The 144,179-nt window shown below is 38.7% G+C and overlaps 2 protein-coding genes and 1 pseudogene across 2 annotated transcripts; 1 reads left to right on the forward strand and 2 right to left on the reverse strand.

Annotated features, from left to right (window-relative positions):
• Nucleotides 1–4,075: 4,075 nt before the first annotated feature.
• CENPI (centromere protein I) lies at nucleotides 4,076–87,078 on the reverse strand. The gene is made up of 21 exons (XM_045817675.1): nucleotides 86,946–87,078; nucleotides 84,729–84,970; nucleotides 83,968–84,105; nucleotides 80,407–80,525; nucleotides 76,735–76,842; nucleotides 49,835–49,883; nucleotides 49,545–49,591; nucleotides 45,197–45,286; nucleotides 44,734–44,862; nucleotides 44,330–44,497; nucleotides 44,065–44,185; nucleotides 42,816–42,907; nucleotides 41,181–41,298; nucleotides 41,032–41,096; nucleotides 34,719–34,813; nucleotides 31,596–31,731; nucleotides 30,215–30,339; nucleotides 29,388–29,436; nucleotides 29,043–29,261; nucleotides 5,880–5,921; nucleotides 4,076–4,953 (listed from the first exon to the last, which is right to left on the reverse strand). The coding sequence occupies exons 2-21, from the start codon at nucleotides 84,955–84,957 to the stop codon at nucleotides 4,852–4,854; spliced, it is 2,241 nt and encodes a 746-aa protein (XP_045673631.1). The 5' UTR covers nucleotides 84,958–84,970; nucleotides 86,946–87,078; the 3' UTR covers nucleotides 4,076–4,851.
• On the forward strand, nucleotides 75,614–76,154 carry LOC123805180 (annotated as a pseudogene).
• A 2,730-nt stretch (nucleotides 87,079–89,808) lies between the features above and the next one.
• TMEM35A (transmembrane protein 35A) lies at nucleotides 89,809–102,094 on the reverse strand. The gene is made up of 2 exons (XM_045817676.1): nucleotides 101,852–102,094; nucleotides 89,809–90,375 (listed from the first exon to the last, which is right to left on the reverse strand). The coding sequence occupies exons 1-2, from the start codon at nucleotides 101,969–101,971 to the stop codon at nucleotides 89,971–89,973; spliced, it is 525 nt and encodes a 174-aa protein (XP_045673632.1). The 5' UTR covers nucleotides 101,972–102,094; the 3' UTR covers nucleotides 89,809–89,970.
• Between the last annotated feature and the right edge of the window lie 42,085 nt (nucleotides 102,095–144,179).

Consider the following 144,179-nt stretch of genomic DNA (forward strand, 5'->3'; position numbering starts at 1 on the left):
CAAATCCTTTTAGCATTCTCCAGAGATTTTGAATGATTATCTTTTCTAATTTTGATCATGTAGACAGATACTGTGGGGAGAAGTTCTACTGAGCTCTGCAAATTGCCATTCAGAAAGTTGTCACATTAAAATTTTCAAATGACTATTCAAACTAGTGATCAAGTCTGTGCATTTAAATTGGTCCACAAAGCTGATTATAATAGAAAAATAATTCGTTTCTAATTTTTAAAAGTTGAAATTAATGTCTACTTTTTTAAAGTTATATACTTTTTTTCTCCCTCATTACCCAAGATACCAAAAAGTTGCCTACCACTAGATACAAGGGGAAAGCATAACATATAAAAATTGAGTATTAAATAATACATGAAGACACATGGTATTAACTATGCTATTGTATCTAGGTCTGGAATACTCGTAAGTTCCAAGGATGTCAACTTATTAAATAGGTGCTTATTCATTCTTACTTTCAGCACTTTCTCCAGAAAGGCTCAGGCAACCTCTATTCACCTAGAGGTTAAAGTATAGAAAACGCACATTACCTCAGTAACCTACTGCCCTCTGGATAGTCTTCAATTACATTTCTTTAAGTTGTACTTTGATTGTATATACTTCGAAATTTGGAAAACCTTTTTTTCCCTTTCTGGTGTCTCAATGAAATTTTATACATTTCCTATCATTTTATATGCCAAATCTTTGAAAATAGATATTAACATATAAATTTTACCAAAGAAAGAATCAAAAAGCAAAGTACTTATGTGACTTCCACAATCATATAATTCATTAATGACAAACCCAGTGCTGAAAGCAACAGAAGGACTCCTTGAAATTGAGCCTTTAGTTCTGTATACCAAATCTAGTTAGATAAACTAATATTCTTCCTGGTAAGCTGAAGAAATTTGTTTTCCTATGACATATTCAAAAGTAACTTTAATTCACATGTACTATTTTGCTCCTTAGGAAAATATCCTTTTCTGAGTATTATAAAAATAAAGCATTGATAATTCAGGTCAAACAATATATACTGTTGCCAACTGTGTCTTAGAGAGGGTTGCTATAACAAAAATGCCACAGACTAGGTGGCTTAAAAAAAAACAGAAATGTATTTCTCACAATTCTGGAGGATAGACATCTAAGATCTGGGTGCCAGCCTGTCAGGTTCTACTGAAATCCCTCTTCTTAGCTTGTAGATGGCTGCCTTCTTGCTATGTCCACACATGGTAGAAAGACTGCACCTTTTTTTTAAGATTTTATTTATTTATTTATTTTTAGAAAGGGAAGGGGGGAGAGAGAGAGAGAGAGAGAGAGAGAGAGAGAGAGAGAGAGAGAGAGAGAGAAAGAGAGAGAGAGAGAGACAGAAACATCAATGTGCGGTTGCTGGGGGTTATGACCTGCAACCCAGGCATGTACCCTGGCTGGGAATCGAACCTGGGACACTTTGGTTCCCAGCCCATGCTCAATCCACTGAACTACACCAGCCAGGGCAACTGCACCTTTCTTATAGTCACTAATCCCATTCATTAGGGCTCCACCTTCACAATCTAATTACCTCCCAAAATCCTCACCTCTACATATCATCACATTGAAGGTTAGGGCTTCAACATATGAATTTGTAGGGATACATTTAGTCCACGACATCCATATTTATTAGAAATAGAATTTTTCACATGACAAATTTTAGATAATATTTTTTTCCTTCTAGTAAACCACTTTGTGATATAAAATGTAAAGAGAGAATTTATACCATGTTAATAAAAGTTATGTGAGGACCAGACTTATCTACTTTCATTTCCAGATCACTCCCAAGAGGAAAAAGAAGTGATGTTAAAAAGGAAAATGTATGTTATAAATATAGGAACAACTTTAGCAATGAACATTAAGTCAATATTCATAACTTCAACAATTTTACACAAATACTAGGTAAGGAAAATATTCTTTTGTACAATTGGGATAATAAATAAAGTTTTCTATTTTTTTCTAACATCTTTTCCACCAAAGCAAAACAGCTATTCTTTTGTGTTTTTTTTAAGATTTTATTTATTTATTTTTAGAGAGGGTAGGGAGGGAGATAGAGAGAAAGAGAGAGAGAAAGAGCTAGCAAGAGAGGGAAAGAAACATCAATGTGCGGTTGCTGGGGGTTATGGCCTGCAACCCAGGCATGTACCCTGGCTGGGAATTGAACCTGGGACACTTTGGTTCCCAGCCCGCGCTCAATCCACTGAGCTACGCCAGCCAGGGCTTTTTTTTTTTTTAAGATTTTATTTATTTATTTATTTTTAGAGAGGGAAGGGAGGGAGATAGTAAAACAGCTATTCTTACATTAATCTTATTTTACTTTGCCATGCAGGATCTTCAAAAAAGGGTTTTCAAATAACTAGGTATGGCCTATATAGCCATATATCTAATCTTAAATGAATTAAAACATTGATCAAGAACAAAAATTGAGGCAAAAAAGGTACCCAGGGAATAATTATTGAACAAATGACAAACTGAAGGTAAATTTTGTTTTGAAACATAAGTTTAGAAAAGTTTCCTTCATAATCTGAAGATTACTAGTGGTTAAATTGAATTCTTTCTCATAAGTGCAAGTTCTACATGATTTTAAAGATCAAAATATATGTTCTGAAAACAATATGGAAAGTTATTTGAAGTACAAACATAAAAAAATAGAACTCTATGAGGTTACCTATTGGGGAAGCTATCACATTTATTTTGAAGCAGCTAACACTTCTTTTTCCTGGGTATACAAGCAATATTCCACATCATTAAATACTCCTTTGAAACATTTTCTTCACTTCGCTTCCAGCACACCAGTTCCTTATTTTTCTTCTAGCTCACTGGAGGGTCCTTCTCAGTATTTTGCTGGCTCCTCCCCTTCTCTGCTTTTTAACATTGGCACACCCTCAGGGCTCAGCCCTTTGTTACCTTCTGTTTTCCAGCTATACTAAGTGATCTTATCCAATGTCATGGTGATTAACTAGTAAGTCCCAAATTAATTTTGCCACTCCCAACTTGCACCTAGAAATCTAGACTTGGATATTCAACTGAGTACTCAGCATCTCCAGCCTAACATAGCCACAAAAGTACTCCTGTTTCCACACTCCTCCACATCTGTTCTTCTAGTATGCCTCATCTCTACATCCCAGAACTCACCTAGTTGTTCAGTCAAAAACCTAGGAGTCATCCTTTACCCATCTCTTTTCCTCTCCCAATACCCAAGTTATCAGCAGATTCTACCTTGTTTGCCTTTCGAATAGAGGCAGAATCCAGTATCTAACCAGCTCTTCCTCATCAACCACACTAACCTAAGACCTTTGCCTGGAATAGTAAAATAAACTACCTAGTCTCTCTGCTTTCACCCTAAATCCTCATCAGTCTAATCTTCACACTGCAGTTCCATACAGATAAGTCAAATTACGTCACTCCTCTGTTCTCAATTCTTCTAATGGCTTCCTATTACCTATCCATTCTGGGCTAAAAGGACTTTCATGAACTACTCTCTGGCTTTCCCGTTTCATTTCTTACCATTTGCCTTCTTACTATGTTTTAACCTTACTGGCCTCTCTGCTATTCTTCAAACAAGCCAAATACGTTAGTATTTTTAAGCCATTTCATTTGCCCTTATCTCTTCCCAGAATGTTATTTCCCAAATATTCACTTGACTCATACACATATTTAATTAGGGCCTCTACATAAGTCACATTCTCAAACAGGCCTTCTCTAACCACCTTATCTAAAACAGTGACCCTCTCAACATTCTGCCCCTATTCCTTGCTTTTTCTTTACAGTGCCTTATTTTTATATTTATTTACATTTTTTGTATGTCTTTTCCAATGGGATATAGTACATTCCACAAAAACTGGTACTTTATATTGGTCACAGCTCCACAACCAGCAAACAGAGAGTACCAGGTACATAGCAAGCACAATAAATATGTATTGAATCCAAAAATGAATGAATACATGTGATTCGATCCTGAACATTATCCAATAGTACATTTTAGGGTTTTGTTTTGCTTTAAAAGAAAAACAAAGAAATACAAAAATGTGTCCTAAAACTTAAAAAAAATCCAGGTTGATTTCTCTCAAATGGTATGAATTTTATTAAAAGAGAGTTATTCAGTAGTACTGAAGCATTTTCAGCAAGATATTCTAGCTATTATAAAATTTTTTAAAAGCTTCAGAATTACCCCTGAAAATAAAGTTGCAGTTAGTGCTTAAATACTTAAAATGGAGTAAATACATATACACACACAAAATAGAGCAGTTCCATGAAATCAAAGCAGTAATAAATAGGACTATCTTAATTATCCCATAATTCTCTTTCCTTCCTTCTCTCATCAAATTGCTACCAGTGAAAGCCAAGGAATCACTCAACTACTTGTTAAAGTGGTGTTAGTGATATTGTTCAGTCAGAAAAATGGCAATATTCATAGAGGCAGCAGAGAATTTTGCATAATTATGTCTGTGGCTTAAATGCCACTGTATATTGCCTGCCATCTTCCATCAAGGCAGCTTATATACCACAAGAATGTGAAAAATCCCACTACATAACAGATATATCTTTATATATAATCTGGTAAAAAGCAGAGCCTGACAATTAAATCATTTTTCACTAGTGCATTCAAGAATCTAGATCTTGACAAACAAAGCCGAATCAAAGCTCTCCTGGGCCATGATCGAAAGCCAGTCCAATCACTCCCTGAGGATGGTAGTCTGTCGGTGAAAAGAATATGGAAACTCAAGGTAAGCCACTTGGCCTCTTTGGCAACAATGAAGGAATTTAGTCCAGTATGCTTGGTTTGTTTCTCTCAGCATTCATTTCATGTTGATCATAGGTTTGTTTGCCGTTTGATCAGGGGACAGAAGAATGACAAATACTGCTTTGTATGAAATATTTCAAGCCTTGTAAGCCCTCTGAAAATAAATAGTCCAAATACCCATTCCATTTCTTTCCCTGTAGGCACAAAAAGGAGGAAATTACTTATTGAGTATTTACTACACTTATCCTCTACCTTCTCTTTTTTTGTCTAGGAAAAGGTCCCAATACCCAGGTACACATACCAAGGGTTAGCTCAGAGGACACATATTCATAACTGGAACTCAGTCACTAAATAATAGTCAAATCAGAAAGTACTCAAAGTTTAAGGGCTACACATTTCTTTTATTAAGTTCACAAAAAATTTAGCTGTTCAACTGAGTAAGCACTAGGAAATGGAAATGGGTCATCATTTCCAACTGGGGAATGATGCTAGGAATTTAGCACCCATTTAGATGCTAGGGATTTAGCGTCTAAAATGGATAACACAAGAGTAGTCATATTATATATTACTGACTATATTAATTATATACAGATCAGAGTTTCTATAATAATGAGGCAATTGTGTTTGGGTTTGTTAAATCAGCCTTATTGTAATCATACTTTGAATACATCAACTATACTCTAAAATGAGACACAGAGTCACAACAAGAAAAGTCTAATTACCAACAGTTATACTTTTAGAGAAGACTATAGGCAGGAGTGTCCAACCTGTGGCCCAGGATGGCTATGAATGCAGCCCAACACAAAATTGTAAATTTACTTAAAACCTTTTTTTTTTTTTTGCTCCTTAGTTTTCGTTAGTGTTTGTATATTTAAAGTGTGGCCCAAGACAACTCTTCTTCCAGTGTGGCCCAGAGATGCCAAAAGGTTGGACACCCCTGCAAGAGTATGTGCCAATAAATTCACATAGAAGTCATGGGAATGAATTCAGAAGGTAAACACTTCACTTTGACTTTGTGGAGGCAGCAGACTTAAGATTTGGGGAAAAGTTAAAACATGAAATCTTTAGATGAAATGAAGCTGTATGAAATCCCTAAACATGATCAAATAAACTTATTTACCCGAATGGAGCTCAGGTTTACTGTCCTTTCTTCTGGCCATTCCTTAAAAAAACAAACAAACAAAAAAAGAAGTCAGGCCATATGAAGATGGAAATATGTAGTTAGCAAAAATTACCAGAAAATTCAGATGACTCTTCACTGATTCATTTGCTATATTCTGTTCCTACCATCACTCTTGGATTCCTTTTGAATACTTAATTATAACCTTTCATATTTTTCCCTAGAAGCACAAACAGAAGGAAAATAAAACCAGAGTGGATAGATAAAGTTAAACACCATTTTGCTGACTTAGGGCCTCATTAAAAAAAAAATTCTCTGTTCAGCTACTAGGGTGGAGATAGAAAGTATCAGAGAGAAGGCTTTTTCTGAGGAATGAGATACCTGAATTGAATCTTTTTTAAAAAGCTTTTATTTATTTACTTTTAGTCAGAGGGAAAGGGAGGGAGAGAAACACCAATGGGTGGTTGCCTCTTACATACCCCCTAATGGGGACCTGGCCCACACCCAGGCTTGTGCCCTGACTGGGAATAGAACTGGTGACCCTTTGGTTTACAGGCTGGCATTCCATCCATAGCCACACCAGCCAGTGCAGATACCTGAACTGAATCTTGAAGGATGAGGAGGAAGTGTGGTAAGGCCATTTATATACATAGTAGATTCTATGAAACTCTGTAATTCTTGGTGAAAATTCAGACCATTGCATCCTAGTCTTAACTACCACCTACTTAGTATATATTTCACTGAAAAGCTCAATTCTAACAATTTATTTTATACACTACTAAGAGGAAACTTTGCCTATTATATATAACATAATGCCTTCTGAATACTTAGAATTTTTTATTTTATATTGATTTAAAGAGTGTTAGATATAGGTAGATTTTGATCATATATCATTTTTATTAACATAAAATGCTAAATATATACAAAATTAAGTGGTAAAAGTGTTTCTAAAACTTTACATTCAGAGTCTAACTCTTCTTAATTACTTTCATATGCAAGAGTTGTAGATATCTATATTTGTTCACAGAATAGCACCCGCTGTGCCAGAGTGGTGATGATGCAACATTTGTCAAAAGAAGTAAAAGCTACTGGTGCCAGGGTCCCTGTTACATAAAGTTAACATACGTGTGGCTCCTGTTTCAAGAAAAGTCCAAAACATGTTTCACTGCTCCCTCCCCTCTTCCTCCAAGTCATTTGGTTTTTGAAAGTGAAAACTGTGCTCCAATAGTCTCCAATTTTTCCCTAAAGCTGCTGACATCCATTCTGCAAGGTCTGATTATGGCAATCTGCACACACTCCAAAACAGCAAATGAAAACTCTATCTTGATTGCTGCCTGGCTGACATCAATCAGAAGAAGGAATCTGATCCTTGACAAGTTATAAAAGGGAAAAAGTTTGCTTTTTTTAACTGACAACATATAGTCCATGCTGATGAATTCCATATTTATTTCTCTAGTTCCAACCTCTCTCCTGAGACCCAAGCCCCTATTTCAAACAACCTACACCACTTACATTTCTTCCTGGATGTCTTGCAGACATCTCAAATTTAAAATCAAAACAGAACTTGATTCTCAACTTGACTCCTGCCAAAACCAAATAACATCTCCTGTTCTTTCATCAGTATTCCTCTTATTTAAAAATGGAACCACCACCAACCCAGATGCTTAATTTAAAAAAAGTCCTTTCCTTTTGGCCATTCCCACTTCTAATCAAACTATCATCGAGTACTGTCTGTTGTACCTCTGCAATATATCTCAAGTCAGTCCACTTCTTTCCATTGCCACTACCACCACTTACATACAAATCATTATTAGTATCTCTTGTCTAGACTCAACCAACATTCTCTCCCAGTTGGTGCCTCCACTACGACTGGGACCTCCTTTTTTTAAATAACTCTATCCTTCATGAAAAAGCCAAAAGTGATCTGTATTGAAAATCAACCGAGACCATTCTACAACCCTTGTTGAAAATCTTTTGATTGTTTCCCATGGCAGTCCTAATAGATCTGTGTCTCTCCAACCTTATTTCATTCCATTCTCATTCTTGTTCCTTAAGCTCTAAGTTAAACTGGTCTTCTTTTTTTCCTTCAACTCCTTGAGCTATTTTACTATTCCCACTGTGTGGAATGCTGTTTTCACACCTGTTCCTAGGCTGGCTTATTCGCATTTTTAGAGGATATCTCAGATCAAATGTCATCTCCTTCTTGAACACCCATCCCTGACAACCCTCAAGTCACTTTCTTTCACCCCACCCTGTTTATGTCCTTCATAGCCTTTCTCAAAATTTAAAATAATTATGTCTACTTATTTCATTTCCTGCTTATTGTTTGTTCCCATTAACATATAAACTCCATTTGGGCAGAGATGGTATCTATCTTCTTAAGTACTGTATTCCTAGTGCCAGAAGCATAGTGGACACAAAATAAATATTTGTTGACTGAATAAACAAAGAAACAAATAGCTATTAATTCAAAGGTAATTTATGATAAAAAAAAGCCTAGAGCTTCAGAATTTCCTAAAATGTAGGCTCTACAAATATTCAAAATATTTCAACTCAAAAAGTGAGCTGAGCTCTTTGATACTGAGAATTGATTGGTCAAATTAAATCTACTGAATTATCTCTAAAATATGGCTAATTTGAAATACTTACAATGTAATAATTCAGTAAAACTGTCAAAATTAAATTATACTAACATAGTATCAGAAATTATTTTTACTATCTCAAATGTAAAATACTTAGATAGTGACCTGTTTGTTGGTGATAATCCACACTCAAAAGGAACTATTTTAAGACTGGCATTTAAGCCTAGTATTTTCAGAACCATAAAGAAATATCATCATTTACAAAAATGGCAATTTCACCTTCTGCCAAATGTGCTGTGTGCCACTACAATTTATCCTTCCAGAACCAACTTTCCTTAAATATTTTTAAAAACATTTTCTGATTTAAAAGAATACATTAACTCCTGATAACTCAAAACAAGTTAGCTTACCTATGTACAACCTGATAATATTTACTACTATAGAGACTGAGTCTTATAACTAAGACACACACATAGTTGAAGAGAAAAAAAAAAGAACTGATGCATAAAAATCACTTCTACTCTATGATTCATTACATACTTTTCCAAATAAGAATTGGATGCAACTGGGTTCACAGGGTATGGAGAAATTGAAAACCATTCTTTGTTAGCAATAATGTAAACTGGTATAACTTCTACTGAAAGCAATTTGAATACCCAATAAAATTTAAAAATTTATACCCTTTTCAAAGCAATTCCATTTGCAGAAATTTTAACCGACACACCTGCATATATATTTGAAACGATACATATAGTTCAAGAACATTCATTAGAGAATAATTTAATAACAAGATTACAAACAACTTAAATGCTGAACTTATAAAATACCTGCTTAACTTATGTTAGATCCACACAATGAAACACTATAGACACATCAAAAAGAATGAGGCAGCCCTGTTATGTACAGATATGAAGCAAAAGTCAAGATATCAAGTCAAAAAACCAAGAGAAAGAAAAGTATGTATAGTAAATTGTGCTGAAAAAGATCATTTACATAATATAAACTATGTTCCTAGAAGGATATTCAAGAAAATGAGAGTGCTTGTTTTATCATAGAAAGTGTCCACATGGAACTCTACTTCCAGGAAGAGATCATAAGAAATTCTGTGGACCTACTTCCCAGAAAAAAAGCAAAGCTGGAAAAAACAATTTTTAAAAGCCCAGCATTTAAAGTCTCTGGAAATTGTCCTAAGGAAACATAGCTAATACAAAAATATTCATTCAAGAAAATCTACTAAAATTCCAGTAAAAGCAAGTGTTCGGTGCATGTAAGCCATGACTTACTCCTTCGTAGTAATAGGAAATGTAGGCAAACACCTACATAAAAAATAAAGGAAGATCTCAGTTTAATAGTCTAACCTACTGCCTTAAGAAACTAGAAGCAGGGGAACAAACTAAACTCAAACTAAGAAGTAAATAATAGAGATTACAGCAAAAATAAATGAAATCAAGAATATAAAAACAGCCCTGGCTGGTGTGGCTCATTGGATTGAGCATTGGCCTGTGAACAAAAGGGTCACTGATTCAGTTCCCATCAGAGCACATGCCTGGGTTACAGTCCAGGTCCCCAGTAGGGGGCACATGAGGGGCAACCACACACTGATGTTTGTCTTCTTCTCCTTCTCCCTCCCTTCCCCTCTCTAAAAATAAATAAATAAATAAATAAATAATTTAAAAGAAAGAATATAAAAACAGAGCTTCACACTTCCTGATTTCAAAACTTAATAAAAAGTTTCAGTAATTAAAACACTGTGGTACTAGCATGAAGACAGGGGTTTCAAGACCATTCAATGGGGAAAAACAGTCTCTTTAACAAATGGTGCTGGGAAAAGTGGATATCACCATGCAAAAGAATAAAGTTGGACCCTTACTTTACACCATATACAAAATTAACTCAAAATGGATAAAGACTTAATGTAAGACTGAAAATATAAAATTCCTAGAAGAAAACATATGAGAAGAGCTTAGTGACATTGGACTTTATGGCAGCTATTTCTTGGATATAACACTAAAAGCACAAGCAACAAAAGCAAAAATAGACAAGACTTAGGCAATGGGACTACATCAAACTTAAAACTTCTATACATCAAAGGAAGCAATCAATAGAATAAAAAGGCAACCTCCAGAATGGGGGGAAATATTTGTATATCACATAGCTAATGAAGGACTAATATCCAGACTTTTTATATAAAGAATTCCTACAACTCAACCACAAAAAATCCAAATAACCTGATTTTGAAAATGAGCAATGGACTCGAACAGACATTTCTCCAAAGATATACAGATGGACAATGAGCACATGAAAAGATTCTCTACAACACTGATTACTAGGGAGATTAGAATTAAAACCACAATGAGATACCATCTCATACCCATTAAAATAGCTATCATCCAAACAAACAAAAAAAATAAACAAAAACATAAATAAGTGCTGCTGAGAACTTGGAGAAACAAGAACCCTTGTATACTGCAGGTATAAATGTAAATTCATATGGAAATGCCTATGGAAAACAATATGGTATTTCCTCAAAAAAGTAAAAATATTGGGTTGGCCAAAAAATTCATTGGGAGATATACTTTGTCTCCTCACACAACCAAAAGAACAACAACAAATTTAAAAACAAAAAATAACCAGAAATGCCAGAAGATCAAACTGTATGGAAATAAGACAACCAAGGAGTTAAAGAAGAAACATCCTTTCAGACTGGGAAGAAGGACAGAAATAAGCAGCAGAGGCAGAGAAGACTCATGGTAAAGTGGCAGCTGGTGGAGCAGGCAGTCCCACATTAGTATGCAGATAACTCAGGAGGAAAAACTAGGGAGTCAGACAGACCACACAACCCAGGGTTACAGCCCAAGGGAAAAAAAAACCCTCAAAACCTCTGGCTATAAAAATCTGTGGGGGTTGTGGAAGCTGGACAAACTTCCAGCCTTACAGGAGAGTTCATTGGAGAGACCCACAGGGTCCCAGAATGTACACAAACCAACCCACCCAGGAATCAGCACCAGAAAGGCCCCCAACCAAGAGCTGAGAAAGCAGCATTGTTCCCTCTCTGGCTCCGCCTCCACATACAGTGTCTCAATAAAGTAACGTGGTTCACCACATCCTGGCAAGTACCTAAGGCTCTATCCCCTACAATGTAACAGGCTCAATGAGACAAAAAAAGAGAGGCCCAAGTGCAAGAACAGGTCAAAATTCCAAAAATAGAACTAAATGATGAAGAAGCAGTCAACCTATCAGATGCATAGTTCAAATCACTGGTAACCAGGATGCTCACAGAAACGGTTGAGTATGGTCCCAAAATAGAGGAAAAAGTGAAGGCTATATAAAGTGAAATAAAGGAAAATGTACCAGGAACTAACAGTGAGGGGAAGGAAACTGGGATTCAAATCAATGATCTGGACCAGGAGGAAGAAATAAACATCCAACCAGACCAGAATGAAGAAAAAATAATTCAAAAAAGTGAGGAAATGCTGAGAAACCTTTGGGACAACTTTAAGCATTCCAACATCTGAATCATAGGGGTGCCAGAAAGAGAACAGTAAGAACAAGAAATTGAAAACTTATTTTAAAATATAATGAAGGAGAATCTGGCAAAGGAAATAGATTTCTGGGAAGTCCAGGAAGCTCAAAGAGTCCCAAAGTAGTTGGACACAAGGAAGAACACACCAAGGCACATCATAATTATATTACCCAAGATTAAAGATAAGGACAGAATCTTCAAAGCAGCAAAAGGTACAGAGAATAAGAAGCATAACTGACAGGCACAAAATAGACAGGGGGAGGTTAAGAATAGTATAAGCTATGGTGAAGCCAAAGAACTTATATGTATGACCTATGGACATGAACTAAGGGGGGATGGTGGTGGGAGGGGGTGCAGGGCAGAGGGGAATAAAGGGGAGAAAAAACATGGGACAACTGTAATAGCATAATTAATAAAATATATTTTTAAAAATTTGTTGATTTTTTCTGTAAGGTGGCTCTAGTAGCACTTAGTTGTCTTTAACTTCATTCAAAACAATTTTGTTACATTGTATAATGACTGCTATCATATCAGTGTACATTTAAAAAACTTAATCAAAATTTGTGAATTTTTGTGTAGCCATTTTAATATTGAAGATGGAAGAAAATATGCAACATCTTCAGCATGTTACGCTTTATTATTACAAGAAACATAAAAGTGCAACTGAAACACCAAACAAGATTTGTGCAGTATACATAGAAGGTGCTATAACTGATTGAATGTGTCAAAAGTAGTTTAAGAAGTTCTGTGCTGGAGATTTTTTGCTTGACGATACTCCACAGTTGGGTAGATCAGTTGAAGTTGATAGCGATCAAATAGAGGCATTAATTGAGAACAATCAACATTCTACCACATGGGAGATAGGCGACATACTCAAAATATCCAAATAAATAGTGATTAGTGAAAATGACAAACACCTCTTTTATGTTATGGAAAAACCACACAAACTTTTTGGCCAACCCAACAGTTACCATATGATCCAGCAACTCTACTTCTGGGTATATATGCAAAAGAATTGCAATCAAAGACTTGGAAAGGTAATTTTATATTCATGTTCACAGCAGCACTATTTACAATAGCCAAAAGTTGGAGTAACATAAGTGCCCATCAAAGGATGAACAGATAAACAAAATGTGGTATATACATATAATCCTTAAAAAGGAAGGATACTATGACACATGCTACAACATGGCTGAACCTTGAAGACATTATGCTAAATGAACTTATCTATTTGCAAAAGGAAAAATACCGTATGATTCCACTGATATGAGGTACTTAAAGTAGTCAAACTGATAAAGACAAGGTAGAATGAAGGTTGCAATGTGCTATGGGAAGGAAGAAATACGGAGATACTGTTTAATAGATACAGGCAGTTTTGTAAGATGAAAAGAATTCTGTGGATGGTAGTATGACAGTGTGAATGCACTCAAAATACATTGAACTGTATACTTAAAACGGTTACCGTATTTTTCAGACCATAAGATGCACCTAGGTTTTAGAGGAAGAAAACAGGAAAAAAAATTGAAGCAAAAAATGTGGTAAAATATTTAATAACATAAATATTTTTATGTTATTAATAACATAATAATAACATATTAATAACATAAATAATAACATAATATTTCGCCAATGTAAATGTAAACAGAATTCAACAGCAGCATTAGCAACCATTATTCCTCCCAAATTTGGGCGGAGAAAAGTACATCTTAATAGTCTGAAAAATACGGTATATGCTAAATTTTACATTTTCTGTATATTTAATCATAATTAAAATTTAAAAAAATTATAGAGAAAAAACAATGAATTAAAAGTTGATTCTTTGGAAAGACCAACAACACTGACAAATCTTTAGCTAAACTAAATAAGCAAAAAAAAAGAGAGAGAGAAAGAAACAGAAAAGGAAATCCAAATTATTTAAATCAGAAATAAAAAAAGGAAAACCACTAACAACTTTACAGAAAAAAAAAAGCACTGTAAGGTATACCAATACACTAGGTAAATTATCTGAAATGGGCCAAATTCTAGAAAAACAACTAAATGTTGAGACTGACTCAAGAAAAAATAGAATATCTAAAATAGACCTCTAACAAGAAAAGAGACTGAATAGTAATTTAGAACCTTCCCACTAAAAATAGCCCAGGACCAGAAGGCTTTTCTGGTAAAATCTACCAAACATTTAAGGAAGAATTAATGCCAATCACTTTTCCAAAGAGTAGTAGAGAGAATACTTCCTAACTTATTCTATGAGGCTGGAACTAACCTGAAAGCAATCCCATACAAAGACATCACAAGGAAAAATCAATATCCCTTATTCTCCACAAACTACTGGGAAACAGAATCTGGCAACATGTAAAGGGATTGTTCTCCATGACCAAGTGGGATTTATCCCAGGAATGTAGAGTTAGTTAAACATCTGAAAATCAACTACTGTAATATATACCATATCAGCAGATTAAAAGGGAAAACCCTCACAATCATGTTTGTAGAAGTAGAAAAAGCCTTTCACAAAATCCAACATCCTTTCATGATAAAAAACATTCAACAAACTAAAAATAGAAAGGAAGTTCCTCAACCTCATGAAATGCATCCACAGAAACCCCTAACATCACACTGGTAAAAAACTGAATTGTTTTCCCCATGATCAAGAAAAAAGTAAACCTGTCCATTCTTACTACTTTCTTCAACATTCATTGTACCTGAGGCTCTTGGGAATGCAATTAGGCAAGAGAAAGGATAAAAGGCATCCTGATTTGAAATGAGGAAATAAAATTATCTGCTTGCATAAAGCTCTGAGGAATGCAATGAAAAGCAATAAAAACTAATAAATGAGTTTGTCAAGGTTTCACGATATATGATCAACATTCACAAATCAGTTTCATTTCTATACAGCAGCAATAAGCGGCTGAAAATGAAATTAATAAAGCAATTCCATTTACAATAACATCAACAAATAAATACTTAGGAATTCAACAAAAGTGTAAAACATAAACTGAAAACTACAAAACACTGTTGCAGAGAACTAAAGAGGACCTAAATAAATGAAAACCCATCATGTTCACAGAAGATATAATATTGTTAAAATGGCCATACTATATATAATTGATCTATAGGTTCAAGATACTACCTATCAGAATCCCAACTGGTTCTCTGTAGAAACTGACAAGCTGATTCTAAAATTTCATGTGGAATTTCAAGGGAACAAGAATACCCAAAACAATCTTGAAAAAGAAGAACAAAGATGGAAGTCTTACACTTTCCAATTTCAAAGCTTATTACAGAGCTACACTCATTAAGACAGTGTTGTACTGGCATAAAAATAGACATAGGTCAATGTAAATGAATTGAGTCTCAAATAAATCCACACACCTATGGTCAATTGGTTTTCGAGAAACATGCCAAGAAATTTTAATGGGGAAAGAATAGTCTTCTCAACAAATAGTATTGGGACAACTGAACAGCCAAATGAAAACGAAGTCAAATACCTATATCACATCCTATACAAAAGTTCATATAAAACGAATCAAAAACCCAAATATAAGAGTTAAAACTATAAAACTCTTACACAAAACATAGAAGTAAATCTTCATGATCTAAGGTTAGGAAGTGATTTCTTAGCTCTGCCATGAAAAAGCAGAAGCAATACACTACCACCTTTTGACCCAGCTATCCCACTTTGGGGAATATAAGGTCTGTCCGGAAAAAGTCCAGCCACTGTTACTATAATGAGAACAGTTTGCAAGACACTGATATAACCTGGCAGCCAAGAACAGTAGACTGGAATGCTCATGCATGAACAATGTCAACCTCACTGAACTAGTCAGTGGGGAGTGTAGACACCGTTGAGTAAGCATATGTACTGCGTGGTATCACATTCAAAATGACTGAGTGAGTAGATCAACTAATTTGTATCAAGTTGTACGTTAAGCTTGAACATTCCTATGCAGAAACCATTTGGATGATTCAGAAGGTTTGTGGGGAGACAATGTAATGAGTACAGTCAAGGGGAAGGGGATAAAAGGGGAAAGAAGGGGAAGGAAGGGGAAGGGTCTAGTCAAGGAACATGTATAAAGGTCCCATGGACATGGAAAACATGGTGGGGATTCACTATGGAGGGTGGGGCAGGGGAGAACAACGGGGGAAAAGTGGGACAACTGTAATTGAACAACAATAAAATAAAATAAAATTACATTAAATTTAAAAAGAGTGGTACAAATGCTTCAAAGATGGTCAAGAATCTGTTAAAGGTGATCCACATTCTGGAAGGCCTGCAGAGGTTTTTGGCGAAGTATCAAATCACCAAGCTGACTCAGCCTCCCTAGAGCCCAGATTTGACACCCTGCAACTTCTGGCTTTTCCCAAAACTAAGATCATCTTTGAAAGGGAAGAGATTTCAGACTGTCAAGGAGATTCAGGAAAATATAATGGGGCAGCTGATGGCAATTTCAATAAAGTATTTTCCCGAGTGTTTTGAACAGTGGAAGAGACACTGGGAAAACTGTGAGAGGTCCCAAAGTGCCTACTTTCAAGGGGACTGAGGCATCACTGTCCTATGTACAGTGTTTCTTGTAGTTTCTTCAATAAATATCTGTTTCTTATGACATGGCTGGATACTTTCTAGACAGACCTCATATATCCGAAGTAACACAAAACACTAATTTGAAAGAAAATAAGCACCCCTATATTCAGTGCAGTATATTTACAATTGCCAAGATATGGAAAAATTCCACATCTCCATCAGTAAATGAGTATATAAAATAACTATGGGACATTTACACAATGGAATATTACTCAGCTGTGAGAAAAGAAGAAAATTTTACCCTTTGTGACTGACAGACAGCATGGATGGACCTGAAGAATATTATACCAAGTGAAATAAGCCAGTCAGAAAAGGGCAAATACCATATGATTTCACTCATATATGGAATCTAATGAACAAACTGAACAAGGAAAACAGACACAGGCTCATAGATGGAAAGCAGGATGACAGCTAATGCAGAGAGGAGAAGGGGGAGGTAGAAGAATTGAGCAAAAAAGGAAAAAAGACTCAAGGATATGGACAACAGTGTGGTGATTGTTGATGGGAGGAGGGTAAGGAACTAAATGGCAATGGAAAAAGTACAATAAAATAAAACGAAAAGTAGGCCTGGATGGTGTGGCTTAGTGGATATTGACCACCAGCCCGAGAACCAAAGGGTCGCTGGTTCGATTCCCAGTTAGAGAACATGCCTGGGTTGCAGGCCAGGTCACCAGTGGGGACCACATAAGAGGCAACAACACATTGATGTTTTTCTCCCTTTCTTTCTCCTCCCATCCCCTCTGTCTAAAAATAAATAAAATCTCTAAAAAAATAAAACAAAAAGTAAATTAAGAAAATGATACCATTTACAATAGTTTTTAAAAGAATGAAATCTTTAGGAATAAACTCAACCAAGGACATGAAAGACTTGTACACTGAAAACTATAAAATACTGATAAAAATTAAAGTATATAAAAATAAGTGGAAAGACATCTCATGTTCATAGGTCAAAAAATTAATATTGCTAAAATGGTCATACTAGCCAAAGCTATGTACAGATTCAATGTAATTTCTATCAAAATCCCAATGGCATTCTTTACAGAAACAGAAAAAAAATCATAAAAGTTGGATATAACCACAAAACACCCCAAATAATCAAAGCAATTGTGAGCAAGGAGAAAGCTGGAGGAATCATGACTTCCTCATTTGAAAATAGATAACAAAGCCACAGTAATCAAAAGCAGTATAAACCCATGGAACAAAATAGACAGCTCAGAAATATACCCCTGCATAGGTGGTCAACTGATTCTGACCAGGGTGCCCAGAACACACAATTACAAAAGTAGTCTCTTCAATAAAAGGTGATGAGAAAACTGGGTATGCACATGCAAAAGAATGAAATTGAACCCGTAACTTACAGCACTCACAAAAATCAACTTGAAATGGGTTAAAGACTTAAACATAAGACCTAAAATAATTCCTAAAAGAAAACATAAAAAAAGCCTTCTGGATATTGACCATGGCAATGTTTTCTTGGATGGGAGTCCAAACGCACAGACAACAAAAGCAAAAATTGACAAGAAGGATACCATCAAACTAAAAAGATTTTGCACAGCAGAGGAAAAAAATCAAAATAAAAAGGCAGACATACTGAATGAGAAAAATATTTGCAAACCATATACCTGATAAAGGGCTAATACTTAGAATAAATAAGGAACTCCTACACCTCAACAGTAGAAAATAAAACAAAGAAAATGATGATGATTTAAAAATGGGCAAGGGAGACAGACACATTTCTCCGAAGACATACAAATGGCCAACAGATATATGAAAAGACAGTAAACTTCACTAAATCTAATCATCAGAGAAATGCAAATCAAAATTAAGATGAGATATCTATCACCTTAAAACTATTAAAATTACTTTTTAAAAGATTTTACTTTACTTTTAGAGAGAGAGAGGAAGGGAGGGATAAAGAAAGGGAGAGAAACATCAATGTGTGGTTGCCTCTCATGTGCCCCCCACAGCAGACCTGGCTCGCAACTCAGGCATGTGCCCTAACTGGGAATTGAACTGGCAACCTTTTGCTTTGCAGGCCAGCACTCAATCCACTGAGCCACACCAGCCAGGGCTCTTAAAATGACTTATAAAAAAATAGCCCTGGATGGGTGGTTCAGTTAGTTGGAGCATGATCCCATACACCAAATGGCCATGAGGTTCTATTCGAGTCAAGGCATGTACCTAGGTTGAGGGTTCAATTCCTGGTCAGGGTGCATACAGGAGGCAACCAAACAGTGTTTCCCTCTGGCATCCATGTTTCTCTCTCTTTTCCCTTCCCCTCTCTCTAAAACTAATAAATATATCCTCAGGTGAGGATGGGGACAGAATGACAGATGGAGACCATGATGACAGCTAGTAGGGGGAGGAAGTGAAGGGTGAAGGGAGTGAGCAAAAAGGGAAAAGGACTCATGGACATGGACAACACCGTGGTGACTACTGGGAGGGAGAGGGGTATAAGGGAACTAAAGGGTAATGAAAAGAATACAAAAAAGATTAAATTTAAAAAACTACACACACAACAGGTGTTGGTGAGGATGCAGAGAAAAGGCAACCATTGTAGACTTGTCAGTGGGAATGTAAATTGGTGCAATTGAAAAAAGTGTGGTGGTGCCTCAAAAAATTAAAATAGAACAACCATATGATACAGACTCAAACCCAAAGAAAGTGAAATCAGGATCTTAAGGTATCTGCACTCCAGTATTCACAGACTCCAAAACATGGAAGCAACCTAGATATCCATCAATACATGAATACAGAAAATGTAGTATACACTCACACATATACCTACACTGGAATATTATACAGACTTAAAAAAGAAGGAAATCCTGCCACTTAAAAAGTATATGAATGAACCCAAAGGGAATTATGCTAGGTGAAATAAGCAGAAAGTAGAAGCAATTATTCACATGACACTACTTATATCATGAAAATAAAAAAATCAAGCTCAGAGAAACAGATAATAGAATGGTAGTTGCCAGGCACTGGGAGGAAGAGGAAATGGAGAGGCATTAAAAAAAAAGCACAAGTGATAAAAGAAAAAAAATCATAAATTGGAGACCATCAAAATTAAGAATTTAAAACACTTTAAAATATATTTTTATTAATTATGCTATTACAGCTGATGCATGTTTTTCTCCCCTTTATTCTCCCCCACCCTGCACGCCCCTCCAACCAGCATCCCACCCCTTCTTGGCTCATGTCCATGGGTCATAAATATAAGTTATTTGGCTTCTCCATTTCCTATAATATTCTTAACCTATCCCTGTCTATTTTGTGCCTACCAATTATGCTTCTTATTCCCTGTACCTTTTCCCACATTCTCCCCCCACCCCATCCCCACTGATAAACCTCCATGTGATCTCCATTTCTGTGATTCTGTTCCTGTTCCAATTTTTGCTTAGTTGCTGTTTTTTTAAATTTATTTTTTTTTTAGGTTCAGTTGTTGGTAGTTATTTGCTGTCATTTTACTGTTCATATTTTTGATCATCTTTTTCTTAGGCAAGTCCCTTTAATACTTCATATAATAAAGGCTTGGTGATGATGAACTCCTTTAACTTGACCTTATCTGGGAAGCACTTTATCTGCCCTTCCATTCTAAATGATGGGTTTGCTGGATAGAGTCATCTTTCCTGTAGTTCCTTACATTTCATGACTTTGAATACTTCTATACAACCTCTTGTAGCTTGTAAGGTTTCTTTTGAGAAATCAGCTGATAGTCTTATGGGAACTCCTTTGTAGGTAACTGTCTCCTTTTCTCTTGCTGCTTTTAAGATTCTCTCCTTATCTTTAATATTGGTTAATGGAATTATGATGTGCCTTGGTGTGTGCTTCCTTGTATCCAACTTCTTTGGGACTCTATGGGCTTCCTGGACTTCTTGGAAGTCTATTTCCTTTGTCAGATTGGGGATGTTCTCCTTCATTATTTGGTCAAATAGGTTTTCAATTTCCAGCTCTTTCTCTTCTCCTTCTGGTATCCCTATGATTCGGATGTTGGAATGCTTAAAGTTGCCCCAGAGGTTCTGAAGCCTCTCTTCACATTTTTTAATTTTTTCTTCACTCTGTTGTAGTTGAATGTTTATTTCTTCCTTCTGGTCCAAATCATTGATTTGAGTCCTGGTTTCCTTCCCTTCTCTGGAATCTTCCCTGTTGATTCTCCATATATTTTTCTTTATTTCACTTTGCATAGCATTTACTTCTTCCTCTATTTTGTGACCATACTCAACCATTTCTTTCTGTGAGCATCCTGATCACCCGTGGTTTTGTTACAGAACAACAACAAGGGGGGCCTGGGACGATATACTATTATTGAAAGAAGGCCCCGGGTCCGTTATGTCCGCCGCCAGAGGAAAGACGTCTCTCAATGCCAGAGATTCGTGAAAAGGAAAGGAAATGTTTATTTAATGCTATACAGACTTCAAGTAGTGACCTAATGTCTTCATCAAAAATCCTAAAGTCCCTTAAAAACACCCACAAACAGACACAGTCCTTCCTTCCTTCCCCCTTTGCCCAGTCCAGAGTACAGTATCTCAGGAAAGGAAATAGAAGTCCATGGCTCAGGCAGTCCTCTGGTTCTTCCCAGTTAGCACTCCATCTCAACTGGGAGACCTCCCTGGGTTCCCGGCACCCTCCGCTGAGTCGCCAGGCTCTCTGCCAAAACCAGGTGGTGGTTCCCCCTCCAAAGCTGCGGGGATCCCCGCGCTGTCCAGGCCTCGTGGTTCTCTCCCCTAAAGCAGCACGGTTCTCCCTCCCAGGGATGCGGGAGTCTTCACTCTGCTAAAGCTGTGTGGCTCTCTCTCCAATGGCCGTGATCCTCTCTGCACCTCCACAGCCACATGGTTCTCTCCCTCTCAGAGCTGCGCATGGTTCACCTCCTCAGGGGTGCGGGAAGGGAGAGTCCCCACTATGCCAAAGCCGCATGGTTCTCCCCTCCTAATGGCCGCCAAGTCTGGGTTTTAAATCCCCACAGCCAATCTTCCTCTACAGCCTCATTTCCGACTCCTCCCACATTCGGCTTCACATGCCAGAACTCGTATCCTTCCAGGTTTACTGGGCTGCCATCATGAGTCTGGGCAGGTGTGGACCCATGTCCTGGAGCCAATCTTCTCCAAGCTCCCACGCAGGCGCTGTAGCTTGGGGGATCTGCCCCCAGTCACGTCTTGGTGGGGAAGTTACTTCCATTCCCCTGGCTCAGAGATGATCACAGCTATTTAACATATCCATGCAACCAGCCAAAGGCTATAGATATGTTAAATGACCATGCCAGAGCTTAGCTGCAAGGCCGTTGCTATGCAAAACAGCTCTCAATGGCCCTGCTCCATTTGTCCCTTCCCCCAACCCACACCCTGGGTGGGGGGATGGAGACATCTTAAAATCTCCTGGACACCTTAAGTTCTGGACCCCATTTCAAATGCCCTCTTGGCTGCACCCTGTAACAGTTTGAACTGTGCATCTAATGGTTTGGCTACTTCTTCATTGCTTATTTCTCTTTTGGGGGATTTGATCTGTTCTTTCATTTGGGCCATAGTTGTTTTGTTGCGGCAAGCCTTTTACATTGTAAGGGGCAGAGCCTTAGGTATTCAGCAGGGCTGTGCAACCCACATTGCTGTGTTGTAGCGATGTAAGTGGGGAAGGGGTCAGAGAGGAAACAGTGCCATTTGCTCAGCTCTCAGTCAGCTTTCAGTCACTTTCCCCGCTACCAACAAGCAAATCAGGCCCTCCTGGTGCTTATTCCCAGGTGGATGGATTGTGTATGTTCCATTACCCCATGGGTCTCCCCAGCGAACTCTCCTGTGAGGTAGGGAATTTCTCATACCACTGCCAACACCCACACAGGTTTTTATAGCTAGAGGTTTTGGGGCTTTATTTCCTCATGCTGGAACCCTGGGTTGTGTGGTCTGTCTTCACTCCTCAGTTGTTCCTCCCAGTTTATCCGCATGCAAAGGGTGGACCTCCCAGTCCACCAGCCATGGCCTTGCCACGCATCCTCACCAATCCAGCTACCCATCTCCACCTCCTACCAGTCAGAATGAATGTTTCTTCTTTAACTCCTTGGTTGTCAGACTTCCATACAGTTTGATCTTCTGGCAGTTCTGGTTACTTTTTGTTTTTAAATTTGATGTCTTTCTTTTGGTTGTGCAAGGAGGCTAAGTATATCTACCTGTGCCTCCATCTTGGCTGGAAGTCTAAAACTAAGAATTTTTATCATTCAAAAGATACCAACAATATCAAAAAGAACCCACAGAATAGGAGAAAACTTGCAAATCACATAGCTGATATGTGTACTGAATCTAGAATAAGCAAATGACTTTTATAAGTCAATAACAATATGCCAAATAACCTAAATAAAAATGGACAAAGCATCTGAATAAACATTTCTCTAAAGAAAATGAAGAAATGGTCAGTAAGCACATGAAAAATGCTTAACATCAACAGCTAACAGGGAAATGCAAATCAAAATCACAATGAGATACCAGTTCACACCCTCTAGGATGGTCAGAATAAAAAAAAACATAATAACATTATTGGGAACCATCCTGCCTGGTTTTAGAAGCTGTAACCACCTCCCCTCCATGGCTAAGGCTGAGTGAGTGACCTTCTGGACCGTAAGCCACTAAGGAGATAAAACTTATCTCCCTGGCAGAAGCGCTGATTCTGCTCCTTTTTCTTCACCCTGCCTGGCCCCTAATACTTGATTGGTTAGCCAATGAAGGGTAAGATTCCCCAAAGGGGAATGACCTAAGATAGGCACGATCATGGGGAGGTCCTAGGGAAGGACTTGGGGGGCTACAGCAAAAGGAGGTGATGGACCCTCGCCTCTTGGCTGTGACTTAGCCTGAGTCCTCACCTGTCTTCGAGAAGTCTCCTAATCTCTTGGCTGCCTTATTTCCCCTGCCTAACTTAAGCCTGAAGCCTGAAACAAATGCCAGTGGTGGATGGAGCCCTGTGCTGGAAAGGTCTGGTTCCCTAGGGCAATCAGGCCTAAGAAAGAATATGTAAAATCCTGTGAAACCTGCTTTGTTTAGAATGCTCTCAATTAAATGATAAGGGTCCAAGCAAGAAGTGAGTTTGTTCCTCAAAGTTTTATGGCTCTTTAGCTATCTGACCCTGACTCAAAATAGGCCCTCAGAGTTCTTTGTATGTTATCTATTGTTTGATCCATATTTCCTGATAATGATTCATGAGCTTTACCTGTATTCCTGTGCAAAAGGAACCCAATAAAAGCCCACTGAGGAAAAGGTTCTTGGCCCTTCTCCTTTGAGAGGTCAGCCACCTTTCCTCCCCAAGCAGATCATGTCTTGGTAGACTTATTCTCATCCATGGTGACCAGGAGGGCCCTGCGGGTGGAACCCCCCACAACAAATATTGGAGACAATATGGAGAAAATGAACCTTAGCACAGTGCTAATTAGAAGTGTATCTAGCGAAAGAAAAAGCGTTGTGACTTCTCCAAAAAAAAAAAAAAAGAAGTGTAGAATGGTGCATCTACTTTGGAAACAGTCTCAAAGTTACTCCAAAAGTTAAACACAGAGATACTATATAATGCAACATTCACACTCCTGAGTGCATATAGAAAAGAAAACATTGGTCCACATAAAATGATGTGTGCACAAATCTTTATAGAAAAATCATTTGTAATAGCCAAAAGTAGAAATAACCTAAATTTCCAACTGATGAATGGATAAGCAAATGTAGAATACCTGCACAAAGAAATATTTGGAACTAACGAAGTACTGCTACACTACAACACAGATGAATTCTGAAAACATTGTGCCAAGTGAAATAAACCAGTCATAAAAAACATATTGTATGAGTTCATTTTTATCAACTTCCAATATAAGCAAAATCACATAGATATAAAGGGGATTACTGCTTGCCTAGGACTGGTAGATGGGGAGACTAGGGCATGATGGGGTTTCTCTTGGGGACAATGCAAATATTCTAAAACACTGGTAATTGATACATAGCTCTACTAAAAGTAAGTGAACTTTAAATGAGTGGATTTCATAGTATTTTAATTATATATCTTAAGACAGTTGTTTAAAAAAGAAAAATACATGGAGCAAAAAAGGAAAAAAAAATAACTCATGGACATGGATAACAGTGTGGTAATTGCAGGGGGAGTGGAGGAAGAAGGTATGGGGGGATTAATGGTAATAGAAAAATATACAATAAAAGTAATGTAAATGAAAAAATTAAAAAAAGAAAAAAATTTCATTTTAAATTTGATTTTATTCATTTATTTTCAGAGAGATGGGGAGGGAGGGAGAAAGAGATGGAGAGAAACATCGATGTGATTGGTTTCCTCTCACTTGCCCCTAAGTGAGGACTTGGCCCCCAACCCAGGCAATGTGCCCTGACCAGGAACTGAAGGGGCAACTTTTTGGTTCACAGGCTAGCACTCAATCCACTGAGCCACACTAGCCAAGGCAGAAAAAATTTGTAAGTGCCCATATCATGTAGAGGTATATAATGAAACATTTACAGTAAAATTCTATAACATTTGATATTTGCTTCAAAGTAATTGGATGTTGGGGAGCATAAAACTGGGTGGGAGTAGAGATGAAACTGGAAGATGAGTACATGGGAGTTCATTATATTATTTTCTCCACTTTTGTATGTTTGAAATTCACAGAATTTTAAAAAATTGTAAAAAAAGAAATAGAGATAACACAATGTAAGGAATGCCAAAATCTATGGTTAGGTAAGCGAAAATATAGAAGATGGAACCCAGAGGGGTAAACCTAATACTCAAAGTCACTGTTGGCCTAAGGGCATTGGTCAATCTGGAGTAATCAGCTGCAAACTGAGCTGCACTTCTACAGCCTTGAAGGACTAAGGTGACTAAAGTTAAGGCACAGGGTTTGCCAAAAGTGGGAACTCATATCAAGCAACCCCCACTTTGAAATAGTAATGCAAAGTCCAATGCCTTCAAGGTAAGAGTTCATTTGCAGTCTGCCTGAGATATGGGGAACCTTGGGCATAGAACTTGGATGAGACTAGTCCCAGAAGAAGTGTACCCTCAGGTACCTGTGAAAAACAAAAGTTATCTCTGTAGGAAGATATCATTCTAATCTCTAATTCCTTGTACAAAAATACCCCAGGTATCCAGCACATGGTCAAATATAACCAGACACACAAAGAAATTAAGCAACATGATGAAGATGCAACAGAAAAAGGAGGTGACACAGAGAGATACACAAAAACTTCAAATATTGGATCATCAGACAGATTATAAAACAATGTTTGCTGAATTTAACACCTGAAACTAGTACAAAATAATATTGGAGAGAGCCCAGAAATAAACCATGTCTCTATGGTCAGTTAATATTTGAAAAAGGGGGCAGAAGCATAAAATGGAGTAAAAATAGCCCCTCCAACAAATGGTGTTAGAAGGTCTGGAATTGTACATGCAAAAAAATGAAACTATACCACCAACTTACACCATACACAAAAATAAACTCAAAATGGATAAAAGACTTAAATAGAAGTTGCAACACCGTAAAAGTCCCAGAGGAAAACATAGGCAGTAAAATTTCAGATATCCCAGACAGCAATATTTTCATTGATACATCACCTACGGCAAGAGATATAAAGGAAAGAGTAAACAAATGGGACTACATCAAACTAAAAAGCTTCTACATGACTAAAGAAAACATCGACAAAATGGAAAGGGAACCAATCATATGGGAAAACATATTTGCTAATGATACCTCAGACAAGGGTTTGATCTCCAAAATATATAAAGAACTCATGACTCCACCCCAGGAAAACAAGCAATCCAGTTAAAAAATGGGTAAAGGACTTGAACAGACACTTTCCCAAGGAGGACACACAGAGGGCCCATAGGCATATGAAAGGATGCTCAGGGTCCTGGCTGGCATAGCTCAGTGGATTGAGCGCGGGCTGTGAACCAAAGTGTCGCAGGTTCGATTTCCAGTCAGGGTACATGCCTGGGTTGCAGGCCATGACCCCCAGCAACCGCACATTGATGTTTCTCTCTCTTTCTCCCTCCCTTCCCTCTCTAAAAAATAAATAAAATCTTAAAAAAAAGAAGGGATGCTCAGCATCACTAGCCATCAGAAAGATGCAAATTAAAACCATAATGAGTTACCATTCCACACGCGTCAGAATGGCCATCATTAATAAATCAACAAACAAGGGCTGGCAAGGTTGTGGATAAAAGGGAACCATAGTACACTGTTGGTGGGGATGCAGACTGATATAGCCACTGTGGAAACTATGGAATTTCCTCAAAAAACTAAAAATGGAACTGCCTTTTGATCCAGGGATCCCACTGGTGGGATTTCACCCTAAGAACCCTAATCATCAATTCAGAAGAACCTATGCACCCCAATGTTCATAGCAGCACAATGTACAATAGCTAAGTGTTGGAAACAGCCCAAGTGCCCATCAGTAAATGAGTGGATCAAAAAACTATGGTACATTTATACAATGGAATACTATGCAGCAGAAAGGAGCTCCTAGCCTTTGTGAGAGCATGGATGGAACTGGAGAGCATTACGCTAAGTGAAATAAGCCAGGCGGTGAAAGACAAATACCATATGATCTCACCTTTAAGTGGAACCTAACCAATAAAACAAACAAGCAAGCAAAACAGAAGCAGAGACTTGGAAATAAAGAACAAAGTGACAGTGACCAGAGGGGTTGGGGGAGGGTTATACTTGGAGGAAAAGGGGAAGGGGCAAGAAAAGGAACATGAATAGAAAACTCATGGGCATGGACAATGGGAGGGGACTGACTGTGGGAGTGGGGGGGATGGGGTAGGGCTCGGCAATGGGGAAAAATGTGGGACAACCGTAACTGAACAACAACGACAAAAAGTATACTTTGAAAAGGCACCCTAGGTATTGCTGCCACTCAGGGTAAAATACCTGTTCAAGGCCTATAACTCTACTTAAGTTCCTCCAACATGGCAATTTCTAACAAGCATTCCAGGGTTCACAGCACACATCCAGGCTACCACCTGTTTTTGTAAATAAACTTTATTGGAACACAACTATGTTCATTTGTTTACCCATTATCTATGAATGCTTTCATGTTACAATGGCAAAGTTGAATATTCTTGACAGAGATCACACAGCCTGCAAAGCCTAAAATATATACAATCTGGCCCTCTATGGAAGAAGCTTGCTGTCTCCTCCTCTATCTGCACTTTACCTCAAATACCGCTTCTTTCTTGGCAAGCTCATGCTCATCCTTCAAAATTCCAATTAGCCTTGGCTGGTGTGGCTCAGTGGATTGAGCGCCAGCCTGAGAACCAAAAGGTCACTGGTTTGATTCCCAGTCAGGGCACATGCCTGAGTTGTGGGCTGGTTGCCCAGTGAGGGGTGCACGAGAGGCAGCTACATATGTTTATCTCCCCCTCTTTCTCCCTCTCTTCTCCTCTCTGTAAAAAATAAATAAATAAAATCTTTTTAAAAATGTCAATAATGTCAAGGTCAGAAAAGCCCTGATTTAAGGGAATTGATTTTGACCTGGAATATCTAATTCAGTGTCAGAGAACAAATGAGTTAGAAAGGACAAACAAACAAACAAACTCCAATTAGCATCACTTCTGTAATGCCTGAACTGGGTTAGCACCCTTGTAAATTTTTTATCATCTTCAATACTTTCTCCATATTACCCATCATTTTTTATTCTAAGATGTCTGTTTAATGACTGTCCCTCCACTGGGCTAGAAGCTCTATGAAGGCAACAACAGATTTATCTTGTTCACCAAAATGCCTGGTTCATCGCGTGCATACATTCAATATTTATTCAATGAATATCTCTCCCATTCTGTATATTGCCCCCCATTTTATGAGATTTCTCAATGTGCCAGTCTATTAAGGGAATCTAAATCCAGAATCTGTGAGTGTATTTGGAATCCATCTTGTTGTGTCATCCACACATTGGATATGCACACTGTTTGAATTCTTCATAAGTCAATACTGAAACAACACTAAGATAATACTAAAAATGATAGGGCTGATGATAAAGTCCTAAGAGCCTCACACAAACCTGCCTGCATATTGATATCAATCCATTAAATCAGTAGTCTTTGATTAACACTCCAACTCTAATTATGACATTATCTACCCTACATTTTCCATCTTGTCTAAACGGATTTTATAACAGCTTCTACTTCTCTGCAGCCTTTTCTTACCTGGTACCACCTCTACGCAAGCACAAATGAACTAATAATCACTCCCCCATCTTTCTCACAACTGTACCTTTCCTCACTTTCCATACTGTAATGCAGTAATATTTACAAGTCAGTCCCTGCTCTTGGAGCTTTTGGAGGATAGAGGTTTATTTAACCTTGAATCCTGAGCTTACCACAATGCCCAAAATTTAGCTGGAACTAAAAAAGGAATGACTAAACACATTTTGCAATTCAAGCACACTAAAATTAAGGCATTTTCTATTTCTGCCATCATAGTATTCCTATATAAGATATAAACATCTTTGAACTATTCTTACCTTTAGCAAAAAGGAAATAGCATAACTCAACAGAGCAGGGTGATGGACTAAATTTAAACTGGTTTTATACTTTGCAACTCCAATTTTTTTAAAGACTTCTGGGTCGAAATATGATCCTTTCTGAAAGGGTTTGGATGTCCATAGGCAACCAACCATGGCTGTCAAATAGTGATTATATTCTTGATAGGTCTTGCTGCTGAATATGAACTCTGATTTTATCTATTGGGAAAGAGAAAAATTGTCATCATCACTTATTCTCCCTTCCCTTCTTATTCCCCAAAGATCACATATATCTCTACACTCAATTTTTAAACAATGGTGACAACACAGGTTTATCATCCATACCTTTAGTACCAACTCATTTTTCTTTGCAGCTGTCAAATTATTACGGTATCTAAAAGGGTGAACAAAAAGAATGAAATGTTTAATATTAAAAGTCTTTGAAATGTAAACATAAACAAAAGCATACACTTTTTAAATATGTACATGTGCACATACACGAATATCCAGCTGTCTAGTTAAGGTTGTAAATCTTTTATGATACATTCTCCTCAAGAAATAAAAACCATTAGAGGCTCAAATAATGAGTTGTATATTTAAGATATGCACTTTGAATGTATGTAAATTATACTTCAATAAAAAAGGAAAAATGCCAAGAGTCTATACTTAAGGACTAAAAAGAGTAATTTCAGTCCATAAGTTAAAGAAATAATACTTACAGTTTCATATAATTGGCAACATATCCCTTAATCTCCCAAAAATTTTCTTTTCACCAGAAAAGCAATGTAGATCTAAACCACATGTCAGCAAATGACTAATTTTTCTTTAGGACATAGTGATGAGAATTAACAATGGTGAGTGCGGCAGTACCATTGCACAAAGGATCCTTAGCTAAAAACTTTTAACCTATGTGCCCCACAGTGACATTAAAAAAAAAAACACATAGTTAAAATAGCCTTACACTGGAAGGTCATTCCCAAAAGAAAGCCGTGTTTCCTATTTGATAGTCCCTACCAGGAAAAATGGATAATAATTTTATTGTGTTTAATACTTTATTGCATTACATGCAATAAATTTATTGTGTATTTACAAATTATAATTAATTGTATAGTTGAAAAATAAAGATAAAATTATAATGTACTAATTCACAAAATGGTAAAAAGGCTTTGTACCTGTGCATAATGTAACAGAGCTGGTTCAGGATACTCGAATCCACACTGAGGAGTGCAAGATAGAAGATTCCAGGAGGAAACAATACCACTAATGGAAGGTTATAATTTATATATATGTCACACACCTTTTGGAGAGAATATAACATCAGTATACAGATTATTCCTCAGAAGCTCCAGACAAGTTTACTAAAAGAATCATCAGTAGAGAATAAGCATGAATATAACATCAAGTTGGGGTGTGCCTGACTGATTTCATCAATAGAATAGGTAGCCACAAGCCTGCTTAAAAATGTATCTCAGGCCCTAGCTGGCACAGCTCAGTGGATTGAGCGTGGGCTGGGAACCAAAGTGTCGCAGGCTCGATTCCCAGCCAGGGTACATACCTGGGTTGCAGGCCATGACCCCCAGCAACCGCACATTGAGGTTTCTCTCTCTCTCTCCCTCCCTCCCTTCCCTCTCTAAAAATAAATAAATAAAATCTTTTAAAAAATCTATCTCACCAAATATCAACCTTATGATAGTGGATTATTTTTAGATCATTAAGCTTTTTTTTCCTGGGGGGAGATCTTAAGAGCTGGGGAAAAACAGAGCATTTCTTTAAGTTCCATAAATATTGATTTATCCTATTAGATAGCTGTCAACCTGGAAAACAAAAGAGCATGCCAGAAGCCAGGAAAACAGATTAGTGACTACTTCCTGGATATTAGTTCTGTCCAGGCTGAATACTATAGAACAGAAGAGCACCAGAATAATAAGTACTGGGAGAAAAAACACAGTTGAAAGGTGGGAGCAGAGAGCTGAAGAAACAAGAAGGTACTTGTGACCTTTTCCAGGGGATGGGGACATATAAAGGATGAGCAAAAAGTGATGCTAGACAGACTTCTGTCTAAGACCAGCATTATTCAGGAGAATGTCTATTGAAGTGGTACCTGGAATTTTCAAAAAAAATTTTGTTTTCCTACTAGGTTTTATGAAAGTCACTTATTCAGGTGAGAATATAATCATTAACTTTAAAACGTGCAGCTTATTTTAACTATGCTAATGTCATAGCCCAACTTAAAGATTGTAAATAAAATTTTTTTAAATATTATTTCATTTAGGATCTTTTTTTTTAGATTTTATTTATCCATTTTTAGAGAGGGAAGGGAGGGAGGGAGAGAGAGAGAGAGAGAAACATGAACGTGCGGTTGCTAGGTGTTATGGCCCGCAACCCAGGCATGTATCCTGGCTGGGAATCGAACCTGGGACACTTTGGTTCGCAGCCCGCGCTCAATCCACTGAGCTATGCCAGCTAGGGCTTGTAAATAAAATTTGAAATAACAGACTAGTGAATCAGAAAGCCATCACAAAAATCTAAACAGGGTAAATTGGATATACCCACCTTCTCATAGAAATCCAAAACAAAGTGCAGCAAGAAAGTACTGTTGCTTTCCAAGCGCAATGCATTAGTGGACAGCCACCCTACATAGTGAATTAGTTCAAACACAGACTTCATGGATCCACTGAAAGTTGTCTCTCTGCAATAAAAAATTATCACAATGAGAGCCACATTAGCAAAATTCCTAACAATTTCCAAGGCAAAGCTGAATAATATATAACAAAAAGCTGTTAGGTATTTCATAAAATGATCAGTGTTTCAATATATAATTCACTTTTAAATCACAGAGATTAATCACAAAACCACACAGCCTTCTAGGGAACCATTAAGATTAATTCACAGAACATCCTCAGCAATCAATCTAGTAAATACCAGAGAGATAAAGGATTAAGCTCCAGAGAGACTTTACATAATATTAGATAACAACCAAAGTAGTTAGTATATATTGTTCAGCAACCATTGCTGTCAGCAAATTAGTTACAAAGTACACAAATCAGAACTCAGTTTTGCCTGAATTCCTGACCTGAAATGCTGCTAAAAATATTTTTATTTTAATTTAACTGGAATCCAATTCATTCCTAAAACTGAATTGATATTTTTTTTGGCATTTTTCATTGTTTTAGTAAAAGCCATTTTTGTATATTTTATATTTTTTTCCAAATCATTGGCCTGTGTCTCCTTAAATCATGGGTGTAACTGCTCAATTCATCCATCTAATCATCCCTGTCCTTAAATCCACTGTTGAGTGGGTTAGGAAAAAACCTAGAAATGTGATTTCATAGCTTTACACCCTGATCTAGGTAGCCAACAACAGTTATGCAGATAGAAAAAGGAATAGTATATTATCTTAGAGTTCGAAAGATGATAATGACTTTACCATTTCCCATCACTATGATCCTCAGTGCCAGAGAGAGCAGGGAAAGGCTAGGAGATCTTTCAAATAAGCAGGCATCCATATAGTCAACCAGGCATTTGTAAAACTGTATCTTAACTATGAATTTTGGCAACAGTTGGTGAATGCAACTGAAATAATTTGAACAATGAAGATTGCTTAGAAAAACATCCTTTGAAGTGTGTCTCCACATGACACTGCTGGCATTTCCCATGAAACAATTTGATGTTCAGGACTGCCTCCTACTCCCCGCCCACTGCAGCATGTTTAATATCTCTTGCTCCTATCTACTACTAATGGGAGCACTCTCATCCTAGTCACTGTGTCAACCAAAAATGTGTCCCCCCAGCCAGAACTACTGCTGAGAATGGTTTCCTACCTTTTGTTCCTTGTGATTTACAACTACAATTTACTCCCTTTTTGACAGTCATGTCATATGGTCATATGAGAGATATTTCATTACATCAATATTCCCAAAATAGAAGGAATTACTGAGAACGTATAAGAGCTATATTATACAATGACAAGTAGTATTATAACAAGCAAAGTTACTTACATTTATGACCATTTATTGTTTTAAAAATTTTGGAAAGCAGAGCTCTTTTTTAAACGCCCTCCCAAAATGTACAACACTAATGAAAAAAGGATCCAAGGCCCTGGCTGGTGTGGCTCAGTGGATTGAGCACCAGCCTGTGAACCAAAGGGTTGCTGGTTCAATTCCCAGTCAGGGCACATGCCTGGGTTGCAAGCCAGGTCCCCAGTAAGGAACGTGCAAGAGGCAACCACACATTGATGTTTCTGCTTAAAAAAAAAAAAAAAAGGATCCTAGGGTTTTTGAAAAGAAAATATAGAAATTGTAAAGCACTTATATCAGGGTGCCCTAATGCTTACCTTGCAAGTTGGCCAAAGATTACAGAATCAAAGTGTTCAAAAAGGTTAAGCATTTAAATGAAATATCTTTATGATAATGATTCTCAAACTTTAGCTTGCACCAAAATTATGGAAACATTTACTAACACACAGATTACTGGGCCCTCCCACCAGAGTTTTACTTCAGGAGGTCTAGGGTAGGAACTGAGAATTTGAATTTCTAACAAGATCCCAAGTGACACTGATGTGCTGGTCCACGGACTACACTTTGAGAAGCACAGCTTCTTGTAAAGCACAACTTTACAAAATGCTTTCACTACCCACAAATGCTCCATTTCCTTCTAAAAGTGATACATGATATACAGAAGTATTGTAGTAATGAATATGAAGAATTAAAAACAATTTCCGTAGCTTCCATTCTCCATTCTCATATCAATAGGTCTGGGATATTCTCTATTAACCAAGCTAACTACCAGCTATTTACAATTGAAACTATGGGCCCTTATTTAATAAAGAATGTGACAGATAATGTAGGGAATTTAACATTGATTAGATATTTGAAGATATTCAGAACTATTAATTTCTTAGGTGTTATACTGGTATCATTTTTCAACAGTTGAAATGATGTCTGAGTTTTGCTTTAAAAAATCTAACATGGAGGAGGAGGTGAGAGGTGTTACAGATAAAAAAAAGTTAACCATGTGTTGATAACTGTTGAAGCTGGATGATGGGCACATAGGAGTAATATCATACTATTCTTTTTAACACAAAGTTTTTAAAACAGTAATGTGGCTGATATCAGAATATAGGAGAAGCTAAAGATTTTAGGCATAGTAAAAACAACCTAATTAGGCAATTCCTTGAAGTTCAGTCTTTTACTTCCACTTTGAGGGCGAAGTACACAGTGTTAATAATAATCAACATAATGAAACATTCAATGCTCTTTTTTATTCCAAAGTGAAAATAAGTTAATGTATATCATCAAAATGCATCAGAGAAACATAAAAAACAAAACTGTACAGCAAAATTACAGGTTTTCCTAGCCAGCATCAAAATTGACTTTACATATATAAGAATACATTTTATAAAGTGAGCTAAACTGAATGGAAGCTAAAGTTAAAAGTTCTAATGTCAGCTCTCCACTGTTTTTGTACATTAACTCTTGCTCAGGGTTTGCTTTCTGGTTTATTATACTTCCTCTCAGGATTGTGAGGAGGAAGAATGAAAAATAACAAAAAAATCTTTCAGAAAAGTAGGACTAAGCATTTACATGAAACAATTGGGTCTCATGCTACACTATTAAACTTTATATGCAAACATTTGTATACAGACCATCTGTTGTAGAGGTTTGTAAGATAACTCACAGAGAATTGTCCATCACATTTTTCATGTGGATGTCCATAGAAAGCCACAAAAGCCAATTCTGCAGTAGTTCTTTAAGGTTCTCAAGAACACTACACTGAGGGGGCAAAACAAAACAAAAACTATTTGTAAAACCATTCAGACATACCATATACCATAGTGTTGAGAATTAACCATCTAAAACAGATACTTAAAAGTGGAAGGGACACGGAGATGACTGCATACAATTCAGAACTCAATACTGCTTCTCAGACCTGATTAGTTTCCGGGAGACAGATGAATGCAAATATAGTACAAATTTATTTTGCTATTTGCTCTACTGGACTGTTCCTAGCTTATCAGCCAAGGAACAGACTTTTGTTTTTCTAAATTACATTCATTTATAACATATATTACATCATCAAATACAACATCACCCCCACTCCTTACTGTCTCTCCTCAGAGATCCTTTGAAGTTGCTACAGGTAAGAGTTTCCCACTCTTTTCACCTTGTACCTACAACTACAATTCACTTCTTTGTTCATAGTGATAAAATTTATCTCATCTTCTGTGATGGTGGAAAATAAATAATTCTAGTCTTTCTTTTCTCAGGCTTTGCCTTGATTTTCCAAGACCTCATTGACATACATAAATAGCTTTGATAGAAGTGTGCTTAGGGCGTTCATGAGGATAAATCCTAATATTTACAAACTTGAAAGCAATCCAAACAACCTCAAAAACTAACACAGGAAAGCTTTCTTAAACATCCTTAATAAATAATCACCTAAAAACTACCTGAACATCTCCAATAATAGTGTGCTCACTGCCACTTCATAGAAACAGTTCAATTAATATTTTTTAGAAGGTGAATGAAAAAGGGGATATGTATTGAGTTGGCCAAAAAGTCCATTTTGTTTTTTCAGTAAAATAAAAGACACATTTTTCATTTTGACCAGTAACTTTATTGATTTGGATATTCTGAGTATGTCAGCTATCTCCCACTTCTAGTGGGTAGAGGCCAGGGGTGCTGCTAAACATCCTCCAATGCATAAGACAGCCCCACAGCAAAAAATTATTTGGCCAAAATGTCAATAGTACCAAGAAACTTCACAAACCACTTTATATACATTCAATCAGACACAGTGATTTCCCCATACAACACACAAAACTTTTTTAGCTTTTCACTTGTGTTTTGCCTTTCTTAAAATAATAAAGCATAATATACTGAAAATGTTGCATATTTTCTTCCATCTTCAATATTAAAATGGCTGCACAAAAATTCACCAATTTCATTAAGTTTTTTTAAATGCATGCTGATATGACAGCTGTCACAATACAATCTAACAAAATTGTTTCGAATGAAGTTACAGACAACTAAGCACTAGTAGAGCTTTCGTATAGAATAAACTAACTTTTGCCAACCCAATATAAGTTCAGTGACTGAAAGTAACCTCACAGGGTGATCCTATCATAAACTCCTAATTATGCAGGTCGTGATGAATAGTCACACCCCAGGCCTATAATTTCATGAGTAAAATTTTTAAAAAGATTTTACTTATAGGTCGTGGCTGATCTGAGAGATACAAATAAACTTCTTTCTTAAATATTGTTACATATATCAACTGCAAAGATTCAAAGTCACCACTAGCTGTGCATTTGTATGTAACTAATGTTAAGGCACGATGTTTAAGCCCTCAGTTTGGTTATAACACGTATTTCATAAGGATGTGTGATACTCCACAGTAAATTGTATCTGAGATATTGCAAACTCTGAAGTCAGTGTTGTGTTTTTTTTCTCATTTACACTTGAAAATGGCTAGAAAAATATTCCAATTCAATAATCCAAGAGATGTTGAAGAACTTCAGTGAATGCTATTGGAGTTGCTTATCCAAATATTTTTGCAAGTATGGTAAAAAGTATTTATGCCTTGAATATAGCAATATTGTTTGTGATAACTGTTACAAACATTTTGCAAAGCCAATTGAAGATTCTGATTAATTAATGTTAAAGATATATTTGGTTGTATTTTTTAACAATACCCGTTTCCATTATTTGAAAATAAAAATCTTTATTCTTTAAGTTTTTATATTTCTTTAATAATTTCTAGATTGTAACTGAAAAGAAATTTAAAATTATATATTTTATTATATAAATGTTATAAATACAAATTTGCAGTGGCTTTTCTTTTATTTCAGCACATCCTAGTAATGAATGTGTCTCTCAGATACATGTGATGTATGCTGCAATTTTTTGACAGCAACCTCCACAGGGTTAAACAAGTACTGACCATTATTCTTATGCATCTAGGTTAACATATCTTTGAAATGCCAGAGTTATACTCTTTTTCAGACAACTCTCAAGAGAGCACATAATGTTAATTATCCTGTAATCCAATCTGTGTTTTCTCCCACCTTCATGTAATCTTCCTTAAGTTCCCTCATTAATTCCAAATGCATAAAAGAAACTGCAAAATTCTCACTCTGAAGCATTAGATCTTGCTTCCCAGCATGTCATCAATGTGGCTCACATAAACTCTTACACAAATTCTCTATAGGTTTGGACATTTCAAAAAGAAATTAGCACATCACTTTGAGATATGAATGAAAGCCCTTTTAGTCACATATCCTTTCTTGTACTCTATACTTTACTGTGCTTCTTTCCTCCTTTCATTGATCCCATCCTTCCCAAATCTTTCAACTGCAGTTTCCAGAACCTCTATCCCATGGTAATCTAAACCTACACCTTCACAGTCTTCAAAGAATGCTTTCTCTGTCTTCTTACTCTCACTGCATTCTGACTCTCCCTCTCCACCCAGCCAGGGTACTGCTTCCTCTAAATACATTGCCACATCCCACTTCAACACTTGGAGGTAAGCACTGCCCCAGCTCCTTACTGGCTAATACGGAAACAGAATATAAGCCCCCCCCCCCTTTTTTAAACTTTTACTTCATTCATTCATTCATTTATTTATTTATTTATATTTTCATAAATTACTTTATTGTTCTTTTGAAAGGTAAATATAAAATCAGAAATAAATCTCTCTTTAAGAAGGGAGTAAGCCCTGGCTGGTGTGGCTCAGCTGGTTGGAGCGTCATCCCATAACAGAAAGGTTGTGGGTTTGATTCCCAGTCAGGGCAGACACCTAAGTTGTGGGTTTATACATGTACAATTGTCAGAATGGGCACATATAGGAGGCAACCAATCAATGCTTCTCTCTTGCATCAATGTTTTTCTCTCCCCTCTCCTCTCTAAAAATGCAATGAAAAAAAGTCCTCAGGTGAGGAAAATAAATAAATAAAAAATAAAAAAGAAGGGAGTCAGCTTTAAAATGATATAAAAAATAAATGGACCTTCTATTTAATCAGGTGCCACAGGAAAAAAAAATGCCTTGTTTTAGAATATTTACAAATATTTTTGGAGCTACAGAATCTCATTAGCAATAACATTAGCTAAATTTATTAGGCTACTATCAAGGCCCCATTTCAGATTGCACTTTCCTATAGTCAGTTTTTCTAATGAATTTGAGTACACTTTGGTTTTTTAATACAACACAAAAGCTATCCATCTGCAACAGTATTTCCAAATTATTACTCCTCCTTTCTTATATAATAAACCCTTTCTCCCTTGATGTTTACACTATCCAACTATACTAACTTTTACTGTTTGTCTTTCCATATCTCTGCTATCTACCTGCTGGAAAATCATCTACATTCATTGAAAACCTTGGTACTCTCTGCCTCAAGTCCTGGCATCAACACCTCAGTTATGTCAGCGTCCATGAAGATGTTCTACCCAATACTTCATTCAGCTTCACAGTTCTTTGACCTCAAACCAAATAACCTTCACCTTCAATCTACCTTAGTTACACACCCACACACTAAACTTTATCATAATGTAAGTAGAACCACTACCAAAATCTACTATTATCTTTTCTTTGTTACGACCTCCTATTTTTTCCAGCTTTCTCATGCCCTCAACTCCAACTAGTTATTCTTGCTCTTTAACTTCAGAGGCATTCAATCCCCTGATTATTCATTTTTATTGTCACTTTTCAGTTTTTTCAGCCTATTCCTGGCCTCACCTACCTATCTACTCTATCTCTATCTCTATCTATCTATCAAACTTATCTATCACAAATACCATTCACTATACCTACTAACAAAACCCTAATTGATTCAGCCTCATAACTCACTTTGCTCTTACATCTGAGCTGAAGGAAAACACACAACTATACAGATTGGCACCACTCCAAATTTATGGTTTCCAACTTCATTTGGGCCCTAAATGAATCTTAATAACCCTTTCATCTGTCTTCAATTGGTTCTGTCTCCTATTTTTCTTGGTGGCTGTTATAGGCACATAGTACCTTTGTTAACCCCCTATTCATTTCTGACCTATACAACTCACTTCTTATTTTGAGAAATTTAACATTTTTAGACACAAAGTATTTCAATTTCTTGCTCTTTCTTCCAGCTGTACAAATATACATGAGGGTAAACCCTCCTATCTGTAAATCCTTGTCCCTGGGCTTAGAGAATAGTGGTATCTGCCGACTCGTCAAAATCCATTCAGGCAAATCCCTCTATCTACTCTTAAACCAGTACCTTCCTGTATCCTCTGAAACCTTGCACCACCATTTATTCCCCATCCTTCCTCCATTTTCAAACTCTCCCTCTTCTCAACTGGTTCCTTCTATAAACATGCTCAGGTTTCTAACATTCTGGAGACAAAAACAAAAGACAAAAATACCCACAATCTTCCCTTGATTCAAAGTCCCATATAGCTATCTCTCTACCTCATCTTTTTAGCTAAACTTTTTGAAACACAGTCTATACTCATTGACTTATCTTCACTTCTCATTGACTCCTCAACTTCCACAATCTGGCCTCTACCACACTCCCATGAAACTGTTCATAAGAGCAGCTAAAATCTCTGCATTTTCAATTGCAAAAGAAAAGTTTTTGGTCCTTATCTTTCTGGTCCTTCCTTGGGTATATAGCAATAGTATTTTTCTCCTTGATATCCTTATTGTTTCCTTGGTACTACTGCTGTCCTGGTTCTTTTTATACTTTTTAAAAATTAAATTCATTTGAGTAACATTGGTTAATGACATTACATTTTAGTGCTTCTTGAAAATGTTCCTTCATAGACTCTCCTTTTCAGCTGAGAATTAAATAATGAGTAGTCTCAAATTCTGTCCTTGGCTTACTGTCTAAGAAAAAGAAATTTCCTTTTTTCCAACCCTTCCTCTCCCCACCTCCCACTCTCAAATATAAATACATATGTATGAGTGTGTATATAAATGTATATTTACTTATTAGGCTGGACATATAAGATTGCTAATTGTCAAACATCCCTTAGCTACAAAAATGGCAATTTCACATGGTTCAACCTAATATTTATAGATAAGTAGCTCTCTAGACTGATGGAATAAGAGAAGAAATAAGGATAACCAAATTAGATCAGAAGAGAATCACAGCATCTGTAAAATTAAATCCTGAAACTATATTAGCTGGAAGAAGTGGGATATATTGTCATATGAATGTTACTGGCCTAGTAGAAAATCACACATAACGTCAAGTGCAAGCTAATGTGACAGGTAATTTTAAAATGCCATTTGATTACAACAAACTCCAGGACAACATATTTTTTCCTGAAAATGTGGCCAACAATAGGTGATTTAAGCTGAAGAAAAATTATAAAGGAAACATTAGTTATACTATCACTCTTTTGGAATAGGAATAACCATTCTATAAGAAAGTGGCTCTCAAACTCTAGTAGAACTACTGGAAGCCACAGTGGGTTTTTTTGGAAAATGCCCCAAAATAGTAACATAATTTATCATATAAGGTTGGCATAATTTTATTAGCAGAAAACAACTACAACTGTATTAAATATATAGTATGAGTGTCAGGGGGAGTTTTGTTTTCTTTGGTCATTACTGTGTTCCCAAGGTCAAAAAGGGTGTCTACCACATAGTGGGTGGTTAATAAATAATGGTGAAATGAATAAGTGTATCCACAAATATATCAACCACAACAATCGAACTAAATATGCTTAAGTATTTTCCGCTTTGTTTTTCCTAATACTCATTTGCAATCTGTTTATTCACTTTGTCATCTGCTACAAGAGGAAACAGTTTAAGAAAACTACATACAACAAAACCATTAAAAACAGAAAACTATGCATTAACTTTGATTTCAGGGATGCAGTACCTCAAGTCCAACAGAATCCTATTAGAAAACCATGACATAATGTGGGTTTGGAATCATGTACCACTGGCCATAGGATAATATTCCATACTGAATGTAAGCAAGATAGTTTTTTTCTTTTACCTTGAAATAAATGGTTGATGTAAAGAAGAGCTGTGCCAGGCAGTCAAAAATAAATGGTTTCACCTCTAGGAATTAAAAAAAAGATTATTCAGAAGCCTTTTAATTAATACATTGAATTACATATTACCCCAAATTTTCATGATACATACCAGAGAAGCTAGTAAAGGGAATCCAGCTCACAAGTTGAAGGAACTGTGTTCGACAACAGAAGCCATCCCAGAGAGGAAGGCTCTTATACAGGAATGCTTCACAAGAATAAAACCCTTCCTGTAACACAAGTTCATTACAAAACCTTTTATGGAACTCTTTAGTCTTAACTGCTCTCTAAACAACCAGTTTATTCTGTGATACAGCAGTTTTACTCTTAGACTAATTTTGTCATCGATATAATTAAAATCCTTCTGTTAGGTATAAGACTTCCCCATAATAAGGCTCAGATGATTAATATTTGGATGTATTACCATCTTTAATCAACATAGCTTTCAAATACCATAAACTTCATCAATTGGAAAATGGCAAAAAGTCAACTTATGAAGTAGTTTTAAAGACAGATAAAAATGTATTAGTTTGGAGTACATGCAGTCATATGAAAAGTCAACAAAATGTATACAATGCTATATAATAAGAGTGGAATTTCATTAGAGGCCATAAATCAAATCCAAACTCTAGGCAGTTCCACCTGGACTGAGTGTCTATGCTGTTTACATTTCCACCAAAGGAGGATAAGGCTTTCCTTTTGTCCTTTGTTGCCCTGAGCCTTAAGAGTGGTGTGCATCAGAACTCTATTCCAGACCTTCCTTTAACAACATCAATTCTCGGGACAATCTCATCCATAACAGCTAAAACCACAATCTATATCATGAGTCCTAATCTGCATCTCAAGCCCAATTCTCATTCCTGCACTCTGGAAGCCTTATTTAACTGTCTACTACTAATGACCTCTCAGATGTCCCACAGGCATCTTTTAAATCAAATTTATCTTTCCTTCCAAGCCTGCTTCTCCTATACTCCCTTTCTCATTGAATGCCATCATCATCCTCCCAAGCAGGAAACCTAAAAAGTCAACTTAAAATTATCCCTTTCTCCGCAACAGTATCATCCACACCCAATTTCCAATTCAACAGTTTCACACCCAATCCTAAAGATTTATTCAGCAAACATTTATTGAACATCTCTTTTGTACCAGGTACCAAGCTGAACACCTGTACAGGAAGAAAATTTAGACATGGTTCCAACCCACCAGGAGCTCATAATATGCAGAAAAATAGATGCTGAAAGTTATGATACAGGTAACCACAACAGAGCTAAGGGGGCACACCGAACAAGCATTTAACCCATACTGGGGTGCTAGGTAAAAGCTTCCTCATAGAGCTGATATCTGAGTTGCAGCTTCAAGTACAACTCAGGGTTATCCAGGCCAAATAATTAATTGGCTGGAACATCTCAACATTTAAAAAATGTTTGTTGATTATAAGAACATAAATAGTGACCCCATGAGGTTGATCATAACTGGCTAATTAATTAATTGAACACATCCATTTACATCTTCAGTTTGTTCTTTTAAATTACAGGCCATTCTCTCTTATTTGCATAATTTAACAAATAACTTTCTTCAAATCCAACCATACCGAGACAAACGTCAACTCAATTCAGCTCTACTTATGAGTTTTGAATTGAGCAAATATGGTTTACAAAAGATGTCAAACACTGAAGAAAAGGTTTTCAATGGATAACCAAATAAATTTTATTAAGAAGTGGTGGAGTGTGCACAAGTGGACTCTTACTTGTAAGAAGCACTCTGCCTTGATGATAGTGTCCAGGAAGCTGGTAAATTCTTTTCCACATTCATAATTATTCACCTTGTACCAAATACATTCTGGAGCACAAATATTAAACATAAACATCTGGCAGCATGGCAATAAAAACTACATAAAACATAATTATTATAACTGTAAAGTAACAAATGCGTGACAAATAAATATAAATAAGCCATGAGTCTCTTACACCCTAGCCAACTCACATTACAGACTGCAATAAGTATGTGGAGGTGATAGTGAGATGGTCCTCAAAAACCTGGTAATATAGGGGGAAAGCTTATAGTGAAAAAAATAAACTGCTAAAATTTACATATAATCAATGTGAACAGCTTTATGTCACACAGTGATCCAAGAACTAGAAATATATGAATTTAAATTTATGAATGCCCTAAACTTCAATTAGGGTGACCTGGGGAAATCTAAGAGTGGTAGGACTTCAGTAAGTGGAAATCCAATAAACTGTATCATATCCTACAAACACACACACACACACACACACACACACACACACACACACACACACAAACCTCAAGCAGAAAAAGGAGAGTTAATATGGAATTGACTAAAACTGATTTTTAAACACTCCAAGAGTCAGGAATTGCTCATTCAGGAAAAAAACAATCTGGTGAACAAAACACTATCTTTAGAGAAATTGACTCCGTGAAGGAATGAAATGATCAAGATTTACTATGGCCTGGATGAAAAACTTGCTCACTGCCCTTTCCTTCAATTCTATAATTAAGAAATCATCTAATGACTCATTTCGCTCCCATATATACTCATAGCAAAGAAGAGATACTCTAGTTGAGAGACATGAACAATTTTGGTCACCAGAATCACTTCTGGTATGAAATAATAAGGTGACATTCTGGCTTATACAACAGTCTCCTGAGTTTGGTTAGCACTGATCTGTAGAATCTGTGGCTTAATGGCTGGACATAGAAAGATGAAAAAGCCTTGGATTGTGAGGATCATCAAAGTGGAGCCACCCAATAAGTTTTGGTGGCCATCCAGCAGTATTTCCTTTCCAACATACCTCCTTTCTTACTGCATTTATAATTGCAACAATAGAAGCATTGTTGTAATTTTATGATTATTATCCAAGCAATAATTATATCTCCTCCTGTCTAAAATTTGGCACCCTTATAAAAGGAACCCATTTATAAACTCTGTTGTTCCTTCCTTAATCATCCAACTTTTAAGTACCAGTTTTTACCTTCTTGTAATGTTTGATTCAACCAATGATATAGCCTCAGTAAGACTGATTCATCTCTGACACAGTTAATATAGTGAAGTAGCAAAGAATTGTTCACCACTGCACCCATCTGAGAAGGCAGCTGCAAAGACAGAACAATTAACTTAAGTATGTAAAACGTAGGTTATAGCAACAAGCAAATCATCAGATAGGAAATATATAACAGAAAGAAAGGCCATGAAAAGCAAATGGAAAATGCAAATCAGCACATGGTTCAGTCACATACCTCTAAGCAATGAATGTTCTGTAAGAGTTGAAGGAAGCTTTTAAGCTGTTCTACTGGAAATGGTGTATTGCTACAGAGATAATCAGAAAGACACATTCCTTTTTTTCCATATTCTTTGCTGTGGCTACTGGAACTTAGCACTGGTATAAGTGAGTGAGAATTCCATTTCTAAAGGAGAAAGACAATAAAATAATCTATCAATGGACTAAACAGGCTACAAACTGTAAATATAAAAGAAGTTGCTAAGGTAGCTCAATGAATGAAGTCTGAATGTGGGTTGCATAGACTCTTAGGTGATAAAACCATATTTAAATATCTATAATCTCTTCCAACATATAAATGGTTATTGTTTGGATTTAATAAAAGAAGTCATCACAAAGTCATCTGAGGTTTTAGATACTTACTCTCTTTCCAGGACGCACATTGGCTGGACCTATCATCAGCTTTAGAGGTTCTGGAGAAAGTCCCTGATTCCTTTGCCTCACAGCAACTAGAGCTGTCTTCCACAGGTTCTCTGAATTCTTAAAATATATCTATAAATTTGGATGTAAAGTACATGAGAGTAGGTACCTATAAGTTGAAGCAACATAAAATCTAAAACTCACTAATTGAAAGTATATTGATTATAAAATACTTTGCACCCATGCAAATCCATTTAAAGATTTTTTAATCTATTAAGAATCTATTAAATACATTAAATGGAATCAAAATAAAGTGCCCACCCCTAAAAAAAAACTTCCCAGAAACAGTACCACAATACTAGATCTTAAAACAGTATGCTATAAACAGTTCAGTCCAAATTGGTAAATTAATAAAAAAATAACATATTTCAATCTCAATATAACTGATCACTCCTCAATCACTTACCTTCTTCTTTATAGGCAAAGATATAGAAATCAAAGTGGGAACAAAGAACTTATACAGTGACAATAAAGCATGGAGATAAGGCTGCATTCCCTGAAATAAAAATGAGAGTTTTCAATTTTCAATTCTGTGGTCAATAAGAAAAAAGAATAACAACAGAATAAACAAACTAAACACATATTCAGACCCAAATTTTACTATGCAATATCTCTATGGGAAGATGCTACAGAAAATCAAGGAATAAATAACCAGGCATTTCCACCAACTATCATAAAACAACCTTCGCCAACTTATCTTCTCTTTTATGAGCTTTCTCCCTATTTAAATTCTTCCTTATATTTTCTCTCTCTTTTTTAAAGATTTTATTTATTTATTTTTAGAGAGGGAAGGGAGGGGAGAGAGAGAGAGAGAGAGAGAGAGAGAGAGAGAGAGAGAGAGAGAGAGAGAGAGAGAGATCAATGTGCAGTTGCTGGGGGTTATGGCCTGCAACCAAGGCATGTACCCTGACTGGGAATCGAACCTGGGACACTTTGGTTCCCAGCCCGCGCTCAATCCACTGAGCTACACCAGCCAGGGCTCATATTTTCTCTCTTTTATTTACCCATGCCTTAAGCTTACCAGTGATACCTGCTAGCATAGCTTACTCTCACTTGGAGCATATTCAGGACTCAAAGTTCACTCAGTCTTTTTTTTTAAGATTTTCAAATTTATTTTTATAGAAGGAGGAAGGGAGGGAGAAAGAGAGGAAGAGAAACATCAACCAGTTGCCTCTTGCACACTCCCAACCAGGGATCTGGCCCACAACCCAGGCATGTGCCCTGACAGGGAATTGAACTGGTGACCTTTTGGTTCACAGGAAGATGCTCAACTCACTGAGCCACACCAGTCAGGGCTACTCATTCTTAATTTGAACAGAAATGCAGGAAGTCAAAATGGGAAGCCAGGAAAATAGAGCAAAGGAAATATTAATCTATCGTTATCATAATTCCTTAAAAATGGATTAGGAAATCTAACAATTGGTATGTGGTAGCCAAGCTGCTTCCCATAACTGAGACAAGTCTTAAGAAAAGCATTACTTTTACAATGACAGAAGTCATTACTACTGGATACTTGTGTTTGATATATCTGGCTATCTAGAGAAAGCATACCACTAAAATGAATTCCAAGGAAGTAACCCAATTGTTTTGTTACATTACACTTTTGTTGAATCAAATACCATACAAAATAAGGAAGGTAGAAAACAGGGCTTAGAAATATAGTGCCCCTGTTTTATAACAGCTTCTCTAAAATTAAATTTATTTTAAGAAAACCAAAATGGCCTAATTTATCTATGCAGAAGCATCTTCTGGTCTCTGTACTCATATCAATTTGTATCAAAGTGTTTGCTTTCAGTTGAAATGTTTTTTTGATAGAGCAAATACTTAGTGGAGAGAACTTTAGAATTTATTGCCTACTTAACTGAAACTGTCTTTGTTGTTACAAAGTGAACACCTTTTTTTTTTAAAAGGAGACTTTCCATAGCTCCATGACTATACACTTAAAAATGGGTGAGTTGTATGGTATGTGAATTGTTTCAATAAACCTTTTATTAAAAGTCAATTATTTTTGTAAAATGTTAAACATGGTATACTAAACATATTACATGTTTAACTCTGAGTCCTCCTAAAGCCCCACTAAAAAGTAAAGAAATGAGGAAGGCATAGACACAAGTTCAAGGTGAAAGAGAGATGAGACAAAAGCAAATGAGAGATCTCAAAAAGATTTTGGAACCTAGAATGAAGATGAACAAATAGTGATCAGCTTAGCAGAATAGAGAAAACGAAGCCTAAAGCAGCAATAGGAAAAAGCCTCAAAAGCAGCATATTCATGCTTGAGAACTCCCAGAAAGGCTCAGGAATTTGCAGAACCAGATACCTCTGAAAAGTGGAGCTGCAAGAGTGGCAAAAAACAGGAAGATCATTTGAAAGCCTACATAAGAAGCAGTTACAACTACAAATTCCTTCACTGCACTTATAAGCAAACATGAGGGTGTTACTCTCTGAAGATAAAGCTGGACTTAGACAGCAGGCACAACTGTGGTAGGGTGTACCAGGACTTCTCTCCACCCCTTTACACTGCTTATGTCCCAGTCTTAATAGCCAGGTTCCTATCCTTGTGATGGTCCCACTTGGTTGGACCATGGGGTGCCCAAGTATTTGATCAAACATTATTCTGGGTGTTTCTGTGAAGGTGTTTTGGATGATCTACTCTTAATAAGCTTTGAGTAAATAAGATTGCCCTCCATAATGTAGGTGGGTCTCATTCAATCAGGTGAAAGCCTATATAGAACAAAAAGATGAGCCTCCTGGAAGCAAGAGAGAATTCTCCAGCAGAATGCCTTCAGACTGCAACTGCAACACCAGTTCTTCCTGACTCTATAATAGACTGCCTTTGGACTCAAACTAGAATAGCAGCTCTACTGAGTCAGGCCCACCCTGAAGATTCTGTACTCGCTGGCATCTGTAATCGTGTGAGCCGATTTCTTAAAATAAATAAACACACAAACACACACATATACACACCACCTATTGGTTTTGTTTCTCTAGAGAAGCCTAACTAATACAACCTCTAGGCAGGAGACATAATTCTTCTCTGGGAAAAGTGACGCAGTCATTGCAGGGGGGTCCCCCAATGAAAGATACATCAAGATCCTCCAATGAACAAGTCCTTAACACACACACACCAGTTTCCAATCACCATTTTAGTGCTTTACAATTAAATATGGACAAAAAAGTTTACCAGGCATTAGAAAGAAGCCTCTACCATGAAATAAACTAAAGAAAGGAACTCTTGAGGTTACAGAGACAAATCTGAGAACAGAAAAAAAAATCATAGCCCAAGTCACACAGGCTTGTGCCTGGTAGAAAGAGAGTCCCAGAAACCACCCTCACCAGCCCTTAAGATAGACTGAACTCCCCCTCCTTCCTGTTGCAAAGATTGCTCTCAGCAGGCCCTAGCACTTGTAAAATAATGACATGCTTGCTCTGCTTCCCACCATCCATGTTTGCCAACAGAAGGACAATTTCTGTGTTTTGTTTCCTCCATGGATCATGAGTTAATGATGCATGGAAGGTACAGAAGGGATACATGCCTTTACAGGTACCTGAAATTCACAAATCCAAGCATTTGTTAACATGTGCTCATTATGGCTATTACCATTCTATATGTTAGGTTACATGTGAGCATGGCTATGTCTTCTTGGCTTGACATTATTGGATTTGAACAAATTCACCAAAATCCAGCTAATCAAAGCAATTTATGAATGCATCTTTGTAAATGAACATTGATAATGGAATAATTTAGTAATGTACTATACAGAATGTTGATAATAAAGCCATATAATTAATGTTTGGGTATAAATTTTTTAAAATTATTTTATTGTTGTTCAAGTACAGTTATCTGCCTTTCAGTAAATGAATGGATCAAAAAACTATGGGTTTAAAATTTTTACACAATCATGTATAAAATCATACACTTGAACATACAGTTTTTGTTCCACTTAATACAAATCAGCAAGATCTTATTTATGGTAAGAATTTTCTTATTCTATTAAACTGTCTTGCTGTTAACATGCAAAAAAGCACATCATTTTCACAATTTTTATTAATGTGAAGTAAAATTCAACTTGGACAAAAACATTATTATTAATTTCTTCTCAGAGCTAAGAGAAAATGCTGTATCCATAGAACCAAAACAGGAAGCTATAAAAGAAGATAATTGAATTGTACCAACAGGAAACCTCATACTGGAGAAGCACAAATGTGCACATGTGTTTGTGTTTTTCATTAAATCTGAATGTTTTCAGGTGGGTCATGAAGGTTTCAGGAGTTAGGCATAGGCACTACAACTACCCGTTGCTTTGTACCCAAAGCTTCACAAACATCTCTTACCTGACAGTTATAGTGGAAATAACAATGCAAGACAGCTATAAGGACAAGAGATAATGGTCCGGGGGATATACTGAAGTGTGAGTATCCATAAGAGAATACTTTCCTAGATCACACCCACACCCAAAAATAAACTGGTCGCTTTATTTTAATAAAATAAAGTACTGGTCACTTTATTTTGAAGGCAACCACAAAGCTGATGTGGCCCCTGGTGAAAATGAGTTTGACACCCCTGCCTTAAAAGGTCTCTCAAGGATCACCACTCCTCCTTGACCACAGTTTGATTCGGTTTAATTTTGTTGACTGAGTTGCCTAGACAACAAGTGCCTTGAAGGTAATGACTCATTCCATTTTCTATCTCTGAAGCCTAGCTCAATACTTATCACAGAGTACACTGGCTAGTTCTGGGTCTTTGTGGTACTCACCATTTTCACCTGAAGATCAAGCAGTTTTCTCACACGAAATGGTTTGACTAGAAAAGGTAAAAAAAAAAAAAAAGTACTATGGATGTGGCTCATACACCTGCTTCTTACTACACTTTAAGAATATAAACACCTTAGTTAAGCCATTAAGCAAATACTTAGATAAAAGTACTAAAAAGCAATTCCCACAAAATTCTGTCATAGAACTAATGCTAATAGTTAACTTTATAAAGGCCAATACAAATGCTAGTTCAACACAGTGAATGTAATATAACTGGAATAAAAATACTCACCATTCTCTTTTTTAGTAAGTAAATACAGGAAATGGCAGACATAAGGGCACTGTTAAAAGAGAAAAACCTTTTAAAAAGAAAGAAATAATATATGTTGAACACAACAGCAACAAATTATCCTCAAATGTCAATTTTATCCTGATTAAGTGAAAAGGTTTCAGGACATCATTGGAAAATATTTTAAAGCTTCTCTTTTTCATATTACACAGTAGTGATAAAAAGTTTTTTAAAGATTTTATTTATTTATTTTTGGACAGAGGAGAAGGGAGGGAGAAACAGAGGGAGAGAAACATCAATGTGTGGTTTCCTCTTCACGTTCCCAACTGGGGAACCTGGCCTGCAATCCAGGCATATGCTCTGATTGCGAATCGAACCAGTGACCCTTTGGTTTGCAAGCTGATGCTCAGTCCAGAGCCACACCAGCCAGGGAGACAAAAAACAAGTTTTAATTGGTATCCTGTGATGTCATTTTAAAATTTATTTTTAAAATACAAAACACTGCAGTTTGAAAAACAGAAAAACTTCTACCTAACAAAAAATTCATAAACTCCTATTAGTCCATATTTATTAACATACAAACTTAAAACTTTAAGCCTGAATTCCCACTTAAAAGCATGTTCCCATGTTGCTTGGTGTTCAAAATATCATTTCCAATGATCTTAATATTCCAATAAGTGAATATAATACGATAATTTAATTTACCATTTAGCTCTGGGTTTGGCAAATAGCACACAATCAATAAATCTGTTACTTAAACTACTAAATGATTGGTTTCCTTATACCATTTCATTTTGAGTGTCCATTTGTTGAGGTTTTATTCTAGATCAGGAATCAACAAATCTGCTTTTGTAAATCAATTTTATTGGAACACAGCCACACTTACTCCTTTACACACTGTACTGTCTATACAGCAAGCTGCTTTCACTACACCAGTAGAGTGAGTAGTTGTGACAGAGACAGTATGGCCCTCAAGCCAACCTAGTCCTTCAAGAAAAAAATATGCCAACAATTGCTCTAGATGTTAGGAAACTGAAAAATAAATCATTTAATGGAACTAGAGAAGGTAACTTTTTAAAAGCAGACTTTTAAAAAGCAAACTTGCATTTTGGTAGTCATGACTCTAAAGTTTAACGTCTAAAGTATGACAGTTCATACTGCCTCTCCTCTACTTAGCAAAAGATTCAGAAAGACTCCAAACATACTGGTAAGAAGAATGAACTTAGATAAGGAATTCTTTTTTAAAGGAATGAATATATATTATGACCACATCTGCCATATTTGACACAAAATATAATAACTTTCATGTAAAAAAATAATGAGAACAACTCATTATTTTGTCGTAACCAGTGTGGTTCAGTTGGTTGAGAGTAGTCCTGCAAAGCAAAAGGTTTGCCGCTTGGATTCCCAGTCAGGGCCTAGGTTGCAGATTAGGTCCCCAGTTGGCACACATATGAGAGGCAACTGATCAATGTTTCTCTCTCATTATTTCACACCCTTAAAATATAAACATTAGTAACACTATTTAACATGCTGGGTATGAAATAAGTCTCACACAATCACTTGCCTAGGCACCAACAGCATAGAAAATCTGACATTCTCTATTAATCACATCTAGAAAGGAAAAACTCATATGTGTCTAGGACCTCACAAATGCCTTTCTAGCAAATAGCTAACTACCATATCTGACTCAAGGCAGAGTAAGGCTTCCACCAAATTATATAAAAATGAGTTTTCTGAAGGAATGCTTTTACAAGTTAGGCTCCCTATTTCTTGATGTGGGTGATATTTGCACAAATGTTTTTAGTTTATAAAAATTCATTGAGCTGCTAACTTATAATATAGGCAATTTTCTGTATGTATATTATACTCCAATAAGTATTTTTTAAAAATACAGAAAAAAAGAGGGACTTCCTGTCAAGATGGTGGCATAGGTAAACAAATTACCAGCCACCTCCTCATAACACTCCATCAAAATTAAAACGAAACTATAAAATAACCATCATTCAGAACAGTCAGAAATCGGGACTTCCGGTCAAGATGGTGACATAGGTAAACACAATTCACCTCCTTGCTGAAACACATCAAAATTAAAACTAAACTACACACCAAAGATGACTCAGAATCATCAGATATTGAGTTGAATGGAAGTCTGACAACTACAGAACAAATAAACCACATCGTTCCTGAAGAGTAGGAGACACATAGTTGTGAAATGGGAGGGTCCCACACCCACATTTGGTGAATAAAAATCTGGGAGAGATATCCCAGGTGTTAGGTGTCCCAGGCCCCCCAGCCCATGGCAACAGTGCCAGGAAGAGAAGCCCCATAATTTCTAGCTGCAGAAACAAGTGGGATTGGAGTTGGTGAAAAAAAAACACAAAAACTATTGGACTCCTTGGCAGTTCCTATCAAAGGGCTCATGATGAACTTGCGCAGATGAACTTCCTCAACTCCAGCAACAAGATAGCAGCTTGAAGGGCACCAGTGGCATATGGGGAGGAAATGAAGTGTCCGGCATCAGGGCAAGTACCGAGGAAGAGCTCTCTTTCAGAAAAAGAGGAGGGCAGAAGCCACCGTGCCTTTTTTGAGACCTACCCCCACACAGCCACAGAACCAGCAGGCAGGAGACATATCTGAGACTCCATCAATGTGGCTTACACTGTTTGCCCCACCTTTGAGTTTACCTGAGGCTCCAAAACACCCAAATTATGGGCCACCCCCAGCCTTGTACCTCTTGCTAAGTGACCACAGGCCTGGCACTAGCAGCAGCCAGACTAGAGTCATAGCTTGGCTTCACCTGGGAATCTCCACACCCAGCACAAATAGCAGCAATCTCAGGTTGTTTTACAACACGTGCAGCATGGCCCCAGTGTTGACCTTGGCTTGTGACATCTGGGAAAGCCCAGAGCCAATCCACCCAGTGGACAACTACAGACCATGTCGCAGAACCACCACCCTGTCCCTGCATAGCTGATCCTCCTCCGAGTGAGATGGTCGGTGGTCAGTGGTCACAACCAGTCCTTGCACCTGATTGGAATGGGCAAATCCCTCCCACTGACCTGCCAAGAGCAATTAAGACTCAACTACAAGAGGAGAGAGTACTTAGCCCACATGAATGGTACCCCTTGAATACCCAGCTTGGGTCATAGGAGAGGCTGAGCCACTGGAACCTACAGGACACCTACTACATTAGCACACACTACCAAGACAGGGAGTCATACCAGCTTTTACCTAATACAAAGAAACAAACACATGGAAGCAGCCAAAATGAGGAGACAAAGAAATGTGACCCAAATGAAAGAACAAATCAAAACTCCAGAAAAGAACTAAACAAAGAGATAAGCAATTTATCAGATACAGAGTTCAAAACACTGGTTATATAAGGATGCTCAAGGAATGTAGTAAGGACAACAGCATAAAAAAGATCCAGTCAGAAATGAAGGATACACTAATTAAAGAACAATTTACAGGGAAAGAACAGTAGAGTGGATGAAGCTGAGAATCAAATCAATGATTTGGACACAAGGAACCAAAAAAACCCCTGCTAAAACATGACTGGTATGTAGTGCGAGATGTGAGAGGGCTGGCTGGGCACCCACAGGCAGCAGCTGAAGTGCTAGATGAGTATTTCAGCAGCTGGGGGAATCCCACTGAGAAGTGTGGAACCTAAATGTCAAGCTGGGCTCCCCAGCCTAGAGCACCAGAGCCTTAAATGTACTCAGATAATAGCTGTGAAAAGCAGCAGGGTTTCTCTCTGGCAGGGACAGACAGGTGGACACACAGAGAGCCTTTAAAGGGCCAACACATAAATTTTCATTTGCAGCCACTTACACTGAGCGCTGGCAAAGGGTGGGCATAGTGGACTAGAGACACTTGAGGAGAGACTGGAGATGTGGCTTTGGGGAGAGAACTGAGAGAACAGCCGCTAAGATCCTGGTTCTGAGTCAACCCCAATACTGCAGGAGCCATCTTAGAGCAACCCCCTCTGAGTGGCATCAACCTGAGAGGAAGCAGTAACCCAGCCCACAGGAATTACTCTACTACACCCTGTGGTGCTTACACCTGACTGCTGACTGCTGAGTGCAAAGTGACTAGATTAACAACTGAAGGAGACAGCCAAAGACAGTAGATCCTTGGAAGTCTCCAACAGGCTGCCTGAGGCCAGTTGGGACACTATCTGACATTACCAGAGGTGGTTCCAGCAGAAAAAAAATCAGTGGTAAATACCAGATGCTACCAAGAAAAAACCCACTGTGGTCTTCTCCATGATTTGCAATATTTCCTCTCCTGCATAGTTTTTTTTTAAGATTTAACTTATTCATTTTTAGAGAGAGGGGAAGGGAGGAAGAAAAAAAGGGAGATAAACATCAATGTGTTGTTGCCTCTAGTGTGCCCCCTACTAGGGACCTGGCCTGCAACCCAGGCATGTGATCTGACTGGGAACTGAACCAGTAACCCTTTGGTTCAAAGGTTGGTACTCAATCCACTGAGCTACTCCAGCCAGGGCATCCTGCATAGTTTTTTAACATTCATTTCTTGTCCTTCAAGTTTGTGCATATTGAGTCACCAGATATGATATTATAGTTTATTTCAATTCTCATAATTTGCTCCTTTCTCTTACCCCATTTCACCTTCTTCTTTCTTCTTCTTATTTTTGTTTCAATTTTGTTTTCTCTCTTGCTACAACTTGTTTCAATTCTGCACTCTTACTATTTTTTCCCCATCCAGCCTGTCAAAACCATTCTTCTTGTCATTGGTCATCTCACATTCTTTTTCCTACTCTCAAAATACCTGTGTCCTCTCTCCACCTTTATTAATCTTTGCTCATAGGTAGTGGATAAGGTGGTTGTTGCTACAGTTCTTCAATCTTATTTCTAGATAGTGACTATCTTTAGATTTCGAATCTCAAATTTCACTATTCCCCTCTCCTACCCCATTCTTGTCTTCCTCCTGCCCTTCCCTTTCTTACTTTAAACATTAATTTTTCACCTGGCTTAGCTAGGTTTTCATCCCATATTCTTAGTATTCCTCTATCCCCTCAAAATAATTTCTCTTTCCTCTAAATATCTCTTAAGCTCTTCTCTCTTTCCTTGTGCCCTCTCATTCCCAATCCCACCTATATAAATCTTAGCTCATTAGTTGTTGATGTCTCTGTGGTAGAAGTTTTTCCGCAATTAGGACATTATTTTTTTATATATAAATGTATACTTTTTTTGTTGTTTTGGTGGTGGTTTTTTCTCACTAGAGATATACAAGTATATACATATTTTCTTTAAATTTTGGTTTTAACCTAATACTACACACTTCTCCTCTCTTACTTTATTAAACTTCCCCCTCTATTTTTAAGTTATGAAGTAAAATTTATTTTCTTTCCCATTTTGTCTTGTCTCTATTCCCTACTCTTATTATTACATCTCCCTCTACCCTCACAAAATCTCTTTTCTGGAGGGGGAAGATGGCAGCTTTACTCTAGGCAATGTGATTCTTGGCTTCTGTGAGGAGGAGGAAAGCTCGCGGATCGGTGGAGGAACAGAGCAAGTGGCCTAGGTTACCGAAACATTTTTTAAAACAGGACATCAAAATTTATTGTGATCATTGAAAAACCAGACGGTAAGGAGACTGCTTCAGGACAAAAGAGACCCAGGGATCAGCACGGGGACCAGGGGGGTTGCAGTCCCCAAGCCCAGGGCTCCCGGGAGGGGGAAGTCGCTGCTCCTTCCCCGGAATACAGGGATTAAGCAACACCAGGGGAGACCTTGTTGCTTTAATTCACAGAGAGGCCAGTTGGACTGGGGGAAAAAAATCACCCAGGGACAGTGAACACCCACCAAGAGCCCTGGGAGAAGTGAGTGCCTCCAGCCGGCACGACCAGGGACAGCCTGGAAGAGCCCCCGCACCCCTAGCCTGGTGGGAGTGTGGATGGGTGGAAAACCCAGACATCACAGCCCCGATCCAGGAAAGGGCACGGGCATTCTCAGGTTTCTGGAGCCTGCGGTGCTGAACCGTGGAAGAGTGCGCCCCTTAGGGAATCCTGATTCTTGCGCTGTGAACCCGGAAGGGACACGGCGCTTAGTGCATTCCTAGAGCCCGAAACTCAAAAATTTGATGGATGGGTGTGCCCTTTTATGACCCCAGAGATAGCACAGTGAATCCCAAAACGTCGCAGGTGCTTCCTGAGATCATAGAGCTGGAACCCTGCGGGGACCCCGGAGCCCGGGAGAACGCGGCAGTGAGCTCCAGAGAGCAAGCATGCTCGGGAGCACCCGGGGTCCTGTAGAGGAAAGTCAGATTGGCCCTGGGGAGAGTACCTGAGAGACTTACTGAGATTTGGCTGGGAAGAGTGATAAGCATTTCAAACGTCTCTCAGCCAGCTGAAGCCAGCAAGATCAAAAGAACTGGTCAGGCCAGTTAGAAACCAACAAGAGGTTTTTTTGTTTTTTGTTTTGTTTCGTTTTGTTTGTCTGTTGTTGGTTGATTGATTTTATCTTGTGTTTTAACTGACTTTTTATTTTTCAATTCTTCTTATTATTATATCTCTCAATCCCTTATGTTTCTCTTCCATTCATCCTAGTATTATTCCTTCCACTCCAAATTTATCTCTCCTGCACTACATCTTCTGCTTTTTTTCCTTTTCTTTTTTGATCTTGCAAGTTACTGCAAATTTGTATTATCTTTTTCTCACTTTTCTGACATTTTTTATTTTAATAGTATTTTGCTATTCTTTTTCTTTCTGTATAATCTTCTTTGCTTGGCTGGTTATACTGTCATTTGATAGGTTCCCCCTGGTATCTCAGTCACAGTGTGTTGATAATTTACTATCCTTCATCTGTGTTCCATTAATACACCTCTCAAGGTTCTATACTCCTTATTCCTGTAATCTAGATCTCATCAATTCTGCCACAAGACTGTTGCTTTACTATTACAGTAAATAAGACCTAGTCCGTACAATTGTAAGTACTACTCAACAACCCTCCCTGATCTCAGCCCACTTTGCAATTTCCGGAACTATACTATTGTGGGGGTTGTCTCTATTCTTTTATACACTACTCCTATTTATTAATCTTTATTCCAACCCTACCTTAGAATCTGAACTCCCACAGCCTCGGCTTCCTAGATCCAACTAACAATCCTTTTGTCCCCAATAAGAGTCTTACCTTCTTTCCATCCTTTCTAAAACGTGGATAGTGGGGTGAAGGATCACGGTTCACACTATAAGGAGCCAAAGGATAACCCATCTCTTCTCTACTGGCTGCTAATGTAAATATCATAGTACACTGTCTTGCTGTCTTAAACCATTTTGCCTAACTCCTGCAACTGATCACAAAAAGGAGTAGAGGGAAGTTGTGAACACCAGGATACACAAAGGAGACTGCACCACTGAATCTCACAAGTATTATACAACAGAAGTTCACACCATAATTACAGGGAACCAGAACAGATCAATTTAAGAAACAGAGGATAAGAAGAAGAAATGCACGAACAATGAGAAAACAAAGAAACAATCCCTAAGTGAAGAGAAAGGAGGAAGCCTCAGGAAAAATGCTAAATGAAATAGAGGCAACTCAACTATCAGATGGTGAGTTCAAAACAATGATTATCAGGAACTTCAATGAACTCTCAATGAGCTGTCAGTAACTAGAGGGAAGCTACAATAATCTCACTGCAAACTATATAAACATGAAAAAGGAAATAGAAACTGTCAAAAAGGGCCAAGAGGAAATGAAGAATACCATTTCTGAGCTGAGGAACACAGCAGAAGGAATGAAAAGCAGGATTGATGAAGTAAAAAATTGGAGTAGCGAGCTAGAAGACAAAGTAGAAAACAACACCTAGAAAGAGCAAGAAAAGGAAAAGAGGCTCAGAAAGAATGAAGAGGGATTAAGAGAAATGCAAGACAATATGAAACGTAATAATATCTGTATAATAGGGATACAAGAAGGAGAAGAAGAAGAGCAAGGGACCGAAAACCTAGTTGAAAAAGTAATGAAGGAAAACTTCCCTAATTTGATGACAGAAAAAGTCACACAAATCCAGGAAACACAGAGAGTCCCAATCAAGAGGAACCCAAAGAGGCCCACCTCAAGACACATCATAATTAAAATGGCAAAACTTCAAGACAAAGAGAGAATCTTAAAGGCAGCAAGGGAGAAACAGGAAGTAACATACAAGGGAGCCCCAATACGGCTAACAGCTGACTTCTCAATGGAAACACACCAAGCCATAAGAGAATGGCAAGAAATACTCCAAGTAATTAGAACCAGAGGTCTGCAAACAAGGCTACTTTACCCAGAAAGGATCTCAATCAAGATAGAAGGCGAGATAAGAATCTTCCCAGACAAAAGAAGTCTAAAAGAATACACCTCCACTAAACCAGCTCTGCAAGAGATTCTAAAGATACTGCTTTAAGGAAAGGAAGGAAAAGAGAGAGAGAGAGAAGAACACACGTAAATAAAAGGCAATGAATAAGTACCTATCAATAATAACCTTAAACGTAAATGGATTAAATGCTCCAATCAAAGGACATAAAATAGCTGAATGGATAAGAAAACATGACCCAAATATATGCTGCCTACAAGAGACCCACCTCAGGATAAAAGACCTGCACAGGCTGAAAGTGAAGGGCTGGAAACAAATCTTCCAAGCAAATGGAAAGGAAAAAAAAGCCAGGGTAGTAATACTCATATTAGACAAAACAGACTTCCAAAAAAGGACCATAGAGAGAAACCCAGAAGGTCACTTCATAATACTCAAGGGAAGAATCTACCAAGAAGACATAAACATTGTAAATATATATGCATCCAACATAGGAGCACTCAAATACATAAAGAATATCTTACAGGACTTCAAGAAAGACATTGACAGCAACACAATTATAGTAAGAGATTTTAACACCCCACTATCAAAAATGGACAGATCTTCCAAACAAAATATCAACAAAGACATTGTGGCACTGAACAATACCCTAGATGAAATGGGCTTTACTAATATATACATAACCCTCCATCCCAAAGAAGCTAAATACACATTCTTTTCTAATGTACACGGAACATTTTCAAAGATAGACCACATGATAGGACACAAAAGAAGCCTCAACAATATTCAAAAAAATTGAAATCATACCAAGCATTTTCTCGGACCACAAGGGACTGAAGCTAGAAACCAACCCCAAGGAAAAAAACCCAAAACACTCAAAATTGTGGAGATTAAATAGCATGCTATTTAAACAATGAATGGGTCAAGAATGATATTAGGGAAGGAATCAAAAGGTTTCTGGGAACAAATGAAAACGAACTCACAACAACCCAAAACTTATGGGACACAGCCAAGGCAGTCCTGAGAGGGAAGTTCATAGCAATACAGGCCCACCTAAAAAGTTAGAAACATTCCAAACAAACAGCCTAACCCCACGTCTACAAGAACTCAAGGAACAACAACAAAGACAGCCCAGAGCAAGCAGAAGCAAGGAAATAACCAAGATCAGAGCAGAATTAAATGACATAGAGACTAAAAGCACAAATCTAAGGATCAATGAATCCAGGAGGTGGTTCTTTGAAAAGATAAACAAAATCAACAAGCCTTTAAGCAGACTATTCAAGAAAAAAAGAGAGAAGACTCAAACAAACACAATCAGAAATGAAAGAGATTACAACAGATACCACAGAAATACAAAGGATTGTAAGAAATTACTACAAAGAACTGTATGCCAAGAAATTTGAAAACCTAGGTGAAATGGACACATTTCTTGAAAAATACAGTCTTCCAAAACTCAGTGAAAAGAAGCAGAAGCCTGAATAGACCAATAAGAGCAAAAGAAATTGAAGCAGTAATCAAAAAACTCCCAACACACAAAAGCCTTGTGACAGATGGTTTCACAGGAGAATTCTACAAAGCATTTAAGGAAGAGCTAACCCCTATCCTTTACAGACTAATCCCAAAAATCCAAACATATGGGGGATTCCCAAACTCTTTTTATGAGGCCAACATCATCCTAATTCCGAAGCCAGATAAAAACACACACAAAAATAAAAACTTCAGGCCAATGATGAACATTGACGCTAAAATCCTCAACAAAATACTGGCAAACCGCATCCAACAGTACATTAAAAAGATCATACACCATAACCAAGTGGGAGTCATCCCAGGGATGCAAGGATGGTACAATATTCACAAATCAGTAAACGTAATACATCACATAAACAAAAGCAAAGACAAAAACTACATGATCATATAATAGATGCAAAAAAAGCATTTGATAAGGTACAGCATCCATTAATGATAAAAACACTCAGCAAAGTGGAAATAGCAGGAGCATTCCTCAACATAATAAAGACCATATATGAGAGACCTACAGCTAACATCATACTAAATGGGCAAAAATTTAAATCTTTTCCACTAACATCAGGAACAAGACAAGGCTGTCCACTTTCACCACTTCTATTCAATATAGTACTGGAAGTTTTAGCCACAGAGATCAGACAAGGAAAAGACATAAAAGGCATCCAAATCGGAAAGGAGGAAACCAAACTGTCACTGTTTGCAGATGACATGATAGTGTACATAGAAAATCCTATAGACTCCACCAAAAAAACTGCTTGACCTAATAAATGAATTTGGCAAAAGAGCGGGATACAAAGTCAATATCCAGAAATCAAAGGCATTTCTGTACACCCTCAATAAAACAGCAGAAGCAGAAATCAAGAAAAAAATCCCATTTGAAATAGCAAAAAGAAAAATAAAATACCTAGGAATAAACCTAACCAAAGAGGTAAAAGACCTGTATTCAGAAAACTACATAACACTCAGGAAAGAAATCAAGGGAGACTTAAACATATACCGTGTTCATGGATTGGAAGAATTAATATCATCAAAATGCCCATACTACCCAAAGCAATTTACACATTCAATGCAATACCTATTAAAGTACCAATGGCTTATTTCACAGACATAGAACAAACACCTTAAAAATTTCTATGGATCTATAAATGACCCTGAATAGCTGCTGCAATTTTGAGAAAGAAGAGCAAAGTAGGAGTGATCACAATACCTGATACCAAACTATACTACAAAGCCACTGTAATCAAAACAGCCTTGTACTGGCAAAAAAACAGGCACAAGGACCAATTGAACAGAACAGAGATCCCAGAAATAAACCTATGCCTCTATGGTCAATTAGTGTTTGACAAAGGAGGCAGCAACATAAAATGGAGTAAAAATAGCCTCTTCAACAAATGGTGTTGGGAGAACTGGACAACTACATACAAAAAAATGAAATTAGAGTACCAACTTACACTTTATACAAAAATAAATTCAAAGTGGATAAAAGACTTAAATATAAACCATGACACCATTAAAGTCCTAGAGGAGAACGTAGGTAGGAAAATCTCAGATATTTCATGCAGAAACTTTTTTACTGGCATGTCCCCTAGAGCAAGGGACATAAAGGAAAGAATAAACAAATGGGACCTCATCAAAATAAAAAGCTTTTGCACAGGTAAAGAAAACAGTATCAAAATAAAGAGAGCCAACAGTATGGGAAAACATATTTGCCAATGATACCTCAGAGAAGGGTTTAATCTCCAAAATATATAAACAACTTACACAACTACACTCTAAGAAGACAAGGAATCCAATTAAAAGATGGGCAGAGGACTTGAACAGACACTTCCCCAAGGAGGACATACAGAAAATCCAAAGACACATGAAACAATGTTCAATATCGCTAGGTATCAGAGAGATGCAAATTAAAACCACAGTGAGATACCACTTCACACCAGTCACGATGGCCATCATAAACAAAGCAACAAAAAACAAGTGTTGGATAGGTTGTGGAGAAAAAGGATCCCTAGTGCACTGCTGGTGGGAGTGCACACTGGTACAACCACTATGGAAAGCAGTATGGAACTTCCTCAGAAAACTAAAAATGGATCTGCCTTTTGACCCTGCAATTCCACTGCTGGGACTCAATCCTAAGTATACTAAAACACCAATCCAAAAGAACCTATGCATCCCAATGTTCATAGCAGCACAATTTACAATAGTCAAGTGCTGGAAACAACCTAGATGCCCATCAGTAAGTGAATGGATCAAAAAACTATGGTACATTTACACAATGGAATTCTATGCAGCAGAAAGAAGGAGCTCCTACTTTTTGCAACAGCTTGGATGGAGCTAGAAAGCATTATGCTAAGCGAAACAAGGCAGGCAGTGAAAGACAAATACCATATGATCTCACCTTTAACAGGAACCTAAACAACAAAACAAAGAAACAAGCTAAATATAACCAAAGACACTGAAATAGAGGACAGGCTGACAGTTATCACAGGGGAGAGAAGAGGGAATTTCAGGGGACAATGGGAAAGGCTCACGGGAACAAATTTAAAGGACACATGGAAAAAACTAGGGGGAGGTTGGTAATGGGAGGGAAGTGGGGAGGGTTGGGAGGGAGGGCTGGATTGGGAGTAAAAGGGAGAAAACTGTACTTGAACAATGATTAAAATAAAATTTTAAAAAATCTCTTTTCTTCTAGTTAGTCATGTCGTATTCATTTTTCCTTTCTTATAATAGTCTTAATCTCATTACACCATTATTAATATTGGCACATTGACTGTTGATAATGTAACTGTGGGTATGGGTCTGTTTCCTATGCTGTTTGCTGTTCTAGCAGCACCTCTATAACAGTATACAAGACATGGAAGGCTGAATGACTGTCAATCAGTAAGCCAGAGGTAAGACCCTACCAAAGAATGACCCAACAACAACCAAAACCCAAATACAACCACATAAAGGGCATAAAGGGTGGTACAACAATATCAAACACAGGTGATAAAGGAGACTGCTCCACTTAGTCAAAGAGTTCTCCTACCACAGAAGATCACAAGACAAAGATGGAGAGTCAAAGCAAATCAATCGAAGAAGTGAAAACAAACAAGAAGAGGAAATTAAAATGGGAAGACAAAGCAACAACCGCCAATATAAAGTAAAAAAGGAATCTCCAGAAAGACTGCTAAACAAAATTGAGGCAAACAAACTATCAGACCTTGAGTTCTAAATAATAATTATAAAGATGCTCAAGGAAATCACTGAGAACTTCTAAGAACTCCAGGAAAACTTCAAAGAATTTACTGCAAACTATACCAGAAAGAGGACATTGAAACCATCAATAAGAGACAGGAGGAAATGAAAAATATCAGAATTTTTTATATAATAGCAGAAGTAACAGTAGAAGGAATCAAAAGCAGGTTAAATGAAGAACTGGATCGAATCACTAAGCTGGAGGGCAAGGTAGAAAAAAATTCCAAGACAGAGCAACAAAATGAAAAAACACTCAAAAAGAACAAAGAGGCATTAAGGGAACAGCAGGACAACATGAAAGATAACAATATTCATATCAAAGGGATATGGGAAGAAGAGAGGAGCAAGGGATAGAAAACCTGTTTGAAAAAGTAATGACAGAAAACTTCCCTAACTTGGAGAGGAAAAAAATCACGCAAATCCAGGAAGCACAGAGGGTACCAATAAAGATGAACACAAAGATGCCCACTCCAAAACATCATAATTAAAATGGCAAAATTCAAACACAAATAGAATACCTTAAAGGCAGCAAATGAGAAACAGATTGCAACATACAAAGGAGCTCCGATAAGACTAGCAGCTGATTTCTCAACAGAAACACTACAAGCCAGAAGGAAATGGCAAGAAATATTCCAAGGAATGAAAAGCAAAGTCCTTAAACCAAGACTAATCCACCCAGCAAGACTCTAATTTAAAATGGAAGGGAAAATAAGGAGTTTCCCAGACAAAAGAAGGCAAGAAGAATACACGTCCACCAAACCAGCACTGCAAGACATGCTAAATGGAGTGCTTTAACAAGATGAAGAAAAAGAGTGAGAGTGAGAGAGAGAGAGAGAGAGTGAGAGAGAGAGAGAGAGAGAGAGAGAGAGAGAGAGAGAAGAGAACACAGGTACAAAGGGGGAAACTGGCAATGAATAAATACCTATCAATATAACCTTAAATGTAAATGGTTAGATGCTCCAATCAAAAGCCATAGGGTAGCTGAATGGATAAGAAAACATGACCTGCACATATGCTGCCTATGAGAGACTCACCTCAGAACAAAAGACCTACACAGACTGAAAGTGAAAGGTTGGAAAAAAATATTCCAAGTAAACAGAGAGAAAAAAAAGCCAGGATAGCAATATTTATATCAGACAAAAATAGATTTCAAAATAAAGTTCATAAAGAGAAACAGTGAAGTTCACTTCAGAATATGGAAGGGAAGAATTCATCAAGAAGACATAAACATTGGAAACATACATGCACCCACCACAGGGGCACCCAAATAAATAAAGAAAATCTTGCAGGACTTGAAGAATGATATAGACAGTAACACGCATATAGTAGGGGAATTTAACATGCCACTGTCAACTATCGACAGATCTTCCAAACAAAGAATTAAGAAGGATATTGTGGCACTGAACAACACTGATCAAATGGACTTAATATATCCATATATATATATATATATCTATATCTTAACATATCTATATATATAGATATCTATACATATAGATATACATATATACATATAGATATCTATATATATATCTATACATATAGATATCTATATATATAGAACCTTTCATCCCAAAGAAGCAAAATACACATTCTTTTCAAATGCACATGGAACATTTTCAAAGATAGGTCAGAGGATGACACAAAACAAGCCTCAACAAATTCAAGAAAATCAAAATCATACCAAGCATTTTGTAAGACCAAAATGGCTTGAAACCAAAAACCAACATCAAGGGAAAAAATTAAAAAGCAGTCAAATTTATGGAGACTGAATAACATGTTATTATACAATGAATAGGAGAACAATGAGATCAAGAAAGAAATGAAAAAGCTTCTGGGAACAAAGGAAAATGAATACACAACGGCCCAAAACCTGTGGGGCACAGTGACGGCAGTCCTGGGAGGGAAGTTCATAGCAATATAGTCCTACCTAAAAATGATAGAAACATTTCAAATAAACAACCTAACCCTATATCTTCAAGACCTGGAAGAACAATAAACAAAGCCTAAAGGGAGTACAAAACATGAAATAATCAAGATCAGAGCAGAATTATGACATAAAGATTAAAAGAACAATTCAAAGTATCAATAAATTCAGGAGCTGGTTCCTTTAAAAGATAAAGAAAATCAAGAAGCCTTTAACCATACTCATCAAGAAAAAAGATAGAGAGTCCAAATAAATAAAATCAGAAATGAAAGGGAGAAATTACAACGAATTCCACAAAAATACAAAGGACTTTAAGAAATTACTGTGAACAACTACATGCCAAGAAAGCTGAAAGGTAGGGTGAAATGGACAAATTTCTAGAAACATAAAATTCCAAAACTGAATGAAGAAGCAGCAGAAAGCCTGAACAAACTGATAACAGCTAGTGAAATTGAGGCAGTAATCAAAAACTCCTGACACACAAAAGCCCTGGACCCAATGATTTCACAGGATAATTTTACAAAACAATTAAGTAAGAAGAGCTAACCCCTATCCTTCTCAGACTATTCTGAAAAATTGAAGAGGGAAGACTCCCAAACTTTTTTTATGAGACCAGCATCAGCTTAATCCCAAAACCAGATAAAGGCACAACAAATAAAGAAAACTTCAGGCCAATATCTCTGATGAACATAGACACTAAAATCCTCAAGAAAACATTGGCAAACCACATTCAGAAGCACATTAAAAAGATCAAACACCATGACCAAGTGGGATTCATCCCAGGGATGCAAGGATGGCACAGTATTTTAAATCAATATGTGTAATACATCACATAAACAAAAGAAAAGACAAAAACCACATGACCATATCAATAGATGCAGAAAAAGCATTTGATAAAGTACAGCACCCATTTATGATTAAAAAAAACACTCAGAAAAGTAGGAGTGAGGGAGCATACCTCAACATAATAAAGGCCATATACAAGGAACATATAGCCAACATCATAATGAATGGGCAAGTACTAAAAGCTTTCTCACTAAGATCAGGAACAAGACAACAATCTCTGCTTTCACCACTTCTATTCAACAAAGTATTGGAAATCTTAGCCACAGCAATCAGACAAGAAAAAATAAATAAAAGGCATCCAAATTGGAAAGAAGGAAGTAAAGCTGTTACTGTTTGCAGATGACATGATAGTGTACATAAAGAACCCTGTAGACTCCACCCAAAATCTAGTCAACCTAATAAGTGAATTTGGCAAAACAGCAAAAAAAAGTCAATATTCAGAAATTGAAGGCCTTTTTATACACCAACAATGAAATATCAGAAGCAGAAATCAGGGAAAAAAATCCCATCTGATATAGTAACAAGAAAAATAAAGTATATAGGAATACACTTAACCAAGGTGGTAAAAGATCTGTCCTCAGAAATCTACAGAACACTGATGAAGGAAATTGAAGAAGACACAAATAAGTGGAAGCCCATACCATCTTCATGGATAGGAAGAATTAACCTCATTAAAATATCCATACTACCAAAGCAATTTATAGTTTCAACACAATCCCTGTTAAAATACTAATGACATATTTCACAGATATCGATCAAATATTTATACTTTTCAAACATGCCTAGGTTGTGGGTTTGGTCCCCAGTTCAGGTGCATACGAGAGGCCACTCATCAATGTTTCTCCTCCCTGCATCTTTTTTCTGTCCCTTTCCCTCTCTCTAAAAAAAAAAATCGATAAAGAAAAAAAAATGTTTTTAAAGTAAGGGAAAGTCAAACACATACTAATCATCATTAATCCACTCGTGTACCACAATAAATTCTTCTCCCAAGAATTTATAAAACACAACCTAGGCCCTATGTAGGTTTGCAGTTTGAATCTACACTAGTGATATGACCAAGAAAACATCAATTGAAGAATTAAATGTGGTTCTAGCTTCATTGTACCTCCCAAACAAATCACATATCTGTAAGGGACTTATATCTAAAATAATAATAATAAAACCCAATAATAAAAATGTTTAACATCACTAATTATTCGAGAAATACAAATCAAAACCACAATGAAATATCACTGTATACTCACTAGGATGGAGATAATGAGAAAGAACATCAGATAAATAAGTATTAGTGAGGATGTGTTGAAATTGGAACCCTCATACACTACTGGTGGGAAGGTAAATTGGTACAGGCACTGTGGAAAACACAGTGGTGGCTCCTCAAAATGCTAAACATAGAATTACCATGTGATAAAGCAATTCCATTCCTAGGTATATATCCAAAAGAATTCAAAACAGGGACTTGAACATATACTTGTATGCCAATGTTCATTGTAGCATTGATTTTAGCCAAAAAGTAGAAATAATCCAAGAATCCATCAACAGATGAATGAATAAACAAAGCTTGGCATATTCATACAATGGAACATTATTCAGCCATAAAAATGAAATTCTAATACATGCTAAAACATGGATGAACCTTGAAGGTTCATGGATGAACCTTGCACATGGTAAGTGCAAGAAGCCAGACACATAAGGACAAACACTGTATGATTCAATTTATAAGAGATACCTAGAGCAGGCAATTTTGTAGAGACAGAAAGTGCATTAGAAGTTACAGGGGCTGGGAAGACAATGAATGTGGAGTTATTGCTTAATCAATAGAAAGATTATGTTTAGGTCAGTAAGTTCCAGAAAGAGTAGTGATATTACAATATTGTGAGTGTACTTGATGCCAATGAATTTACACACTTAAAAATACTTAAAATGATAAATTTGGTGTTACAGAAAAAAATATAAGAGGTTAAAAAAATGAAGTGTTTCTACATACTACAACATGGATAGAACCTTGAAAACATTATACTAAGTAAAAGAAATCAGTCATAAAAGATCACATATTATGATTCTATTTATATGAAATTTCCAAAATAGATGAATCTCTAAAGACAAAAAACAGACTAGACGTTCCTTAGGAACCCCTAAATAGAAAGATAGGGGGTGACAGATAAAAGGTGATTAAAATGTTCTAAAATTTACTACGCTCATGGTTGCACATATTTGTGAACATATTAAAAAGTAGTGAATTTTATATGCTACTAAAATGGTTTTTATTGTATGTGAATTATACCCCAATAAAACTGTTTTTAAAAAAGTACACAGAGAGAAAAAAAAAGAATGCCAGATTAAAATTAGACTGACTCAACAATGGAAAGATACCTGTGGAATAACATCGCCAATGTTCTAGGGAATTTAACTGTCAGCCCAGAGTTCCGCACACAGCAAAACCAATTTTCTTTTTTTTTTTAAGATTTAATTTATTTATTTTTAGAGAGGGAAGGGAGGGAGATAGAGAGAGAGAGAAAGAAACATCAATGTGTGGTTGCTGGGAGTTATGGCCTGCAACCCAGGCATGTACCCTAGCTGGAAATTGAACCTGCAACACTTTGGTTCGCAGCCCATGCTCTATCCACTGAGCTACGCCAGCCAGGGCACAGCAAAACCAATTTTCAAGAACAAGGGCAGAGTAAAGATATTTTCAGACAAAGACAGAGAGTTTAACATCAAATGATTCTCACTGAAAGAATATTTTAAAGGTTATACTTTTTAGAAAAAGGAAAACGATCCAGATTGAAGGACTCACATGCAAAGATACTGGTAAATATGTAGGCAAATATAAACAAACATCAACCATGATGATAAGAATAATATCTACTTTATGTGTATGTGGAGGAAGATGAAGAAGGAGCAAGAACTAAAATCAGACAATAATACAGATTAGGTTAGATTAACTCAAATTAGAGAAGGGTATGGTCAGAATTAAAGCATTCTAGGGTCCTTGTATCACTCCAGATGAAGATAAAGATAATGGTTGCCTTTAGACTTTAAGTAAAAAAACATTAAAAATTAAAACTCAGAAAAAATTTTAATGTTTAATTCATCAAAATAATAAACTCATTACATAACTGCTATACATTTTAAAAATGTTATTCATTTCTTATTTACTTATTCATTTTCTTTTTAGACAGAAGGGAAGGGAGGGAGAAAGAGAGGCAGAAAAATATCAATGTGTAGCTGTTTCTAGTGCACCCCCTACCGGAGACCTGGCCCAAAACCCAGGCATGTGCTTTGACTGGGAATCGAACAAGTGAACCTTTGGTTCGCAGGCCAGTGCTCAATCCACTGAGCCACACAAGTCAGGGTCATAACTGATACATTTTATAAAACAAATATTTTTCAAAAAAGAGAAATATAGTAAAAAGCCTGAGGCTGTTTTAAGTTTTACATTAGACTCCCATATTTGCATGTTACAATAGGTACAGTAACACTAAAGAATACAGAGAATGTATAAATGTCAAAACTAGAATAGGAGGAAAACCACAATCAATCCAAAATAAGAGAGACAGTGTGAAAGTATCAGAAACTAGTAGATCAGCCCTGGCTGGTGTACCTCAGTAAATTGAGCACTGGCTTGTAAATGAGAAGGTTGCCAGTTTAATCCCAGTCAGGGCACATGCCTGGGTTGTGGGCCAGGTCCTCAGTAGGGGGCATTTGAAAGGCAACCACACATCGATGTTTCTCTCCCTCCCTTTCTCCCTCCTTTCCCCTCTCTCTAAAACTAAATAAATAAAATCTTAAAAAAAAGAAAATAGATCATTCTGAAAGTTCAAAATAAGATATTTGAACTTCTTCCTATTATATCAATAACCACTCCAAAGGTAAATTGGCTAATTCTCCAGGAAAAAGCAAAAAATTATCAAATAGGACATAAAAAAACACATCCAGTTATTGCCATTTAAAAGAGGTATCTAAATCAGGTGGGAAAAATGATTTTTTAAAAAACCAAAGGACAGAAATATACCAAGCAACTACTAGACAAATAAAGCCATAGTAGCAATGTTAATATCAGACAAAACAGACTGTAACAAAAAGCATTTTTTATATATTTTATTATGCCATTACAGTTGTCCCATTTCACCCCTTTATTACCCTCTATCCTGCACACCCCCTCCCACCCACATTCCAACCCTTTACTTCATGTCCATGGGTTGTACATGTAAGTTCTTTGGCTTCTCTATTTCCTGTACTATTCTTAACCTCCCCATCTGTTTTCTACCTACCATTTTTGCTACTTATTCCCTGTACCTTTTCCCCTATTCTCCTCCTCCCCCACTGATAACCCTCCACGTGATTTCCATTTCTGTGATTCCGTGCCTCTTCTATTTCTTTGCTTAGTTTGTTTTTGTTTTTTTAGGTTCGGTTGTTGATAGCTGTGTGTTTGTTGTCATTTTACTGTTCATATTTTTGATCTTCTTTTCTTTAGATAAGTCCCTTTAACATTCCATATAATAAGGGCTTGGTGATGATGAACTCCTTTAACTTGACCTTATCTGGGAAGCACTTTGTGTGCCTTCCATTCTAAATGAAAGCTTTGCTGGATAGAGTAATCTTGGATGTAGGTCCTTGCCTTTCATGACTTCAAAATACTTCTTTCTAGCCCCTTCTTGCCTGCAAGGTTTCTTTGGAGAAAGCTGACAGTCTTTTAGGAACTCCTTTGTAGGTTACTGTCTCCTTTTCGCTTGCTGCTTTGAAGATTCTCTCCTCTTTAATCTTGGCTAATGTGATTATGGTGTGACTTGCTGTGTGCCTCCTTGGGTCCAACTTCTTTGGGACTCTCTGAGCTTCCTGGACTTCCTGAAAGTCTATTTCCTTTGCCAGATTGAGGAAGTTCTCTTTCATTATGTTTTCAAATAAGTTTTCAAATTCTTTCTCTTCCTCTTCTCCTTCTGTCACCCCTATGATTTGGATTTGGAGTGCTTAAAGTTGTCCCAGAGGTTCCTATGCCTCTCTTCATCTTTTTGAATTCTTCTTTTTTCATTCTATTCTGGTTAAATGTTTCTTTCTTCCTTCTGCTCCAAACCCTTGATTTGAGTCCTGGTTTCCTTCCCATCACTGTTGGCTCCCTGTAGATTTTTCTCTATTTCACATAATGCAACCTTCACTGGGTCTTTTTTATGCTGTTTAAGTACCCAGTGAGTTTCTGGAGCATCTTCATAACCAGAGCTTTGAACTGTTTATCTGATAGGTTGGATATCTTTTCATTGCTCAGTTTTATTTTTTCTGGAGCTTTCATCTGTTCTTTCATTTGGGTCATGTTTTTGTCTTGGCACACCTGTTACATAATAAGGGGTGGAGCCTTAGGTGTTCACCAGGGCAAAGCAACCATGTGGTTGCATTGTGAGGCTGTATGTGGGGGAGGGGTCTGAGAGGGGACAGTGCTGCTTGCTCAGCTCTCTGCCAATTTTCGGTCACTTCCCCAACTACCCACAGTCAAATTGGGCCCTTCTGGTGCTAATTCCCAGATGGGTAGGTTTGTGTATGTTCTAGGATCCTGTGGGTCTCTCCAACAAACTCTCTTGTCAAGCTGAGAGTTTCTTCTGCTGCCACCTCAACCCCCACAGAAGTTTTCAGTCAGAGACTTTGAGGCTTGATTTCCCTGTACTGGAATGCTGGGTTGCGTGGTCTACCTCGCTCCCCAGTTGTTCCTCCCAGTTCATCTGCATACAAATGTGGGACCGCTCAGTCCACAAGCCACTGCCTTGCCAGGTCTTCCGGCCACTGCCTTGTCGTGAGTCCTTGCCACCTGGCTGCCCCTCTCCACCCCTCTTACCAGTCCAGATGAATGTTTCTTCTTGAACTCCTTGGTTGTAGAATTTTGATACAGTTCTATTTTCTGTCAGTTCTCATTGATTTTTGTTTTCAAATTTGTTGTTGTCCTTCTTTTGGTTGTGCAAGGAGGCACAGTGTGTCTACCTATGCCTCCTTGTTGGCCAGAAGTCTCACAAAAAGCATTTCTAACAATAAAAGGTTACTACATGATAAAAGGTTTGATTCATCAGGACAATATGAAAACTTTAATTGTGCATTCACCTAACAGACTCAAATTATATATAGCAAAAATTGGCAGAACTTTAAGGAAAAACGGACAATTTTGCCTTTGCAGTTGGAGAGTTTCAACATAACCTCATTCAGTAATTGATAGATAGGCAGTGATGACAAGTCTACAAGGATAAAGAAAATTTCAATTCAAATAATGTTCACTCCCTTACTCTATTTCAAGAATTCACCCCATGGTCATATGGAAGCTCGATAGCATACTGAACCATCTCCTCCTGAAATCTTCAACTCCAATGCTACAACTTCCTATCACTACTCCAGCTTTTAATCCCAATACACGTCTTGAATGTCACCAAGGCATCCTGAACCTTAGGTGTGTGGGCTACCGATCTGCCATCTTCCATCTTTACCTTCTCCCCCTTTTCTCTCTAGACCCCCTGGTCCATCAGCTCAATAATTTCTTGCCTTCTTTTCTGACCCTGGAGAAATTACCTACCCTTGCATATTAGCAACATCACAAATTCATGCTCTCTAACCTCATCTTGGCTTTCAAAACTTCTGCATCTTTAATCATCTACTATTCCCTTTTCCATCAGGTACTATTTCAAAATTTACACTCTATCCTTAAACATGATATTCTGTTTCCCCCTCCTTATTCTCAACAGAAGATCTTGCCTCCCACTTGACTGAAAAATTGAAAAATCACCAAGACCACTAGTCAAGAATTCCCTCAATTGTGTCACTTACTAACGCACAAATTTATTAGCACCAACACCCATCCTTTTTCCTTATTGTCAGGAGAGGTATCACTCTTCTTGTTGAAAACATATTTCTGTAACTCTAACCCTGATCCCTAGTCTTATATTGATACCTCTCCTCAACACCCCTATAGAACCCTATGGATACTATCTCAGGATTTATGATACTGCACTTACCTCTTCTCCTACTACACTTAAATATTTTTGAGGCTCAGCCTCTTTCTAGGTGGCTTACCTTAGCAAAGCTACTTAACTTCTACATGTTCAACTGTCTCATCTCTAAAATGGGAATAAGATAATTTTCCATAAACCCTCACTCTAGCCAAGTGACCCTGGGTAATTATTTGACTTCTTTGTGACTCAGATTCCTTGTCTCTAAAATGGGAATAGAAGTGGTGTATATTTCACCCTTACAGCACATTTCAGTTTGGTCTAGCCATATTTCCAGTGCTCACTAATCATATAATATTAGTGGTTACCATATTGGACTGCATAAGTACAGAAAATAGTAGGTGCTCAATAAATTTTTTTGATGAATGGGGTGTTCCAGCCAAGATGGAGGCATAGATAGAAACTTTGCTTCCTCACACTGTGGCAGGAAAAGAAAACTCCAAAAGTTTCTTATGCTCTGTAACTGTAACACTTGCAAAATTTCACACAGGACTGTAGAAGCTGACCAGTCGTAAACAAAGCAACAGCCAGTTACTCAAGGTCGTACACTGACTCCCATGATAAGCTCCTGTGCTCTGTAGCTTCTGCAAATTCCTCCTGCGTTTTCTCTTTGTCTCCCACATAAGGTAGCTAGACCTAACTTCCGCATTCGGCTTCTGTAACCTTGCTTCGCCACGTAGATAGGAAGCCCAGGACTATATAAACCGCGGGAGAGTGAGGATCGGTGCTCAGAGGATTTGGATGTTAACCACCCTCTCTGGGCCCCCAGGTAATAAAGTTTATGCTTGTTATCTCCCCGCGTGTGGGTGGATTTTCCACAACACAACCAAAAGAAAGATAATGACCAATTTAAAAACAATAAAAAACCAGAACTCCCAGAATATCAAACTGCATGGAATACCAACAACCAAGGAGTTAAATAAACATTCATCCAGACCAGTAGGAGGGGCTGGAAATGGGCAATTGAGCTGAGAAGACCCGTAGCAAGGTGGCAGACCACTGAGGAGAGGAAGGGCTGGCTCACCAGGAAACTAAAGACTCAAAACCTCTAGCTGTAAATACTACAGGCGTCATGAAGGTGGGAGAAACTTCCAATCTCACAGGAGACTTCATTGGAAAGTGGGGCTACAGCAGAGCAAGCAGGCGGCCTTGTTCCCTCTCTGATCCCTCTACCACAGACAGTGCCACAATGAAGCAAAGAGGATTGCCCCACCCTGGTGAATACCTAAGGCTCCACCTCCTTACAACTTAACAGGCATGCAGAGACAAAAAAAAATAGCCCAAGTGAAAGAACAGATCTGGCTCCAAAAATAGAATTAAGTGATGAAGAGGTAGCAAACCTATTGATGCCAAGTTCATCAGGAAGTTCATTCACCAAGTTCACTGATCATCAGGATGCTCACAGAATTGATTGAGCTCGGTTACAAAATGAAGGAACAAATAAAGGCTACACAAAGTGAAATAAAGGGAAATATACAGGAAACCAACAGTGACGGGAAGGAAACCAGGACTCAAATCAAGGGTTTGAAACAAAAAGAAGAAATAAATATCAAACAGGAACAAAATGAAGAAAAAGGATTCAAAAAGATGAAGAGAGGCATAGGAACCTCTGGGACAACTTTAAGCACTCCAAATCCAAATCATAGGGGTGACAGAAGGAGAAGAGGAAGAGAAAGAATTTGAAAACTTATTTGAAAACATAATGAAAGAGAACTTCCTCAATCTGGCAAAGGAAATAGACTTTCAGGAAGTCCAGGAAGCTCAGAGAGTCCCAAAGAAGTTGGACCCAAGGAGGCACACAGCAAGTCACACCATAATCACATTAGCCAAGATTAAAGAGGAGAGAATCTTCAAAGCAGCAAGCGAAAAGGAGACAGTAACCTACAAAGGAGTTCCTAAAAGACTGTCAGCTTTCTCCAAAGAAACCTTGCAGGCAAGAAGGGGCTAGAAAGAAGTATTTTGAAGTCATGAAAGGCAAGGACCTACATCCAAGATTACTCTATCCAGCAAAGCTTTCATTTAGAATGGAAGGCACACAAAGTGCTTCCCAGATAAGGTCAAGTTAAAGGAGTTCATCATCACCAAGCCCTTATTATATGGAATGTTAAAGGGACTTATCTAAAGAAAAGAAGATCAAAAATATGAACAGTAAAATGACAACAAACACACAGCTATCAACAACCGAACCTAAAAAAACAAAAACAAACTAAGCAAAGAAATAGAAGAGGCACGGAATCACAGAAATGGAAATCACGTGGAGGGTTATCAGTGGGGAGGAGGAGAATAGGGGAAAAGGTACAGGGAATAAGTAGCAAAAATGGTAGGTAGAAAACAGATGGGGAGGTTAAGAATAGTACAGGAAATAGAGAAGCCAAAGAACTTACATGTACAACCCATGGACATGAAGTAAAGGGGGTGGGAATATAGGTTGGAGGGGCATGTTAAGGGCAGAGGGGCATAAAGTAGGGAAAAATGGGACAACTGTAATAGCATAATCAATAAAATATATTTTTTAAAAAGCAGTATATGGAAAAAACAAATAATAAATTTTGATTGATATATTAAAAAAATAAAAAAATAAAATTAGTGAATGAGTTTTGTTCCCAAAAGGCAAGAATTCCATTAAATGAATGGTTCTCATGGTCTGTGAAGATGGTACTTGAAAGTCTTCCAGGTGGACAGTAAATTGTTTTTTGTAGAGTTATTAATGTTTTCAATATGAGTACTTATTCTATTTAATAAAAAATCAGTCTACTGGCATCCCACAAAAAGCAATCCTCTGCTTATTAATTCTCATGAGAATCTTACATTGTTAATCAAGAAAATGTAGCCCTGGCTAGGTAGCTCAGTTGGTTAGAGTGTCATCCTGGTACATCATAGTTGCAGGTTTGATCCCCAGTCAGGGCACATACAAGAAGCAACCAATGAAGGAGACAGAGGTGATGCAGCTGTGGCTGCCTCGTCCAGGTCAGGGCTACATGCCAGAAATAGTGGAGCTGCCTACTCTGGAGGATCTGAAAGTGCAGGCGGTGAAGTCAGTTCTGCTGTGCTTAAAGCTGTGGCCCATTACTATGGAGCTCAGTGTCATAAACCGAACAAGGAGTTCATTCTGTGCCACTGTGAAGGAAAAGATCTGCAGCATTATTTAGAAGGAGGCAAGCTTGTCAACAAGTGTGCTCTTGACTTCTTCAGGCAGAAATAGCATCATTGTGCAGAACCTTTTACAGAATACTGGACCTGCAATGATTATTTCTGCCTGTAGCTATTACTTTGGTGTCTCAAACAGTAGGCAAAGTTTGAATGAGTGTGTGCTGACAAGCTGGGCTGGGTGCAACCTGACCTGGGAGAGCTGTCCAAGGTCACCAAAATGAAAACAGAGTGATTTTTATGGGAGAATCCCTACCACTCAAGACCAAGACCAGAGCCCTTCCCAGAGGTAAAAGGAGATCTGGAGCCTGCCAAACATGGCAGCCACGTTTATTTCTGGACCATGTAAAGATGGGTCCACAGCCCACACTTAGTCACATGCCCAGACGACGATGGATGAAAACTCACATGTGGTTGGCATGGGCCGACAGAGTTCTTTTGGAGATCACAAACATTAATGGATAATTTATGTGACTTGGTAGTTATTCTATACCATTTCCTGGCCATTATAAAATTTAAAGAAGAAAAAAAGAGAAGCAACCAATGAATATATAAATAAGTAAAACAACAAATTGATGTTTCTCTCTCTCCAAAAAAAATGTTTTTCTAAAAGGATGTATAGAATAAGTGACCCAAAGAACCCATGGAACTGGTTCAAAAGAGATAAGATGGCAATCACTGCAAAAAAAAAACTCCAATGTGGAGTTAATTCTATTTGTAACATTTTATTTCCTTGAACAAAGATATAAAGCTAATATGTGTTCATCTGAGATAGGAGCAAGGGTATAATGTTATTCTTTACACTTTTCTATGTTTGACACATTTTCAAATAAGTAAAAAAAATTGTGTGGCACTTTGAAGCACATGTGGTACGTCAATATATAAGCACATACCATTTGATCGATGCATGATGTCCAATTTGTACTTACCAGTGCATCATCTTGCAATGAAGCAAAAAAGAAGCCATAGAGCAAGTTAATTTTCTCCTTGCGATCAATGAAGTCAAACATTGCAACCAGCCAACGATAAAAAAGTATCTATTGAGAGACAAAACATTTATCTTTAGAGAAATATAACTGGCATCATAGAACTTAATTCCCCACTCAGGGCTGTTTTAGAAGTCTCTAACAGGGATGTCCAACCTAAGGCCTACAGATTGCATGCAGCCCAGGATGACTGTGAATACAGCCCAACAGAAAATCATACATTTACTTAAAACATTAGGAGATTTTTTTGTGATTATGTGTCGCAATGTATTTAACGTGTGGCCCAAGACAACTCTTCCTCTTCCATTGTGTCACAGAGATGCCAAAGGGATGAACACACCTGCCCAGCACAAAGCAGGATAATAGATTTTATCTCTCAGTAATAATTTCTGTTGAACAGAGTCCTTGTATCAAGCTTCATTGTTCCAAATCCTTAGGCTTTGCACAAAAGGTCAGTGCCATTACTCTCTAAGTGGCTCTTCCTTACCAGTCCTTAAGTGGTTCTCAAGAACTTATCATCAGTGTTTAAAAAGATTACCTTGGACAACTTCCAATCAAGATGACAGCACAGGTAAACATGGCTCACCTCCTCATACGATGACATCAAAATTACAACTAAACTATAGAAAAACCATCACTCAGAACCATCAGAACTACAGTTAAATGGAAGTCTGACAACTACGGAATTAAAGAAACCACATCCATCCAGACTGGTAGGAGGAGTGTAGATGCAGAATGGGCTCATCCCACATCCACATGTGGTGGATAAAATTTGAAAGGGATATCTCGGGAGTGCAGAGTCTCAGACCCACATCAGGTTCCCCCAACAGCCCAGGGTTCTAGTGCCAGGAAGATAAGCCCCCACAACTTCTGGCTACAAAAACCAGTGGAGATTGGGTTGGTGGAAGAAACTTCTGGAACCCCAAGCAGTTCCTCTTAAAGAACCCACACACAGACTCACCTACTCAGACTTATTCCCTCTGAGCTCCAGCACCAGGTTAGCAGCTTAAAAGGCACCAGTGGCATATAGGGAGGCACCAAAGTGTCTGGCATCAAGGCAAGAGCTGGGATCAGCTTCTCCCTGACAGAAAGGCAGGCAGAGGTCCCTGTCCCTTTTCTGAACCCTCCCTGTACAGAGCCACAGAGCCAGTAGGCAGGTGTCATATCTGAAATTCCATCAACCAGGCTAACAATGTATGCCCCACCCTGGAGATCCTCTGGGACTCATTCTACTCAAATTACAGGCCTACCCAAGCTGTTCACAGTACTTTTCCATATGAATGAATTGTCTTGGCTTATGTTTCAAAACTTCCTAAATCCTCTCAAACTAGCAAAAGCCAGCCTCAGTGGGCTTCCAGCCCCTATATATTTTGCTAAGTCCTGCTACCAGTAGCAGTCAGCTTAGATTCATAGCTTGGCTTCACCTGGGAATCTGCAATCCCAGCAAAGGTAGCAGCCATTTCAGATTGCTGTATAACTCATGCAGCGTAGCACCAGTGCTGACTTTGGCCTGCAATACCTGGGAAACCCCAGGGCCAGCACACCCAGTGGACAGCTACAGACCATGTTGCAGAACCACCACCCTGTCCCTGCACAGCTGATCCTCCTGAAAGTGAGGTGATTGGTGGTCAGTGGTCACAGCCAGTACTTGCAGCTGACAGGCCTGGGTAAATCCCTCCCATTGACCTGCCAACAGAAATCAAGGCTCAACCACAAAAGGAGAGAGTACTCAGCCCACACAAAGGGCCCATCTCGAGCACCCACCTTGGGTGATAGGGGAGGCTGTGCCACTGGACCCTACAGGACACCTACTACATTAGGCCATACTTCCAAGAGAGGGACTCACAGCAGCTCTACCTAATTCATAGAAACAAATACAGGGAAGCTGCCAATATGAGGAGACAAATAAACATGGCCCAAATGAAAGAACAGGTCAAAACTCCTGCCCAGGCCAGTGCACCTCAGTGGATTGAGCACTAGCCTCTGAACCAAAACACTGCTGGTTCAAATAAAAGTCAGGGTTCATGCCTGAATTGTGGGCCAGCTCCCTAGTTGGGTATTTGTGATACGCAACTGAATGATATTTCTCTTGCACATCGATGTATCTCTCCCTCTTTTTCTCCCTTCCTTCCCCTCTCTGTAAAAATAAATAAATAAAAATCTTTTAAAAATACTGCATGAAAAACTAAACAAAATGGAGATAAGCAATCTAAGGAAGCAGAGTTCAAAACACTGGTTATAAGAATGCTGAAGGAACTTAGTGAGGACATCAACAGCATAAAATAGATCCAGTCAGAAATGAAGGATACACATTGAAATAAAGAACAGTTTATAGGGAAACAACAGTAGAGTGAATGAAACCAAGAATCAAATCAGTGATTCGGAACATAAGGAAGCAAAAAACAACCAATCAGAACCACAAGAAGATTAAAGAATCCAAAAAAATGAGGATAGTGTAAGAAGCCTCTGGGAGCACTTCCAGCACTCCAATATTTGCATGAATGGGGTGCCAGAAGTAGAAGAGAAAGAGCAAGAAATTGGAAAACTATTTGAAAAAACAATATAAGAAAACTTTGTTAATTTGGTGACGGAAATGGACATGCAAGACCAGGAAGCATAGAGAGTACCATATAAGATGGATGTAAAGAGGCCCATTCCAAGACATAACATAATTAAAATACCAAAGGTTAAAGATAAAGAGAGAATCTTAAAAGCAGCAATAGGAAAGGAGTCAGTTATCTACAGAGGAGTTCCCATAAGGCTGTCAGCTGATTTGTCAAAAGAAACCTTACAGGCTAGAAGGGTTTGGCAAGAAATATTCAATGTCATGAAAAGCTGGGACCTACAGCCAAGACTGCTCTACACAGCAAAGCTATTATTTAGAATCAAAGGGCAGATAAAGAGCTTCTCAGACAAGAAAACACTAAAGGAGTTCATCATCATGAAACTATTACATAACATGTAAAAGGGACTTATTTAAGAAAATGAAGATCAAAACTATGAACAATAAAATGGGAATAAATACCTACCATATTTTTTGGACTATAAGACACACTTTTTTTAACCACATTTTTTGCTTCAAAAATTTTCCCCCTATTTTCCTCCTTTAAAACCTAGGTGCATCTGGGGTCTGCACCATAAGATGCACTTAGGTTTTAGAGGAGGAAAATAGGAAAAAAATTTTTTGAAGCAAAAAATGTGGTAAAAATGCGCGTCTTATAGTTCAAAATATATGGTATCTATCAACAACTGAATCTAAAAAACAAACTAAGCCAACAAGAATAACAGAATCATGGATACAGGGAGCATTTTGATGGTTGCCAAATGGGAGGGGGGTGTAGGGGAATGGATGAGGAGGTGAGCGGATTAAGAAATACAAATAGGTAGTTACAGAATAGCCATGGGGATGTAAAGTACAGTATAGGAAATGGAGTAGCTGAAGAACTTATACTCATGACCCATGGACAAGAACAAAGAAAGGTGTGGGGATTGCCTGAGGGAGTAGGGGTTGCTGGATAGAGGGTGGCAAAGGGGGATAACTGGGCACAATTGTAATGGAATAATGAATAAAATAGCATTTAAAAAAAGAAATAAATAAATAAAAATAAAGATTACCTTGGTACTACCACAACACTTGCCAGCACAAAGCCAGGAGACCGCCTTAACCACAGAATCTTCTGATATTAGAGTTGCTGGAATCATGCATCTCAATATCTGAGAGTTTACAGCACTCCCTGGGAAGCAGACAAACTCTAAATTAAACTGCATTTTGATATCTTGATTGTTCCCTTACTATCATTCACTCTTGGTCTTAAAAAAAAAAAATCTCATTTTACACTGAAGGCAAAAAAGATGAGTAATATTTGACATCTCTTATCATTAACACATTTTGAAATAAAAATATACCTTAAACTTCTAATGTAAACTATAAAGCAAATTCTTTGGTTCTAATATTTCTATTTAAAAGGTGAGGATAAGTTTGGGGTTTCTTTTTGGGTTGAAGATATGTTTGGGAAATAGAGAGTGGAGATGGTTTTACAACTCTGTGAATGTTTAAAAAAAAAAACCCTGATGCATGCTTTGAAAGTGTGAATTTTATGGTATGTGAATTACACACCTCAAAAAAGTCTTTACCCACAGGGACATTTCAAGGATTATTCTTTTGCTATTATATTTTGTAACGGCAAAATAGATTCTGATTTATTTAAACTACTGACAGACATTTTACATGGGCTGCTACATTTAAGAATAAATAAATATATTTGGACTCTCCATCCTTCCCCAAAAAGTGGAGAGAGAGGATAGTAGAATGGAACAGCTATTCTTGGAATTAGATGGCAGTAATATTCTATACTGGTCCAATTATTCCATCATAGTCTCTGGTTTCTATGATACCCTTCCATCTGGTAAGAGAAGTGATGTTGCAAATAGCTTTGTATACATCCTGTATCAACTTCTGCTTATTAATATTTCAAGAATTAAATAAGCATCTCATTAATTCCTTTTTTATATTTAAACATTTTTTTTATTTGCATTCTACTGTGGTGATCACAACCACTCACTGAAAAAACACTGTTCTCCACTTAGGCAAGTAGAATTCACCTAAACATCTTGGACACGTGTGTCTTTAATCACAGTTTTATATGCCTAAAAGTGTGGCAACACCTCCACTCACTATAATAACACTTCTCAACTTGTCCCATGAGTAGCATTCTTAGGTACATCTAACACATCTTTAAACACTATTTCATATGCATTATAGCAGAATGATCACATCCATTCACTGAAATAATGCTGTTCTTAACTTCACCTGTAAGTAGCATTTTCAGAAACATCTTATACATGTTTATTTTACATTATTACAAAACAGCATTATTTCAGTGAATGGATGTGATCACTGTGCTATAATGCATGCATATCTTTACTTAAAGTGTAAAGGGATACATATGACTTTACATTTTAAATAAAAGTTGTATATATTTAAGATGTACAACATGATGATATGATATACATATACAGAGTAAAATGACTACCACAGTCAAGTTAATTAACATTACCTCCTCACATAGCTACCATTTTTTTGCATGTGGTAAGAGCACCTCAAATCTACTCTTAGAAAATTTCCAGTATTCACCACAGTATTATTAACTATAGTCATCATACAGATCTCTAGATTTATTCATCCTGCATAATTTACAATAATATATCTCATCAATTTTTACCTCATCATTCTATAGAGAAGGAAGCAAGCAGTAAAAGCAGGTAATGAATCACAGGAATAAAACCCCCTGCTTTCCACTCCTATGGTTCTTGTTTTTATTTCTCTTTTCTCCCACACTTTCACCCTCTAACCCTTCTAAAGTTTAAAACAGTCTGACCTCTAACACTACACATGGACCAAATTCAAAGGGGGAATTCAATAGACTGTATTCTTACCAATGACTGTTTAATTAATTTCTAAAGAGTCTAGTCTCTTTGTACCTAATTACAACATTTGTAGCATACCTGCCCCTGAATATGCATTACAACTCAGCAAAAGAACTACATGTAAAGATCTAGCAGTGATGAGGGATATGATAGAAATAACTAAAAGGGCAAAAAGCAGTTAAGGAGGTCACATTTCACATCATCAAATTCCACCTTAACAGAAAAATTAAAAGCTATACAAAAAAGCCAGAGATTGCTTTTTAAATCATATATTCAAGTTTCTAAATCTGAGGCATGCATTTTGAGAGAGGCATATATTTGCCTCAAGACCTGACAAACATCACAAAAATGTTCTAACCATTAATTTCTGAGATATAAACAAAGAAAAGAGAAATTCCAAAATAGAAAACACCTGTACATTCCATACATGTTTTAAGGGGGAGAAGGGAGAAAGAGAATTGTTCTTGATAGACACTGATCAGTTAAACACAAATTCCTGGGAAAATATTAGAACCAAACAATCTAAAACCACTTAAAAGAAGAGCCTTGCCCTTCCAACTGGTGTAGCTCAGTGGAAGTCATCCTGCAAACTGCAAGGTCACCAGTTTGATTCCCAGTCAGAGCACATTCCTGGGTTGCATGCCAGGTCCCCAGTTGTGGGCATGCAAAAGGCAACCAATCAATGTTTCCCTTGTGCATGGATGTTTCTCCCTCTCTCTTTCTCCCTCCCTTCCCCTCTCTCTAAAAATAAATATATAAAATCTTAAAAAAAGAAGAACCAATTTTTTATTAGGTCAAATTTAACTTTCTGGAAAACACAGAGAATTCATCAGGTAAAAGCACAGAAATAAAATACCCGGGACTCATATACTGAATTCAGCTGGTAATGTGTTGTTGCTTTAAACACATGCACACACACCTGTGACCATGATGCTAGGGTATACACAAAGAAATGCAACATGCAAGGGTCAGTTTTGATAGTCTTAATTTTCCAAAAAAAAAAAAAAACAACAAAAAAAAAACGGAAAACCCGGTAGCAGTATGGCACAGTACAAACCCTAGAAGGGGAGTTAGAAGATCTGAATTCTCCAGTTCTAGCTCTGATGTTTAACCAAGTCTCTTTAACCACTCTGGGCCTCAGTTCCTCATTTTTAAAATGAAGATATACAGGGTCTAAAATACCTTCTAAGTCACAATGTGGATAAAAGTAGCTTAAAACATTTTTCTCAAGTAAAAACAATACTGGCCAGATGTTATTTCTTCCTAAGAACTCCACCCCCATGCCCATTACAAATTAATTTAGAACAGGAAAGGAAACATTTGTACAAAAAATAAAACCCATCTTGACTCTTACGGTCACAGATGCTGGAACAGAGCATCAATAGGGACCTGTCATATATAAGTGAACCTAAAAGCAACGAAGTAGACCAAGTGATCTCCTACGGTGCCTTCCAGCAATATTACTTAAATTATATCTATGCTTCTTAAGAGAAATACTGAAAATGGCTCCCATGCATCTGGTGACAAGAGTGTATACACTTTACTTGTAAAGTTATGTGATAACTAGCCATTTTCATCATACACAGAAACTTTTGGCACATAAGGTAGTTTGAATATAAGAAAGTTCCACTTTGGTTTTGTAAATAGAATAGTAAAAAAGAACTGCAACTGATTCTAATGAGCCATCTAATTCAAAGTCTGGGAACAAAACTAATAATAAACTATGACAAATGTATCCCCTTGACATACCAAATTTGCCACTGAGTGCCACATTTAATAGAATGTCAATCCCTTCTGGAGCTAACCCATTCTTCCAAGCCACATTTTCCACAGTTTTCAGGTGTTTTTCCAAGGTTTTATCTTTATTCCGTGGTGTGTTAAAGGGACCTGGAAAAAGAACCATATTAAATAATGAGAGGTTTAAAATTCTTTCAGTCTCCAGCCTCAATAATTACAACTTGGGATACTGTAAAGGAATACCTTTATGTATAAAAGTCCTTCCGAAAAGTCCTTCAAAGCCTTACAACTCTAGAATATTTCACAGCAATAGCACCTTCAGTAAGGAAAAGTGAATCATGCCTTGGCATCTCTGCTCTAAACTAATTAAAAGCACTGAATTTAGACTATAAGCTGTGTCAATACTCGGGCAGTAGTTCTCAAATTTTGAAATCACCTAAGGAGTCTTCAAAAAATCCTAGTGCCCAGGTTGCATCTTGTACCAAAAAGTCATGTCGTCTAAGAGTACATGCCAAGCATTAGTATGTTGAAAGATTCCTGGGTAATTCCAATGTGCAGTAGTTTGGAAACTGCTCTGCCAGGAACGTGCTTTGCTATTGTATACCCAGTACCAAGCATACTGATATGCAGTAAGTAGGTGCTCACTAAATGTCTGTTAAACAGACAAAAGCATGAAGGAGCAAAACTATGCTCTCCTTTAAAGTTCCTTAACTAAACAGTCTAGAATATTTTGACAAAAACAGGACTTTCATAAGGAAAATAATCCATCTTACCTTTGTCAAAGTATCTCATTGCTATTTGCAGAGCATCTCCTGCTAGCTCATCAGCATCAGCATGTTCAGAATCTTCCACTGTACTGTTCTGTCCATGTTTCGAGATGCTCTTTGAGTTGCTTAGGTTCTCTTTCAATTTCCAGGCCAAGAGATTACTCTGATAACTATTACTATGTCGTGAAGTTCTCTTTGGTGTCTGAGAGTTCTTAACTCTCTTTTGAGGTGACATTATTGTGCATGTTCTATACAGAAACAAGTGTCATTACCATTAATCAACCAAGCTGTCCCTTTTTACCCCACAAAGACAGGAACAGTATCTTCCTATATTCCCCAAATTTAGTACACAGTATCTAACATACAACAAGTACACAACAAATAATCTGAAAAAAGTCTGGGCAACAAAACCTATAGGTTAGCTTTCTCAGAAAGCCCTTGACCTAAATGGGAATAGAGAGAAACAACTCTCCAAGGTAACATTCACCAGATGAACTGGCTTTCCTATAGGGGGAAAAAAACAGTAAGAGTACAGGTAACATAGCAAGTTCTCTTAAAATGGGTATATGACATAAGAGAATCCAAAACTAAACCATCTCATGAACTCAATCCTACTTTCTCCAATTACTTCCATTTTTCTCTACCCTTCCTTGATTTTGCTTTCATCTTTTATGCTCCCTATTTCGCCAGTGCTTAGTTATAAATGTAGTTCAAAAACCAAACTGGTAGGCAAACTAAGGATTCTTAGAACAGAAAAATTCCCCATTAATTAATTCACTTATTCAATAAATAATTAATGAACATCATCTATATGCCAAGCACAGTTTTAGTTACCGGGATAAAATAATGAAATAGTCAAGGTCTCTGCTCTCATAAGACTTACAGGGGTGGGGAGGAGTATGACAGTCAGTACTAAATAAGTACCTCATTTTACTGTGTATATGTGCACCCACGTTTTTGGCCCAAACTTTCAGAAAAAAAATCTTTTGTTTTAATTTTTAATTCAATTATTTATATTTAAATACTTGTTTTGTATAATAAAGGAATTTTAGCATTTATTTTTTAACATATCATGGTACAAGATATTTTAGGTAACAAATACTTACAAAACACAAGAACAAATACAAGGTATTTCAGGTACTACCCATGTATAATGCTCATCCTTTTTTTTCCCCCGCAAAAATTTGGGCAAAAAAAATGCGCATCATATATGACACAATGTGCTATATAGCTAATAGGGAATACAATACAGTGATGTGATAGAAACGAGGTAGGGGTGAGAAGCTACTCTGGAATAAATGTGCAGAAAAAGCTTCCCTGATTGACCTTTAAACTGACATTTGCATGCCAAGGAACCAGCTACATGAAGATGTGCTGGAAGAGTATTTCATGGAGAGGGAGGAGTAAGATTTGCTAAGACCTTAAAGCAAGAGTTTTGCGTGTTAGAAAAACAGTAGCAACACCAGTGCGGGTAAGGAGAGGTGGTGACATGAAAGAGGCAGAAAGTAGTGGGAGATAAAGTCAGAAAGGCACCCAGAGTAAGGACTTTGGATTTTAAGTGCCATGGCAACTACTGGAGAAAGGAGAAGTGTTAGGCACGGGGAGTGATACCATCTGGCTTACGTTTTAAGACTATTTTAGCTACAGTGTGAAGAATAGAATGCTAGGGGTCAAGGAATGGAAACAGAACATTAAAAGGGCATTGCAGAAGTCCAGAAGCGATATAACTGTAATCTGAACTAGGCCTAAGTACAGCGGTGGAAGAGGTAGAAAATGATTGTATTCGTGATATATTTTGGAGGTAGATTGGGCAAGACCATGATAAAATACTGGATGTACGTGAGGAAAAGGGAAGAGAAGAACCCAGAAGTCTCCTAAATTTTTGGCTTCAAATGAGAAAAACTAAGGGAATGGTTGGAATAATACTCAATCCCACCTCCCTAGAACAGATGCGACCAGAGCAGAAAAGCAATATGCGTATCAAACCCAGTGGGAGGTTCCAGGTTCTGAGCAGTTTCCTAGGTTCCTACCGAAGAGGAACAGCTTCTGACCCCACTCGGCTGACCGGTCCCATAGCTTCCCAAGACTCTCCCTGGCTCTTCCTGGTTTGGGGAGAAAACTCGACCCTAGCCACACTTTGCAGGCTGGTACTGCTTGGAAGTCAGTGAGATCCCCTTCGATCTCAGAGTCCCCCCTTTCGCGCGGAATTTAAAAGTACCTTACCCAATGCATTCCTCTATCCCTGAAACTCCGGAGTCCAATGATCCCCAGGATTCAAATAAGCAAGCCCCGCCCCGGCATGCTCTTCCGCGGAGACGCAGGAGGCGTCCTGGCAGAGCGGCGCGCTCTGCTGAAGTCTGATTGGTTAGGTTACAGTTTAACGTCTCGAGGCGGCGCGCGCCAACGCTGACGCAAACCCAGTTCCGCTTTGTCGCTCTGTCTTAAGCCCCTCTGTCTGGCCTCCGGGAAGTGCACCGAGTTGACCTTTGCAGCGGCAGCCAGCTGATTGGCTGGCCTTCCCGCTGTCCTGAAACGTGTTTGCATTCGTCATTTTGCTTAAAACAGAACAATCAGCGTGTAGGTTCTTGAATTTAACATGATTAGTCATAGTGATCATTTTGCCCAGATTGACTCCAAATGTCGATACTTGGTAGGCAAATATGAAACTGCAAACTTTGCAGTAAAGACTGCTCCCCCCACCAATGATGGGCAAGAGACAGGTTAAAGAGCCTGTGACCTCTAATTCCCGATGTGAAACTAGTAGGTAGGAGGGAAAAACGACTGTATCTGCCCTCCTTTTACCAAGGATGGGTACCCTTAGCAGGGTTTGCTAAGAACATGTGTCTTAAACGAGTTGTGGTACTTTGCACATAACCAGCCAGTCGACATGTATGTAAATATTCCTAACTTTCAGGGGTGATGGACCTAAAAGAAATGGGCGAAAACAGTGATAAGAGCTTAGTGTGAGACCTAAGCATAGTCCCTAGTTTAATCTCCTACTAGAGTAGGAATCAGGGAGGACAGATATAAACAGCTCTCGCTAATTGTTGGAGGCCAAAACATACCCATATACTGTAGGCAAAACTATAGGAAGAATCTTAGGGAGAGATGAGGAATCGAAGATTAAGTTGGTGTATTTCGGAGACTACAGTGGAAATGACTATTTACATTTTATATTTGTATGGTTTTTCAGTGTACTTTCATGAACTCTTACTTAATTGTGCATGAAAATTGAGTGTTCAATTCTTTCATGGTAGTTGATCTTCCTTTTTCTACTAACTGAACATTTCTCAAGTCATTTATACTTTTAAGCATTCCATAGACTCAGTTGTAAATTGGAAGGGTTTTTAATCCTTCAATCCTCTTCTTTTTTGTAAATGATGAAACTGGGACCTTGAGTGGTGAAATAACTCACCTAATGTGACAAGACTGGCACTGGAACTTGTGCCACTTTGTGGACACATATAGTGAGAGACACTGGCTAACCTTTATTTAATATACCTGAAGTTTTCTCTGAACTAATTCTTCTACCTTCACTTGGCATCACCTAATGAAGCAGAATTCCCCAAAACTGGATATTGTATTGGGGTACTAATTCAATAGCTTTCTATCAATATTTTATGTGCTGACATCACAGAGGTGTGGAGGAACTTAAATGAGATTGGAAAGTTGGTAGCCTCATTAGTATGTTTAAGTGATTATACTCTTTCTTCTCCCTCATCCAGACAGAGAGAGAGGGAGAGAGAAAGAGAGAAAGAAACTGAATCCCTTGATATGAGTCTTGCTTTCCAGACTTCCATTATTTGTCCCAACAGTTTCCTCCAAATTTCAAAAAAAAATTTTATTTTAAAAGAATAAGAGAAATAACACACAGGGGTATCAATCAATGAGAACAATGACAGTGAAGAAATACAATAATTTTACTACACACACACACACACACACACACACAAAACAAACCACACCCCCATCCTTTTCCCCATCCCTGGCACAATAATATTAAATCCATCAAAGCATATCTAACAAGGAGAAAGTCCAGTAAGTAATGAAGAAAGCAAATTTTCATATTGCTGGATCCAACTAACCTATATCAAATGTCTTTCCCCCAGCTAAACTCCACCCACTGGAATGATAAAGAAGTGTAGAGGAGACAACTTTGGGAGTAACTTATATCTATGCTTACACTAGCAAACTCGAGTGAAGATTCAACAGGAGTAGTAAATCTATTTGTCAGGGAAATACTGTGTACAGCTCTTCGGTCAAATTTCAGATGATTTAAGAGAACAGTTTGAGATTCAGACTTCTATCAGGAATAATCACTGATCCCTTAACCACAACACTGGAGAAGCTGCCAAATCCCAGTTAGTTGCTGAGAATGGTGGAAATGAGGCAGCTTTTGGCTTAAGAAAAAAAAACAAGTTTATTGCTTCAGTTTCAAACTGTGGGTAAAGGAGTTTTGTAGGTTGGGCTTGGACAAAACCAAGGTGAAATTTTCAATTTCATCACTTAAAGAATTAGATTATCTACTGACTGCATATATTTCTTATTTTAATTAAACTCAATATGGAGTATTTAAAATATAAACAACTGTTGAAAGTAGAGGCTAATTAATTTTACACATAACTCACTGCCTCAGATTGAAGAAAATGTTTCTTAAAGTGGTAGGTTCAAGTTTTCAGCTTAATCTATTGAGGGATTCCCCCATCCCATGGGAATTCATTATTTGTTTTATATCAAAAGTAGGATTCTCTTTACAGGAGGTTTATTTTATTGTCTTCACTAAACTCAGTCTATAAAGGGAAGTATACCTGTGCAGAATTAGTTCAAGGTCAGAGCCTTCTCCTCCACGCGTGCATGCACACACACAGTAAATACATTTTCCCACACATACTATCTCATAGTCACATGCTCCCTGGAGTCCACCTCACAAAAGCACTTCAATAGTTAGCCATATACATGTACATGCAGCAAGATGGGAGAATTTCCCAAGAGTGATTAAAGGTGGTATATATATATATATATATATATATATATATATATATATATATATATATATATATATATATATATATATGGGGAGGTCATTTTAGGTTATAGGTGTACACAAGCCAACAGGGCCATTAACTTATAGATTATATTTTTCCCTTTCTCCTAACATAAATAAATCAAATGAAAAACACACGCTGACATCTTCCTGGGTGTCATGGAGGCAACTGCCTGGAAGGTTCACTTTTTCACTTCCAATTTCCTATGACAACTTCATTTTTCCCTGAGGGGCCTTCTCATATAAGAAGGGCTGCTCCTCAGCTTTCCCTGCATTTCCCATGCTTCCAAGGGGTGAGGGCTTCTTCTCAGAAGAGTGGTCTTCAGGCTTGCGGGCAATCAGCAGGCGGCAGGTGAGCAGGATTCCAAACACCAAGGCATGGGCATAACGTTTGAGAGGATCACCGACTAGCTGGTGGAAGAAGAGCACAACCAACACCAGCAAGAGCAGGAAGAAGTTGGCCACATCTTTGGGACGTCCAGGCACAAGGGTCATGACAATGCCACAGGCCACCTCAAGAGCACCAATGCTTTTACGGAGGAGAATGGAATTGATCCCCATTTTCTTCAGCAGAGGAAGGGCTCGGACATAGGTCTTGTAAGCACGTTTCTGGAGCAGAATACCATAAGGAAATCACTGCATTAACTATGATTTTAACATTAGAATGAAGAAAACACCATTCCCTTTCCACACCAGCCAAGGTGTGGCCCATTTTTACTGTTCCCCTAAATAAAAGTCTTGTAATTAAGGTAAAAAAAAAAAAGCAAGCAATCTGCTGAGATCCCTGTGATTTAAACCATAGTAACAGCATGGAAGCTAAGACAATTTGACTTTATAGTTTAATTTTTTTCTGATTATAAATCACAAACTACATTAAGAAATTAAAAGAAAATTCACCAGGCCCATAAGATGGGTGCAGATTAACCATGTACATATTTTCCAGTGCCTACCTTGCCCAAACCCAGATTCATATGGATATCAGCAAAAAAGAAGCACGGCAAGGCACAGTATGGTAAAGCCTCACTAATTTGGGCTTCCCTAATTTGGAATCTGTGATAATTCAGAAACTTCAGCTGAGCTGGAGTTTATATTTGTGGAATTTGTAAAAAAAAAAAGAAAAAAAAGAGTGTGTCCTAAGCAAGTAGAAAATTAAAAATGTATGTAAATGTTAGCCCTTGTGTATTTTTAAAATATAATAAGACAAAAATCATTCTCATGGTCATTGAGATAAATCCCCAGGACTTTACAAGCCACTACTTTGATTTGCCTGGTTCAAGTTCATTAATTTTAATTCAATAAATATTTATTAAAGACCTGCTATAGATTATTTGATGGAGATATATAGATGAATAAGACTGGGTCAAGAAGCTCTTGGTCTAGTTTGGGGAAACAGATACATAAACAGCACTATAAAGCATCATTATTAATGCCATATAATTGAAGTCTGTACAATGTATAATTGTAGCCCAAAGGGAAACATCATAGGACAGAGGAGGGAGTCACTGGATATATTACAAAGTAATAGAATTATATGGACCTTAGAGTGATAGATAATCATATTTTTCACTATTCAGAGTGGCCTGATCCTTATTTTGGAGTAAATTGATGAGATTTTATTGTCTTATTAGGTTGCCCCACTTCTTTGTTTTCATTAAGTATCCATTAGCCCATTCAATATTTATTGTCTCCTTATGCTAAGCACTGGACTAGGTACTCTGAATACAGGTATCAAGTATTCAAAGGCCCTGCCTTCCTGAAACTTAAATTCTTAAGGGGAAAAACAGTTATGCAAATACATAAGTGCAATAAAGTATTATGAGGGCTGAATAAAATTATGTAAGTGGGTACAGTGGAGGCACACCAGAGGAAATGGTCAAGTCTTCCTAGATGGAGACTGAGAAAAGCTAGAGTAGAATCTTGAAAGAAGAGTAGGTGTTTGCAAGACTGATAAGGGAAGGTTATTGCAGGCAGGAGAAGCTGGGTGAGCTAAGACCTTTAAAAACAAATTAGATTGGTATGTTGTGAATACTGCCCCAGTTCAGCACAGGTTGGGGGAGAGAGGAGAGACATGAGACAGGGGAGATGGATATGAATCAGATCACATGTATTGTGTTGTGAAGGTGGACTTTATCCTATAATCCAGGAGGAGCAACATAATTTGCTCTTAAGGAAGCTCCCTCTGGAAAAAATGTGGAGGATGGGAGCAAGGAAACCAGGTGAGCGACCTGGACTAGAATAATGATAGTAAGAATAGAGGGAAGGGAACAAAATCAAGAATACTTTGGATGCAAATTTAACAGAATTTGATGTCTTATTGGATGTGAACAGTGAGGGAAAGAGAAGTCAAGAAAGATTATCTGGTCTCTGGCTCCGGTACCTGAATAGAAGTTTGGGAATGTACACAGAGGAACTGGTTGGGGGTGGCAGAAGGCAGAAGGGAGTGAGGAATTTAGTTTGGGTTTTTCTGTATTGAAGACAACTAACTGGAGATATTTGGTAAGCAGTAAGTAAGTAAGGTCTGGGATAAAAATATAGAATTGATAGTCATTTGGCATGCCAAGGTAGAATGTATACAGTGGAAAAAATGTGTGACAGACATTTAAAAAATGAGGAGAGGAAGTGTCCACAAAGTAGAAGAAAGTGTAGTCAGAAAAGTATAAGGAAAACTAGCAGAGACAGGGTCATGGGGACCAAGAGAGGTTTTAGGAAGAGATTAGTCAAATAAGTATCCAGAAGTCAAATTGTTACATCATATGGAAGTTCTATTTTTAATTTTTTAGCAACTTCCATCTGTTTTCCATAGTGACTGAACCTATTTACAATCCTACCAACAGTGTACAAGGGTTCCTTTTCTTCACATCCTCACCAACAAAATTAAAACACTAATTTGAAAAGACATATACACCCCATGTTCATTTACAATAGCCAAGATGTGGAAGCAACTTATGTGTCCATTGATATATCAATGGATAAAGATGATTCTCATCCCCCCTACCCCTCAGCAATATAAAGAATGAAATCTTGCCATTTGAGACAACATGGATGAACCTAGAGGGTATTATACTAAATGTAATAAGTCAGAGCAAGACAAATACCATATGATTTCACTTATATGTGGAACAGAAACAGACTCATAAATATGGAGAACAAATTGATGCCTGCCAGAAGGGAGGTGGTGGGAGGATGAATGAAAAAGGTGAAGAAGAATAAGAGGTACAAAATTCCAGTTAAAAAATAAGTAAGCCATGGGAATATAGTGTATAGAACAGGGAATATAGTCAATAATATTGTTAATAACTTTGTACAGTAAGAGATGGTTACTAGACTTATTGTGCTGATCACATTGTAAGGCATATAAATGTGGAATCACTGTGTTGTGCAACTGAAACCAATGTAATAGTGTATTCCAACTAAACTTTAATAATTAAAAAAATTAAAATAGAACAAAAGAAGAGTTGGAAGTGCCAGATGCAGGACAAATACTATGAGAATTGGGCAGAAAGTCAAATTGGCCTGTCAGAAGAATCTGGCACTTAGAATAGTTTCACACTCTCTAGTTTTTAAACAAATGTTAAGCCATTTCTCTCATTTCTGGACAAATGAATGTACCCTTATTTCATGGATTAATTAAAATGAATGGCACAACATAATTCTCTATGAGGACTGGTAAAAGACTGGTGGGTTAGCCCTGGCCAGTGTGGCTCAGATGGTTGGAGCGTCATCCAGTAACCGAAAGGTTGTGGGTTTATTTCCTGGTCAGGGCACATACCTAGGTTGCGGGTTCAATCGGGTCTGAATCCCCAGTCCGGGCGTGTGCAATTCCCGGTCCAGACGTATGTGGGAGGCAACCAATCAATGCTTCTCTCTGGCATCAATGGTTTTCTTTGTCCCTTCCTCTCTCCCTCTCCCTCTAAAAACAATGAAAAAAGACAGTTTAGCCCTAGCCAGGTGGCTCAGTTGGTTGGAGCACCTTCCCATACACCAGGAAAGGTTGCTGGTTCTATCCCTTGTCAGGGCTCATACCTAAGTTGTGGATTGGATCCCTGATCAGGGCACATACAGGAGGCAACTGATTGATGTTTCTCACATCGTTTCTCTTTCTCCACCTCTCTCCCTTCCTATCTCTCTAAAATAAATAAACATATCCTCCAGTGAAGATTAAAAAAAAAAAAGAAAAACTGATGGTTTAGTGAAAGAAGTGTGGGTTTGGATTCAGACAGACCTGGGTTCAAATACCATCTCTGCCACTTTCTAGTTGAGTGTCCATAGGCAAATTATGTGACCTCTCTGAGCTTCATTTTCTTTAGCAGGGCTGTGGCTAAGATGAAGTAAGTGAGGCTATTTGCTTTGAGTACAAATTTAAGACAGTACCCAAAATACTCATTGATAAAGATATAATATCCATGACAAACAAAATGTCAAATTTTTAAGTAAAGGAAGGATCCAACTCTGCACTTGCCCAACACTGCCTCACTCACCTCTTCTTAATTACATTCCTGTCAGATCCTGTCTTTAAAATTTCACCTTACCCTGTTCCTGAGCATGTAAGGAAATACAAAATGTTACTCATTCTTCCTTCCTCTTTCCATTTTAGTTTAAATCAGGGATTTTCAGAGAGAAATTAGGAAAGAGGATGACCAGTAGGCAGAGTAAAACCCTGGGCTGAACTGAACCAGACTGACATGGAGCAGAGCAGAGCTGAGAGTTAGGTCACTTGGTGGTGGAGAGAAGCCTGCCCATTTTCCATCAGTGTTAATCCAGATGCCACTTGCCCACTCTCTCCCCTTCTGCATTCTGGTGACTGTAACAAGGGGACATTAGGGAAAGAAATCTAGACTCAAGAAGCTTAACACTTTTAAGTAAGGACCATTCTCACTAGTAACACAAAGATTCCCAAGGAGCAATTCCTAAATATTAGGTGTAAGCTTCTGACATGATGAACACAGGTGGGAAGAAGAATTCCTTACCATCATCTTAGAACCAAGCCTTCCAGATGCTGGCTGAGTAACCTCTGGAAAGTGCTCTTTTTTTGGTTAGGGCTAACCACACATTATTCAAGAATAGATTCTGATCTATACTATAGTGAAATATATAGCCTGGGGCCAAATTCTGGGCCTTTAAATTGAGTTCCTATAACTTCAGTGAACTTTTTCTCTCTATTTGGTGTTACTCCATATTACTTTTTCAGTTGTTTACCTAACCTCTTAAACTGCAGCTGTGGATGTTCTTATGCAGCTAGCTGTTGCCTCTTTCTTTCCTCTTTTTCTCAAGAAGAAACTACATGGGGATAAGTCATGTCATCAAATCTTTAGTTCAAAGCTAAGTAGGTACAGATAGCATCTATTCTCCAGGACTCCACACTCCAGACTCCAGAGAGGGAATGTTGAATTTGTTAGAGATAGAACAAAGCTTAGATGGAGTCTTGACATCATAGGAAACCCTTTATTCTTGCTCCTGTAGGGTAGGATAGAGACATCAAAGGATTGCCAGTTTCATCAATGTTTAGTCTGGGCCACCTCAGTTCTAACAATGGAAGGGCCACATGTTTTGAGTCTATAGTAACTAGATCTCCAAAGACTTTCATTGTTCTGATGATAAGAATAAAGAGAGTTAAATGAGTGACTCTCCCAAAAGGCTCTTGCAATTCACTTTCTTAGGTCTGTTGCCCTTCCATTGCAATGACCCAGACCCTGTAATTATAGTTTCCTTTTAGGGGAAGGAAGCAGGAAAGAGAATGTTTCAAATCCCTTAATCAAAGGCAATCATCCAGCAACATCCTTGACTGGGATTCTTAAGATAAGCTAAATTCCAATTTTCCTTTTGTCCCTAAATTGCTTGGAGGAAATTACTATGTATTTTATTATCTCAGTTTCTCCTTTTGTAAATTAAATAAGCATTTTGGAGATTTAGTCAAAGAATCATAGCATCATAGTTTCAACCAAGGTCCATAGGCACACACTGTATCATTAATAAACTACACAAATAGAAATCCATACATTTGCAAGCCACAGTAATTGTTTTAATGATAATAGAGTTGAATCAAGCAGGTCCATTCTTGTGGTAGGAGGAGATATGATTCACACATGAATCAAGAGCATATGGAGTCTTTCTGTAGTCATACAAATTTTTGGTCATTTATTCTTTTCAATTTTTAAAAAAGATTTTATTTATTTTTAAAGAGACAAGAAGGGAAGAAGAGAGAGAGGGATAGAAACATTGATGTGTGAAAGATACATGGATCGGTCACCTCTCGCACACCCCCAACTGGGGACCTGGCCTGTAACCCAGGAACATGCCCTTACTGGGAGTCAAACCATTGACCTTTCAGTTTGCAGGTTGGTGCTCAATCCCCTGACCCACACCAGCCAGGGCTTGTCATTTATTCTTCACAACACCCTAGGGTCCATGATCTCATATTAATGACGTTAAACTTGAACAGCTCAGAATTGTCTAATAATATTCATCTTTGATGACAATTAATAATGGCTCCAAACCAGATACCAGGATAAAATGGGAATGGGGGCAAGTGGTTTGGTCCATGTTAATTCACTTATGCCAATTAAGTAAAAGAAATAATAACTTGGCTGATATACTGCATCATCCCATTTATATAATGGTCAAAAGCAGGTAAAACTAACTTAGGCTGTTAGAAGTCAGGATACCAATTACCTTTGGGGAGGTAGTAACTGGAAGGGGCCATAAGAGGGATTTCTGAGGTGTTGATTATGTTCTGTTTCTTAATATGGGCACTGATTACACAGGAGTGTTCTGAAAATTCCTTGCACTGTATACTTAATGTGTACATTTCAGTATGTATGTTATACTTCAATAAAATTTACAGGGAAAAACTATATGAAAGCAGAAGAGGGTATTGACAAAAAAATTCATACACATCATTAAATACTCATCAAAGCCTATGTAATGTACAACACAAAAGAGTGAACCTAGTGTAGACTAGGGACTTTAGTTAATAATAATGTATCAATATTGGCTCATCAAGTGTAACAAGTGTACCACACTAATTCAAGATATTAATAATAGGGGAAAATAGGGGGAAGGAAGGTATATGGGAACTTGGTACTTTCTGCTCAATTTTTCTATAACCTATAACTGTTCTCCCCAAAATAAAGTTCATTAATTAAAAAAAAAATCAGCCACAAAGTCTGCAGAAATGCTGCAAAATTTACTGACTCAAGTATGATTTCCCTGAATCTCTGTTGGAGAACATGCCACAGGTGAATCAGATATCCTTTGTTTTTGTTTTTAATCCTCACCCAAGGATATGTTTACTGATTTGAGGGAGGGGGTATGGAGAAAGAAACATTGATATGAGAAACATTGATCAGTTGGATCAGTTGCCTCCCATATGCACCCTGATAGGGGATGGAACCCACAACCTCAGTATGTGCACTGACCAGGAATCAAACTCTCAATCTTTGTACAGGATGACGTTTCAACCAACTGAACCACACAGCCAGAGCAAGATCACGTCTTAAATGCAATAAAAAGCTATCACATGTTTAAGTGCTAAATATGGATATGAATGGTAAACACTTTTAAAGCACCAAATATAATATATTATATATAATATGCAATACATATAACCATTGTCATATAATGCTCACCTAAAGAGGAAGCTGGAAATCTGGTCCTACTAACAAAGGTGGACCTGACCCTGATTGCATTTTAGGGCAAAACAGTCTGACTTCTACTGGCAGTCAAAGTCATTCTGAAACAAGTACAGTTCTTGGCCACTGAGGGGCTATAAGCTTTCTGGCATAAGCACCAATGCAGTTTAGCTTGGAATGGCTAGCTTTGTGAACTAAGCAAAGTCAGTTTACATCTCAGGGTCACCTTCCTCTCTGAAGGAATAAATGTACTGTGCTACCTCAGAAAGCAGTATAAGCATCAGTGGATTACTATTACATTGCCTACTTGGAAAGAAATTAATGGCAGTGATTGGAAGCATAAAATATTACATACAAACATTAAATAAACTGCCCACACACATCTGGAGTGTTTCCCCAGGGTTACACAAACAAGAGGGCACTTTAACTATAGATAAGCATATCAGTCAAATCAACAAACCCTCCCTATGAGGGGATGCAAAGAAGCAGAGACTTGCCCTGTCTTCCCTTTGCTTCATTGTGACAGGATTTTTGGTGTTTTCTTACTATTCCATATGTGGCCCCTTGTGCTTATAGGATGGAACATCTGCTAGAAAGAGCTGAATACTAAATGTACAGCAAGTGAACCATTCATATTTTCCTCAACACTGCATAGGAAACTGCTTAGCAGCAGTTGTAAGAGCTCTCTCCCAATTTCAAGTGAATTAATGAAGGCATTTAGTCGAGGGAGTGGTTGGTCTTGTTGAATTCACATGGAATTTAGAATATTCTAATGACAACTTGCTAAATCTGGAGGAGGTATGGCACAACACACACAAAATGGGCTATTCAAGAGAGGCGACTAGAAATTCTTCATGGGATCCAATATGTGTTATCCAGCAGCCAGTGTGGAGTTATCAAAATTAGCTGATTGCATAAAGTCTGTTTATCAGGACAAATAAAAATAATGTCTTGCTCTTCTAAATGCCTGATTTCAATCCCTCAACTTAGTCAGAAACCCACTGCATAAAATACAATTTATTATCATTACCATGTCACTCAGCATTTTTTGAACAGCTAACTAGATGCTTCCACATGTAATCTCAGTTAATATGTACAACAAACTTCTGAGGTAGGTATTATTATCCTCGTTTTACAAGTGAGGAAACTGAGACACTAAGAGTGTCAGAATTTGAACCCAAACCTATATGACTCAATTTCCACTAATTTCTCTTGGCTTCCCCAGAAGAGACAGGGAAGAAGTTCATAGTAATTTCTCTGTTTGGTTTTTAACAGTGATTCTACAGAGAGGTGATAACACATGAACATAGCACTAATGGCTTTAGAACAAGAAAAAAAAAAGGTGGCAGAAATGGAAAAAAAATCTGAATTTGAAAAATTGGTTTTAAAGTAAAACGAAACCCCAAGGTGTGGATTGGGGCAGTTGAATTAATAGAAAAAAGAATAGAGAATATGCCAAATATGTTTAAAAATCAGTTGTGCCCTGGCTCAAATCAGGTGTGGCTCAGTGGGTTGAGTGCTGGCCTGCGAATGAATGGGTCTCTGGTTCAATTTCCAGTCAGGGAACATGCCTGGGTTGTGGGCTAGGTCCCCAGGGGGAGGGTGTGTGTGAGGCAGCAACACATTGATGTTTCTCTCCCTCGCTTTCCCCTTCCCTTTCCCTCTCTCTAAAAATAAATAAACAAAATCTTTAAAAAATTTCCGTTGTAAGTCCTGAAATCCAAAAAGCTGTAACCATTTAATGTCTTTTCTGAGAGTACTGGGTCACAGACTTGGTTTCTAATCTCTGCTCCAACAACAGCCTACCTATGATCTTGGATCAGTTAACAATCTATAAAATAAGAATAAATAATAAAATAGATCTACCTCACAGAGATGTTTTAAATAATATTGCAACAACAACACTTGAGATCTTATAAGAAAAGCCCCTGCAGTTCAATACAAGACTAACTTCATCAGTGCAGAGGAATCATTCCTAAATGGAAAACAGAAAATCCCAGATAATATGTCAGCTGATCTAGGGTTGGGATCCTGAGGGGCTGTAGCTCCCTTCTAGGAATTCAGAAATAGTTCCTAAACTGCATAATTGAGAGTCAACCAGAGAATTCTGAAAGGTGATGACCAGCCAAAACAGTGCTACAATGACTCATTCATTTATCCATCTATTCAGTAAATATACATTGAGCACCTTCCTTGGACTAGAACTGAAGAACCTAATTTTCTATTTACTGTGGGTTCAAGGATAAAGCTGGGCCAGCCTGAGCACTATTCAGTGGGCCCTATTCCAGATAGCCATCTCCATCCTGAGGCCTGGTGCTCAATGTAGGAGGCGACCCTGGAAAAGAGTAATCTAAAAATCCCCCTCAAGCTTCATACTACTTTGAAATCTACTTCCCAGCTAAATATAATTCTTCCATTTCCTCAAGATGGCCCTGAGCACAGAAGCATAGAAATGTGAATACATACATACAAAGGTTCTGTACTGCTATACTAGATTATACCCACTTGAATGTGTTCCTTTGTATGATATGAAGTCTTCATATATGTTTATTCTGCCTTTTTTTAGACTGTAGTAGACAGCTCCACTCCCTAGGAAGAAACCTACTGGAAACCCATTTGTGGTTGGTCCTCTTTGTGAGCTCCTGCCAAGCTGGTAGAAAGCTTCCCGGTGACTCCATCTTAGTTGGATTGCCTGCAGGGCCTACACTGTGCTTGAAGTGAAGCTTGGGGGGGCCTTTAAATCAGCTGAGCAGGGTCTGGGAGACAGGGAGTATACTAAGGAAGGGTACTGTGTCCCCAAGGAAAGAGAAAGCTTAAAAATACCTAAGTTGTATACACACAAATATATAAATATATGAAAAGTGAAGCAAGACCATATTCATCTATTTATAATCTAACACCACACTACTACTACCAAGACAAAATGTAGTGGCATTTTCCCCTTAACCTAGTCCCTCTGCATTTGGTGGCTTCTGCTAACCACCCCCCTCCCCCCCCACACACACAATGCAGGCAACCTTGGATACTCATTTTGACCTGATTTCAATTCCATATGGTCAAACATGTTGGGAGGAGGAGAAAGGAGAAAAAGAAACACATTAGGATTTGCCACTGGGACTAGACCTAGGCCCTTGAGTAGCAGCCCACCCTCTCCCACCCCAGGGTGATCCTGCAGTGAGGGAGACATGGAAAGCACCAGCTGGAACCCTGAGACAGAAGCCAGATCTGCCAGCTAATATTTTCTGAGCATCTACAATTTGCCAATCTCCATTCATTTGCAGCTCATGTTGAGGGGCCTCGGAAGGCTCTGCAGTGGGAATGCTGTGTATTCCTATCAATCTGTGCAGCTATTCCTCCTTGCCACAGCCCTAAAGAGGAATCCCTCTTGCCTCTTTTCTCTCTCCCTTCCTGTTCTTCCCCTAAGTTCCTTCCCTTCTTGATCTTGAGAGCCCAGTAATGGGCTCCCTCTTATTACTGGCAGTCTGGCAAAAAGTGAGAAGCAGGTTCCCTTCAGCTGGGGTGGGGAAATAAAAAGGCAAAGTGATAGAAAGAAATGAGAGTGCTGGAAACATCCCCTGCCATCTCCTCGTACTCCACAGCAGAGGAACAAGTCCTCTTCACACCCAACTGGAAAGAACGGCCCAGCCCCCAGGTTGCAGAGATGTTTTGACCAGTCACCTTCCGTGATTCTAACTCTGCAGGAGGGCCTGGCCTTAGGCAACCACAGGAGGCAAGGTGGGGATTATGGGCTATTACTAGAGAGAAAAGGCAGGTTTTGAAGATTGTGCAAATTAGCACATAAAACAAATCAAAATAAAACATCCAGCTCTCCCCCTGAGAGAAAAGGAGGAAGCAAGCTCTTGGTGACTTTTATTTGGGCCAAGATTGCTTTGTCTCAAGGATGAAGACACGCACCCAGGCCGCTAAGGGAATACCATCAGCTCTCCACCTGTGATGAGGAGTGCATTTTCCCACCCCTAAAAATTGTTCGTTTTAGTAGCCCATTCTTCCCCAGCCCTTTCCCTTCTTCCCCTTTGTTCTTCCTGATGACAAACTCTCCAGCTTGCTAAACACCTAGCTCCAAGGGAAGGAATCGGATTTGCAGACTGGTTGTCCCAACTTTGATTGTGCTGAAAGAAGGAAAGGGTTCCTGCCGCTGACAGGTGTTACACAGGTCTCAGCCTTCTGCATTTCTTGCGGGTGTGGGGGTACTCGCTGGGCAACCCCTCCCTCAACTCGCATTCAGTGGCTCCAAAACAGTTGCTCAGCATGGCCCACAAATGAAATTGCTGTTGTCCAGCTGCTCCTTCCGAGCTGCAAAGTTATTGGGGAGACTGAAGGGTTTGGGTGGGGCTGGGGGTCAAGGAGATGGGACCGTGGCCTGGGAAGGATAGAAGGGGAGAGGTATTCGCTATCCCTTGGGGGTGCGCTCCTCATCACCCGTTTGCTTCACTTACCATCTCATTGTAGGCATCCTTGCTGAGCCTTGGGGTCAACTTGATAGTCCCCATAAAAACAAAGAAGAGTCCCAGGGCCACTGAGAGGGCCACGACAGTTACGGTTCTGGGGGACGCCATGGAGTCACCAAGGCGGGTCCCAAATAATCCTCTGCTTTGCGCACCCTGTGTGTCTGTCTAACGCTGGCAGTTAACACAGAGAAAGCGAGAGGGAAGCTGCGGAGGCAGCAGGCAACTAGAATGACAAAGGGAGAGGGGGAGCTTGAGAGAAAAATTGAAAGATCGAGATTCTACCTCTCCCACTACAATAATCGCTGGGTCCTAATGCCCTACGCTAGCTCCTCACTGGCCAAAATCACAGTCTCCAAAGTTAGAAGAATCCCTTAACTAAGATGGAAACTTCAAGTTTTAAATGGGGAAAAGGTAGGTTAGGCTTGGAGCTCACTCCCTGAGCTGCCTCTAGATTGAGGATTAGGGAAGACCTCATTTCTACCACTTCCCATCAGGCTCATTTTTCATCTCTGTAATCCTCTAATTATCAATCCCTTTTTTCAACCTCTCTCATTTTCTCTTTTCCTTTCCCTCAGTCAAATAGTTAGTCCTCAGGATTGCCCAGTGGTTTAACTGCAATGTTTTAAGCTTGGCATTCAGGACCCTCAGCTTATCTTGCAATAGCTCCTACTGCCACATGCCACCCCCTCAGGTTCTATCTACTCATGGCCCCGTACAAACCTGAGCTATCCCACCTCCACTACATTCCTTTCCCGACTCCATCACTGTTCACTAACATTCAATCTTTTCTTCAATATCACCTCCTTCATGTACCCTTCCCTGATCCATTCCTAGCTGGATTTGATTTCTTCTTCCTCTGATTTCCTGCAATAATAACCAGTATTTATCGACCATTTACTAAATGCTAGACACTGCCCTTTACTTGTATTAACACAGTTATCTTTATAGCAACACTGTGAGCTAGGCATGAGCTCCCATTCCATTCATGGAACACTGAAGGACAAGGAAGTTAAATAAGTAACTTGCCCAAGAGTTTACGCTAATAAATGGAAAGCCACAATTCAAACCGAAGTAATCATTTCCAGAGCCAGGAATCTTAACCACCTCTTTATGTAATACTTTACATCATAAGTATGGCACTTACCTGATACTGCTTAGCACTGTAATTATACGTACACGCTCACACACACCTATTTTGAAAAGCAGTGTTCATTAAGGGAAAGAACAGTCTGGAGTCAGACTCAGAAGGTTCAGGGTTTAAATCCCCACTCTGCCATTAAATCTGTGAACTTGGATAAGTCACTTAACTCATCCGAGCCTCCATTTCCAAATTTATAAAATATGGATGAAAATTCTGCCTCAAAGGTTTGTTGTAAGAATTCCATGTAAGTCAATTGCATAGCAAGTGTCTAATGTTTGATTCCTCAGTGGATGTAGTTCACTTCTTGCTTCTTCTGGCTTCCAAATCTACTCTGTAATTAGTTTAGATTATAAGCATTTAAAAGGTAGGAAATCATTTAAAAGGATATATATCCTCGTAGTTCCTAGAGCAACACTTTTTGTGCACCAGATCTTAAATCTTTTTTAGGAAAAACTGATGACTTTTCAATGCAAATATCCCTGGGAGTGGTAATACTTTAAGATTAGCAATCATATATATCATATGGTGAGAGAATTTCAGACCCTTTTCTGATTATAATTCAACCTATAAAGTATTGAGTGCCTACAATGTGCATACAAAGAATTAGAAACTGTAGGAATACACAGATAAATGAGTTATAGACCCTGTTCCCAATGTGCTTGTTGTGTAGAAGAAAGTAGGGTGTATTAGAGAGGAGAGAATTTCTTTACACATACAAGAAAGACTAGAAAGAATAAACCAAAATGCAATGTTTTTTTTAATCATTTGTCTTCTAAATGTCCTACATTGACTGTTGCAGTAAAATGAGCACCTAGGGAAGTCCATTATACAGTTCAGCAACTGATCTATCTATCTATCTATCTATCTATCTATCTATCTAACTATCTATCTATCTATCCACCCCCACACACACAGTACATACTCTTTTCCCTTTCAAATTATATGATAATGGGAATAATACTATCCATTATAAAATGTATATAATACTGAATAATAAATAGTATAAGTAAAAATACCTCTTGATCCCAACATGGAGTGAGATAAACATTATTCATATTTTGGTCAATATTTTAATTTACCTTTTTCTTAGGTACCTCTCTAAGTACAAAATAGATATAAATTTTTTTTCAAAATTTGACCTACTATAGAGTCAGTTTTATACCCTTTTTTCACTTGTTAGCATTTTGCCATTAGACTGCTTCAAAAACAAAATCTTTTAAAATGATTGCATAATACTTCAGCATCATTTGCATGTACTATAATTACTTTAACTGCTCTCTTCTTGTTAGATATTGATGTTTCCATAATAGTTCCTTGTGCAAGGGAAGATGTGATGCATTTTCTTATATATAATAATTTTTCTGAATTCCTGAATTTTTCCTTAGGATAAATTTCTAGAAGTTCAATGGATCCAAATTACAAACTTCTTATTTCATATATATGAAATATATATTAAGAGCTAACATTTACTTATTACTAAGAAGATGCCAGAAAGTATCCTCAGTGACCTGCATATATTGTAAGATTAGTACTATTAATTCTTGCCATTTTATGCATAAGGAAATGGAGCAAGGAATGAAGCACTTCCCTGAATTCAGATCAGGGCTGTCACCTTTTGGGGTATTCAGCCTAAACCTGTGTTGTTGCTCAGTATGCTGCTGCTGTTCCTTTAGTTCATTTAAGACAGGGGTGTCAAACTCATTTTCACCAGAGGCCACATCAGCCTAGTGGTCACCTTCAAAGGGCCAAAATAATTTTAGGACTGTATAACTGTAACTACTCCTTAACTGTCAAGGAGTTGAAATTACATTTGGCTCTTTGAAGGCAACCGTGAGGCTGATGCGACCCCCGGTGAAAATGATTTGACACCCCTGATTTAAGAGATATGAATATTTAAAATGTTCTTTTTTAAAATTTTTAATTTTTATTGATTTGAGAGAGAGAGAGAAAGAGAAACATTAATTGGTTGTTACACTTATTTATGCATTCATTTGTTGATTCTTGTGCATGCCCTGACTGGGAACTGAACCTACAACCTTGGCGTATCAGTACAATGCTCTACCTAACTGAGCTATGTGGCCAGGATGTAAAAGATTCTTAATGCATATTACTTACATGCTTTCCAGAAAGGAAATTTACACTCCCATCAGCAGTATAGAAGTGTGTGTGTGCTTCACCACATCAGATCTGCATTGAGAATTTCAATTTTTCATCTTCACTAATTTCATTCATTTAAAAATTTGTATTTCATGGAATATTTGTGTGTTGAAACATTTTTATACATTTATTATTTGTATGTATCTCTTCTGTTTATGTTCTTTTCTATTTTTATTTTGAGTGTTGGTGTTTTTGATTATTTCATAGGATCTCTTTATATCATACTGACATCAGTCATTTTTTAAATATTTGTCCCAGTTTGTTTACCACTAAATTTGATGGTGTCAATTCTAGAAATACTTTTATGATTTTTCCATATTTTATGCTTAGAAAGTTTTTCCCAATCTCAAGATTAAACATGTGCTTACATTTTCTTAAAGCTGTCTTGTCCCAGGTTCGATTCCCAGCCAGGGTACATTCCTGGGTTGCAGGCCATAACCCCCAGCAACCGCACATTGATGTTTCTCTCTCTCCCTCCCCCCCTCCCTCCCTTCCCTCCCTAAAAATAAAAAAATAAATAAATAAAAAATCTTTAAAAAAAAGCTGTCTTGTGTGATTTTTTTTACATTTAATACTGATGACTAACTCAGTCTTCATTGGTTCATGACGCTTCCTTTATTGTATATCAGGTTCTTATCTTTTTACTAGGTAAGTCTCAAGGCTTTCTTTTCTGTCCTGCTGATTTCTTTGTTGATTCTTATGACAGCACTATAATGTTTTAGATATTATAACTTATGTATATATTTTGATGTCTTATAAGCCAAGTCTCACATCATTAGTCTTCTTTTTCAAAAATTATTTTTTATTCTCCCCTATTTATTCTTTTAGGTAAACTTTAAAATCACTTTATCATGGTAAAATAACTTTGACTTTTGATTGGATTGAATTAAACATATAATTAATTTTTAAAAGTTGATCTCTTCTTTCCTTTTTTTAGTTTATGTACTTTTTAATTATTTTGTTAGTTTTATTTTTTATTGTTGTTCAAGTACAGTTGTCTCCATTCCCCCACCCACTTCCCCCAACCCCAGCATCCCCAGCTCCTACCCTCAATCCTACCCCCCTTTGGCTTTTCCATGTGTCCTTCATACATATTCCATCCAGAAATATGGCATCAATTTCCATTTACTCAAATCCTGGTTGCTGAGAGATATACAAATATCCTTTTTTTTTTTTGTATAGCCTATGTAGGTGTTCTGCAGACTCATTTGCCTTGTCATAGTGGTCCTAATTGAAAGATTGTGAGATCCACAGCAGATTGGGTACAACACCCACATCTCCCATAGGGTCACAGCCTCATGACTTGTTCTTTAGGTTGAAGTGTGATGCCTTAATTTTATCAGTAGCTACCATCTAGTGAGTGATGACTCTGTGCTGGGCATTGTACAATTATAGTGCATTACATACACCGGCCCATTCAATCCTTGAGATGGCCCTACGAAACAAATGCAGTGGATTCTATTATTATGCCTATTTTAAAGATGGGAAAATTGAGACTTTGAGAGGGTAGGCCATTTGCCCAAGGTCATTTTCTCATGGATGGCAGAGCTAGAAATGAAGTGTGCACAACAGCAGAGCCTATTTTAGGACCATTATTGATTCTTAACCTTGCCTGACATTAGAATCACCTGCAAATTTGTTTTTAATGTCTATAAGCAGGGCCCATCTGCAGAAATTCTGATTTAATTGGTCTGGAGTAGGGTCCACAGTACCTGTATTTTTGAAAAGCTTTCCAAGAGATTCTACTGTGCAGCCACACTAATGAGCCCTGCACTCTGCTTTGTTGCCTCAAAACCTAGTGACCTCAGCTGTATCTCAAGGGAAATACAATGCACATGGTGGAAAATGCGTGAAACATGAAAAGAGAAACAAGGTTATGGTGGGATGAGTGTTATGTTCAACATATGCCTCTCTTTGTCTCCTGAAGGCAACATATAGCTTGAACAACAGTCTCTAAGGAAAGTTTGCTCAGTATTGGCTCTTTCCTCAGCTTCACAATTAGTGCTAATCAAGACACTACATGGCATCAGACTGAATGTGTCAGTTGTATCATAACCCCAACTGATAAGTAGCTATACTCAGTGAATACTGCTCTTCAACTTTAACTTTTTGAGTTGTTTCCAAAAGAAAACCAAGGTGATACTATACATGCATCAGCTCTTTGTAGCTGTTGGGACTAAGTTGGAATCTGAGCTTAACCCAGATATATCCAGCCCTTTCTACATATATTATGTGTTGTGAGCACTGCCTATGTACTGTGTTCTTTTCCACAGTGTGTTTCTAGCCACTTGTCTGGCTTTCCTGGAGAGGGCAAGGAAGTGGCTGAAACCGACACCTCAGAACTTACCCAGTGTGTTGCAACGGATCAAGGCTGGGCAGATCCAATCTTGCCTCCAGGAGATGGAAGCAAATGCTCGGAGCCATAAGGGATGCTTGACATGCCTTTATTCATGGGTGAGTGAGCCATGCACACTGCAAGCTGTGTGTCTAACTAGTGGGAAGCCCCTACTTGTTTAAGTACTAGAGGGGAACAAAGCCAGGAAACTGCCAGAACATCACATAACATAATCCTGCAAATGCAAGCCTACTTCATGTTATGGGAACAGTTTATCAGACCCAGTCTCAAGGCTATGAGAACACTGGTTATCAGGCCCCTCCAAGGCTATGGGAACACTGATCCCCTTAGTTAACCAGACACCTGGTCAAGGAAGCCAGACTGCCTCCACTTACCCTGCACCCAGGATCCCTGAGCACTGAGCCATGAGAGAGCAAGCCCTGTGTGCTTCATTATAACTGTAATCTGTTTTGCCCATGACTAGAGGCCACAGAGTATAGAGTGAAGGTCCTCCACTCCAGCAACATCAACATCACCTGGGAATTTGTTACAAATGCAAATTCTCAGGCCCTGGCCCAAAACCAGCTGAATCAGAAAGTCTGGAGATAGGAACCAGCAATTTGCTTTAACAAGCCCTCCAGTTCCTTCACAGAATTGTTGAACATAAGGGGGGACACCTTGAAAGCAATGTAGTCCTACCACTCCACTGAACCTAATAATGGCTCTTAAAATATACAGGTGCATAGTATCAGGGAAGAAAGTAGAGATGAGAAAGATGAGGATGGAGATTTGGAGAGGACTGAAATTATAGCCTCTTAGCAGTTTTAGAATTTGTGCCCTTGATGCTGAATCCAGGCATGAAGATGAAGTTCATGTACTGATGGCATTCTGGTATGGAGCAGGACATTGGATAGGCGCCCCCATATTATTTCTCTATATATAGCTCTGAAGGATGAGCAGCCATGATTGGAATGTTGTTGGCATTGAGTTGCAAATTTCAACATTATAAAAAGCAAAGTGTTGGGACCTTATTAAGTGAAAAAATGAACATCAGCACCAGCCATGTAAATCTGATGTATGTGTTACCCTAGCAACCAGAGCATAAAGGTAGCTAGGTAGTTTGGTGACAGTTTCCAGGGTAATACCTCCCACATACAACATCAGAGCCTTCCTATTATGTTAACACTTTCTCCACATGCCCCCTGGACTTTCATTTGATGCTCCACTAGCATCTCCCCCTCCTGAAAGACTCCCTTACTGACTTTCCTATTTCCCAGTGCCAGTGCCATTCTCTTAAGTACTATTGTCAAAACCCTTGATGTTTAGCATGAACTGAAGGACCCCAAAAGTAATATGTATCTCCAACCTGAAGAGATACACTTCACAAAATATTAGATGCATAAATCAAGAAATGATAGATGCTTCAATTGAAAAAAAATTTTTAAAGCTCACAGTGGATGAAACTAGCCATCTGTAATTCTTCTCTGAAGTGAGTTCTTGGAAATATAATTTGTAGATATACTGCAGATGAAATTAAGATGCTTTCCAATATCTCACCTGGGAGCTACCAATCTAGAATGCAACTCAAATAAGATGAGCTGTTACCTTGGCAACTGTAGCATGTAATGAGGATAGGAGTCAGGTAATATTGTAATGATAGAAGATTCTGTTAAGTAGTTAGAGATGGTGGAAAAAAGAACATGGGAGAGTCAGTGTTTATCCAGTACTGTTCAAGTAACAGGAACAGTGATCTGGTAGGTGTGTTACAAATAACCTAGTCAGCCATGGCTGGTGTGGCTCAGTGGATTGAGCCCCCACCTGCAAACCAAAGGGTCACTGATTTGATTCCCAGTCAGGGAATATGCTTGGGTTGCAGGCCAGGACCCCAGTAGGGAGCACATGAGAAGCAAACACACATTGATGTATTTCTCCTTCTCTTTCTCCCTCCCTCCCCCTCTCTAAAAAAGTATATAAATAATATCTTAACCCCCCCAAACCCCCAAATAACCTAGTCAAAGAGCCCTCAAAACCATTCAGCTCCATATACTCAAATCACAAGTGACCTTTTCTGATTTCTAGTTTGGTTTCACAGGTACATTAATAGCTGGTAGGTATAACCCTAGATAGGAGATAAGAATATTTCAGTCACTAGAAACTACATTATTCACCAGAACTTGGCTTGTAAGCCAGTTTCCTATAAAACCTCTTAGTCTAAATTAGTCCCTAAGAGTCTAAATCACTTCCATGGGAACTGATAAAATCTACTTTTCAGTTTCACAGTCTGGTCTATGGGACTTTCACCAAGATTCATTAACTTACTTTTTTCTCTGATATTTTACTTTTTTCTTTATTATCAATGTAATGCCTGTCCACTGTAAAAAGTTTGGAAAGTATAGAAATGAAAAAGAAGCTGACAAGTGAATCACCCCCAAGCTCACTATCTAAAGTAAACAGTATCTAGATTAAACAGTTGGCATATTGCCTTTGAATGAATTTTTATTCACAAATTTCAGATCATACTGAATGCAGAATTCTTTAAAAAAATTAAGATTTTATTTATTTATTTTTAGAGGGAGAGGAAGGGAGTGAGAAAGAGAGGGACAGAAACATCAATGTGTGGTTGCCTCTCATGTGCCCCCTACTGGGGATCTGGCCTGCAACCCAGGTATGTGTCTTGACTGGGAATTGAACCGTGACCTTTTGGTTCACAGGCCAGCGCTCAATGTACTGGGTCACGCCAGCCAGGGCTGAATATACAATTCTTCATTCTACCTTTTTCACTTAAGGTTGCTGTGTTGCCACCCTTCAAGGCCAGGCGGGTTCATTGTATTTGTACAGACAGAAAAATATTCACGGAGCCATTGGGATGCCTGGCATGCCTTTATTCATGGATGGACAAGCCACACATGCTGCAAGCTGTGTGTCTATCTGCATGTCTCATGTCATGGCCCTTGGTCCCCCATGTGTGTTATCCATCATGGCACCTGTCCCCTTGTGTGTCTCTCATCATCATTGCCCCAGCAGGGAGTCCCTACCTGTTTAAGTACTAGAGGAGAAAAAAGCTGGCAAGATGCCAGAACATTACATAACATAACATAATTCTGTGCATGCAAGCCCACTTCATGTTACAGGAACAGTTTATCAGACCCAGTCTCAAGGCTATGAGAACACCACTTATCAGGCCCCTCCAAGGCTATGGGAACACTGCTTCCCTTAGCTACCCAGACACCTGGGTGAGGAAGCCAGACTTCCTCCACCTACCCTAAACTTGCCTTCTTCACATGTTTCCATATCATTACAAACTTTCAAAAGACAAAATTTTAAGTTAAATTTTTATTGAAATATAATGTATATACAGAGAAGTGTACATATCCAAAGAGTACATACAACTCAATAAATTTTCATGAAGTGAACACACCTGTATGAACAACACTCAGATGAAGAAATAGATTATGAGCTCTCAGAAGCTCCCTAATGCCTTCTGCCAGCCACCCCCCAAATCCTTAAGGTAATGACATCCTAACTTCTAACATGATACCATGAATGTAATTTTTAGTGGCTTTGCAATAATCTATGGAGAGACTATATTTTATGTAACCATTCTCCATTCTCTAATGTTGGGCCATAACAATGCTTTTTATTTTTAATCATGAAACCCTTTCGTGCATATTTTTGTTTACATCTCTACTTCTTAGAATAGATTCCTAGAGATGGAATTTTTGGGGGCAACTGTTATGAAAATTTTAAAGGCTCTTATACCTAATTGCTTCCTGGAAAGGCTGTATCAATTTCCAACTTTGCCAGCAGTGTGTGAGAGAGACTGCCTTACTGTCTATATATTTTGAGGACTATCAGTGCTTTTTAAATCTTCACCAGTTTGATAGGTAAAATAATATTATCTACTTGATATACTTTGCATGCTCTGTCCTTACCAGTGAGGTAGAACAAAACACTTCTTTTTTTACCTTATATTCCTTTTATTAAAATTTTATTCTGTGAGTACATTTATTAAAGCTGGGAACACTGAAACAAGGAATAGCTTAGGATAGAAGCAGCAGGAGAGAGTCCAGGTTGGGCTATTGCTGTCAGCTCAGTGGAAAGTCAAAGAAAGGGGGCCTTTGGAGACAGGTTCGGGGGCAAGCCCCAGGTGAGCTGCCACTGCCCACAGCTCCCCTGGTTGCAAGTCTCGTGGAGACCCTTAGAGTTTAGGAGAAAGAAAATCCACTTGAAAAGGAGATTCAGGTGACTATGCCCCAAAGAGGGCACACCTACCTTACATTTGTTTTCCTGGAAATCATCTCTCCAGGTCTCTATTGAGGTTGTGTTCTTCATATCAGTTTACATAATATCTTTATACAGTAAATGACCCTTTGCCATACCTGTATATCTTTTTTCTGTTTGTTTGTTTGTTGTTTATGATTTAATTTAATTACATTTTTTGTCATATAGAAGTTCTTAAGGTTTATGTAGTGAAATCTACCTCCATGGTAGATTTTTCAAACTGCTTTTCAGTTTAGAAAGTCCTCTTCCATCCAAATTTCAGAACAATCATCTTTATTTTATTTTAGGGCTTTTACAATTTGATATTTTTGACTTTCAACTAATTCATCTGGAATTTCAGTTGATGCATGGTAGTAAGGCTGAAACTTGAATGGGCATCAACTGGGGTACTTGTTACAAAGCCAGATATTCCTGAGCCTTAGCCCCTGAGATTTGGATTCTATAGGTCATAGGTGGGGCTTAGGAACCTTCATTTGTTACAATCACCCAGCGAATTACATTGCAGATGGGTCCTGTCCACATTTTGAGAAATTATTTATAGAATGCGGTGTCACCTGCCATAGTTCATAGAGTTGGCACCTCCCATCTTGATGACTGCAGCAGTCTTTCTCAGCTTCCAGGTTACTGCACCTTAAAATCCATCCTACACATGGCTCCTGAGGTTCTCTCCTAGAAACACCTCATGAAAAAGTCTTCATTAGTTGCTCATTGTTAAAGGAACTTCACCAAACCCCTCATCCCAGCATTTGAGGACCTTCATTATCTTCCTGAATCCATTGATCTGATCACCTGGATCTCCAGTGACTCCAGAACCACCCCCCCCACATCTAGCTAGACTTGCCTCCTCAAGGGCCTGCAACACATATTGTTCTTTTATGTTTCCATGCTTCAGCCTTCACCTCCTTCAGGTTATTCAAATCCTATGCATTTAAGCCACTTCTCACATTCTCTTCCAAGATCACTGCTTTCCTAGAATTACCAAAGCCCATTTTTATGTATTCTTACTTTATGTGTTTTATCTTCCCACCAGGTCACACAATCTCAGGGATATGGTCTGTGTGTCTATCCCTCATAGCCTCTATCACAATCCTAGATGAAAGGAAAGCACACCTGAAGAATGTGGTTAATGGAACTAAACCAGCCCTAACTGCCAAGTGATTTTAATACATGTTATTTCTGAGAGCTAATGCTATAGCCTCTCAGAAATGTTTTGCTTGGACCAAAATGAGAATGACAAATTTATAGACATTTCATTTTGTTGTGATTTTATTTGCTGATAAAGTTAAGCAAAGTTTATCTTGGTTTCAGTTCTTATTGTATTCAACAACACTGCTTCTCACCTATGACATATCCATTTATTAACTTTCTGGTTGGAGAGTCTAACCTTTTCTTTAATATGGGATATTTCTTTCCCCTCTTACATATGCAATGATTTCTCTTTTATAGAAGAACATGCTTTATCAGGTTAAATAAATATAAAAGGGTTAGTGGCTAAATGATTACATTATAGCTTCCTTAATCTCTTTTCTCTCTTTAGGGTCTGCCTTCCCCAATGACAGACCTGCTTTAAATAAGTTTGCTTGGATGCTCAGAACAGGTGGTGGTAGGATGAGTGAAGATAAGCCCTCTCCCTTTCAGTAGACAAGGTGGTGTTCAGTTTAACTCATCAGATCTTTATTGAGTGCCTACTGGGCACTTGGCTCTGTGCTAGGCAGAACAAAGAAAGCCAAGATGAGAAATGAGAAATGAGCAGAAGGGAAAGGGGAGAAGAAAGGGAAAGAAGAGGCAAGGTAGTATAGTTGGCTATTCCTGTAAGTGGCAACTAAAAGAAGAGAAAGGGAAAAGAGAACCAAAGGTGCAATCAATCTCTAGCATGTTCTCATTCAATAGGGCTGTGCAGGCTAACAAACCCAAAGCAATGGTTTGAGCTCATATTTTGCTTAGAGACTATGAGAACAGTTAGAAAGGCCACAGTTTCAGTTAAGCATTTACCAGCTCCAGCCTTTAGAATGGGAAGTAAAGGATCCCTCCTTTTTTTTAAAGGTATATATACATGTGTCTGCATGTGTGTAAATACACAGTGTATAAAAGTATTTTGAAGGATAATAGGCAACATTTATTGTGTGTGCTTATTCTGTTGTAAGCACTTTGTATGTATTAAATTATTTAATGTTCACCACAACTCTATGAGGTAGGTGCAATTATTATGGACGTTTTTTTCAGATGAGGAAATTGAGGCACTGAGTAATTAAGTAACTTGCCCAAGTTCACACAACTTATAAGTGGCAGATCTGGGCTTTGAGCCTTGGTCTAGGTGACTTAATGTTTGTTGTTATTTGAGGTACTGATCCATGTTTAATTTACTGCTGTACTCACTAGGGCTGATGCATTGCCTAGCACACAACAGGCTTCTTATGTTCCGAATAAATAAATAACTGAAATGTTGACTATAGAGAGTTTTCTTTTTTTTTAAGATTTTATTTATTTATTTTTAGGGAGGGAAGGGAGGGGGAGAGAGAGAGAGAGAGAGAGAGAGAGAGAGAGAGAGAGAGAGAGAGACATCAATGTGCGGTTGCTGGGGGTTATGGCCTGCAACCCAGGAATGTACCCTGGCTGGGAATCGAACCTGGGACACTTTGGTTCCCAGCCCGCGCTCAATCCACTGAGCTACGCCAGCCAGGGCTTGAGAGTTTTCTTTTTAAGCCCAAATTACTATTAGGAATACCCAGTGTAATTACATGTAGGTTTACTTGCTGTAAATTTTACTCTATTAAAGCAACATTTTTTACAACACATACATGTGTGCATCTTTCAATATTCTCTTACCCATTTGGCTGGGCTCATGGACCCTTGAAAAATGAGAAGAATCATTGAATGAATGTAGAACAGGAGGTGGTAAATGAACTAGTGGTTTCTGGCCTCTTTCTGAGTTCTGTAGCTGGAGAAAAGAATTCTTTCCCTGAGGTTTTGTTACAGAACAAACAAGGGGGGTCTGGGACGATATACTATTATTGAAAGAAGGCCCCAGGTCTATTATGTCTGCTGCCCAAGGAAAGATGTCTCTCAATGCCAGAGATTCGTGAAAAGGAAAGGAAATGTTTATTTAATGCTATACAGACTTAAAGTAGTGACCTAATGTCTTTATCAAAAATCCTAAAGTCCCTTAAAAGACCCACAAACAGACACAGTCCTTTCTTCCTTCCCCCTTTGCCCAGTCCAGAGTACCGTATCTCAGGAAAGGAAATAGAAGTCCATGGCTCAGGCAGTCCTCTGGTTCTTCCCAGTTAGTACTCCATCTCGACTGGGAGACCTCCCTGGATTCCTGGCACCCTCTGCTGAGTCGCCAGGATCTCTGCTAAAACGAGGTGGTGGTTCCCTCTTCTAAAGCTGCAGGGGTCCCCACTCTGGCAAAGGCACGTGGTCCTCTCTCAGGGCTGCGGGAAGGGAGAGTCCTCACTCTGTCCAGGCCTTGTGGTTCTCCTTCCATGGCTGCCGTGTCTGGGTTTTAAATCCCCACACCAATCTTCTTCTGCAGCCCCATTTCCGACTCCTCGTACACCTGGGCACACTTGCCCTCAATCTGCTGTCTTCTCCAGCTTTTCTGGTCGCCATCGTGGGTCTGGGCAGGTGTCACCCCATGTCATGGAGCCAATCTTCTTCCAGCTCCCATGCAGGCGCTGTAACTCAGGGGACCTGCCCCCCAGTCCCATCTTGGGGGGGAGATCCCTTTCCATCCCCCTGGCCTTGAGCCTGGCCATAGCTATTTAGCATCTCTAAGCAACCAGACAAAGGCTATAGGTATGTTAAATGACCATGCCATGGATTAGCTGCAAAGCTGTCCTGCATGCTCTTGCTCTGTGTGCCCCTTCCCCCAACTCACACCTGTGGGGGAAGGGGTGAAGACACCTTAAAATCTCCTGGACACCTTGAGTTCTGGACCCCATTTCAAATGCCTATTTGGGATCCCCGCTCTTGGCTGCACCCTGTAACAGTTTTAGTATTTAGTAGCCTTGCCTGGGGTCCACTTAAGAAACTAGGTCTACCTTGTCATAATAGCATAATACTTTTAGGATGCAATACCAAATACAGGGAGAAGGAATTCCTGAAAAAAAGCCTATGGCCCCAAATAGGGCTGCCTTTTTTAAAAAGTTGTGATTTGAGAAAACCCTCTTCATCTTCAACCCATGGTGGTTCTGATGCCTGCAATTCCACCATTAAAATCTATTCTTTTGGTTGAAAGAGTTAAACTGCAAGCACCCAGCAGCAGGTATTAACACTTTAAAGTGAATTTCTTTGTGACTTTCGAGGTTTAGCCAAATCCACCAATGTGACAGTGAGAAGAGCAGGCGGTGGGCTGGGTTGTGGGCGGGGACACGTGGAGAATGTGGGAATGAAGGGAAGGGGAATTGGGCGAGGAGTGCTTCTGAAGAGGGTCATTAGAGGAGCTCCCCTAGCAGAGAAGGGAGAGAGGCATCCAGAGACTAGCTGCTGGGTCCAGCCAGCTGGCTCCTGGGAGGAGCCACGTGTCTCTCCGCACCTGCTTTGGGTTGGCTTGGGGTGCCTTGCGCACCAGAAAATGACTTCCCCAGGCCCAGCGCTGTAGGACACTCACTGGTTTTTCAGTTTGCCACCGGACGTCGGTAAGAAGATTTATTGGTTACGAAGGTAAAGGGTTACAGGGTGAGCCTGGAAAACCCGATTTAACTGTTGTTGGACTGAAAATTGGGTGCGGAACTGAAAAAGCAGGCAGGGGTGGCGACGGGGACGGACAGACTCAACATCGGCTGCACAGGGTAGCCCTTAGCCTTGAGTCGCCTGTGTTCTGACTTCCTTCCCAACTCGCTCTTCCAGACCGCCGGGGCCCTGCTCCCAGCCCAGGTTCAGTAGCAGCCTTTCCTAGTGAAGCCTTCCAACAGATGTGGTGGGCAGAGCTTGCCCAAAGGAGAGGGGGATGGATGGAGGGATTGATGAAAGAGTCTGGTGGAGAAAGGAAGGGCCTGACTGACTTGCACATGGGCTGCAGTCTGAGACCAAGCAGTAAACACATATGCCTGTCTGCTTTAGCCAGGAACCTTGTCTGAAGTGAGGCCAACTAAAGAAAGGGTGAACAGAGAGTGTAAGCAAGACTTTGCCTGTACTTGAACGTTTTGCTCCATGGAGATCCTGGGCCCTGTTCAGATCTACCTACCACATAGTCTCTGATTTGAATTTCCCTGAGCATTTCAGGTAGGTTAGCCATTCCATCCCTAGAAACTTAGCCTATCTTTCTAACTAGCATCTCTGGACTCTGGGTCCCTTTCAGATTCCTGAAGCAGAAAGAGAGCAGTTGTCACACGCTTTTAAAAAAATATCCAAGTATTCATTTAAAACACAAAAAACCATTGTGAACAAATGCCCTCTCTGACATGAAACAAGGAAACATAACTCACTTTGACTAGTATTACTCTGCTGCCTTGAAAAAAATGTATTTCACTACAGAATTTACTATATATAACAAAAGGCCCTTTACTAGGAAAGATGGCTGGTTGTCACCCTAAAATAATGGGATCCTATTTTAGACAGTATCTGATAGTGTGGAGGAAGAAATCTATGTCAACAAAGGGTCTTCTGCTGGGGTACAGGGCAAGTAGAGCACAGTCTCATGGTGGCAGTTACCAGTGAGAGCACCCACACACTCACAAAAAAGTCTCAAAGTCTAAATTCAGCTGTCTGCAAATTCCTTACCTCCCCTGTCTCTTCTTTGTGAAACCCTAAATGGGCCTGGAGCTTCCTTCATCCTTCCCTGACAGCTGGAGGGACAAGGCCTCTTTCCTGGAACAGAACCAATCGCTCCCCCTCCAGTCTGGGTCTTCTTGCCTGCACCCCACCCACCCAAGAAAAATACTCCTTATTCTTTGTCTCCTGCCTCTTCACTCACTTCCTCTCAGGATTTTGCTAGTTTTTAAATATTAAGTACATACATTTGTCTCACTTTGGGAAAATGTCTATCACAAGTCACACACTTTTGATAGTATTAACAGGTGGTCCAGGGAAGGCCTGAAGCTCACCCTCACCATGTTCCAGCAGGCACTAATGCAGAAGGTTAGGAAGGGTTGTGTGTGTGTGTGTGTGTGTGTGTGTGTGTTTGTATGTTGTTTTTTAAGTTTTCTACATAATTGGACTTACCCTTGTACCACTTACATATGTTATTATATCTCCAATTTTGCAGGTCGGACATGTTGAAGCACAAAGAAGTCGAGTGATATCTTCACATCAGAGTCCAAGGAAAGGCAGCGACACATGTTGAATACTTTCCTTGCTCATCATATCCTGAGCTATATATGACCTTCTTTAATTCTCACCGCAATCCTGAAAGGTAGGTGTTATCAGTCCTATTTTTATAGATGGTCTCACTGAGAGTCATAGTGTTTAAGTAACTTGCACAGACTTACAGAGGTAGTGAGAAGCTGAGCTAGGACTACAACATGGCTTCAAAGTCCGTGTTTTTAATGATTTGCTTCTTTTGGGGAGTTGGGTGGAAAATGGTATCAGTAACATCTGAACTCTGTGACAGTTTAAATTTATTCTGTTAGAAATTTGAAATCCCCCCTAAGTGCTTTCTTTCATATTATGACAATTACTTTTTTTAGTACTTTATAAACATACAAACTAGTGTATGGGCTAAGTATAATAGCACCCCTGTCTACATCCTCTAAGTTACCTAGTGATCATGGCATACTAATTTCACAATAACAGAGGGAGATATGGACAAATCTTAGTTAATAAATCCATTACGTATGTTGGACTTTTAAATAGATATTCTGAATTAAGGTGTGACTTATATTGGGATGAAATCAAGGTAGAGGGCAGGAGCAAAAGGCAGTTTCACATCAGATCAGTAAGGTATCTGGTCAAGTCCATTCACATGCCCTGGGTACTCAAAAAAGCTCCACAGCAATGAGTGATCAGGCAATATAAAGTAAATGGGCTACAGCACAAAGTCCTGTGTTGGAGGAAGAGGGATTCCTTTTTTCTAAAGTGTCCCCTGCCGTTCTAACTCTTCCAGCTTTTTCCTCAGTTATTCCCACTGTTCTTTCTCCCTGCTGCCCTCCTTCAGTATTTGCCACTGCCACTCAGTCACATACTGTCTTTAAACATCATGACAGTACTGAGTTTTTGCTAGGTACTGGATGCTGCTTAGAGCTTTACAAACATTATTTTTATTTAATCTTCTGCTAAGTACTTTTTATTAATTATCTCTTATTTAACTCTTAAAACCAATATATGAAATAGTTGCTGTTGTTACCTCCATTTTACAGATGAAAAAAGGAAGATCAGAGGGACTGAATAACTTGTCAAAGGCCACCTAGTAGTAAGTGAAAGAGCTGGTGAACTGACTGCTGAAGTCTGCCTGACTTCAGGGTCTGCAGGCCTGAGATCTGAAAACTCATTTGTCCCTACTGCCTACCACTTCCTGTTGCTTTACTGCCTTTCTCTGTTTGGCCAGACTTACTGGATGTATCAGTGCCTTCTTGAAAGGCATATCCCTTGGCCTCCAACCTCTGCATTCTTCTGGTTCTGAGTCACCAGCATCTTTTCTTGCTCCCCAAATATTGCCTTTCTTCCAGGTTTGGTCATTGGCCTTTTGATATTCTCTTGCAAGTTCTTAAAAAAAAACAAAACTTAGAGCTTGTATTTGTTATAGACAACCAAATCTCTAGCCTTGACTTCTCTCCTGATATGTAGTACTACTTCTCTACTTGTTAGATATTTCCATTTAGTTGTTTCCCTACCATTTCAAACATATGCCTCAAACATGAATTTTCTTTTTATTAACTTCCTTATTTTATCTTTAGTTCTATACATAAGCCTCCATCAACTCACAATAAAGTCTATACTTTTTAAAATTTTAAAGATTTAAAGATTTTATTTATATTTAGGCAGAGGAAAGGGAGGGAGAGAGAAAGAGGGAGAGAAACATCAATGTGTGGTTGACTCTTGCGTGCCCCCTACTGGGGACTTGGCCTGCAACCCACACATGTTCCCTGAGTGGGAATTAAACCAGTGACCCTTTGTGTCGGAGGCCCAATGCTCAATCCACTGAGCCACACCAACCAGGGCATAAAGTCTATATTTTATTCAGGCATTTAAGTTCTTCCAGTCATGGCCAGGTAGCTTAGTTGGTTAGAGCATCATCTGGATACACCAAGGTTGCAGGTTCAACCTCTGGTCAGGGCACATACAAGAAGAAACCAATGGATGCTTCAGTAAGTAAAACAAGAAATTGATGTTTTCCTCTCTCTTCCTCCTTCTTTCCCTTCCTCCCTCCCTTCCTTTTTCTCTCCAAGATCAAAATAAAAATTTTAAACAAAGTTCTTCTAGATCTTGTACTAATGTAACTTTGCACTCTTATTTCCTCTACTCCCCAAAATAACTAGCATTTTAGACAGATCAGTCTAACCTACTGTCCTCCAAACATCTGATTCACCTCCCTGCTATCCATGAAGACCTGGTGCAAGGCTTCCTGTTCTGGGAACCTTTCCTGAGCACTTATCAGGAACCAAGGATATGGTGTTAATTACATTTTTTTCCTGGCTTTGCAGTTGCTTTCCTCATTTACATTGTAACCTTTATAACTACTTCAGTACCTAGTGTGGCACAGTGTCTTGCATATAGTAAGCACTCTCTGCATATTAGTTGATTGGTTGGTTGTTGAGTGGGAGGGTAGAGTATGGAGAGGGACTGGTCATAGAAGTATATCTAGAGAGTTGAACTCTTTCCCAGAGGGCAAAGATTACATTTTCCTTATCTTCTTATTTTGGGAGCCTAAGCCAGTGCAGGCCTTCAGCAGTTCAGTTCTGCTCAGCAGGCTTGTTTTTACTGAGTGTTGACTGTGCCAGGCACTGCTAGAAGCTGAGCTTCCGTAAGGATTTGTAAGTGAATGAAGGGGTTTGCAAGTGGTGCCTCCATCTCTCAGCTTCTGTTTTTTTTTTTTTACCTTTCATGCAAGTGAACCTCAGTGTCTTTGTGGTTGGCAGGTATAAAGAGAAGAGTCCCAATACACAACCTGAAATACTTCCTCTCCAGAGTGGGTCTCTTCTCCAAACTGGGACTGCTTCCCTGGTGTTCCAGAAAACCTCCAAGTTGGTCATAGCTCTTCTTGGGCTTATGTAAGGAAGACCTCACTCATGTGATCACCAAAAAGTGTCAAAGAGGACAGAAAAGTCCTAAGAAAACAACCCATCTTGGATCACTAGATAGTTCTTGGCAGGAAAGGCTGATGTTCTTCTTCCTTAGCAAGTCTGAATCTCTGGGCCTGCTAAAATTCTGTATTCTGGACATAGCTAATGTAGAATGGCAGGAATTCAAAGGGGTGCCTCAGGTAGGATACCCAAGACAAACTTGAAGGTATCTGAGGAATGTTGGGAGAAATGCTTTGGGATTACAAAAATATATGTAATGCCTTTAAGTGTAGTTTTTGCAGAAAGGAGATTTTAAACTGGGACCTTATATCTAAAAAGGTCCAAGGCAAGTGTAGTAAAAACCAGGGACCCAGAGACAGATTAGATGGACTAGAAATGAATAGTCAATTGTAGCCATGCAAACATAAAAATATACCTTACTTCATGCAACAAACATTTTCTAAATCAAATTATATTTTAAAAGCATTAGGGAGGTAAGCTATTTAAAGGAACCCAACAGCAAAGGCTTTTATAATATGATTAATTACCTCCTGATAAATCTTGATTTTTCTTATATTAGGTTTGCCTATCTGTTCTGCTTTGTTAAGTGGACAGCACCAAAATGGGCTCTTCTCCCAGACTGTCTCCTCAGGGGCATGAGAATTAGGTCTTCTGAATGATAAGAAAAATGCCAGAGGAAATGGTGGCAGGGAGTATGATACATACTGTAGGTACATAATACATATATCATGAACTAAGTGCCTGAATTCTTTTATTCAAGGCTGGCAAATGTTGTGATACCACTCTGGAGGCTAAGCTATGTAGAACAGCTCAAGGTTGGTATGCAACTTCAGTCTTCATTCCTCAATTCCGTCAAGTGAATGGTGTTAGACTTGTAAGAAACTTGACAGGACATCTTTACCCAGGCACACCAAGGAGTCCTTAAACTCAATGTGCTAACAACTCTAAAATTTTAACTTTAGGCCAGTGATGTCTTCCAAACTCTAGAGCCATATATAAATGCTTGTTTTCTTTCTTTGCTTTTTTTTGTTATTCTTACAGCTTTAGCTACATGTAGCTATTTAAATGTAAGTAAGTCAATTCTGCTATAATGCTTGCTTTGAAAATTGAAATTTGTTCCAACAGATTGATATATTAGGAAACAATGTAAACATAATACAAAGTTCACATTTGCTTAGAAGTGATTTCATCTGCGAGGAACACCAGAGGACACTGCACCCAGCTAAACTGGACGCATAAAATGGACGCACACGCCTCAGACATCTGCTCCTCTCTCAGTTTGATGAGTGTGTTATGAGCCACACCCATTCACATCTGCTGTTAGAAATTTCCATTCCACTCACATGACTCTCCTTTCACCACCTCATGATAACTTACAGGTGGGAAGCTACTTCCATAAGCAAAATTCAGGTCTTTGTCAGGGGCAAAGTGCCATCCTATTGTAGTAATATATTCATTTTTGAGCTATTGAACATGTAAAACTATACTATTTTTATTAGCTTACTATCTTTTCTGTGTGTATTACTAATAAAGTTTTAGAATGTGTGTGCCAAACTCTATTTCCCCCATGAGCCCTGTTATTTCTTTTGCATGATTTTTCATGGTATGGTGTAGGAACACTTAATGTTACATTATAGCAGAGCTGACTGTATAAAGTTAATTAAAATTAAATAAGATTAGAAATTTACTTCCTCAGTCACATGGGCCACATTTCAGGTGTTCAGTAGCCATATGTGGCCAGTGGCTGTCATATTACATAAAGCCTTACACCAAAATAGAATATTTCCATTACCATAGCAAGTTCTATTGGACAGCAGTCATATAGCATGAGTGTTCAGTCTGAAAGGTCAGATAAAATGGTGAACTTATACAAGAGCTCACTCTTGACCTTTTCCCAATACCTTATTAGGTCTGTTGCTTTTCCATCTTTCTGGATTCCTTATCTGCTGAGACCATAACCCAAAAATCTGTGGGACAACCTTCTCTCACCTTTTTGTTTTCCATTTTTGAAGTATATTGCAAAAGTCTTTTGTTTTATTGCTTATATTCTTTTGCAGGTGAAATTTGAAGCTCAGAACAAAATTTTACAAAGACTAGAGTCTTGCCTCCAAATGATCAACGGACTGAAAGTGACAGTAGCTGCACCAAAATGGGAGGGGTTTTGTTGTCTTCTCTATGCTATTATACACTCTGTAAGTCCTCACTTCCTGGTCAGTTTACTGGGGACCTGAATCTTCCAAGTGATTATAGTGATTGCTTACTGTTTTCCAGTCACTCTGGGGGTTAAGCTCTATCATTTTACAGATGAAGACATTGACGCTTAGAAAGATTAAGTAATTCACTGAAGGACACAAATCTAGAATGCACCAGAGCTGAGATTTACACTCAGGCCTCTCTGATGCAAAACCACTTTCAAAGCCCTCCTTAGGCCATTATCTGTCTTGATTCTTGAATTTGTAAATAAAGTTTTATTGGAACAGCCAAACTCCCTTGTTTATGCATTGTATCTGGCTGCTTTCACACTACAATGGCAGAGTTAAGTAGTTGTGACAGGAACCATATGGCCTGAAAAGGCTAAAATTATTTACTCTCTTGCTCTTTACTAAAAAATTTTACTGACTCCTGCTTTATGGTGATATTGGAGCTCCTTTCTGCCATGAAGTATCTATGGAGTATCTTGATCTTCTCAGCCATGGATTTTCACTTAACACCATATTTTCCAAGCAAACATCACTTATTTGTCCTTATTCAGAGAACATTTCATTCCCTATATTGTTGCTCTTGGTTTCATTTGACCTGTTTCCCCTTTCTTCTCCTGCCTCCTCCAGCCTGTCATCAATGGCTACTGAAAAAGTCCACCTTGTCTGTGAACTGAGTTCCAGATGGCAATCCAAAGATGGTGGAGGTACTACCTGGGAAATTGGAAAGGTCAGTTGATGGCCATGGCTGGTAAAAATAACAAACCAAGGATGGAGAGGAAAGGGAACGGTACAGAATTAAATAAATATATGATGTTATCATTCTATTAGTTCAGTAACAAAAAAGCAAATCCCACTATATTTTACTTCCCTTTTAAAATCTAAACAGAAAATAGATATCGTCACATTGCTTATCTATAGCATGAGATAAAATATTGCATACTAGCTCAGAATAAGCTTCTTATTGGCTAAGAAATAGGTTTTTCTTAAAAATGGCTTTGAGCTTGAAGTAGGTACTTTGCTTCTCCATATCTGTATATGCCGCTTTGAAGGAGGGAATTTGAGTTGCCAGACATTTTCTTTTAAATAATATTTAGGGAAAAATCCTTATAATTCAAATTATTTTTCTTTCAATAGATGGAAACATCATTTGTATACAATCTAACCATCTGAAAAACATCACAGAGAAACACATTCCAGTGGCATAGGTAATAAGGAACAGGGCTGGTTGAAGATGACCTGAGGCATCCCTGACATTTAATAATTGAGCTACTTCAGGGGAAGTGGAGCTCTGTTTTAAAAGCATACCTCTTAATGTAGAGAGAACACTGCTGACATTTCATTTCAGAGAGGGTGGAGAGGAGAAAAGAAAACTGCATCCGTTACCCCAAATATCAGACATCCAAGGCATTTTAATAGGAAGGATATATTAGGAAAGAAAGGTACTGCTGAGGGCAGTAGAATAAGTGGCAGGTATCTGAAATGTTTGGGAGGCTAGTATTTTTGTCAGAACAGAATTAAAAATATTGAGAGATGTAGGAGTGGTAGTAAGGTGTCTATATCATGAGGCTGGCCTCTGAAACATTTTTATATCCTTCTGTTTCATACACCCACTATTTATTGAGTGCCTACAATGTGTCAGGCATGGTGCTTGTCGCTGGGGATCCACTGGTGTCCCAAATAGATATGATGCCTGTCCTCATGGAACTTAAAACAAAAAAAGCCTTACTTGTGAGGACTGATCAGAGCTCCCAGCTAATATTCTTCTTATCTGTTAATTCTTACCAGTACCCATGCTCCTAATGAAGCAGGTTTCTTTTTTAAAAAGATTCTATTTCTTTATTTTTAGAGAGGGAAGGGAGGGAGAAAGAGAGAGAGGGAGAGAAACATCAATGTGCGGTTGCTGGGGGCCGTGGCCTGCAACCCAGGCATGTGCCCTGACTGGGAATCAAACCTGCGACACTTTGGTTCTCAGCCCGCACTCAATCCACTGAGCTACGCCAGCCAGGCAGGTTTCTTTTTTTAAAAAAATTATTTTTAGCCCTGGCTGGCTATAATTATTATGTCCCAGACTTATAAATTTTCCATCAGCTAATTCGAGTCCATCATTATATGTATTTCCACATTATATTTCCTATGGTCTCTCCTCAAAGGAGACTATAATAGGATAGCAGTGCCAAAATTTAACCAGAGCCACATAGTGGAGGAACATATCAATATCCTCAAGTCCATTCCTAACTGCTAGGGATCTTTAGGGTATATGGAGGGGAGAGGTCTTTGCTTTGATGACCTGAAAATGAATTTAAATATTTGAAGGTGTTGACATTTACTGTTTTCCTTTACTAATTGCCTTTGCTTATAAGCAACTCAAGGAATGCTTGAGAAGAAGAGAGGGCTATATAGTATTGGGTTGGCCAAAAAGTTCATTTGTTGTTTTTTTTTTTCTGTAAGATGGCTCTACTAGCACTTAGTTGTCTTTAAGTTCATTCAAAACAATTTTGTTAGATTGTATTGTGACAGCTGTCATATCAGTGTGCACTTAAAAAAGCTTATCAAAATAGGTGAATTTCTGTGTAGCTATTTTAATATTGAAGATGGAAGAAAATACGTGATATTTGTGACATTTTGGCATATTATGCATTATTTCAAGAAAGATAAAAACACAACTGAAAAACCAAAAAAGATTTGTGAAGTGTATGGAGAAGGTGCTGTGACTGATCAAATGTGTCAAAAGTGGTTTGCAAAGTTTTGTGCTGGAGACTTGTGCTGGATGATGCTCCATGGTCAGGTAGACCAGTTGAAATCAATAGCGATCAAATATAGACATTAATGGAGAACAATCAATGTTCTACCATTCTGGAGATAGCTGACATACTCAAAATATCCAAATCAGTAAAGTTATTGGTCAGACCTTCGTAACAGCATGGATGGAACTGTAGAGCATTATGCTAAGTGAAATAAGCCAGATTGTGAAAGAGGAATAGCATATGACCTCACCTATAAGTGGAATCTAATCAACAAAACAAACAAGCGAGCAAAATACAACCAGAGACATTGAAATAAAGAACAAACTGACAGTAATCAGAGGGAAGAGGGGAGGGAAATAGCGTGGGAAAGAAGGGAAAGGGTTGTAAATGAACATGTATAAAGGTCACATGGACAAAGCCAAAGGGGGTAGGTTTGAGGGTGGGAGGTGGGAATGTATGGGGGTGGGCACTGTGGGGTGAAAATGGAGACAACTCTACTTGAACAACAATAAAAAAATAGTGTAAAGTACAGCATAGGGACTATATAGTCAATAAAATATTAATAACCGTGAAGAGAATGAAAAATTTATCTTTTATTTTATGGAAAAAGCCACACAAACTTTTTGGCCAAACCAATACTTAGCTGTTTAATAATCTCTCTCCTCCAGTTAGAGTGTAAGGCTTGAGAGGATAAAGGCTATATCATTCCTGTTCACTCTTGTAGCTCTGTCTAGCATCCAGCCCAGTATCTGAAATGTAGCAAGTTCTCAGAGTGGCAACACAGCACACTGGCAAAGAAGAGCAGCTTTGCAATTAGGCTGATCTGGCTCCCTCACTTATATGCTGTGTGACGTTGGGAGTTACTTAACTTCTCCAGCCTTTTGTTTCCTGCTTCATTCCGTATAAAATAAGGGTAGTAATATTGTGTACCTCCTGGGATTATTATGACCCATTCAGTGAAACAATGTATGTAAAGCACTTTGCAAATTGCCTGGTACATAGTTGGTATCCATTAAGTGGGAGTTATTCTTAATAATGCAATTATTTGTTGAAGGAATAAATGGATGTCATACTCTGCTTTTTGTTCCCTCTCTTGAGATTATGAAGCCAAAATAACCTAATCGAGTTTATTTCTTTATGATTTGAATACTTACGTAATTTCAGGCAAACAAAACCAAACACACATTGGAAAGAGTCCCTTCTCTGTTGGTATGGGTGTTTCTCAGCATTTATGTTGTAGTTAAACATTACAGCTTCTAGTAAAAAGTTTAAATGCAGTTTGAAGAAAAATGAAGCATAGGAAACAGGTAAGGCCATCCCTCTCATTTTGTCTCCCTCAGAGTATTGGCTGCTAAAATAGCTCACTTGTCAAATCCCTTTGTACTACTGTGAGAAGTGCTAATATAAGATATGTTTTCTGAAAATAACTGTGATGAGGTGTCATGAATTAAGTGCTTTGGTACAGAAGTAATGGAGTTCCCTTCTGAGTAGCATAGCTCAGGATTATAAATTTCCCAGAACATTTATTGCCTTATCTTTACATCTCCTAAAAGGAAATTTGTTTTAGGGTGGGTCTTTATAAAACTAAACATAGTATAAATGCCACATGGAATCTTGGATTAGATCCTGGTCAGATAAAGGACACTAGTGGGAAAAACTGATAATCTGAATAAAGCCTGTCATTTAATAAATAGTATTGTGCTATGTTATTGTCATAGTTTTTTTTTAATTTTAATTGTTGTTCAAGTACAGGTTTTGATCAATGTGCAAAAGGAATGTATAGTGTTAACATTAGGGGAAACTGGGTGAAGGGTATATGGGAACTCTGCTATATTTACAACTCTTCTGTAAATCTAAAATTAGCTCAAAATCTAAAGTTAAAAAAAACACTAAACATATTGATTGAAAGCTAATTCTAGAAAAACCAAGACTAGTCAGGTGTCGAGGCCAGAGTTCCAGAGAGAGAGAATATAGAGATTACCCATATACCCAGATATATGCTAGATGTTTGAATGTAAGCACTGTCCTTGACAAGGTGATGGGGGAAGGGCAAGGTGATATGGCAATAATTTCACAATAACAGATTTTGGGCAGCCTGTCAAAATCAGTTTATTTCTGTGTAAGTTAGTCTGGTTGAAAACACAGCAGCCTGACTTAAATGAGGTCCAAATAAGATGTTTTCCTAACTGTTTATCTTCGAGTTTGGTTGACTGGGTGTTTTCAAGGAATTTATTATTGTGTCCCTAATTCTGAAATGATAATTGTTACCTGAATATGAAAAGAGGAGGAAGAAGAGGAAGGATCTAGCTCATTTTAAAGAATCACCTTATTTTATTTATTTTTTAAATTCTCACCCAAGGATGTTCACTAATTTTACAGAGAGAGGAAAGGAAGAGTGGGGAGAGAGGGAGAAACAGACAGACACATCAAGAAATATCAATGTAAGAAAGAAACATTGATCAGTTGCCTCCTATATTCACAAACCTCAACTGGGCAAAGAATTCACAACTAAGGTATGTTCCCAGATTGGGGATTGAACCCACAGCATTTTGGTGTATGGGACAAATGAGCCTCCCAGCCAGAACAAAGCACCAGTCCATTTTAAAACACCAACCCCCTTAACATGAAGTTTTTCTCTGTTCTGAATCATACAATTTACAGAGATAACTCCTGTGTCATTTTAATAGGAATATCTCAGTAACCGAGCATGACCAGCATGACAATTTTAAAAGTGTGATTATTTTTAAAATTATATTTTATTGATTATGCTATTACAGTTGTCCTCATTTTTCCCCCTTTGCCCTGCTCCACTGAGCAAACCCCATTCCCTCAGACAATGCCCCTGACATTGTTCATGTCCACAGGTCCTGCATAAGTTCTTTGGCTGCTCCATTTCCTACACTGTACTTTACATCCCGATGGATATTCTGTAACCTCCTATTTGTATTTCTTAATACCCTCACCCTTTCACTCATTCCCCCACACTCTCCTCCCATCTGGCAACCATCAAAAGGCTCTCCATACCATGATTCCGTCTCTGTTCTTCTTGTTTGCATAGTTTATTTTTTAGATTCAATTGTCAATAGATATGTATTTATTGCCATTTTATTGTTAATAGTTTTGATCTTCTTTTTCTTAAATAAGTACCTTTAGTATTTCATATGATAATGGTTTGGTGATAATGAACTCCTTTAATTTTCTCTTGTCTGAAAAGCTCTTTCCCTGCCCTCTGTTTATAAATGATGGCTTTGCTGGGTGGAGCAATCTTGGCTGTAGATCTCTGCTTTTCATGACATTGAATATTTCTTGCCAATGCCTTCTAGCCAGCACAGTTTCTTGTGGGTAATCAGCTGACAATCTTATGGGAACTCCCCTGAAAGTAACTAACTTCTTTTGCTGTTTTTGATTCCCTTTTTAGCCCTGGCTGGTGTGGCTCAGTGGATTGAGCACCTGCCTGCAAACCAAAGGGTCACCACTTCTATTCCCAGTCAGGACACATGCCTGGGTTGTAGGCCAGGTCCCCAGTAGGTGAGCACATGAGAGGAAACCACATATTGATAATTCAGTCCCTCTCTTTCTCTCTTCCTTACCCTCTCCAAAAAAATTAAATTAAAAAAATACTCCCTCTTTAACTTTGGCATTTTAATTATGATATGTCTTAGAATGGGCTTCTTTGCATTTATCTTGCTTGGGACTCTCTCTGCTTCCTGGACTTGCATGTCTATTTCCTTCACCAAATTTGGGAAAGTTTCTTTCATTATTTTTTCAAACAGATTTCCAATATTTTGCTTTTTCTCTTCTCCTTGTGACACCCCTAAGATGTGACTGTTGGACTTCTTGATGTTGTTGCAGAAGCTGGTTATATTATCCTAATTTTTTGATTCATTTTTCTTCTTGTTTATTCTTTTTTTAATATATTTTATTGATTATGCTATTACTGTTGTCCTATTCCCCCACTTCACTCCCCTCCACCCTGCACACCCTCTCCCACCCACATTCCCCCCCTTTAGTTCATGTCCATGTGTCATAAGTTCTTTAGCTTCTACATTTCCCATACGACTCTTACCCTCCCCCTATTTTCTACCTACCATCTATGCTACTCATTCTCCGTACCTTTTCCCTCTCTCTCCTCCTCCCATTCCCCTGTTGCTAACCCTCCATGTGATCTCCATTTCTGTGGTTCTGTTCCTATTCTAGTTGTTTGCTTAGTTTCTTTTGGTTTTTGTTTTAGGTGTGGTTGTTAATAATTGTGAATTTGCTGCCATTTTATTATATATATTTTTAATCTTCTTTTTCTTAGACAAGTCCCTTTAACATTTCATAAAATAAGGGCTTGGTGATGATGAACTCCTTTAACTTGACTTATCTGCAAAGCACTTTATCTGCCCTTCCATTCTAAATGAAAGCTTTGCTGGATAGAGCAATCTTGGATGTAGGTCCTTGCCTTTCATGACTTGGAATACTTCTTCCCAGCCCCTTCTTGCCTGCAAGGTTTCTTTTGAGAAATCAGCTGACAGTCTGATGGGAACTCCTTTGTAGGTTACTGTCTCCTTATCTCTTGCTGCTTCTAGGATTCTCTCCTTCATTTTTACTTTGGGTAATGTAATTATGATGTACCTTGGTGTGTTCCTCCTTGGGTCCAACTTCTTTGGGATTCTCTGAGCTTCCTGGACTTCCTGGAAGTCTATTTCCTTTGCCAGAATGGGGAAGTTCTCCTTTATTATTTGTTCAAATAACTTTTCCACTTGTTGTTCTTCCTCTTCTCCTTCTGGTACCCCTATAATTCGGATGTTGGATCATTTAAAGATGTCCTGGAGGTTCCTAAGCCTCTCCTCATTTTTTTTTTGAATTCTTATTTCTTCATTCTTTTCTGGTTGTATGTTTCTTTCTTCCTTCTGGTCCACTCCACTGATGTGAGACCCAGCTTTCATTCCATCACTATTGGTTCCTTGTGCATTTTCCTTCATTTCACTTATTGTAGCCTTCATTTTTTCATCTAATTTGTGACCAAAATCAACCAATTCTGTGAGCATCCTGATCACCAGTGCTTTGAACTGTGCATCTGATAGGTTGGCTATCTTTTGGTCTCCTAAAAGTACTGATTGTGAAGCTTTCAATTCTGTTTGAGTCATCTCCCCCTCCCCTTTTTCTGGTTGCACCTGTTTCGTGTGAGAGGCGGAGCCTTAGGTGTTCACCAGGGCGGGGCACTCCAGTTGCTGGGTTGTGACGCTGTGTGTGGGAGCGGGGTCCAAGAGGGAACAAATGGCACTTGCTCTGTTGTCTGTTGGACCTCAGTCCCTTCCGCCACTTTCCCTGGTCAAACTGGGCCCCTCTGGTGCCAATTCCCATGTGGGTGGGCTTGTGTACCCTGTGGGTCTTTCCAACGACCTCTCCTGTGAGGCTGGGAGTCTCTCCCTGGGCCTCAATCCCCACAGGTGTTTTCAATCAGTGTCCTAAGGCTCTATTTCCCAGTGCTGAGATCCTGGGTTGCTCGCAGTGCCTTGCTTCACCATCGCTGCCTCACTGGGTCTGCCCACACCCTGGATGCCTTTCGCACCCAGTCTCAATGCTCTCTGCTCTCAGCGCCGTGACCTGTGCCCAGCTGCCTGACTCCGCCCCTCCTACAGGTCTGGATGAACGTATCTATTTTAACTTCTTTGTTGTCTGACTTCCATTCAGATCAATTTTCTGTCAGTTCTGGTTGTTAATTCTGTTTATCAATTGTTGTTGTCCCTGTCTTGGTTGTGCAAGGAGACATAGTGTGTCCACCTATGCCTCCATCTTGGCTGGAAGTTATTCTTTATTTTATTCTTGTTCAGTTACAGCTGTCCTGCCTTTTTCCGCATTGCTCACCCCTACCCCATCCCTCCCCACTTCCACAGTCAATCCCCACCTATTGTCCATGTTCATGAGTCCTCTATTCATGTTCCTTCGCTTGCCTCTTCCCCTTCTTTCCCCCATTACAACCCAGGCCTCCTCCCCTCTGGTAACTGTCGGTTTGTTCTTTATTTCCAGGTTTCTGGTTCTATTTTGCTCATTTGATTGTTTTGTTGATTAGGTTCCACTTATAGGTGAGATCACAAGGTATTTGTTTTCACTGCCTGGGTTATTTCACTTAGCATAATGCTCCAGTTCCATCTATGCTGTTGCAAAGGATAGGAGTTCCTTCCTTTTTCTGCTGTGAAGTATTCCATTGTGTAAATGTACCACAGGTTTTTCATCCACTGATCCACTGATGGGCACTTAGGCTGTTTTTAGCACTTAGCTATTGTAAGTTGTACTGCTATAAATTTGGGGTGCATAGGTTCTTTTGAATTGATGATTCAGTATTCTTAGGATATCATCCCAGCAGTGGGACTGTATCTGAGATTTTCCTGCCTATATTTTCCACTAGGACCTTTATGGTGTCACAACTTATATTTAAGTCTTTAATTGATCTTGAGTTTATTTTGGTGTATGGGGCAAGTTGGTGGTCTTGTTTCATTTTTTTGCATGTACCTGTCCAGATCTCCAATGTCATTTATTGAAGAGGCTATTTTTACTCCACTTTATGTTCCTGTTCCCTTTGTCAAATATTAACTGACATGGGTTTATTTCTGGGCTCTCTCTTCTGTTCCATTGATTATGTGTCTGTTCTTATGCCAGTACCAGACTGTTTTGATTACAGTGGGCTTGCAATACAGTTTGATATCAGGTATTGTGATCCCTCCTACTTTGTTCTTCTTTTTCAAAATTGTTGAGGCTCTTTTGGATCACTTATTGTTTGATATAAATTTTTGAAATATTTTTTCTATATCTGTGAAATATGCCATTTGTATTTTGATAGGGATTTCATTGAATCTATAGATGCTTTGGGTAATATGGACATTTTAATGATGTTAATTCTTCCAATCCATGAACACCATATATGCTTTCACTTACTTGTGTCTTTCTTAGTTTCTTTCTTCAGTGTTGTGTAGTTTTGTGAGTACATGTCTTTACCTCCTTGGTTAATTTTCTTCCTAAGGATTTCATTTTTCTTGTTGCTATAGTAAATGGGATTTTTCCCATAATTTCTGTTTCTGATATCTCATTATAGTGTACAAAAATGCCTTTGATTTCTGGATGTTTACTTTGTATCCCACTGTTTTGCCAAATTTATTTTTAGGTTGAGTAGTTTTTTTCGTGGAGTCAGTAGGGTTTTCTTTTTTCTATGTACACTATCATGTCATCTGCAAACAGTGACAGCTTTACTTTCTTCTTTCCAATTTGGATGCTTTTTATTTATTATTCTTATCTGATCACTGTGGCTAGGATTTCCAATACTATGTTGAATAGAAGTAGTGAGCCCTAGCTGGTGTAGCTCAGTGCATTAATGCTGACCTGTGAACACAAGGGTTGCTGGTTCAATTCCGGGTCTAGGGCAGATGCTTGGGTTGTAGGTTGGGTCACCAGTGGGAGGTGTGAGAGAGGTAACCACACATTGATGTTTGTGTCCTCTTTCTTGCTCCCTTTCCCTCTCTAAAAATAAATAAACTGTTTTTTTTAAAAAGTGGTGAAAGTGGACACCCTTGTCTTATACCTGATCTTAGGGGGAAAGCTTTTAGTTTTTGCCCATTGAGTGTGATGTTGGCTGTAAATTGCTCACACACGGCCTTTATTATGTTGTGGTATCCTCCCTCTATTCCCACTTTGGTGAGTGTTTTTATCATACATGGGTGCTCTACTTTATCAAATGCTTTTTCAGCATCTATTGATATGATCATGTGATTTTTATCTTTGTGTTGTTTATGTGGTGTATAATATTTATTGATTTGTGTATATTGTATCATCCTTGCATCCCTGGGATGAATCCCATGTGATCATGGTGTATGATCTTTTTCATGTATTGCTGGATCCAGTTAGCCAATATTTTGTTGAGGATTTTAGCATCTATGTTCATTAGCAATATTGGTCTATAATTTTCTTTTTTTGCTGTGTCTTTATCTGTTTCTAGGGTTAGGATGATACTGTCCTCCTAAAAAGAGTTTGGGAATCTTTTCTCATCTTGGAGTTTTTGGGATAGTTTCAGAAGAATCGGAGTTAGCTCTTCTTTAAATGTTTGGCATATTTCCCCAGTGAATCTGTCTGGTCCAGGGCTTTTGTGTGCCTGGAGGGTTTTGATTACTGGTTCAGTTTCACAAGCTGCTATTGGTCTATTCAGGCTTTCTGCTTCTTCTTGACTCCGTTTTGGAGGATTATGTGTTTCTAGAAATTTGTCCATTTTGCCCAGGTTTTCAAATTTCTTGGCACATAGTTGATCATAGTAATTTCTTACGATCCTTTGAATTTCTGTGGTATTGGTTGTAATTTCTCCTTTTCCATTTCTGATTTCGTTATTTGGGTCCTCTTTTTTTCTTAATGAGTCTGGTTAAAAGCTTGTCAACTTTGTTTATCTTTTCAAAGAATTAGCTCCTGGATTTATTGATCCTTTGGATTATTCTTTTAATCTGTATGTCATTTAATTCTCCTCTGATCTTGGTTATTTCCATCCTTCTACTTGCTGTGGGCTGTCTTTGTTCTTGTTCCTCTTGTTTTTGTAGATGTAGGATTTGGTTGTTTATTTAAATGTTTCTATCTTTTTAAAAATCCAACTGGGGGTTCTTTCTTTGTCTCCCCATTTTAGGTGACTCTTTTTGTTTGCTTCTGGGTCTCAGGATGCTCTGCTTTGCCAGCTGTCTTCGTGGGGTGGACTTCTGTGGTAGGAGTTCTGTGAGACTCAGTGGTGTAGTCTCTTTGAGCTCCTTGTCTGGATGCTCTAGGGCTGACCTTTCTTCTGTTTGTGTGGGCTTTCTTGTTGTACTTGGGCTTGACTTGTTGGTGAGTTTTTCTCTCCAGCAGGTTTATGGGTAGTCATAATGTCCACCTTGTCTTGTATGCTGTTGTACGCATGTTGGTTAACAAAGTAGTATTATCAGACAATCAAACTTACACCAGGAAAAAGAACCCCTCTACCACATCAGCAATCTCAACCACATTTGAGCAAAGATTAATAAAGGTGAAGAGAGTTTATGGGTAGTATACAATATGACATGGAATATGAGACAACTAAAAGAGGGGGAAATGTTATTGAGCAGTAAGAGGGAGGAGAATGGATGAGAGTAGAAAGAGCACAAAATTTGAAACATAAGTAACACACAAAAGGGTGATGGGAACAATAGGGTAAGAAGAGGGAAGGGTATCTAGTATGAGGTTTGAAATAAAATTGAAAAGGTATTGTACCAACAGGAGCAAAATTGCTGAAAAACCACAGCAGTTCGATAGCAACAACAGCTGAATGAAATTTAATAAAGGTGGAACAGGAATAAGAATATTGTACAAAAGCAAAAAGTGAATATGAGATGTCTACTGTAAATAAAAATGATTTTGAGAGGATGGGGGGAGCAAACGTATAAGAATAAGGAATAAAGCCCAGGGTGAGAGAAAGGGAAAGAAAAAAAGAACAAATAAAAAAATGAAATAAAATTCCTCATCAACTGATCAAGTGCAGGGTGAAGGCAAAATGGAGACAGGAGAGAGTATTCTATGGGATTTAAAGTACAAACAAATAAAGAACAAATAGGAGTTCCATTGGAGAAGTATAGCAATAACTATGGTATTTCACTCAGTTAGCCACTGTTTATACAAGGTGGAAAAGAAATAAGACTATTATAAGAGGGGAAGAAGAATGTGAGCTGACTTAAGAAAGAAGAGTGCTTATGAAAGGTTAGATGGAGGAGAAATAGTGAGAGTAAGGGATAGGAACATGGCATAGTTTAAGATAAAATAAAGTTAACCACAACAGTAATAAAGCTCAGGAAGATGGTTAAATGGATTAAGACCAGGGAAGGGTGCTATATGGGATTTGGAATAACAATAATATGATAAAGTATATATAATCTGAATAAAAAGAATAAAGAGTAAAAGACCAAGAGTAGTGAGTTGTTTGGAATACAAGTGAGGTGAAAGAAGAAAAATGAAAATGCTATATGAAAGGGAGAAGAAAAAAACAAAACAAATAAACAGACAAAATTAAATGAAAAGAAGAAAAAATTTTAAAAACATGCAAATTTTGATGAAGAGCAAAGTGAAATTTTTCTCAGCTGTTAGTGTTCACCTTCTGACTTCTTTCTGGATCTGCCTCTGGTTTTCTCTCAGCTCCACGTCTTAGTGTCTTACTCTTGAAAAAAATGGTCCCTGCTGTTGTAAGCCTGCCTGTCTCATTTTGTAGGTCTTTCTAGCTCCTGCTGCGATGGTGGGGAAGAGGGGGTTAAACTCCGTTTTCCCTTTCCAGCAGTTCTGCAAGGCAGGGGGCTCAGTCTGGGCTACAGTAATCACAGGTGCCCAGTTTCTAGCCCACGCTCTCAGAAAGCTATGTGGCCAGCACTCTCCACTCTGCGCAGTTACACTGGGATGGCACCAATAGTCCACCACACTTTGCACCACTTTCCTCAATTCATGAGGTGCACTGAGTGAGAGCAAATCACCCCCATGATCCTCCCGCTTTGTTGGTCCGACAACTGAGCTCCTGTAGACTCTGCCCAGTACGCCTCAGTTCCTACTTTGAAAAATGACTCTTGGGTGTTGCTGCTGCTCCAAGGCACTGCCTGGCTTTCCACACACTCTAACTCTCTGGCAAGTCCAAAGTCTATCTCAGTTATGGCCAGTCATGGTCCACCTCATTTCTCAGCTCCAGGTTCCACCAGGATAACCCCAATTTCTGGCACTGTGCCAGCCAACAAATGCTACCCCTGCTCGAGTGCACTGCCAGATGTGTGTGCCCCTGTGTGCCTTTTTCCCCTCTGGCGACTTTATGCATTCAAGTCTCTCTTGGTGCTGTCCACAATTTGCCTGCCCTGGGAGAGTAGAGAGCCACTAGGCTGCTATCACTGACCCTGCTGTCCTCCTATGCTGTCTCTGTGGCAGCCAAGGTTTCTGGCACCACGACTGGGGACTTTCCCTGTCTGCTTGTAAAATCTCCTTACCGCCTGTTTTGAAGTGTCTTCTGCACCCTTTGGCTTCCAAACTTCATATCAGCTAAGATTCTGTTGGCTGTTCACTTTGTCCTTAGAATGATAAACTAGGTATCCCAGTTGCGTCCACAGGCAAGTGGGCTCAGCTACCATCCACTTTGCTGCCATTTTTCTCCCCCCCCTAAATATACTGTTGTATTACACAGGTCACCTGCAAAATGAAAACAATATAAGAACAACTCTATTGTCTTGTTTTTCTGATAGGTTTCTTTCTTTCTTTCTTTCTTTCTTTCTTTCTTTCTTTCTTTCTTTCTTTCTTTCTTTCTTTCTTTCTTTCTTTCTTTTTACTTCCTTGTGTTTCAAATCGTTGATTTGATTCTTGGTTTCATTCACTCTACTTTTGTTTCCCTGTATATTGTTTTTACTTCAATTAGTGTAGCCTTCATTTCTGACTGGATCCTTTTTATATTGCTGAGGTCCTCACTATGTTCATTGAGCATCCTTATAACCAGTGTTTTGAATTCTGCATCTGATAGATGGCTTGTCTCCATTTCGTTTATCTCTTTCCTGGAGTTTTGATCTGTTCTTTCACTTGGGTCATGTCTCTTTGTCTCCTCATTTTGGCAGCCTCCCTGTGTTTGTTTCTATGTATTAGGTAGAGCTGCTTTGACTCTGTGTCTTGTTAGTGTGGCCTAATATAGTAGGTGTCCTGTATTGTCCAGTGGCACAGACTTCCCTATCACCCAAGCTGCGTACTTCAGATGGGCCCTTTGTGTGGGCTGAGTACACCCTCCTCTTGTAGTTGAGCCTTGATTGCTGTTGGCAGATCAGTTGGAGGGATTTACCCAGGCTAGTCATCTGCAAAGAGTGGCTCTGACCACTGACCACCAACCTCCGCCCTGTTGGGAGAATCAGCTGTGCAGGAGCAGGGTGGTGGCGCTCAGACATTGTCTGTAGATGTCCACTGGGTGTGCTGGCCCTGGAGTTTCCTGGGTGGTGCAGGCGAAGGTCATTCCTCCCTATGTTTTGCCCGGGCCCACCAATGTGAAATTGGTGCTCCTTGTACTGGGCTTAGAGATTCCCAGGTGAAACCAAGTTGTGAATCTAGGCTGGCTGCTGCTAGTGCTGGTCCTAGGTTTCACTGCGGCCAACTGCTGCTTGCTTGAGAGGATTTAGGAAGCTGTTTAGCATCAGCCAAGACCAGTCATTCATACGGAAAAGCACCTTGGGTGGGCCCGTAAGTTGGGTGGGGTGGGTCAAACAGTGTTAGCTGTGGATGATATTGGCCAGCAGTATCCATCTCGGCTGCAGATGCTCGTCGAAACATGAGAAAAAACATACACAGAGATAACTAGGTCCTGTGGGGAAATAGGAACAGAAGGGCCACTCTCTCTAGCGGGGAGAGTGCCATGGCCACTCTCTCTAGTGGAGAGTGTGCCTTATCCATTTCCAAGCAGATTTTTATTGAGAATACAGACTTAGTTTGTGGATTCACAGTCTGGCAGAAAAGATCAAAAGAAGTAGGTGACTTACAAAAAGGTACAGATAGAACCCCCACTGTGGTTCTGAGCAGAGATTGGGGTTTTATCTAACAGGGCTCAAAGGGCAGTTTTGGTTTCCTGTCTGTGCCTTCAAATTCTAATCTAATAACATCCTCCAGCAAACAGATCTCACAGGATCTTGCATATTCTGTGTCCCAGGCCTGATTACCTTGGGGGTTCGCTGTTTCTGGTCTGGGCAGCCCCTGCAGGCCTGAGTTAACAGAGAAGACAAAGGCAGCCAGGAGACTTGAATTTCTCACATCTAAGAACAAAGACTCAGGCTTTGACGAGGGGGCAGGGGTTGATGTCGATCACCCCTTCATTTCCACAGCCCCATGAGTCTCTTCCCTTAGGGCATTCTCATGTGATCGCGTCTGTCTTAGATTCATTCTCTTTCTTAGAGAATTGTTACCCGTCATTGACTGCTAATCATGCCAGGGAAATAAGTTTTGTCTCCTTAGTGGCTCCTGGTCCGGAGGTCTTTCACTCAGCCTAAGTCACGGGGGGTTACAGCTTCCTGAGACCAGGCAGGGTGGTCCCCAATGGTTAGCCACATTGATGGAGTCTGAGATATGGCACCAGCTCCCCAGCTCTGTGTGGGGAGGATTCAGAAAAGGGACAATGTCCTCTGCTCACCTTGATGATGTCAGACACTCCAGTTTCTGCTAGTACGCCACTGGTGCCTTTCAAGCTGCTACTCCAGTGCTGGAGCTCAGAGGGAGTAAATCTGAGTAGGTGGGTCATGTGTGGGTTCTTGAAGAGGAACTGCTTGGTTCTCCAGTAGTTTCTTCTAAGGACTCAATCCATGCTTGTTATTGTAGCCAGAAGTTATGGGGGCTTATCTTCCTGGCACTGGAACCCTGGACTGGGGACCTGATGTGGGGTGGGACTCCTCCTGAGATATCTGTCCCAAATTTTTATCCACCACATGTGGGTATGAGATCAGCCTGTTCCATATCTGCACCCCTCCTACCAGTCTGTATGGATTTAGTTTCATTCTGTAGTTGTCAAACTTGACTCAAACTTGATTTCTGACAGTTCTGAGTGATGGGTGTTCTATATTTTAGTTGTGGTTTTGATGTTGTTGTGTGAAGAGGTGAGTTATGCCTGCCTATTCCACCATCTTGACCAAAAGTCCCCAAAAATATGTGATTGTAAAATGTGATGGCAGAGTGGTGGAATCTAAAAAAGGACTCTGGTGCTCTTCATTCTCTTAGGTTCTTTAGGATGTCTTCTATGTATGTTTTGCATAGCTGTGATCAGCATGTGTACCTATTTCCTATTTTTCTCTCTTAACATTATTTCACATTCTGGTTACCACATGCACAATGCACATAATTGTCATCTTTAATGGTGTTGGGTTTAAAATTACCTTGTATCAAATAGCTTGATAGTTCTTAGGACTGGGTTCATTGTTTCTGAGTAGGTATAAAAAGCCTGCCCTCTCGTAGCACCAGAGGTCTATTTCAGTTCCCAGAAGTGGCAACTAGCATGAGTGTGGTATTGTGTGGGATTCCTTGAGTCATCATTGCACAGCACAAGTTGAGTGCTTTGTTAACATAGCTCTCTGCCCACCACCTGACAGCTGAGCCTCCTGGGCTTCCTGGACCTGGGACAGTCACTTCATGGGCACAGGGGTAGAAATACAAGCCCCCTGACTCCCTCAACCCTCAGCTGATACTCTGTGCCTATTGTAGGAAGTTCCCGCTGCTTTCTCTTGAGCCTGGGTTAACAACTTCACCTGTCTTTCACACAGAGATTGATTTGTAAGAGAAGTCAAGGGAAATGGTACAATGGATTATTGTAGCTAAAGGAATAAGGCACAGGTTAGGAGTGCCATGGCTTCAATTCTTTTAGGTGAACCTATGAAAATGAAGTGGGATGAGAGGATGATTTCAAGGCCTGGAAAGCTGGTTGATAGCTCTCATTTTCTGTACCCTTTCCTGCCAGAAATTCAAGTTTTGGCTATCCAATAAATGTTTACCAACATAATGTCAGGAAAGCAAGGATAGTACCTAGAGCAGGACAGGCCTGTTGGCCTCTAGCCAGCATTCCTGCCTCAACTGTCCTGCTGTCCTCAGAGGCAGGTGACAGACATCAGTGTCCATGTTTCATTGGAGTGGTTCCTGAATCTCTGAGGGGAAGGGACAGAAGAGGCCCTTCTTTCTCACCAAAGATACAGGGCTGTTAAAGCCAGGTCTTTGGTTTCTCCATTTCTATGGGAAGAGTGAATAACACTAGATTTTCTACAGGCCATTACCTTCCTCAAGGACTACCAATTCTCCTTCCATTTCCCTTTGTGGGGGCTGGGGCAGCTCTGGAGCTCTGGAGCTTCGTAAACTGTTAAAGAAGTAGGGCCTAGGGTGGCCTGGACTGGCTGTACTCATAGCAGGGCTCCTGCTTGCATCCCCTCCTCATACTGCTAGGGCTGGACACTCAGTAGCCACACTTCTGCTATCTCTCTCCTTCTGTCTAGCTTCCATGGCAGGAAGTAGTCCCCACCAATGGCTGCAGGCAGTCTGGCCTATATGTCAGTGAGGGTTTCTGTGCCCACCAGCCCCACAGTCACTATGCTTTGTGCTCTTGACTGGGACAAAGTGGGACACCATTAAGGGGAGAGGAGTATAGTCTAAGGCCGCCATCCTCCTAACTAGAGAAAGGAGAGGTCCCTTCCAGTTGCCCAGTCAAGGGCTTTCATCTTGATGGGCTTCTTACTTTGCCCCTCCCCAGGTCTGAAGGCCTGGTGGAGCTGAGCATGGCCATAGATTTTGGAGCATGGAAGTGCCTGTGAAAGCAGAGATTGTGAATACCTCAAGCAAGTGAATGGAGCAGCAAGTGCAGGGCTGTGGGTGGGTGGCTCTGGCCAGGATTGCACTGGCCCCTCTGCTAGGGGTTGGGATCTCAACTCTGCTGTCCCCCACTCTAGCACTGGCCTAGCTTCCCAGGCTATTCTCAGAAGAGAGTAGGCTTCTGGCCTCCTTCTTCCAAGATAGAAAGTCTGGTACAACCAGGGGAGAGTGGGGTCATCCCCATTCCCAGTGCCTGGCAGACTAAGACTAAAGCATCACTTAATAAAGGCTCCTTAAGTCTCCCACCCAAAAAAAGGTTTACAGAAGTGAATGACAAAACGTAAATCCAGGTAGGATGCCTACTCCACCTGTGGCCAATGGCATTTTATTTATTTATTTATTTTCCCTTCTGATATTCTATGACTTTCTTTTTTCTCTTATTTTCTTATTGTTATTCTATTACAGTTGTTCTCCTTTTCTCTACTTGGCCCTCCTCATCACAGCCCATCCCCCACTCCCACAGTCAATCCCCACACTGTTTTCCATGTCCATGGGTCATTCATACATGTTCTTTGACTGATCCCTTCCCCTTCCTTCCACCATTATTCCCCTCCCCATACCCCACTGACAGATGTCAGTTTGTTCTTTGTTTTCATATCTCTGGTTCTATTTTGCTCATTAGTTTATTTTCTTATTTTATCTTATTTTTTAAATGTATTTTATTGATTATGCTATTACAGTTGTCCCATTACCCCCCCTTAATTCCCCTCCACCCTGCACACCCTCTCCCACCCACATTCCCCCCTTTAGTTCATGTCCATGTGTCATAAGTTCTTTAGCTTCTACATTTCCCATACTATTCTTGCTCTCCCCCTGTCTATTTTCTACCTACCATCTATGCTACTTATTCTCTGTAACTTTTTCCCCTCTCTCCTCCTCCCATTCCCCTGTTGCTAACCCTCCATGTGATCTCCATTTCTGTGGTTCTGTTCCTGTTCCAGTTGTTTGCTTATTTTGTTTTTGTTTTAGGTATGGCTGTTAATAATTGTGAGTCTGCTGTCATTTTATTATACAGGGTTTTTAAAAATCTTTTTCTTAGACAAGTCCCTTTAACATTTCATAAAATAAGGGCTTGGTGATAATGAACTCCTTTAACTTGACTTATCTGCAAAGCACTTTATGTGCCTTCCAGCTTTGCTGGATAGAGCAATCTTGGATGTAGGTCCTTGCCTTTCATGACTTGGAATACTTTCCAGCCCCTTTTGCCTTCAAGGTTTCTTTTGAGAAATCAGCTGACAGTCTGATGGGAACTCCTTTGTATGTTACTGTCTCCTTATCTCTTGCTACTTCTAGGATTCTCTCCTTCATTTTTACCTTGGGTAATGTAATTATGATGTGCCTTGGTGTGTTCCTCCTTGGGTCCAACTTCTTTGGGATTCTCTGAGCTTCCTGGACTTCCTGGAAGTCTATTTCCTTTGCCAGAATGGGGAAGTTCTCCTTTATTATTTGTTCAAATAACTTTTCCACTTGTTGTTCTTCCTCTTCTCCTTCTGGTACCCCTATAATTTGGATGTTGGAACACTTAAAGATGTCCTGGAGGTTCCTAAGCCTCTCCTCATTTTTTTGAATTCTTATTTCTTCATTCTTTTCTGGTTGTATGTTGTTTTCTTCCTTCTGGTCCACTCCATTGATGTTAGATCCAGCTTTCATTCCATCACTATTGGTTCCCTGTGCATTTTTCTTCACTTATTGTAGCCTTATTTTTTCATTTAATTTGCAACCAAAGTCAACCAAATGTGTGAGCATCCTGATCACCAGTGTTTTGAACTGTGTATCTGATAAGTTGGCTATCTCTCAGTCACTTAAAAGAATTGGTTCTGGTGCTTTCATTTGTTCTTCTGTTTGAACCATCTTTTTTTTTTTTTGTCTTGTCGCACCTGTTATGCCGTATGAGGGGCAGAACCTTAGGTGTTCACCAGAGAGGGGCACCACATTTGCTGGGTTGTGACGCTGTATTTGGGGGCAGGATCTGAGAGGGAACAATGGCACTTGGTCTGCTCTCCATCTAACTTCAGTCCCTCCCACCGCTTCCCCCAAGCAAACTGGGCTCCCTCTGGTGTCAATTCCCGTGTGGGTGAGTTTGTGTACCCCATGGGTCTTTCCACTGACCTCTCCTGTGAGGCTGGGAGTCTCTTCCTGCACCTCAATCCCCACAGGTGTTTTCAATCAGTGCACCAAGGCTCTATTTCCCGGCGCTGGGACACTGGGACCCTGGGGCCCTGGGACTGCCTGGTCAGCCAGCTGCCTTGCGTGCAGTGCCTTGCTTCACAATCGCTGCCTTGCTGGGTCTCCTGGTTGCCACCCCTCAGCTGGGGTCTGCCAGCCACCGCTTGCTTGCCCAGGGTCCACCCACTGCATGCAGTCTTGCGTGCCCGGGATGCCTTACTCTGGTCCCAGTGCTCTTTGTTCGGCAACCCCTCTCTGCCTGGCTGCCCAACTCTGCCCCTCCTATGGGTCTGGATGAATTTGTGTATTTTTACTCCTTGGTTGTCTGACTTCCATACAGTTCAGTCTTCTGTCAGTTCTAGTTCTTATTCTGTTTCTAGATTGTTGTTGTCCCTATCTTGGTTGTGCGAGGAGGCACAGTGTGTCTACCTATGCCTCCATCTTGGCCAGAAGTCTCTTATTTTATTTTTAATTACATTTTATTTATTATGCTATTACACTTGTCCCAATTTTCCTCCTTCCCCCCCCTGCACCCAGCACCCCCCACAGGTAATCACAACACCATTGTTCATGTCCATGGGTCATGCATGTAAGTTTTTGGCTACTCCATTTTCTATACTGTACATCTATATTGGAGGTTCTGTGACCTCCTATTTGTACTTCTTAATCCCCTCGACAATACATCCATTTCCCCACACCCCCTCCCATCTGGCAACCATCAGAATGCTCTCTTCTGTATCCATGACTCT

Source organism: Phyllostomus hastatus, unplaced genomic scaffold (genome assembly GCF_019186645.2).
Source record: "Phyllostomus hastatus isolate PE091 unplaced genomic scaffold, TTU_PhHast_1.1 phas_scaffold_28, whole genome shotgun sequence".
NCBI classification, from domain to species: Eukaryota; Metazoa; Chordata; class Mammalia; order Chiroptera; family Phyllostomidae; genus Phyllostomus; species Phyllostomus hastatus.

Excerpts from the sequence above, each read along its gene's own strand:
- TMEM35A (XM_045817676.1), bottom strand. The coding sequence starts at position 101,971 with ATGGCGTCCCCCAGAACCGTAACTGTCGTGGCCCTCTCAGTGGCCCTG. Across the intron at positions 90,376-101,851 it reads AGGATGCCTACAATGAGATG|AAACGTGCTTACAAGACCTA; the intron begins GTAAGTGAAGCA and ends ATTCTGCTCCAG.
- CENPI (XM_045817675.1), bottom strand. The coding sequence starts at position 84,957 with ATGTCACCTCAAAAGAGAGTTAAGAACTCTCAGACACCAAAGAGAACT. Across the intron at positions 44,186-44,329 it reads AGAACATTCATTGCTTAGAG|CTGCCTTCTCAGATGGGTGC; the intron begins GTATGTGACTGA and ends CTGTCTTTGCAG. Across the intron at positions 41,097-41,180 it reads TCCCTTTACTAGCTTCTCTG|AGGTGAAACCATTTATTTTT; the intron begins GTATGTATCATG and ends TTTAATTCCTAG.